At 38.8% G+C, this 144,179-nt stretch overlaps 8 protein-coding genes and 1 non-coding gene across 13 annotated transcripts in view; 4 read left to right on the top strand and 5 right to left on the bottom strand.

Annotated features, from left to right (window-relative positions):
- The window catches only part of si:ch211-161h7.4 (muscle M-line assembly protein unc-89), a 10,353-nt gene extending 2,921 nt beyond the window's left edge, over positions 1-7,432 (top strand). For both annotated transcript variants that reach the window (XM_026364231.1, XM_026364230.1), the window contains exons 8-17: positions 776-856; positions 1,470-1,646; positions 1,757-2,388; positions 2,488-3,021; positions 3,353-3,920; positions 4,000-4,070; positions 4,420-4,560; positions 5,762-5,922; positions 6,044-6,134; positions 6,680-7,432. In XM_026364231.1, coding sequence (XP_026220016.1) covers positions 776-856; positions 1,470-1,646; positions 1,757-2,388; positions 2,488-3,021; positions 3,353-3,920; positions 4,000-4,070; positions 4,420-4,560; positions 5,762-5,922; positions 6,044-6,134; positions 6,680-6,762 — 2,539 coding nt within the window. In that variant the 3' untranslated portion in view covers positions 6,763-7,432. The remainder of the gene's footprint in view (positions 1-775; positions 857-1,469; positions 1,647-1,756; positions 2,389-2,487; positions 3,022-3,352; positions 3,921-3,999; positions 4,071-4,419; positions 4,561-5,761; positions 5,923-6,043; positions 6,135-6,679) is intronic.
- A 21,366-nt stretch (positions 7,433-28,798) lies between these two features.
- vipr1b (vasoactive intestinal peptide receptor 1b) lies at positions 28,799-66,580 on the top strand. Its single transcript, XM_026361234.1, has 13 exons — positions 28,799-29,021; positions 37,841-37,931; positions 40,342-40,449; positions 50,548-50,648; positions 53,432-53,532; positions 54,891-55,023; positions 59,703-59,856; positions 59,955-60,015; positions 60,102-60,174; positions 61,277-61,368; positions 61,905-62,034; positions 62,627-62,668; positions 64,792-66,580. Exons 1-13 carry the CDS (start codon positions 28,968-28,970, stop codon positions 64,981-64,983), a joined length of 1,332 nt encoding a protein of 443 aa, XP_026217019.1. The 5' UTR covers positions 28,799-28,967; the 3' UTR covers positions 64,984-66,580.
- A 9,784-nt stretch (positions 66,581-76,364) lies between these two features.
- On the bottom strand, positions 76,365-81,752 carry sec22c (SEC22 homolog C, vesicle trafficking protein). The gene is made up of 7 exons (XM_026361158.1): positions 81,496-81,752; positions 80,490-80,701; positions 80,147-80,310; positions 79,799-79,978; positions 79,501-79,619; positions 79,102-79,167; positions 76,365-78,976 (listed from the first exon to the last, which is right to left on the bottom strand). Exons 2-7 carry the CDS (start codon positions 80,669-80,671, stop codon positions 78,776-78,778), a joined length of 912 nt encoding a protein of 303 aa, XP_026216943.1. The 5' UTR covers positions 80,672-80,701; positions 81,496-81,752; the 3' UTR covers positions 76,365-78,775.
- A 31-nt stretch (positions 81,753-81,783) lies between these two features.
- Positions 81,784-96,848, top strand: nktr (natural killer cell triggering receptor). 3 transcript variants are annotated; one of them, XM_026361155.1, is made up of 17 exons: positions 81,784-81,906; positions 83,503-83,581; positions 84,122-84,196; positions 85,460-85,567; positions 85,930-85,974; positions 87,298-87,385; positions 88,223-88,252; positions 88,400-88,545; positions 89,718-89,940; positions 90,136-90,303; positions 90,397-90,484; positions 91,063-91,211; positions 91,297-94,020; positions 94,189-94,272; positions 94,459-94,518; positions 95,746-95,841; positions 96,123-96,848. In XM_026361155.1, the coding sequence occupies exons 2-17, from the start codon at positions 83,524-83,526 to the stop codon at positions 96,190-96,192; spliced, it is 4,212 nt and encodes a 1,403-aa protein (XP_026216940.1). In that variant the 5' UTR covers positions 81,784-81,906; positions 83,503-83,523; the 3' UTR covers positions 96,193-96,848. The 3 variants fall into 3 exon arrangements, with proteins under 3 accessions (XP_026216940.1, XP_026216941.1, XP_026216942.1); XM_026361156.2 differs by lacking the exons at positions 81,784-81,906; positions 83,503-83,581; positions 84,122-84,196 and adding an exon at positions 86,260-86,283 and having other exon boundaries at positions 85,529-85,567; XM_026361157.1 differs by lacking the exons at positions 81,784-81,906; positions 83,503-83,581; positions 84,122-84,196; positions 85,460-85,567; positions 85,930-85,974 and adding an exon at positions 87,632-87,657 and having other exon boundaries at positions 86,022-87,385.
- Positions 96,849-99,837: 2,989 nt separating this feature from the next.
- zbtb47b (zinc finger and BTB domain containing 47b) lies at positions 99,838-121,284 on the top strand. Its single transcript, XM_026363331.1, has 6 exons — positions 99,838-100,017; positions 112,476-113,840; positions 115,778-115,925; positions 116,383-116,498; positions 116,768-116,912; positions 117,454-121,284. Exons 1-6 carry the CDS (start codon positions 100,015-100,017, stop codon positions 117,897-117,899), a joined length of 2,223 nt encoding a protein of 740 aa, XP_026219116.1. The 5' UTR covers positions 99,838-100,014; the 3' UTR covers positions 117,900-121,284.
- Positions 121,285-122,684: 1,400 nt separating this feature from the next.
- klhl40b (kelch-like family member 40b) lies at positions 122,685-126,719 on the bottom strand. Its single transcript, XM_026363332.1, has 6 exons — positions 125,429-126,719; positions 125,086-125,246; positions 124,877-124,984; positions 124,528-124,713; positions 124,241-124,390; positions 122,685-123,927 (listed from the first exon to the last, which is right to left on the bottom strand). The coding sequence occupies exons 1-6, from the start codon at positions 126,560-126,562 to the stop codon at positions 123,816-123,818; spliced, it is 1,851 nt and encodes a 616-aa protein (XP_026219117.1). The 5' UTR covers positions 126,563-126,719; the 3' UTR covers positions 122,685-123,815.
- A 1,024-nt stretch (positions 126,720-127,743) lies between these two features.
- On the bottom strand, positions 127,744-134,058 carry hhatlb (hedgehog acyltransferase like, b). Of its 2 annotated transcripts, XM_026361515.1 has the most exons (12): positions 133,779-134,058; positions 132,075-132,194; positions 131,102-131,169; positions 130,883-130,996; positions 130,451-130,645; positions 130,135-130,344; positions 129,580-129,751; positions 129,279-129,423; positions 129,147-129,182; positions 128,859-129,060; positions 128,632-128,773; positions 127,744-128,541 (listed from the first exon to the last, which is right to left on the bottom strand). In XM_026361515.1, the coding sequence occupies exons 2-12, from the start codon at positions 132,178-132,180 to the stop codon at positions 128,336-128,338; spliced, it is 1,596 nt and encodes a 531-aa protein (XP_026217300.1). In that variant the 5' UTR covers positions 132,181-132,194; positions 133,779-134,058; the 3' UTR covers positions 127,744-128,335. The 2 variants fall into 2 exon arrangements, with proteins under 2 accessions (XP_026217300.1, XP_026217301.1); XM_026361516.1 differs by lacking the exons at positions 131,102-131,169; positions 132,075-132,194; positions 133,779-134,058 and having other exon boundaries at positions 130,451-130,640; positions 130,883-130,964.
- A 3,173-nt stretch (positions 134,059-137,231) lies between these two features.
- gars1 (glycyl-tRNA synthetase 1) lies at positions 137,232-143,811 on the bottom strand. The gene is made up of 17 exons (XM_026363821.2): positions 143,520-143,811; positions 142,996-143,097; positions 142,371-142,473; positions 142,141-142,282; positions 141,709-141,797; positions 141,166-141,242; positions 140,932-141,077; positions 140,699-140,848; positions 140,450-140,612; positions 139,912-140,076; positions 139,718-139,825; positions 139,456-139,601; positions 139,274-139,359; positions 139,057-139,166; positions 138,219-138,312; positions 137,922-138,112; positions 137,232-137,719 (listed from the first exon to the last, which is right to left on the bottom strand). Exons 1-17 carry the CDS (start codon positions 143,769-143,771, stop codon positions 137,594-137,596), a joined length of 2,250 nt encoding a protein of 749 aa, XP_026219606.1. The 5' UTR covers positions 143,772-143,811; the 3' UTR covers positions 137,232-137,593.
- Positions 141,869-142,002, bottom strand: LOC113164951. The gene has a single exon (XR_003299057.1). It is a non-coding gene; the product is annotated as a small nucleolar RNA SNORA84 (small nucleolar RNA).
- Positions 143,812-144,179: the final 368 nt, after the last annotated feature.

Below are 144,179 nucleotides of genomic sequence, written 5' to 3'. Positions count from 1 at the left end.
ATCCACCTCCTCCTCTATCTGTAACATTTAACCTCTGCACTATCACTGTCAAATATTGAATTTCATTGTGTTTACATCCTTCACTATCAGTTTTATACTTCACAGTGACTGACTTGTCATGTCATTATCATAGTTGAATGAAAATAGTCCTTAATAATCTTTATTCTGTCTTCATTTTGTTTTATTTCATTATATATTATTTTGCTGTGTTTTTATTCTTTTTATTTATTTTACATAGTGATGGAGTGTGTGGCACATTCCCTTAACTGTGTTGACATTTTGTTGGTGTATCGCTTAATAGCAACATCTGCTGGATTTCTAAAATAAGCAGATGATTTAGCAGTGTCAGCAGGCAACATGGATAAAGAGTGTGGAGACTTAACAAGGTTCATTCATTCTGACATGTGGAGTCCAACTGAGTGAGGAATGGTTTTGTTTATATAAGAGCTGATAATAAAGTGCTAACTGAATAAAAGAGAAGTGTGTATATATATATATATAACCAAAATAAATGACTCAGACTGCTGCAGTGTGTCAAATTTAGAATTTACAAAAATCTTTTTTGTAAGAAAGTATAACTGAAAAACAGGAAATCAAAGTGAAGATTTTTTTAAAGTCATGTAGGACATAAACGTGTTTGTCTACTTGTATGTGAGGGAAGAAGGCAATGTCAATAATACAGCCTTTGTATGCTCACATAAATACATTCTGATTGATCTGATCTGATGTTCAATCAATGTGTAAGTGTATCTTGTCTATTTGTTTTCATTTTCAGCAAAGAGAGTCACCCAGTTAAAGAGAAAACACCCAAGAAGTCTCAAATATCTGTTTTGGAAGTCGAAAGAAAAACACCAAGGTAGGATGTGAATACTTTAAGTGATGATGATAAATCATCATAGTTATTTTGCATGTTAATTGTGTTTGTAGTGATTAAATAGTACAATTCAGTGCTAATAACAGTAGCAACAGAATATAATTGATCATCTTGGACTGAGATTTAGTATTTGGACTGACATCCCTAAAATGTTGTAATTTAAAAGTTATTATAGTAGTAAAATATACTTTATTATTAATAAGAGTGTACAAATACAGGAAGAATATCATTAAAGTATAATTATAGTTAAATAATTAAAATGTAATTTGACAGTAGGTGGGAAATTACATTTTACATATGAGTAATTACAAATTAAATTGCCGACCAAAATATGTTAATGAGCTGAGTCAGAAAAATGCATTTTGTACTGACATTTCACATATCTGGATTTGTGATCAACTTCATGAGCAGTTTTCCACTTAGAGTATACATCATCATCAAAATATTTTACTCACTCATTGTTATATAATGTATTACATATATATATATTATACTATATATACATATTCGGCATAATCGTTTATTGTGCAATGTTTAATTTAAGTAAGTGAACTTAGTTCAGTTGCTTCTGTTTTATCTTTATGGTCATTTATAGACAAGAAAACCCAGAGCCACCTGCTTTAGCTGTGAGGCCTGATTGCCCGTCTCCTGAGATAAACTTAAGTGTTGAGAGACAGGCGCAGCCGACAGCAGAAATATCCACCTGTAGAAGGAAAGACATAAAATCTTTTTTACAGAAGATCAGAGATGCTGAACGGACCAGATCTGCAAGGTGAGTTGAGAGATTAGTCCACTGTAATACTTTATGGTATAGAATAATTTCCAAGATTGAAAGAGCTTTATTGTAATCACAGGCAACTGCTAATAAAAATCATTCATCAGTTCCAGGGGATTTCAGTCACTGGTTAAAGTACCCACACCTCCTCCTGAGGCTGAGGATGAATTCCTGATTCTGGAGGATGATGCACCTCTTATTTACATCCAATCTAAAAATTCCACCAGAAAGAGAGAAAGGCAGAAAGAGACAAAGGCAGAGCAGAGCAGCCCTGATAAAGACAGCTCAGCAGACAACTGTACAAATGACAGATCAGTAGAGGCTGCACAAAAAGATGAAGAACTCGAAAAGGCAAACCCCAAACAGGAAAGTCAGCCTGTTAATCAGAAAATGAAAAAGAATAAAGGGAAGGACAAGAAGAATGAAGTGACGGTACGGAAGGACGACAAGGATGATTTTCTCATACCTGAAGACTTTCCTTTAAGTGACTTGGTGGAACAAGAGAAGCCAAACAAAAAGAAACAACGGCTCAAGAAGGTCCAATCTAAAGAGTTTGAGGAGGCCGAGGAGGAACCTAAAGGCAGTGACAGCAGGGAAACGGATAAGGAAACACACACCCAGAAATTGGAAACGAAAACGCAGAAGTCCTCTGAGCTGAAGAGCTTAAAGTCCTTAAAGGATGGCAAAGGAAATGCTAAGAAGCAGCATATAGAACCTCAAGACCTGGGGTACCTTCCAGGTAAGGTGCTCCTACTTTTAAAATCTTTTTCTGTGTGTTGACATTGTATCATTGAATTATTTAATGTACATGTGCACATGTATTTCTGTTTACCCACAGAACAAAAAATCATTGGTCCAGGGAAAGAAAAGGCAAAGATTTTAGGCAGTGTGAAGGTGAAAAAGAACAAACTACCCAGTGTACCTACTGAGAGCTCCTCTGAAGAGAGTGAAGTTCATGGGAAAAGAAAACGAAAACAGCCTGGACAGTGGTGGCTAAACTGCACAGAGGAAGCAAAGGTTGCAGACAAGCAGCCCACACTCAAGAAGTCTAAACAGAACAGCAAAGATCCCAGATCAGCAGTTCCTTCACCTGTAAAGGTAGAGAAGGACAGAGTTTTAAAGAGAAGACATCGAAAACAGCCTGTGCCATCATCCAGTGAGAACACAAATACATCTGAAGTCAAGAAAACAAAAAGAAAAAACAGAATTATAAGAGAAGAGACACCAGACAAGAGGAAAACAACAGATGAAGTATTTAAACCAATTGAGGGGGAACAGATTGAAGATCAGGATGAGCAACACCATGTTCCAGTTGAGGACCAGGATCTTCCTTTGAGCCCTTTGGTGTTAACACAGAGAGACATCAGCTCAGGTAAGGTCAGAGTGGAGGAAGAACTCATACTTTACTTGTTTTAAAATAGTAACTGCACTACCATTTAAAATGTTAGTTTTGTCAGTTTTTTTAGATAATTTAGATAACCTCTTTCCTTTTTTACTTATTTAAATGAACTGTTGACTGTATCAACTGTAACTGTAGTGCAGTGAAGCACCATTATACTGGACTTTTTTTTGCAACAATTAGTAGTGGAGTGGAATTACAAATTTGTGTAAAATGTAAATAGTACTAGTAGAGTGCTTAAACCTTTAGTCCAATCTGTAATGTTTGTAACTTATTAAGATATTCTATATGTGATATTTTACAGGGAATCAGGTATTTCAGAGAGTCTACCACAATGTCTCTAATGATAAAATGTCCGGCACACCAGCGTCTGTCTCTCCCAGAAGAAACGAGCAACAGCTCAGGGAAGGAGAAACTGACAAACGAAGGAGGAAACCACCTGGTAGCTGGTGGCTCGTTAACGGCATGTCTAACGTGGAGTGCAGCTCTTCACAACCTCAGCAGCTTCATCACAAGGAGCCCAGACCTTGTAAGGGAGGTAGAAAACCGAACAAACGGAGCAGATCTCCTAGACTTGGAACTCCAAAAAATGGCAACATGGCAGTTTTATCAAAGCCGCTCATGGGAAGTTCTACACCTTCTACACCTTCTCTGAAACTGAAGCCGCTGTCTGCTCCAAAGACAGTGAAACGGTCTCTGGCCATGTTTACAGACATTTTCACCTCCGCCACAGAAACAGAGACTGTGATGAGCAAAAAAGACACGTGTCAGAATAACAGACGTAATGTCACTGCACATCCTGCTGAGGAAGTCGGTGTTTTACTTCAAAACCATGACACTCCTCCGGACAGCAAGTGTCAGTCAGAGAACACGTAAGGAAACGTCTAAAGTCGTCAGTCTCAATCTGTCCTTCTTAGTGTCTATATGTGATGTTTTTACCTTTTTTGTTAGGTTAAAAGAACTCAGAAGTGGACCATCGTCCATGATTCAGCTGGAACAGTATGAGGAGAATGAAAACCTGCGTAGGTTTTAAAAGTTACTTTTTCACATTTACTTCATTCTGATCTTTTTGAAGTGCTTGTTTTCTCTTTTTTTCCATTTTGCTCTTTTCCAACATTTTGCTCCTTGTTAAAAGCTGATTTTTTTTTTTTTAAAGGTAGACATTCAAGTGTGCAAATAGGTCATCACATACAGGCCTATATCATTAACATTATTTATTCCTCTGAAAATACCTATTTTGACAGAAACATTATCTACCAAACTGTGAGAGTACTAGGGCTTAAACAATTCTCCAAATCAGTGGTTCTGATTTATTACTAAATCATCCCCTTTTAGAAATGTGTAACTGTTTGTTTCTTTATTTTGTTCCAGCTCTGTCGCCATCCAGAGTCCAGCCCGCACTCTCTATTTCAGATATGTGTGGTCCTCCTCTCAAACCGCTGATCTTACAGCCGAAGGATAAAGCCAATCTGGCAGAGTGGTTCAGGAATCTCTGGCCTACACTTGCCCCTAGTAAGAAAAATAAAATGTAAAATATCTTTGTTTTTCAAAACAATGTGAACGTAGTGGATTTGTGTCATAAAGTCACATCTGATCTTCATCTTTGTTTAGACACTTTAAGAAAACACAGTAATCTCTAAATAATCTTTAATAACTACTGACTATACCTGTAAAACAAACAAATTGCTGGTTGAGATAATAACTTCAAACATGTTTGTAGCAGCTGCAGGTCAGACCTGCACAACACACATTAGAATCTGTTTTTGGTTAGGGCCTGGGTTCTGACTGAGCAGCTCCAAAATGTGGATTTTCATTGTTTGAAGTGATTCTGTTGTGATGTTGGTATGTCGCTTTTACCCCATATGTAGTGCTGTTGTTATTTGGAGAGAGGGAACTTGGTCTGTGGTGTCCTCCCATGGACAGTATGCTTCATGCAACCAGGAGCCATGATTTGTGCCTGGGACACTCATGAGCAGTGACATTAACCACCTCTAGTGAGGTTTTTAGTTGTTACTTTGTTTTTTTTTTTTTTTACCTTATTGAACATCGACAGTACTAAATTATCTCCTTATTAATTATTGATTGGCTAATTTGGTAACTAATTACTGTGTAACCCTTTATAGCTTCATGCAAATCAACACTAACTGTTGTGTTTTGTGTTTTTTGTAAAAGTTATAATTGATTTAACCCACATCTCACTCACTCACCGTTGATGCTTCTTATACTTTGTCCAGTCTACAGTAAATGCACGTATACAGGAAAATAATTAAAATAGCTGATGTTGATTGGTGACACTGTTATATGTAAATGCAGAATATTCCAAATGTTCATGTACTTTTTTGGCACTTCATATTACTGCTTGTCTTTTGATTTAGCATTCTGTATAAGAGGAAGTCATTCAGAGATACTTTGTAAGCTCAGAAGTCTAAGATTAGATTTCTTTACATCGCAGTACTTTGGTTTAAAAATGAAATGAAACTTATAAGTGAAAAGGGCAGTGTAGACAGAATTTCTCTACTTGAGTAAGTAATCTTACTGACACTGAATAAAGTAATGAACAATATAACAAATTCTTATATAATATGTAGTTTCATATCTTAAATTAAGTATTTCTTTTTAACATGTATTTTAATTTATACTCCATATCATCAGCAAAAGGTATAAAAGTGAAATAATAATTGTCCACACCTGTCCCCGAATAACATTTTTGTAGACGCTGCTGAGATAACTCCAAACCAGTTTGATTGGTACTTCTATCAAGACAGAGCTATTGGCTTCCTGTTGGACGTGAACTGTGGCTCCGCCTGTATTGGACGGATCGTCCTCGGCTCCTACATGAAGAAGCCTCTGTGGGTAGATCACAACACTTCAACAGTGAGTAAACCTACAACAAAACTTTGCAAATGTTTTGTCAAACCTCTTTCACCATAGCTTTAGAAACTGTTCATTATGTTTCATTTCCAACATTAATTTTATTTTTATTGCGTTTTTAAAGGTTTTTAACTTATTAACAAGCTCTGTGAAAGTTGTCATCGACGGCAGAGAATCCTGCTTCCACGCAGGACAGTGCTTTACAGTGCAATGTGGTAAGAATATACTATTATCACATTATATGTTAATGTAGCATTAAAGCAACAATACTTTAGAAACTCATTGCATGTTTTCCTTGTGATTAATCTTAAACACATATATTTTAATTGTTCTGTGTGTATTTCTGACTTCCACCACCTAAAATAATAACCTATAATATTTGTTTGATTAATTAAAACTCCTTCGTGAGACAATAAACGTGACATTAATAATCTATTTATTATTATTTATTATTAATTTATTTACTGAAAAGAAAAGGTTGAGTAAAACTACAAATTATAGTTATTGGTGCACGTAGAGCTATTAGCCCAGCAACTTTGCTATGGTCATCACATACTGAAAATTCACTTTACAGCAGGTGATACTTAACTTATCGTTAACCCAAGAAAAAAGGTCGGTGTTCATGTTGTCGAGGGAGAATTTTTTTTTTTTTTAAATGAATTGTACAGCTCTACATGTATACTTATGAAAAGTAATAATGTCATTGTGTTACTATATATATATCATTTTTTAAAATTATGTTTCTGTTCTTTTCGCACAGGACATGCCTACAGCATCCAGAACGTCACAGCTCAGCCAGCAGTTCTGTACTTTACCAGGATATTGTCAGTAGGTTCAGACTGAATATGTCAGCTGGATAAGCAGCTAATCATTCCTTGGACATTACCAAACTCTTAAATATGTTTTTAAAAGACTGTTTTTTTTTTCTGTATATAAATTCTGTGTTTAAATTGACTTGCTTTCTATGCTGTACAAACAGAAAACAATTTGGCTGTAATTTTCAAAACTGATTTTATAGTTTTCCATGATTTAAATCGTCAGTAATACAAAACAAAAATAAAAAAACCCAAATACTTAAATAATAAATAAAGTTTTGTTCTGTTACTTGAGTTTTATTTCTCCTTTTCCTAGAATAGTGCATGTGTAGTTTCCAGCCTGTAGGGGGCAGTGTACAGCTGTGGTCTTAAGTGTCAGTGCTATGTGGTTTTAGAAAGCATGCCAACAGTATCTTTATCTGCAGGTTTGTTTTTATTTAACTGGCAATTAATTTAATACCTGAACCAGAATTTAACAGTGCATTGAATTAACATATGTGTTAATTACTAATTGATGAATTAGGTGTTTGATTAATATGTTAATTGCTTAATTTGGCCAAAATGTCTTGTAAATACATTATAATGTCAGGGACTGAGCAGCAACATTCAGGGTTCCCATTTTGAACAAGTGGATTTTGAAGTGGCAGAAAAATGAGAAAATACAAAGCAAAATCAATCAAAACCAACATAATGAAATAATGAATAAACATAAATTATTAAGCAAATGTGTTGTTGTTTAATTATATGGAAGTGCCCGTGAATTATAAACCTCTATGCCGGAGAAAAAGGAAGAATCTGGGAGTTAATAATTTGTGAAAATTATGGTAACCAAAACTTTTAGCTGCTGGTTTGCCTGAGGCTGTCGCTTATGTGCATAGTTCTGTTGATAGTTTATCAAACTACACTGCCCTTCAACTACATTTTTCTCATGTCGGCTTATGCAGTAATTGGGAGCTGTGTAACCTGAGTCGGCAAAGTATTAGCAGAAGAGAGCCTTTTCTCCGACTTACAAGATTGGCACAAAAAGTCCTGCAATCCTTCCTCGCACACTCCCCTCATAACAGATGTGTGTGCAACTGTTGAGAGGAAATCTACTCTTATTATTAGGACTTAAATTTTTTATTTACGTTTTATGTTTGTAGAAGAGTGTTTTGTGACGTCATTCTAGAGTCTGTGGGTTGTATTGTGCTTATATCATTTTCTTTTCTTTTATCATACCGCAATGATTCACCATACAATTTAAAAAAATATTACTGTCTTTGCTGGTAAAGGCACAGCTGGTCCCTGGTGGTATCATTTAGTCAGCACGAAGCTGATATGAAGAACTCGTAATTAAATCTGTTGTCATATGTTATATTTTAAGACAAAGAAGAAGCTCACAAACCATCAGTTCCTGTCATTCATACACCGACACATCAGACACAAGGTCAAACTCACTACTCTGTCATCAAACATTTAGTGACCTACTTCATGAAGGCAGAACTGTGTTCCTGTAAGTGAATCGGTTATATTTTCGCCCCCAGTATACCACTGAATAATTTAGGATTCACTGATACATGTTTCTTCAACAAGAACCCTGGGACTGCTCTCTGATATGTCCCATGAAGTAGTGATTTAGCTTTAGACTTAATAATGTCATAAATATTATTCAAGATCGTCTTGTACAAATTTACGTTTTTTTAAATTCTGTTTCTATGTGCTAAAAAATGCTCATCACTGGATTTTCCTGATAGTCGAGTTTTCAACAGCCTCCTACTGTTCAATAATGTCACATATCTCTTTTAAATGTCTAGCTTTGGCACAGCAGTCTGACTTGCCTCAGGGCAGGATCTCCCCCAGCGAATGGAGACTACTCTGACCACCAGTACACACTGGAACAGCTCCCACATCTTTAATTATAAACTATGTCTGTGGCCAAATATACTGCATGTAACAGAACATCTGTGCAATGAAATTACTGAGTTAGATCCCTCTGTTCTCATGAATGAAAAAGGAGGGGTGAGTGAGCTGTTTGAGTAGGATTTTAAGATAAAGACAATATTTGCCCATTTAGTATGTTTTAGTAACGACAGAGACGTGTAACCTGGAGACTGAAAAATCTGTCCTTTCACTGCAGCTGGGTTGTTAAAGCTTCCACAGCAATGGAATCAGGACCCTTCAGTTCATATAGACCGAGCAGCCGAAGACACTGAAATGGTGGCTGTCAAAATTGGTGATGTGTGTGAATTTTGGCTCATTGTGAAGTTTGATTTACATGGATGAACACGTTTTTTTGGTGTTTGTTAAGAAAAGTAATTTCAGTGACGACATAAAAAGAAGGTGAGACATGAAGGATAAATAAAAGGAAGCAGGATGAGCAGGTCTGTGAGGTTGTATAGGCACAGTAGTATTTTAATCTAAAATGCACACGATGATTAACCATCAGTCACAGAGGTGTTCTGCTAGCAGCGAAGTGTCATGGTTAGCATGGAAATTTACTAAAGTCTCATTTAAAAATAAAAATATTTAAAATAAGTATCCTTTACACAACCTAAAGCACAATTTGGACCTTTTATTCAGATCCAGTCATTTAGTGTTGATTGTACACATTCATGCAGATAATCACTGAATCAAAATGTTGTTGTTTTTTTTTTGCTCATCAAATAATGTTTAGTGTCTTAGCGATGTTAACGTAGCAAGCTAACATTTTAATCTCTTAAAGTCTTGTGATCACGTGAAGAAACACTTCTCCTGATGGTGGTGCTAAGAAAAGTCGGGCAATCATTTCCATTACGCTACATCTCTGGGTACAACTATGGGCATCTGTGAATGTTTCATCACATTTGGGCTGAATCTGATTGTAATGGAGGGATTTTTCTTACTAAGTGAACATTTTTCTCTGCTGGGAAGCTGGCCGTCATAAGGAGTTATAGCCTACCCTTTAAAGTGTGTTTTAACCGAATTTGAATGCAATGCATACAACACAGATTTCACTCTGGGCTCGGCCGGGGTTGGCTGTGTATTTGTCTTGGCTGCCTTGACTTGAATTAAAGTGCAAATGCAGAATCCTAGGATAAGTTGTTTTAAGTGTTAAGACAGGAACTGAATAATGAATTCCTGAAAGTCTGCCTCACATCGAGCTTAATCTCAGCCCTTACCAACAAAATGCACTTTCTTTCTGGCGTCGCTATCCCTTAATGCATCTGACATAAGTGTATGTGAGACAGTAATGACTCATTTTACCACCAGAGATAACCACATTCACTTGCTCTTGAAAGAGGAGTTATACTTCTTGAGGTGCTGCAGTTTGACCAAATTGAACATTTAAAAAAAATCTGTTGGAAGAGCGAAGTGTGCTGCTTTAAGCCTGCTTGAGAGATGTGAAGAGCTTCAGTAAATATGTTTTGAAGCAGTTGTGATGCTCGAGTCTGATTTGATTTAATTACCTTCGCGAGAAACTACAATCTGAGCGGCATGCTTGTCAGAAAGAGCTCATATTGTGCGGAAATGAGACCCCGGACACGTGTTTTTGATGCATTTCCACAACAGCTTTTTCAAATTGGCACGACTTAACGTAAGCCACTCGAACTCAGCAAATGTTTACATTTCTGAGAGACAAATTCATTCTGCTTCGTTGGAATCCTGAATAAGAGCAGCAGGAATAAACAGTATCAGTGAGAAGCAGCGAGAGGCCCCGACTTCTAATGAGAACCATCAACAATCAGAGAACATTAATTACACAGAGTTTGTCTCCACTGAGCTTTGCCGTTCATTTATTTGTTCACACAAAGGCTATACAAACTTTCTGTGAGTCTCAGTTCTTGGAACTAACTTCAACTATTGAATATAGTTTCCTTCCTTTGTTAGACCTGGCTCTAAGCATTTGTTTGGGGCTGCACTTGAGTTAATGCAGGCACTAGAGTGAATAATAAACTCATTATACTGAGGGTGTTGTGTGTCATGTACTATCCATAAATCAGAGTCTAACAACAACAACAACAACAACAAAATCCTCCAGGAAATTAATTTTTGTTTGAAAAGGAAGCCATAGATTTACAATGTGAAGGCATTTCATGTTTGCTGAAGTATTTGTGCAACTTTTACACCCAAATGGACAATCTAAATTAACGGAAGGAGCCGCATTCAGGCTAAACCCTCCTGTCCCATCGCCCCCTTCCCCCTGATGTGTTGTTTTACATCCTGGTTACACCCTTGTTTACAACTGTCAGTAGACACTGACATGTGATGTGGCCCAGTGACAACAGGACAGCTGAAAAACCTCTCCACTCTTACATTGCTGGTGAGGATTTTCCCCCAGGAGTTCATTTAAACTCAGTGTCCAAGTCAGACAATAAATGATCCACAACTCCATTGTGCAGTGTAGAAATTCTGTTTACTATATCCAGTTTCAACATAGCTTCTGTGTTGTAACATTGTTTATTGTGTATGTTTTAGGACTTGAACTATGAGTCTGTTTACAGTTGGACTGAGAAATCTGAATGTGCATCTGCACAAGAGGACCTCTTAGGTATTGCCTAAAAGGACCTGGGCCGTAAAGGAGCTCACTCACCTTAAAGAGTAGTCAAGTGTAAAGTTAAGGGTGGATTTTCCTAACAGCAAAAAAGACATTGTCAGAGTGAATTTTGATAGTCTGGCAGCGTGTTCATATCAGGATCTTTTCTTTTGACCCATTGACATCTTTTCACTGTCAACTTTTTCACATGCATTCAGTGTCCTGTTATTTTTTTGGATCTATAGAGCCTCTTTACTTCTCTGTCAGTGTGCAGGCAGTTTTTCCATGAACCCTTGACTTGTGTTGGACCTGGGTTTCTCCTGAGAATGCATCAAGATAAATTAGAGTGCATGTTCAGGGTTGCAGGCTTGATGAGGTTTGTGGCAGTGAAAACTGCTCTTGAATCTTAAAGGATAATTATGCTTTGACAGCAGGTTTGTTAAGTTCAACCAAGCATGTTCCTTCATCAACATAACAGGTTTAAGAGTTATCATTTGACATAGAGCAAATGATTAAACCACAAAATTACAAATGGCTGTGTTTATTAGCTTCTTTTTTAATGGCAGAGGATGGATTTAGGGCAAAGTCATTAGTCATCAGGTTGCTGTAAAGTTACATCATTTTGTTGAAGGTAAATAGAAATAAGTATAGAAATACTATAAGCTTATAGTTTTTACTCACACTTACACAGTGTATGGCTCTGTTGTGAAGCTGAAAACAAACTCTTTCTTCAGCATAACAGAATAGCTTTCTTCCCGCCTCTAATCTGACCTAATCTGCATCAACAAAATGCCATGGCTCATAAATCATTTGCAAAACAGCCTATTACATACGTCCATGGGAGAAGCTGACTTCCCTTGATTCTCAGCGTCCTTCCACTGTAATCCACCTAAATATGAGATATGCTATTTCCCTGCTGTCCCAGATAAATGATAATTGGTTGTTGATTTCCAATAGTTCACCAGCAGCAATCGCAGCAATTTACATTTTCTATTTTCCAGTCGCCCTTCTGAGCTTGCAATCAGATTTAGCTGTCTTCATGGTGATGACAGTACAACTGACCACCTGACATTTCTCCCTGTACACTGTGTTTTTCAAAAGGAAATAAGCTTTGAAAACTCTTTTAAAAAGTGGAATGAGGCAGGAAGAGGAAGAGAAGCAGATTAATTGGTGTTTTCTGCTACAGCAGTTCTCAACCATGTGCTACTGAGGTGTATGGGATTTCAGTCCAGCTAAAACCAGCCGACTGGGAGGCTAATGGCTGAGAAATGTGTTGCTGTCTGAGGCTGCGGTGTCTATTTTATACAATTAAACCAATTAAAGTGGACTGTTCTGGTGGCGCCGCCACGTCATCCTGTCTATCACGATCCAGTCAATACGCCACATTCTCCTTTAAAAGAGTTAAAGATTTGTCCTCATTGTCTTTTCAGATTCAGTCCAATTACAACTACACATTTCTCCATGTTTAATTAGACCTGTAAAGAGGGATTCACTGATGTAAGCTCTGATGTTATCATTTATATGAATTTGTGATAATAAAAGACTGGCTTGTTTAACCGGCACCATGGTTGACACAGTTTCTGAAGCTTCTATGTTACTTATATAGTCACAGGTTTATTTCACCATCAGTAGAGTGGACAACATTGTGTTAAGCTTGAGAAATGTTTTAGAGACGTGTATTTCTGGCTAAAGGAGCTACTGGCTTCATCATTTTACTTCCATTTAGACCAAATCTTGGTTTATGGAGATGTTTTGTGAGTGTAATGCATTTCACCTCAGTTTGTGTCGCATAAAGTTAACCTCCTGAGTCTTTCACTTTTATGTCGCAGTTACACAAATGATTCTGGTGAACTTTCTCTCTGACAAGTGCAGGTTGAGTTGTGAATCTACCATGTCAACTTGTGCCAATAAAATGTTCCTCCCTTCACACATACTGTGAGACAGACACTCACAGTTGTTGTGAGCTGCTGAGTCAAAATCAATTGGACAAAAAGGTATTTGTGTGTGCTTTTGTGAGTGAGAGATTAGCTTGAAACAGACATTTATATGCTCATGTAGATCTAAAATGTGGGACTGCACATTATCTAGAATCCAGTGTCTTTGGACTTTATATGAGCAGCTAACCAATGCCAAATGATATGTAATCACTGCTAAGAACTAAAACAACATTTAGCACTATGTACAGAATCCCTCTCCTTCTTTGCACAATGAGATAAGTAATGTGCCAGTGAACTAACAATTACTGATAAGCCTGAACCACCAAAAATGAATGCGTCGTAACAGATGAGGCAATGCTCACATTTTGGAGAGTGCATCTTGTTTCTTTGTTTTCCTTGTAAAGCATGTTGATATAGAAACAATTAGATAGTGGACTGAACTTGTTCAGCCATCCAAGATTAATAAAAGTTCCTGAGTACTTGAGGCGCCTGGGAGGAATTTCAACATCTGTGAGGTCAAGTTTCTAGATTTTCCAGGGATGTTCATCATATAGTGACCATGTTCAGGACTGACTACTAGAGAGGGGCTCAAACATGCAGTGTTGGAACATTGTGAGTCGACCAATAATAACAACAATAAGACAACCTGACTGGTCACAGGTACAAACTAACGCAGATGCCTCACTATACAGTTGAGTTTTATTTGGGCACCAGTGCTCATTGTAGCACAAAAGATGATCTTAAACACAAACTTTATCACTTTAAACTTTTTCATGATAAATGAACTGAACAGCAGATTTTAGGGTGTGTGTTGAGCTTTTGAAAGGCAGCCAAGCTTCCAACCCATCAGCAGATGACTTAATTCCTAAAGTTGTCTTGTTGCAACTCATTACAACATAAAGCCTAGAGGAGATAGGAGCAAAACTGTTCCAAGTAAACAAAGAGAAAGTTGAAGCCTTGCCAGGAAGTACAGCTTTATGTTATTTATATATATATATACAGTATGTTGAGGCTATGTGTTTGACCAAAGATTAAAACCAGTTATTCAGAGAAAGAGCAGATTAATAGAAAGATGGCAACGAAACCAAAACAAGGAGAAACAAACTAAAACTGAAAAACTGAATACAGTCACCTCAGTGGACAAAAGAGAGATACATTTTAAATAAATATATGACAAACTGAAACAGTATAGAATACACATGGAAAGAAAACAGTGAAAGGACAAACAAATTGTCCACAACAAGAGCACAAAAACAGGACATTGAAAACATAAAGAAAAGAACAATTCAGTGAAGGAGGGGTAGTGGAGACTGACAACATTATATAAAGGCTGTTGAGAAAGGAAGACAAGAAAAGTAAATACAAGGGAAATGCATTTATAGGACAAGAGGAAAACATTTTGCAGACATTGTCTATTTAAAGGCAGTGCAGATAGAAGACAGAGTCAAGAATCAACACAAGAGCAAACAGAAGAAAATGCAGATACATACAAAAAAAAATGAAGGGATCCTGAAGGAAATCAGAATTGACTGAATGGTTTTACTTGTGATAAAGAAGACAGGATAGGAGAAGTGGAATAATAGTGATACAGTCCGAAAACATTTATGTATGGACAGAAAATGTAAAAGGACAGATAGGAACAAACCCAGAGATGAGCCATGTGCATAATGAAAACTGTAGAAATATGTAAAAAGAAACAACGGTATGTATGAGAATGTTGTTTAATGTGCACATATACAGTACAGTAAGTAGTTTTTACCACTAGGTTTAAGCTTTTAGCCCAATTTAAAATTCCAAAACTATTGAGGTTAGGTCACAACTCTTTGACAGCCCTAATTAAAAAATAGTGAAATCTTGTTTAACTGGGATGTACAGTATCATAGAGGTGTTGCTGTTATTTTATCTACTTCAGTTCAGATTGTCTCCAGTTCTTTTTTGTCACTGTTCCCCATGTTGAATGGTAAAAAGGGCTGTGCACAGTGCTTTAGTGAATAATCATGCTCACAGTGTGCATGATCTCCCCCATGTGCAGGGTTCGCAGAGAGAGCAGTGTGAGGTACTGCCTCAGACATGCTCAGCTATAAACACTAAAATGCAATCTAGTCTATAATAAGCTGCTAATAGTTTTTTTTTTTTTTGCAAGAAATATGTTTGTGGATAACGCAAATGCGAACATTCACAACAAGATACACAAAGGTAAAAGGCTGTGAATAGGGTTTATTCAGTTCATTTAAAAATAAATTAATAAAAATCATTGCCTGTTTATGTAAGAGAAATGTTAAGACTGAATAACATCAACATCACACAGTTGCATGTAAATTCAACTTACTGTATATACTGTGAAAAGAAAGCATGTAATTTAATCATTAAAGAATAAATTAATTAAAGAATAAACACTTACAATTGTCACTCTAATTATCAGCAAATCATGAAATGACAAAACTAAGTAATAGTAAATTAATGCACTGAGGCCCGAAAGCTTTCAGGCTTGATCACTTTTTGTGTGAACCTTTTGGAAATTCATGGTTTTCTGCATTAATTTGTCATAAAATGTGATCTGATCTTCATCTATATCAAGAGTATTAACAAATATGATGTGTCTAAAATAAACACACTTAACTCTAACTTAAAGCTTGCTCAAATTGGATTGTTGGGTTTTCTGTATCATTTTTTGTATAATTATTCTCTGTAAGGTCTTAAACCTTACACTGTAAAGTGCCTTGAGATAACTTCTGCTGTGAATTGGCGCTATACAAATAAAACTGAATTGAATTGAAATGAACTCATTTGGCAAACTTCAGGCGTGCAGCAATGTTCTTTTTAGTGAGCAGCGTTTACCCACTGTAGACTCATGAACACAGATGTTAGCCAGTTCCAATGATGCCTTCAAATCTTTGGCTGTCACTCAGGATTGTTTTCTTTTTTTTTTACCTCATTGTTGAGTCTTTGTCATGGGGTCATTTTGACTGGCTTTTTGGTAGAGTAGCCACAGAGTGTCTCCATTTGTAAATCTTTACCTAACTGTAGACTGGTGAATTTCTAAAGTCTTTAACATCACTTTGTAACCCTTTCCAGCTTCACGTGAATCAACAATTCTTGATCATTGATCCTCTGAAAGCTCCTTTATGCATGGCATTGCTCACATAAGGCCTCTTGAGTTTATGTTTTACGTTGACCTACCTGTCTCTCTGGCTTCTGGATGTTGGATTTTGGATTTCAGACTTATCATGTCTGCTCTTCTTTCGGTCCACCTAAAAACAGCCAACTATAGGTGTAACAAGTTTGAAACCAGAAAGCCCACAGGGCGGTTTTAACATATCAAGTCGAGACAAGATTTGAATCATGGTCTGGACAGGTGCAATGATCAAAACACACTTATAGAAAAGATGTGTGATAGACTGAAGAAATATAATTTAAAAGAATCTGTCTTTAACCTTCCTTTTTTAGCTAAATATTCACCTTTGTTATGAGACTTCTGGAAAACTTTTATTCCAGCCATTTACCACCCGTCTTGGCTTCTGGACAATATGTTCACTGTAGGAAACTGAAGACAGGATAGTCACGGTCAGGTTTATTTCTGGCGACAATCAAAGTTGGGCAGCTGGCGCCCTGTGGAGGGATGTTGTGTCAGGTGGATCATCTGAGTGTGTTAACGAAGGACTGCCCACTCTCTCTGTCACACTCATAAAACCACCAATTAGTGTAAAAGCTCTGTGGATCTTTCCTCTTTCACCTTGTGAATGTGACATTTGGAGCGAAATATAAAGGTGTTGAAAATCAGCCAGTATCCTCTGTAATTCATCTGTGGCCTGGCAGAGTGAATTAATCTACAGCAGATACTGACTCAGCCCCCTCAAGTATCTCTGCCGTCTGCATACTGATTCATAAACACAAGATAATAAAAAATTTGATGAGGATTTGTGTTGTTTAAGTACAAGAACACACAAACCAGTGCTTTTGAAAGTAGTGGAAACTTAAAGGGTGAGAGAAATATACTTTTTTTTTTTTTTTTACAAAATCTAAAAGTTAAGGTCCTCAACTAATCCCTGTGTGTATGTGTGGTGTAAAGCAGTAGGGGTATGCAAGGTTCCTTTCCTGGGTGCTGTAACAGTATCAAAGGGATGAACATATGGTACTTACGTTGAGTTTGTACCTTGAAGCACATCTCAAGGTACATGCATAAAAATAAAAAAGTGTATTTTGTTTTGTATTAGAGGAAATTACTGCTCTGGCTGCAGCTGCCAACAGATGCGTTAGTCAATTGTAGCAGCACTAACATGCTGAGACTAACTTAATGTGAAGCATAATTTTTGTAAAATCTGTTAAATCTGCATTGTGTTTTTGGTCTCCTGGAGCCAGTCCAACAGGCTGAAAACACAATACGGAAGTATTCTTAGCTCATAAATGGATGGATGCGGTGTACATATTAAACTATTAAACTAGTTTCCTGTTGAAACATCCATCAGATATGGAGCAACTTGAGCTTGTCTTCATCTGGAGTCATGTTTCTGCCAACCTAGTGAAGTCCAACATCAACTTCCCTTTTAGCTCTGGTGTGGATCTCCATCAACTCCTGGGAGAAATTTATGGTCATGTCCACTTGCTAATCACTTACAGTTTCTGTCTACCATTTCTATCCTGCCCTGTATGCAAACAAACATTTAAAGAATCACGATCATGTTTTTCAGGGAACAGTGGACGCATTATGTTCTGCTGCAACTTGGTTTTTGTAACTTGTCATTTATGTTAACTGTCATCATATCATATTCTAATCAGGTTGCAGTAAAGTTCCTTACAAACACATATTTGGGTTGTAGTTTACCTGCTATGCTGTGCATGTAGGGTTTTTAAGATTTTATGTGACTGGTGTGATTGCCACTGCAACTATTTCATCCATTATTGATGCAGAAACATTTATTTCTGTTTAGCTGTGGTCATAGAGAAACCAATGTCAACTGTAGTAGAAGATGTGAACCACACTATCTAATGTCCAAGCCTGACACTTTTAAATCTTTGTTCACGGTAAAAATGTCTCGCAACTTCTGCCTTTGCATTATCAATTTGCACACAATGACAGGAGGCTGCTTGTCATCAATATTTAATCATAGGTTGGTTTAAGCATTTGAGCACAACCAGTGCTGTTGCTTTCACCTCTCTTCTTCTCAGTTCCTATAATAAACATGCTAATCTATTACTATTTCATACCATACCACTAAAACATGTTTAAACATGGATGCTTGTCAGTACCACACTCTTGTAGTGGTATAAGCACATGTAGATGCTTTACCTTCTGCCTTCTGGGTAAATGTAGTTAAATTGTTTTTAAATTGTTACTGAACGCAGTAACCACTTACACCTTGTCGAGAGAAGAGAGAGTGATGGGTGCCAACATATACAGTAGTCCAGGAGCATGGAGCCGTAAATCCAGTAAGTGCACATCTTCCTATGAGACCACAATTGAAGTGACAGGTAGCTCAAGCGAGGGTGAGCTGTGGAAGGGTGGGGTGGGGGTGGGGGTTTAACTGATGGTGCTGATAGGTGAAGAGTGGCAGCTTAATTCAACAGCCTGATTCAGGACTGTGTGTGTGCAAAATGGGAAATGATGTTTATACATTTTATTTGAGATTCTGTGAGGTATCGCCGTGTTCTTGGGGAAACTAAATCTTGCTGGACACCTGTTGCATAAGCCGCAGGTTTTGAGAACATGTTGGATGGAAATTCACAACTTTGCCATTTATCGTAGTGTGCCAGTGGTGTTGTAAAAGTAAAATATTTATGAGCACTAAACACATTTTCTGGTGGATTAATTGACATGGCATCATAAATGTACACTATATTCTGTAGGCTTTGGCAGAGGATCTGTTGTGGTAAAGCAAGGTCTCTGGTGTTTTCTATTCAGATGCTGCTCCTGCTGTGGAGACGGTTCTTTCTGAAAGAAACGCAGAGCCTGACAGATGGACACCTCTGAATTTCAATTAAATTAATCTGGCTTTTAGAGGGCTTTAGAAATTGAGGCTGCTGTTAGACTGAAACTAGATATACAACAGAGTTTTATAATTACTAAAATAATTAAAGAGTACAACTGATAATGAATAAAGGAGCAAAACAAGAGAAGGTAGCTCGGGGTTTGTCTGGACGAGGGTCCAAAGGATGTTAAAATATTTAAGTAGTTTGAGGTGTTTGCTGAGTTTATTCTCTGGCACCAAAACAAAACAGATCTATAATGTGTTGGAGTCATTTAGTAGTGAGTTTATTCACATAGATCAGATGAACGCTTCAGTCCAGTCTCTCTAACATGCTGTCAAGGCCTCAGTCAGTCATCTCACTTACAGGCAGTAATACTACTACACATGACTCACATGAATATGGTGAAACCCTGGTATTATGAAAACTTAACCGCTCATGTAATTTGATAACGTGTGCTTTAAGATGCAACGACACACACCATTGTTCAAGTAAAAATGGTAAATATTTAATGACTCCAGCTTCTCGAATGTGACAGTTTGCTGTTTTGTTCTTTTGGGCATGAAAAAATAAAAAAAAAGGCAAATGATGCACATAAAAAGCGTGTATTTTCTTATACGTGTTTCTTGACATTTTGACAGTTGAATTATCAGAAATAATACTCTACTGCCCCAATACTAATTTGTGAAGTTTAAAGTAATTTTTTTATACAACTAATTTATATTTCATTCATCTTGTTTTACATCAACAACAACAGTGACGTACATCTTTACAGCAAGGGCGACTGGCCTAAGGTCGATTCATCACTGCAGAAAGAAAGAGAGGAAGAAAAACCTCTTTATCTGTGTAAGCATTGTTCAAACACTGTAGACTCTCAGTAAGTCATTAAAGTCAAACTGTGGGAAACTGAGTTACATGTTGAATCTTGTATAGACAGTGTGACAAACACTTAAAACCATCTCTCATGCCACCAACCTTCCACTGTAGCCTTGAAGTTGAGTATGTCAAAACAGTCTTTGTCAAAACATCCATTTGTGGTGGTATTATTGAACTGTATTTTTTTCTTCATTCCTTCATTAATAGGTTTTTCATCCTGCCTTCTTATTGTGAATCATCTATCAGCATTTATCATGCTTCTGTATGACAGTTTTTCTCTCATTGTATTCTTCAGTCTTTGAGTTTAAATAGGTCATTGTTAAATTAACCAGCTTCGCTGTGTGAACAGTAACAGTTTCTCAAGGTCAAAACTGTGAAAGACAGGCTTATAGTTGTGTTCAGCTTCATCTCAGAAAATACAAATATGTTTTATCTGATCTCAAAAACACTCCGGATTGGTTAATTGACCATAATCTGGTACTACACAACATAATATCTAATGCTGAAGTGACAAATGCAGATACATTCAACTGGATAAACAATAAATAACTTTTCTGATTTGGCTGAAAAAAGTCAGAGCTTCCATGTAAAAAGGTTTCTACCTAATCTGCTAGCAGTCACACTGTGTGTTAGAGACTGGACACCATCACTCCATGAAATTGAAACACAGAGTTTAAGCTGTTGATTTGCATGACTGATGGAGGGTGGAGGTGGAAGCTGCGTGACTGATGACTGGACTCTAAGAGCAGAGAGAAGAAAAAAAACTACATTAGACCTTTTTAGAATCACATCTCTTTTCAATATGTCTTCAAATAATGTGACACAAACTTATGATCAGTAGAGGCCTTCATAGGTCTTTTCAAACATATATTTATTTTTGACTAAATAATCACTATGAAACATGGTACATAACTATTGAAGGTGAAGTAAAACAGACCAGTACCGACTGACTGAGTTTTAAACACCAATACCTGTAACTGTATCTAAGCTGCCAGCCCAGGCTTATTGTTGAAATAACAAAAGTCTTTAACCCTCTATTTTAACAAATCCCTTCTTCAGTAACTTTCTTCTTCTCTCAGTTCTGTGCTGCTCCTGGACATTTCTGTCAATTTCGTGCAGGTTAAAAAATGTAATAGTAACCCACAGCAAACAGAGACTGATCTGGTTGTACTGCAGAACAAAATAAATAATTTCCTATATCAAATTTAGCAATATCATTTTTTACATCCACACATATTCAGCTTCTCAGAATGGAAAGAAAAAGCATGTGAACATTTAAAATGTCATGGTTTCCTGCATTCATTTGTTATAAAATGTGATCTGATCTTCATCTAAGTAAAGAGTATTAACAAATATAATGTGCCTAAAATAATGACACCAAAGAAATGTCTGATCTTTAATGTCTTTATTGAGAACAACTGTAAAAACCTCACAGCGCAACTGGAAAAACTATGTGAACCCTTTGAATAATGAACTCAAAAAAGCTAATTGGAGTCAGCACAAGTTAAAATTAGTTTAGAGGTGTGGACTAGAGCTACTTTGACTGACAAAAAACACTCACACTAACTTTTTGAGTTTGCTCCGCACAAGAACACTGTGCTTATGTGAGCCGTGACTCGCCAAGAGGAGCTTTCAGAGGATCTATGATCAAGAATTGATGATTTACATAAACCTGGAAAGAGTTATAAAGTGATGTCAAAGACTTTAGAAACTCACCAGTCGACAGTTAGACAAACAATTTACAAATGAAGACACCTTGGGACTGTGGCTACTCTACCAAGAAGTTGGCAGCTAGTAAAAACCATTCTTGCAGTAGCCAAGTCAGAGCCCAGACCTCAACCCAATTGAGATGCGAGAGACACGAGATGTCCAAAGAATATGACAGAGCTAAAGCAGTTCAGGAGGAAGAATGGGCTAGAATTCCTCCTGAACTATGTGCAGGTCTGATCTACAGCTACAGGAAGCACCTAATGAAAGTTATTGGTGGGGGTCAACCAGTAATTAATTCCAAGTGTTCATAAAGACATGAAAAATCATGAAAAAAAAAAACAGATTTTTGTGTTAGATGGAGATGAGATCACATTTTATGACAAATTAATACAGAAAACCATGAAATTCCAAATACTTTTTCTTGCCGCTGTATGTGTATTTTTTTATATATATAATGCTTTGATCTATTTTGAGACTATATAATCTTGGTGTATTTCAACCTTTGACATGCAATTGGAAGAATCAAAAGCTTCTCACAGACATGCGGCATAGGTAGCCACTGGGCAATCATTTTACCATTTTAACTATCATTTTTTTTGACAATTGAAGGCTGTTGAACAAAGACCTTCATCAAAATTACTCTTCGTCTACAGTGCGGAGGTTTAGAAATAGACCAATTTCATTTTGATTCCCAAGGCAGCTGCAGGAGTGTCCTTGCAGAGCTGTTGAAAACATAAATCCTTCAGCTAGCTTTAAGACCTGCTGAACTGTACATAAGTAACACATTATGAGTTTATTTTATAAATGGGGGGCAGAAGAAGGAGAATGTAGCATTTTTTGTTGTGTACATAAATATTTTTTTAGATCATTTCTAATGATGATAAAAGTAGCACATTTTCAGCTTTTCCTCAACTTGCATGCATGTTTTCAATCAAACTAATGCCTCTGACTCTGTTGCCTTCATTTTAATGGAGTGTGTTAGCAAACACAAATCACAGCTAAGGTTAATATTAAAATATCTTTAGCTTTGAAATTAGTTGGTCTTAAGGCCATTAATGGTGTAAATAAAAATTGATGTGTTACATCCGCTAAGCCCTTTTTTGCAGCCTGGCTGTCGTCTGAGCACCTGTCTAAGATGCATCCTGCTGTGGAGGTATACAGGGAGTGATAAACTAGGAAAAGACCCAGAACTCCCTGGAGGTGATTTTGTGTGTCTGTGCTGACACAGAAATGCCTTAAATTCCCATGGAGTAGCAAGAGGAAATAGCTTTCCATGCTACTAACACTGAAAAACTGGTGAATGGATGGATAAAGTTAGTCTGACGACAATTACAGGCGAAACTTCAGCCTGTAACACCACTGGTCACATTAGAAAATGAAAACCTGTGTCATTTGTGGAGCAAAACAAATAGCACAGGTGTTCCATTCTCATTTAATGAATGAAACACATAAATGTGACAGCAATTAATGACCAAAAATAATCTCACCTTTCAGAAGAGACTGAAGTTCGTCTGCCACACATTACACTTTTTTCAGATGTGTGAAACTTCATGTTCTTCAGTTACATTTGAAGGCCATAACCATTTTACACTCTAGAAATGTAATGATTGCACGGGGACGAAAGGTGAGGTCTCAGTGTGAAATAGCATTCTGCCAAGGTAATTTCCCCTCTGGGAAGTGTGACTGAGGAGCAGCTCTCTGTCAAAGATGGACTTCTCTCTGCAGCAGCTCTAACCACTAATCCACATACAGTGCCTGGAGACACTCGTGACTTTCGGTGGAAGAGGATACAGTGGCTCTGACTTTGGTAGGTTTCTTAAATGTTCCACTGATTGCAGATCAATCTCTTGCTGTCCTTCTATTGATGTCAGCCGCACCTGAGTTATTAATACCGACTTATTAACACTCAGGTATGTCACTTCAGTATCGCCAGTCTTTATGCTTTCATGATTACAGTGACAAAATTGTAAAAAGGTGTTGTTTGTCCCTGAAGAGGCTGACGTCATTCCACCATCCAGGCTCTGATCATTTATCAAGTCACTGCAGAATGTCTTTTCATCTCACCACTCGCACACAAGACATGTGAAGGAAGGGAGATGTTACAGCCAGTGGTGACCGAAGGAGTCAGATCTATTACTAAAAGCAACCATAACTGATAATGCTAACATATCCCTAATTGATATGACAAGGTGAAACCCCAAATCTACCAAGCCAGCAGTTGTTATCTAACCTGCATTAAGAGCAAAAGCAGTGGTACCTGAGCTCTTCTCATCTCATCTGATGTGGCTCTGAGTGCACACTGGGGGAAAAAAAGGTAGCTATACAGCATAAAAGATGACAGCTGAGTGGCTGTACCACAGCTGGCAGACTGCTCCTCTATGCACCGCCACAGAGAAAATCAAGTTGGGTGTCAACATGATTGCTGTCACCACACTGTACCTACAATGCACCATGCATATTATGTTTTCACTGATCACTTCTTTCAGCAGCAACATTCAATGTTTAGCAAACCTTCACTGGAAGGAGCGCAGCAGCCACAACATAACATTAAATCCAACTGGTGGTTTTAATGTTGTGGTGTGATGCAGCGTGTGCTCTGACACCTGTTGATCATAGCCAGCATCAGTTTTTTACCACATGATTCTTCCTTCTGCATCTGTTACTTCCCCAGACTGAAAAAAACGCCTGCAGTTTAAATTACAGGGCATGTCAGACCAATAGAGATGTGATTGACAGTGAAAGCTATAAAATATGTACAAGCTGTTATAAGGTGAAGAAGCATCAAGCTAGAGTATTTGCATCTCAGAAAGCCTAAAGCCTAAAAACCTTAAAACAAACAAACAAACAAACAGCCGCGAGCTATAAAGCAGGTTGGTCTTGCTGTTAACTTCTAATGATACTCGTGATGCTCGGCTCAGATTTTATTATCACTGCTGTCACTGTGCTCTTTTGTGTCCCTGAACAATGAATCAAAAACTCTGGCTGCACACTTCCCATTCAGTGTTTTTTTTCCAACTTAAACCCATTTGTTCTCAGTTCAATTTAACATGCGTGACTGGCTATAACACTTGAGTCACCAATACCACACTCATCATTTCTCTTTGTTTGCAGATAACAAAGGGTATTTTTAGTGGAAAACATCTTTGTGACGATCAAAAAACGCAGGTGCAGAAATTCACTTCCAATTTCCTCTTGCTCTTTTCACTCTGTCCAGGATCAGCTGGCTAACTCCTTGCGTACATACTGTATGTGTTTGAATCACAGGCTGCCCACACTAATGCCCTCACCTTCACGCGGGTTAAGGCTGGCAATAGTGTGAAGTCCTGGAAACACAACCAGTGATCACAATAGCTTGGGTAATAATAGAGATAGTTATATCACTTCAGTTTAATTCTAATAATTGTTCTCCACTGTTGTTTAAACAAAATTAATTAAATGTGGATCCACTTAAAAATAAAAACTCCTAACACATATTAACTCATGTTTTATAGTACATTTGGTTTCCATCACTCTGATCCACCTATAAAACATTTCATGCATTAGCCTCGCTGACTGACAGGCAAAGATGAAACAAGAATAAAGAGCAGGTGGTTTAATATTTAATAATATTTGATAAGAACTTTACTGAAAGTCATCAAAGCTGAAAATGATGGACTTAAGATTATGAAGCAAAAGATTTACCTAAATCCCACAAATTAAAATTTTCTACACTGTCAGAGCAACTATTTAATTTTTGTGACATTTAAAATCACATTAATGCTAACCAGAAGCATAAATGTCTTTTAAAACTAACTATGGGACAAAGTTTATAAAGCTAATTTGTCCAAAGGACATTCTCTTAGGAGCCTTGTCCTTCCTGCAGTCCAGACCTGTCACACATTTGGTACATTATGAAGCAAAGAAATACGACAAAGGAGCCTCTGAACTGTTGAGCAGCTGAAACCATATAAAAGAAATGGGCAAAAATGTTGCTTTCAAAACCAAAGCAAGTGATCTCCTCAGTTCCCAAAAGTTTGACAGATGCTTTAATGAAACAGAGAGTGGAGAGTGGAACTGCATAAATCCACATTACTATTACACTCACTAAACTTTGCTACAGGACAATGACCCAAAACACATAACAGACTGGCCTCAGTAAAACAAATCCACCTTTTGGAGTGGCCAAGACCTCAACCCAATTGAGATGCTATGGAATGACTTTAAGAGAGCCAAACACACGAGACGCCCAAAGAAGATGACAGAGCTAAAGTAGTTCTGTGGGAAGAATGGGCTAAAATTCCTCCTGAACAATTTGCAGGTCTGATCCACAGCTATAGGAAGTACCTGGTTGACGTTGTTGCTGCCAAGGGGGTCAACCAGGGAAGGAGTTGGAGGTCGTACCTGAGAAAATACCTGTAAGTGAAGTTGGACAAGAAACTGGACTGGACAAAGAACTCAGCAGCACTGTACAAAAAGCTCAGAGCTGGATGAACTTTCTGAGGAGATGCAGGTCCTTCAACGTCTGCAGCACCATGCTGTGGATGGTCTGTGAGTCTGTGGTTCCAGTGTCATCTTCTATGCTGTGGTCTGCTGGGGCTGCAACATGAAGGTGGCCGACACTAACAGACTAAACAAACTGATCCGGAGGGCTGGCTCTGTTCTGGGGGTGGAGCTGGACCCTCTACATGTTGTAGCTGAGAGGAGGATGCTGTCCTAACTCCTCTGAATCCTGGACAATCCCTCCCACCCTCTACACAGTGTGCTGCTGGACAGAGGAGCACGTTCACCCAGAGACTGATCAACATTATTTACTCCACTGAGAACCAGAGGAGGTCCTTTCTGCCTGGGGCCATCAATCTGTACAACTCCTCCCCCCTCTGTAAGGGGGAGGGGAACTCATTGGAATCATTATGTTTGTCATATATTTGTGGTCATTCCACCCAGGACTTTTATTATTGACCTATTTCAATCTATCCTATATATTCTGTATATATAATATATTGAGTTTTCTGTATTGATGTTATTCTGTATTGATGTTGGTGGGGATGTTTTCTGGTTGTGGTTCGTTTTCTTTCTGTCTGAGTTGAAAGAAACTGTAACAAGGCAAACAATTTCCCTCTGGGATTAATTTTTGGAGTTTTTTTGAATCTTGAATTGAATAAATGTACATTGTGCACTTTGAACACTATTCAGTTCAATTATGTGTTGTGTACACCGCAGCATACTTTGACCCCAACGACCTTATTGTACTGTACCCTGTAGAGTGTTGCTGCACACATTCATGACAACAGAAGATATTATGGAAAAATGAAAGGCAGCGTTATGCATTCATGCTTCAGTTAGCCTTTACATGGAGCCTGAAGTGAGGCCACACAACAAAAATAACCTGTGATGTAAAAAGGAAAATCAAAAAAGATGAAATACAAGTCCATGTTCTTTGTGTTGATTCATACTTTTGTTGTGTTATGCAGGCTTGTGGGAAGCACATTTTCCATCAATATTAATGAGTGGGCTCAGGCAGAGAAATGCCTCGCAGGATGAACCCGGCCTGTCACAGAGACTGAAGATGAAGCTGTGCTGTGAGGTCTGGTCAGCTGCGAGTGGAGGTTGATCAACTGTGACACAGACAGCATAAGCGGAGGAGATGGACGTCTGATGTTGCAGCTGGTAACTCAGGGTGGATGATGAGTGTACCGTATTGTGTAACCATGCAGGAGTCCACTACTACTACTGCTGAACAGGTGCTGCAACTACATATACTGTAGATAATATTTTTGACACAAAAAAACAACCCACCACTTCTGCATTTTGATGTTTTGTTGATACCTTGTATGGATTTCTGTGGCATCTTGTTTTTATTACACCTTTCTCATCATTATGCATTAGCCATTACAAGAGGTGTAATGGACTTTTTGATGATAGAAACCTGTTTTGCAGATTCCTCATTACATACAGTGGCAAGAAAAAGTATGTGAAATTTCATGATTTTCTACATTTATTTGTCATAAAAAGTGATCCGATCTTCATCTAAGTCCAACTATCCCGACTGACAGCCAAAGATTTGAAGGCATCATTGGAACAGGCTAACATCTGTGTTCATGGGTCTACAGTAGGTAAAACAGTGAACTAGCAGGATGTCTAAGGCAGAACACCACGAAGGAAGCCACTACTTACACTGCTGCATGCCTGAGAGCACATTGACACTCCACAGCAGCATTGGCAGTGTTTACATACTTTTTTCTTCTATCACCATGAGGTTTTATGGTTGTTCTTAATAAAGACATTAAAGATCTGATTTTTTTGTGTTATTTTATACACATTATATTTGTTAATACTCTTGACTTAGATGAAGATCAGATCACATTTTATGAGAAATTAATGCAAAAAACCGTGAGATTTCAACAAAGGTTCACACACCTTTTCTTGCCATAGTATTTCCTGCAGTTGCTCCACACCTCATGTTGTTTTATTTATTTTCCACATTGCCCATTCAATCTGTAAGTCCCTGTTTTATACCCAACATTACTGTTGCTCACAAGGGCACTGATGCACCTACACTGATATGACTTAATGTACCAATTAGTGGGATTAAATATTAATAATATTTATATGATCTTATATTCTCTCTGTTAATCAGAATCTCTGTAAATGATCTTGCTTAATAATATTCAATGTGAGCAAATTACAAAGTTGCCTCAGTGCCCATGTTCAGACTGAGATCTGGCTCATCTTGTGGTTTCTCTTCTCTCCTCTACAACTCTACATACCACGGCTGTTATCAGAAGTTATGACCGACTGTTTATGTGGAAGATCAGCGTCATATCAGCCACATCTTGTGCCTCCTGAATACGCTCACCTGGGGGTTTCCCCATCCGTGCGGCTGCGTAACAGGCGGCTTGCCGCGCGCCAAAGAGGAGCGTTACATGACAATTAATGAGTGGTCTCCGCTTTAAACATCATTAGTCCATATCCATCAGCCCAGCAAACGAACAGCCTCCTGGGACAGGCGGTGTGGAGTTGTGAATGGGCGAGGGGCGGGTACAGTGAAACAGATGCATCTCTGCTGCTGGAGAAGCGCACAGAGCAAAACGCAGTCCGATGGAGCGGCAGCAGCGCGTCACCTTCTGAAACACACACACACACACACACACACACACACACACACACACACACACACACACACACACACACACACACACACACACCTGGGCAGAAACACGGAGTTTTGCAAATATCAAGGAGACTTGAAGAAGAAAACTCCGCGCTGAGGACAGGATGGATGCTCCGCAGCTGCTCTTACTGCTGCTGTTCTACGGATATCTGCCAAAAGTAAGTGTCGCTTATTGTGAAAATATGGCTTGTTTTTTTTGGCGTAAACAGGTGAAACGACTTTACTGTTTGCATTTAATCGTCAGTGTACTACAGTCAACAGTCAACCAGCACGAAATTAAGGTTTCATAGACATAAAAGCCACTTTTAACACCGAGAATGCGAGAGGAGTGACACTTCCACTGTGCGCTATGAGTGGCCATGTACTAACGACAGGAGCTTATGATTTTCCCCGCATCTATCTATCTATCTATCTATCTATCTATCTATCTATCTATCTATCTATCTATCTATCTATCTATCTATCTATCTATCTATCTATCTGTTTGCAGTTACTATTTAATTCTTTTAAATACATCTTAAATTATCTTGTTTGTAGACTCTCAGTTCTTGAGCCACGTCCAATCTTTGTCATTGTCAAACAATTTAAAAAAACATACATTTCATCTCTTTGTTTGCAGCTGAGTCAGTGTCAAGATGAAGGTTTTTCAGTAGCTGGGAATAAAACCAGTGTGAACCTAATACTGAACCTAACATCCTGTGTTGAGTGATATGAAAAGCTGCTCATGTGGCTTTTCAGACTTCAATTAACAAATGTAAATGTAAATTAGTACATTGCGAATACATGGATCAGTCATCTTGATGAATTTACTTTGTAGGTTTAGATAATTGGAAAAGGGTCTTTGGGCTTAATGCTTTGCTAGATGTGTAGGTTTTCCTGTATGTTTTCATTTACCTCAAAAACTCTCATGATGTATCTTTGAAATTACATGAACATGCAATCTAAGACAAATCAAAATCATTCAACAGCTTGTAAGATATCCAGCTATACTCACTAAGAAGTGTGTCGATAAAGAAATGTTACACGTTATTATGATAAAGGTTGCATCTTTGGATAGATCTTTTGTCATTTAAACCCTTTGGCTTGCTTATAAGCTCTTTACAGACACGGTGAACATACAGCAAGTGGCTGTGCGAGGAATTCTTCCTGTTCATCTCTGCCAACTGTCAGATGTATAGCCCACCCCGAGGCTTAGAAATCAAACATATACGTCATTTGTTGACATATTTTAGTGGCTCTTATAGGAACCAGTGTCCAGCGGCTGCTTTACAATAACAAGTGCTGACATGTTATATATATCAAATGAGGAAATGTGGTGTTGAGGGGAGCAGAGAAAATCTTATAAGTGGTTAGAAAGTGTATGTAGTGGCAGAATATCCCTGTTATTGTCAGCATTAGGGGGGTTGTTGGTTCCTACTCTCTGATATCATCCATAGGAGCGTCTCCAGAAATAGTGCACCAAACCGACAGCAGGTTTCACAAACCTTCTGCATCGTAGTTACTGTTTTTCCTAGTAGCTCTAGGTGGTTTCTTTTCTTTTAAATGCTTCATACAGCACAATTGTTCAGCAGCAAAATAACTTTAAGCCCATGTTTCTAAACTGAGTCCTTATGTCTGTGAATTTCTGCTCTGTGAAAAAGTCCTCCATTAGCACTGTGGGAGTCAAGGTTCCTGAAATGTTGGACAATGCCGCTCTTACATTTGCAGTACCGTATGAAAAATATTTATTTCCCTGTAATATGTAAATTCGACGCAGTACAAGTGAGGACATTCGCTTATCATATAGAGAGTTCTTATCTGTCTAACCACAGACTTTCACCTACCTCACACCTGTTATTCCCCCTGGCAATACTGTGGGGGAGGCATTGTCTGGTGTCTGTATCCATTCCCTGCATGCTTCTGCTGTGATGCCGCCACATGCAGCATCCATGGCATTTGCTCTAATGGTCTGCGATCATCTACCTTCCACCTTTATCTACCTCAACTGGATTCACATTAGAGAATATGGTGAGAGGAACTCTCATGAAATCTTCGGGAGGGTGGCAACATTGCTGTTTTTTCCATTTTAAAATAGATGTTCAAAGCAGTAAAATATGCAGAGAGAAGGGACGTGAATACTTTCTGAAACAGTGGAGTGGAGGACATATTTGTCTGTGTGTGATGACTTGAACTGTGAAATCATGTTTTGAACTGAGGAGCAACTATTCTATGTTGATCACAAAGTCTCATACAACTGATAATAGTAGATATTGTAGACAACTATACCTAATGATTTATTGAAATATAATTATATATTGTTAGCTGTAGGAAAAGAGTGATAAATACTGTTACATTGTGCAGAACAAATTAAATGTTGAGAGAATCATTATTATATTATTTACTATATATACAAAAAGCTAGTAGATATGTTGAGCATGCTGGTGATGGCATACCAGTTTTGTGATTATGGTAACCTTTGGTTTAAGGTTGCAATATTAAAGTGAACATGTACTAATGTATTTTACATACATTAGTGCATGTTCACTTTAATATTGCTTTAGTGCATAAGTTTATCAGACAGTCAGCATTTGGTTTTGTTAAGGCACAAAAACAACAAAACACGCTGTTAAGGTTATTGAATGGTCTTGAACACTGAGCAGTCTAAAGGAGGAAACACACACACAAACATCCATTTACTGCAACTTGCCACCTGTATAAATTCACCTAACTCGTCCTTTGACCCCATCATAATTATTACGTCCATCAGAGGTTGTTTCACAGTAAAACATACAGGAATGATAGATGGTGTAAGTCACATATACATGTAGCAGATATGGTTAGTAATGAAGCAGCTGACCTTTAGATGACCTTTTGTTTTTTGGGAGGACAGTTAACAGTAAAAAAACAGAGATGAGGTGATACTGACTTCTCTCAGAAATTAATTGATAGAAACCTTAAAAGAAACTTTGTAAAAGCATAATCATGTATTAAAATACAGTGTCCAGCACACGTTGTGTTTATTGATTAATCAGCCCCAGATAAAACTATAAGACTTACACACACACAATGTAGATGTTTCTGTCCAGTGAAGGGAAGGATTGGATAAACACATTACTCTGGACGCTGTAGCTACACACAGACACAAGCTTCTCTTTCTCTCATTTTCCTGCCACTACCCTAGCCCACTATCAATTTATTTAATTGTTATCGTGTACTCAAACAAGACAAGCCTTGCAGCCATTTTGAAAAGACAACAGTCACGAAAAGCTTGAAGCAACCGCCTGGTCGCTCTCGTGATGAGCTCTGTGCTAACAAATTATTATTAGAGCTTGCAGATATTTATGTGATGTTTTGCTCATAGAGACATGTATGCATGTGTCCCTGAGGCTTTACAGAGCTCCACTTATCATTCGCATGGACATGTTGATTCATTGCCCAATACAGCAATCTCATTGGCTGGTCCGTCTAAATTGTAGATACTGTAGGAATGTTTTCAGCATCTCTAACTGGCAGGCACTTAATATTTGTCTGCTGCATCTTGGATTCAAGCTTAAATCACCCTCACTTGGTCTCTTGTGTCTTCCTGGATTAGGAAATGTACCCCAAATCCAGCCACTATCATAAATCACATACTCTGATTGTTTTGTATCATGATTGGTCTCCCTGTTTGTGTATTCTGTTTCTATTCACAATAGACAAGGTTATACATAAACCAATAACCTCCCTCCACTCAATCAAGCTAGCTTGAACTCAGCAGCCTGCAACCCAAGACCGTGCTCGCATCCCAGTATCACGTCATGACTTATGGTTTTTGGTAAACATCAAGTTTGTTGCTACTCATCCAAGTTTCCCCAAAGGCACTGGACAATTTCATATTAAATTACATAGAAAACTTTAACTGGATTTTTTTAGTTTGGAGAACTCAACCAGCCTGTGCCTTAATTTAAAGATGCTTTAAAATGTTCTGCTAGAAGCACTTCATCTTAAAGAGCACTGTGGGTAAGAGTGGTCTAAATGATGATTGCAGGACAGAGGTGCCTTGAATTCTGTAAAGTCAAACCATCAATTGTAGGCTACCATCCACCTACGTCACAGCAGTGTACAGATAACCTTATTACTGTGACTGAGTTTAGCTCTGTTCATTATGAGCCAGGATTTAAAAGAACATGAATGAAAAAGGCTTCAGCTGAATAACACTCTTACATAACAGAACTTTGTAGCATTCAATGTCCTAACATCACAACACCAAACTCATCCCACATCAAAACACCATTTCAACACAGTAACCAATGCATAGCAGAAGAAAGTGTCTGAAGTGACATTACCTGTCGAGTCGAGCAGATGACACCTCTCAGACTGTTACTGTCGGATTGCTTGGAAGAACTTTAGTTTATTTATGAGAAACAAGTGGCATAGTAAACACATTAATGATCCTTTTGCAGCGCAGATTTACGATGGTTAATAACAGTAGTCATAACTAATTGTGAGCTATGACAGAGTGGAGACTGGAGTAAAGCAGCTGAATAGAATGGGAGTACTGCACTGATTTAATTGCTAATTAAAACTTAAGAGAGTTAAGAGTTTTGAATCAGGATTATTAATTATTAATGCCATTGAGTTCAGAAAACACAAAACAATCCTCTAGAATCCACTAAAGTGTTTTCATAGAGCACAGATCAGTTTCTTTTCTGTTGGAGTGAGTTACACAGTAACAGAGCACAATTGAAACTGCAGGTGATGAAACAGTTAAAGACAAATTAAAAACACTTAGTATTACTAAGTATACTTGCTATTTTGTAGCCCGTAGTGTGTTTGACATTTGGAGTGTTTGATGTTGGTGATTTATAATTAATGTTTTATTATGTCTTATGGTTGTTTTTTATTTCCAATTGATTAAAGATCTAGTGATGTGTCTATGTACAGTCAACAAATGAAATATAGTTCTATAGCTAATTCTGGCGGCGATCTGTTCACTGCCCACTGGTAAATAAGCTAAAAAAATAAAAATAACAAGAAATCTTTTTCTTATGTGTATAGGCTTTTGTAGAGAGAGTGCAGGCTGTTCATTTTTACTGTGACCTGATATTCATACTGTAGCAGCAATCACTGTCACTGCAGTGATTATTATATTATATTATTTCTCGTGTGTGTGTGTATATATAAATATAAATATATATAATATGTATATATATATATATATATATATATATATATATATATATATATATATATATATATATATATATATATACATACATATATTATCAGAGATGTACTAGACAAAATTAAATGTACATTAAATGTATAATTTGTCACAAATTGTTGTCCAACATTGTGCTTTGTCTTTTGAACAGTGTCAGTATGGACGGTAATATTGTTTATTGGCTATGTGACATGATTATGTGCAGCTGAAGCACTGTGGTTGTTGTTAAGTCATGCAGGTCCAGTGACACGAGAAGATGTCAAGTTATATGAAAATTGAAATGATCATGTATTTCCCTGTTCCAGCATACATACAGCAATTCATAAGTGGGATGAAAGTATACTACAAGTACTCCTAATAGTACACCTGTTCCTGGTCATCATGTTCAGCAATTCAAACTATGCTTTTATAAACTGTAAATGGCTGTAAAGTTAATGGCATTAGTATACTGACTTAATAAAGTATACTTGGGAAGTAAACTTCAAGTATATTTAGGTATACTTGAAGAAATAAACCACAAGCTAATCCAAAGGTCTCCATTTGGCTTAAAAATGTTCAGAGACCACCCTGCACTGAGCAAATATCTGGCTCTTAAGTTGTTAAATGCTCCTTAATGTTCACTCTATAGTCTGTAGTACACTAATTAACCCCTGGTGTATTAATCTGATTAGTTGTAATTGGTTAGAGTAAGGGTAAGTTGGTGTCAGGTTACGCATCATAAACTTATATGATTACAGTTATTAAACTTATAATTAGTGTCAGTTTTGCATACATTTTATACATTACAATAAATAGTAATTATAATATTTTAAATAGTTTTATATTATTAAACAAATTAGATTTTGCAATTCTACATAATCAAACCACTACTTAGATGGAACTGGAAGAAGTTCTGCTTGATGTCAATTGCAGACTGAACTCATAGGGAGATCAGCTTGCTGTATGTTCTCTGGTCTAAGTTCATTGTGATGATAAGATATTACCTCTGCCTCTGAGGGGTTTTTCTGAAGTGCTCCACCATTACACTACCCGACAATCAATTTCATACTAATCAAAAATAAGGGTTACCAAAAGGTCTGACCAACAGGAGATTTCCTCCTCTGCCCATGTTGCTCTGCACAGATAATGTTAGCAGATTAATCCTGCCTCCCAGACACTGCTGCTGCTATTACTTCAGGATATGTTGGATTTTCTCCTGTAATCGGTCGCAGGCAAAGACTCCTGTGAGAAAAGTTAGGCGGATTATGATAGTGTCAGGACGACCTCGTTCGTGGGGGGAGAGAGAGAGTGAGTGAGGAGATAAGTTCAGAGAAATGGCAGTAAATTACATGGAGATTGCTTGTGATGTATGTACTTCATTTTTGTGTCGGTCAGATCTGTGAATGTTCTTTACAATACTAGCAGAGCATGAAGTATGTTGTTGCCCTAGATGGAGTGTTGTTCTGAATCTTACAAGTATTTAGAACTTGTATACAGATCTTAAGGTCACATCTAGATACACTATAACAGCAAAACACTCTGCTTAGAATAACAATTTGTGTCTGATATGTGTTTACATACACACACACACACACACAAAAAAAAAACACAATAAAAAAATCCAGGATAAATGTACAAATGTTTTTACCTTAAAAGTATCACTGCTGTACAGGTTTTAAGTTTCCACAGTGCACTTAACAGGTCCAGCATCACAGTAGTTGTAGTTGGCTCCACGCTAACACACATCTTAAACTTAGATGACAATCTTTCCCTCTTTCGCAAATAAACAAACTCAAAACATTAAACACACACATACACACACACACACAAAAATCATTCTGCACACTGAAGCTCTAACAGCCACGTGAAGTAAAACATTTTTGTGTTGAGGGTATCTACAAACCCTGTTAGGCGCATGAAACTGTCATTACCAGAAATACTATTTTCTGCACAAAATGTATGTAATCTAAATAATTTTGTAAAAATTATATGACTGAATACATGTCTAAACACAAGGGGCATGCGTTACAGTTGCTACAGTAAGTGGGGACCATCTCACAACTTACTGGTGTTGTGCTTCCATCCTTTCCAACATACCAATTGCACAAACATTAATACTAATATTTAATATTAGCAAATAAACAGAAACACATTGAGCATATCTGTCAGTTCCACTGAGAGCGTAATATACACCTTTAACAACAACAACAACAACAAACCAAAACAGAAACGAAGCCACTGGGTATGGTGTGTGGGCTGCGTCCTCTACCTCTGTCTCTACTAATTTGTTTCCTTCAGCTAATAAAAGGATAGATAATAAAGACGCAGTAAGCCACTAACAAAAATCAAGCTCAACTTCACACAAATTAATCACCTCACTCTGTTGGTTATTATCACTAAGCCACAGTAACAAATTACCTGAGAGCTTGTGTCTCCACCATCTACTGCCTCTGTTCCTGCTCTATTACTCAATCAGTAACTGTCCAGAGCTCTAATTAAATTAAACATTCATTCTGAGGCATTTAACAACAATATTGAACAAGAAAATGTTAGTGAAAAGGCGCTTAACAGCAGGTTAAGTGGCTGCCAGTGTTAATTATTTAAGGTGATCAGTGCATGTACGTTTACATTCTCAGCTTAGAAATGTCCATCTCTTTCATACTTCAGTGATGTGGTGTTGTTGACCACAGCGAAGGTTAACAAACTAACACTGATGTAACTATCGCAAACACTGATGTTCATTTCTTGTGGGCTAACTACTGATGCTAAAGCTTTATTCACTTACTTTATTCACATTTTCCACCTCTGATGACTGTAACAATGTGATTTGGAGCTATAGTTCATCACCTGCGCCTTGCTGATGTCACATTTTGTGTTTGTGTGCCCTTGTTTGTGCACAATGAGCCATCGCAAAGCGCAGCATCCAGGTACATTAGTTGTTATGTATCCGTGTATAGCCTCGTTTTATTGAGTCATCACACTGCTATGCATACTGTATACTAATTATTGTTGTTGTGCTGAGCAGCATCCTTTTTCATTCATCACTGTTTGGGATGCTTGTCACGTTTTAGGTGTAACAGTGTCATATCTACTGGGAGATCAACCCAAGGCTAAACAGGCCATAAGTGTCTGACTGATGAGGCTTTTTTATTTCTTGTTTGATATCTCCTGTTTGGTTGGGGCAAATGAACAGAGAACAGAAAGACATCTATAACGATCAATTAGAAAATTTGAGTTTTAAAATCTTAAATGCTTTGTGCTGCAGCGCTACTCTGATTGTGACCTTTACTGCTGTGGGTATTGTAGGGTGAAGCTCATCCCTGGGACTTCATGAATACGCTCATGCCCACGTCTTCTCCCTCTCCATCTCCAGTGACCTTCTCAGGCTCCACGTTGCTTGTCTTACACTATTCACCGACCCCGCTGGCTCTGTGCCAGAGGCTGTCAGCCTGTATTTTTCAGACATTGTTGACACAGATGAACGATCGCAGAAGATCACTGGCTCAGTAGCTCCCTCCTCCACTTCCTAATCCATTTGCATGATAGCATCTGTTTGTCCGGCAAGAAGGAGCTTTGTTTGGATTTCAGACATACAGAACATTGCTGTGTGTTTGCTGTACTATTAACTGGAGCTTCATCAAACAGGAAAACACAGTGAGAAAAGCCATAGTTGCAGGAATGTGTCTAGGTATACAAATTTTAGTATATGTAGTATGTCCTTGTATATAACTTTGCTACTTGCCTTCACCTCTGAATATAAATTCTGTGACAAAAGCAGTTTTTGACACCTAAATGTGCTTTCTGTCTCTCCCACAGGTGTTATCGGTGCAGATGTGTGACGTGGTCAATGAGATCGAGCTGGAGAAAGAGCACTGTGAGAATAGCACCTCTGGGAACGTCACTTCAGGTTATTCTCGAAAACATATTTTCATCTTTCTGACTGTTAGGGGTTGGAGGAGGCTATTTAGAGGAAATGGGAATCGGCAAGAGTAAATGCATAGTGAAGTAAAGTAATAGACTGTGGGAGGTTATAGATAAAGCACTATTATAGCAGAAGGAAATACAGGCCACACTTTTTCAGAGACATAGTCCAATTACCCAGATGTTACCCTCCAGCCATCTCCCACAATGATTCTTTGGCTCTCAGTAAAGGCTCCATATTGTAGTTCGAGTTGAAAGATGGTACGGTAACAACCTTAAAAGTGACATTTTAGGTTTGACCTCCTTAAAATCTTCACTGTGATGTCGTAACATGCACAAGATGCAGTTAAACTTCTGAACCGGGAGAGGATTTGTTAAACATGATCTTCACTGCCCAGAAAAGAATTTGGAGTTTTTATCTACCTCTCTGATAAACATTTACACTATTGATAGTGGACTGTAATCCCTACACAACCTTGGTACAGATGTTTTCTCTTATTGCGCCAAGTCTTTATGGGAATAAGGCTCCCTGGCACAGACTGGCAAAGACAGTCAGAGGGGATTTGCGTCATGAGTCATAACTCACAATCCAGATACCTGTAGTTATAGAGTCAGTGAGACCCGCACTTCTATGTTATCATGGAAAAGACGTCTTCTTTGTAACTCGAGAACTTGACTGAAAAATGTTTTCTCCAGTATCAAAGTAATTCAGTGATTTTGGGTTGGATGTGACTGTACATCTGTAGGTAATTTAGCCTACTGTGAATGGTGCCAAAACATATAAACTGCTGCAATGTAAATAAATATTGGCTACAGAACAAGGCTCAAGTTGTAGCCCAAGGCCAAAATTATACTTCCTAAACCATCATGGGAAGTGTAGTTTCAAAACTTGCAAAAATACATGATTATCCTCCAAATCAAAGATATAGAATAAAATACCAGTGGCCAAATGAATTAATATGAACTTTTTTGACATCAGTGTCATTTGACACGGGAAACTGAAATGTTTGGGGCACAGTTGTCTCAATTTTTCATGGAGTGGAAAAATTGAGACAAAACTCTTTTCCATGGAAGGAGTTTTAAGGCACTGTAGCGCATAGTTCACCGTTATAATTCACTGACAATGAAGAAAATCACTGATCAGATGAAATGAGTTATGTGCAGGGCTGTTAAGGACAACAGTGTGAGAACAATTGCATTATGGATATGACCTTAAAGGGGTCAGATATTAGCATAACGGTAAATAGGTTCAACCATATGAAAGTTAAATATAATGTAAATGCAGGGTGAATATGGAGCTGGTTCATTTCATCACAGGCACCAAATAAGTTTAAAACCCCACTGAAGTTCCTGGTCTCCTCGCCTACCCTCTGTATCACTCATCTTTGATCAACTTTGTCAGCGCTATCTACATTTGCTGTCTTTTTGCTAAAGAATCACCACACGAGCTGCACATACCGCATGGAGCATCAAGTGAATGTACATAAACTGCTTATGTGGTGACAGCGTTCCTCCTTATCTCTGCAATAACCCTCATTTCTCTACTTCACTATCTGCTTCCTCAACAGGAAGGTGGTTGACGCTGCTCTCAGAGTTGTCACATCTCTAATAAATGAACTAAGTGTGTGCATTTATGTGCATAACCTCTGCTCATCATTGTCTTATGGTGCATATTAAAACAGAGATTGGCCAGAAATTCCTCGTCTTCAGTGAAACAGAACAGACATAAAGATGAATATGGCTTGACAGGTTGGCCATTCTGGCATGCAGCACTAATGCAGCACTAAAAGCACATTATTTTAAAAAGATAATGTTGTTGCACAGGCTTTAAAATGTCACAGAGGAGCTGCTTGTACTCTGACATGAAATTTCTGTGCTTCTATTAGTTCCTGAATATCAGTAACTATTTATTTGAATAGATGGTGGTCTTTTTGTTATTTCACACTTTTCTGAAGCTTCATTCAAGTTTGATAAATCTGTGCAAAGTGCTGCTGACCTGCAATTTCAGACTGAAATGTGATGGCTTCAATTTCAAATATACTAAAGGGTTCACAAAAGATTTTCATTTGTAGTAGGTATGTAGAAAAAAACTGCTGTGGGATGGTACATTCAGTCTCAAACACATACACACACACACAGAAAAGAAAAGGTTAATAAAAACTGCTGTGTCTACCAGTACTGCGATATATTAAAATATATAATAATACAGCTACAAGCTAAAACCATCTTTGTACTGGAACTGTACCTAATCGTCACTGCACGCCACTTCTGTCATGGGTGTCACGTTAAGCAGATGATTTAATTTTATCCTTAGGGTTTCTGTGTGTTTGTGTGTGTGTGTGTGTGTGTCATAGTTTGAGTGATGACACGTTAATGATATTGTCTTCTCCTGGCAGGTTGCCAAGGCATGTGGGACATTGCGTGTTGGCCGTCAGCCAGGGTCGGAGAGGTGGTTATAATAACCTGCCCCAATTACTTCAGTTACTTCAGTGACAAGCACAAAGGTAAAAATCATCTTCTTATCACAACACAAGATACTGTACAAATATTTTCTCTGTGTAAGTTTGATTGATTGATTTTCTTCTATCTGCTGTCACATTTGGGAATATACACAACATATTCACATATGAAAGGAAATTCATGTTTAACTAGAATAAAAAACAAATACCTAAAAACTAAGTCTGCAATTTAGTTTTACTGTGTCAATAGAAGAATTTATTTGAGGAACAAACGTGCCAGAACAAAACCCTGTATGTTTTCTAATCATATTTTGAAGCAGCGTCTATTTTAATATTTAAAAGTCTATTTGCAAACAGTCAAGCCTTTGGGTGGATACTGAAGATGAAATGTGTTGCGTCCATGCAAATTGACACTTGAAGTCATCACCCCGATGGTTTCACCATCACCTCCTGAGGATATGAGAAAATGATTAGAAACCCTGCAGAAGGCCCAAGGCAAGCAACTCAGAGGAAAGTGGATGTTGATTCATGAGCCTCATAAAGATCATTAGAGTATTTGGTATTTACAGGACTGATCTGTAAGATTTCAGAAGTTTCAGCATGTCCATAATGTTCCATAATGTTTCAAAGAGCGAGAGGAATGGGTCGTCCCAGCACCTGACAGACAAAACTGTAGAAAAATATTAAGAACAACACTGTTGACCCTGTGAACTGTCAGACATCCTTCAGATAAACACTGGCAGTGGCTCCAGGTGTCCAGGATCAAAGTTATCCAGGTTACTGTAAACAGTATGTAGAGATTACATGAACCAAATGAAAGATTGCTCACGTAAATCCAGTAGCAGATTACAGTGAGGGTCTGAGAAAACAGACAGGAATCCAGCTCATCCTTTAACCTTTACTTTGGAACAAGCACAGACACAGAGAGGAAGGAGGGAGACACGGTGATTTGCTAAAATGCAACAAGAAAGAGAAACATTACTAAACTTTGTGTTTCGTTTGTGGACTGTTTATCAGAATGAGGCTGCCTGGGCACAGATAGGCAAAGGGCCCGCCAGCCTTCCCTCGATGCTCATTTTGATCTCCCTCTAGTTGTCTGTTTTGAGTTCGTTTTGTCTCTTTGAGTTTGTTCTGTGTCTGTTTGTAGTCATTCGTGTCTCCCTTTGGCCATTTTGTTCTCTTATTGTTGGTTAATTTCTGTTTTGGTTGTCTTGCCGCCTCTTTGTGGTCATTTTACACATCATTTTACATGTGTAGTCTTCTTTTACACATTTCTATGGTGGTCTTGCATGTCTGTGTTATTTTATATATGATATGTACACAAAGATACTTGCACACATGAATACTAAATCATTCCCCTACCCAATATATTTATTAATAGTATACATACATTAAAGAATACAACATGTAAAATTTTAGCATTTTTACGTAGAACAGCTCTTATGTATTTAAATGAAAATTTATCTTATTATCTTATTATTCCTAAAGGAAGATGAAAATGTTTAGACTGTCTGGTAGAATATAACAACTCGACCTTTATCTTCTTGTAATCTTGTATTTCTAGTCTTTTGTTATGGGTACATTCCTGTTTCCTTGTTAATTGCTCTCAACACATCAACTCCTCTGCTACCTAAATTCTTTTAGACTTTGAAAGGTGCTCTGAATATTGTGCTATTAGAACATCAGGTCCTGACTCAACAAACGTATTTCTTAAGTGTCTGACTGTCTGATATTTGTAATGCTGCATCACTTTTGATGCTGTGTAGAGACATTTGTGTATTTAGTACATTTATCGATGCCCTTCAACGACTTTTTTTACAATCAACACATTTCCATGGACCCAACCATTTTTGAAAGACATCACTGTGCAATTATAAAGACTTATGAGGTGAGTTTCTTAATGCAATGTTGTGCCTTATTCAGCAAAATCTGATTATTGGCCTTGTACCGCATTCAACTGGTTTGTGGATTTTTTTTTTTTAAGGACGCTGAATATAAGCTGTGACTGGCATTCAACTAGTGCTGAGTGCTGAGAACACTATCGCCGGGTGACTGACAACAATAATCGATCTTCCATTGTTTCTTTTACTTTTCATTTCAGTGTTAAGAAACAAGAAGGAAGTAAACAAGCAAACTGGCCAAAAAGTGACTTGAATGTACTACCAAAATCAAGCATGTTTTACGACTTCCACTCAAGGTGAACCAGGAAATTTCTGCTTATGAAGTTGTGAATACTCAGTGTCAATGGGTCATTCAGTGGGTCAACAGGAAGCCACACAAAGGAACCCTTAATGATAATATTTCATCACTTTGTCACCTCCAGCAGTTTCCCTCAGTGTCTTCTGATGTCTCCTAATGTAATATGTATTAACCAGACCATAGACCTCCATTGCTGGAGCCACACCTACACTGTTTCGTCCTCATACAAAATGTGGGGCCTCCTAAGTTTTCCGATTTCCAAATGAAATGAAGAATTGGCTTTAATCTGAAAAGAGGACTTTATACCACTGAGCAATGGCCAAATATGTTTTCTCTTCAGCTAAAGTAAGATGCTTCTGGTGACATGCTCCGTGGATGGCTTGTTACTAGAAGTGCAACAGAAGTCTGTGAAGCTTGACGCTCTAAGGGCACCTCACAGCACTCCTCATGAAGCTCTCACAAGTTCTTGAATCAGCTTTGCCAATAGACCATTTTTGAGATACTGGATATTCAAGTTTCATGAGTTGTAAGCCACAGTCAATGAAATTTAAAGAAATAAAGACATGGAACGTTTCACTTTATGTGTAATGAATGTAGAAAAGTGTTTTCCCCCTTTCCCTTGAATTAAATTAGAAAGAATTTAGATTGGACCTTTTCATAATCACATTTTTTAGGATGCACTATCGCACCAACAATTAAAAGATGCATCACGAAACTGCCTACTCAATGAAAACTGAATCCCTGACGCTCCAGGATCCTTGAATGAAACAGTCAAAAAACAGATGAATTCATTATTGAACAAAAAACTGGGATGATACACAAATTTGTTTTCTCATGTGTGACTGCTCCATGCTGAGGGAATATTTTTTTATTTTCTCTTTCCAGTGGATTCCAGTGTGTTATATCTGTTTTTTTGATATACACTATGAGACCTGTTATTCCTCTAGCGACCTCCAGACCTCTCACGTCCCCCCTCATTAGACACATGGCTGTGCACATCTATTGTCCAATTTCAGAGTCTGAACATACATTTGACCTTAAGGCTGCTACTGAAACAAGACTCATCACTTTTTTTTTCTTCTCTTGCTTTTCAGGAAACACCACAAGTTATATATTTATAGGCTCTGTGTCATTTTTGATACCACTATTATGATATTTTTATATTTAGTGAGACTTAGTAGTAATAGTCAATCACATTTTCAAAGAGACGTCACTGTGTGGATGGTTCTTGGCGCACAACTCTCCTATAGATACCTTTTTAGTCCTTTCTCACAGAGAAACATTTTCAAATATGCTCCAATGGATTCATTCCTTCTTTTCAACACCTCTTGGCTTTTTTTACCTACTCCTCTGGTGCTCCTGTCTGTGTGACCCAGTGAACAAGAGCTCACTTGTGCTTCAATTGAGAGATGCACTAATATCCAACTTCTGATAGCCCTACAGGATAGAGAAAGGTGAAGCCTTTACTGTTACAATAGCTCTAATGAAATTCACTGTGAAACATAATCTGTAGATACAGAACAATTGAAGTGAAGAACTTGAATAACGCTAGTCCAAATTGACTGAGCAGGTTTTCATTGATAAAAGGTGACAATCACACTGTTTTAGTTTCTGACTCCATTGTCCATTTGATTACAAACTCCAGTGTTGTTCTGCAACATGGTTGCATCATTTGTAAAGTTTTACTTCAGCTCCCTTCCATGTATTTTTGTCTGTTTATATCCAAAAACCTCAAATTCGTACTCCATTGGTTGAACTCTAGTAACTTTTCGCACGTTGTGGGTGTGAAAAAGCTAATCCATCACCTCCTAAACTGCTAGCAAAACTCTAAATATGCTTCTTCAATGTGTGAAAAAATCCCATCTGTTGATGATGATGCACTAATACAGGCATTAGCATCTCAGAGAGTCATACATCAAATTAGAGACACAGAGAAGTGTGACACTTCAGTGATGGATGATGCACTTTAAACCGCACATACAGTATATTGGTGGCAGCACGACAGAAGTTCGTTTGAAAGCTGATTGCAAAAATATAAAAATCTACTAAACCTTTGACTGTGATATGACGACAGACCAGAACAGACAATGTTGCATGAACACAATAGCTTTAAGTTTTATTACATGGGGGAGGAGCTCATTTTCACCTGCTAATTAGCATTTGAGTTTGTAGAAAACTGAGCATGATTGTCATTTACATTAGGTGTACTGTGTATGGATATTTGCACCAGCTGTAATTTGTTGAGCAGATCCGACACGTTTCAAAATGTTTCTGTTTATTGTTGGCATGTCTCAACATGATAAGTAATGGCAGCTTTAATAAGACCCCGTTCTTTATGAGGATGAGGCATATTTTCATATAATTAGGAGCCACTTGCGCACTAAAGCATCGTACTAGACACTGAAATAAATGCAGCCGTTCCTGTTATTGAAGTAATTTGTCGTGTGATTCATCTTGCCTCAAGAATGGATAACAAGATAGTGTTTTTTGCCCTGTTATTTTATTATTTATAAATTCTGATCAAATTACACTGCTAGGTGAGCATTTCCTGTGCTTGAGTTAAAATTAAGATATTTTGTTTGTCAGCAAATCACACATGCTGTATAAGCAGGAGCCAGACTATTCAAAACCTAAAATTCACAGGTAGCTACTGAAGAGTAAAAAAGGGTAGGTGTGATGTGGTCACTTCTCTTAGAGTGTGTTAAAAGCCTTGTAGTGGCACTTTGTATCAGCTGCAGTCTTTGAATGTTTCCCCCGCTGATGGCAGAACACTGAAGTTGTACAGTCTGGAGGAGATAAAAAGCACAGCTGACCTTTTCTACATCTGCAGATGATCTAATCTTGTTTAGGTATCTCACTTTCACAAAGCAGGACTGTACAACTGTAGTCGTCTGACTGTCAAAAAATAACTGAATCAAAAATAGCACCCAGGTTTGTTTTTTTTTTACATTATCAGATGATGTGTTAAGAAAGATTTTTTGGGGGGGGCAAATAAATGTACGGTAGTGAGAGATTACTGACATTTTGACAGATCTGAAATTGTCATGATAATTCTGCACAATGTAAATTGTAGAACACCTACTTGGGTTAGTACCTCTTTAGATGTACTGTGTACAGTGGCAGCACCCTACATAGCAGGGGCACTGGGATGGTGGCACATACTCTCTCTTGGCAGAACCTTGTCTTTATACCTGGCCGTCTTTATACCTGGCAGATTCTTGCCTTTGTACGTGGCTACCTATCATGGCGTATGACTGCTCAAATCATGCTGTGCTGAATAGGGTGGGAAGATGTGGGCTGCTGCATGCTTTGGTGTGAGACATGAAAATGCTGTAATTAAAGGAAATAGACCCAGTTCAGATGAGGGTCAGGAGGAGGTGACAAAAAGAAAGAACGGAGGGATGCAGACATTGTAACTCTAGTCATTGCCCCGGGGATGACTCGGTTTATTTTATCTGCCTGTCAGTGAAAGAACCTATTTTGCACCATAATTCGTGCTGTCTGCTCCATTTTTGATTTGCTTGTTTGAAGAGCTTTTGAAGAAGTTTTATTACATGTGGGGGAAGACATTTTTGACTGATCTGGCCCCATTGTTGAACATTTTTTCCCACCACGGTAATGCAGTGATAGTTGTCTGGACATGTAAGGGCACATTGCAAAGAGTAAACGCTAATAGTTAATTCAGCAGATGTAATGGTAGCAGTACGACTAAAAAAAAGAGTCTCAACATCTCATTTTGCCACAGCACAGGAAGCTGTAGATTTTATATAAAGTCAAAATGTTTCTCAGAGCTCTCCTAAACTCTGTCCTGAAAAGTGTGCAGGTGGTGCAGAAGAAACTGGACTTTAGACTTGAATGGTTCATGTACACAGCGTCAGTAAATTGAGGCAAATGTCATTTTGTAAAAACATCTTCATTAACTTTTTATTTCCATAAACACTAAAAATACTATATTTATCACATTTTTCTTTTTGCTCATCCCACATTTCTACATTCTCTTACATTTTAAAATTGATTTTGTGATAGCTTTACTTTATTATGAACATTAATAAGAAGAAATAGCTTTTACCTTGACTCATATGATCTGTGTTTTATGAAAAGACTCCAGACTTTCTCTTTTGTAACATTTTATAGCAGCGTGGATATATTAAGCAGCCCTGTAGCCACTGTACTGGATGCTTTGTTCCTCGGAGATCGGGGGTAGGCTTGCTGCCCTTGTGCCCTGCCCACAAAGATTATTACAGCCACTGCTGCTCAGGAGACCTGTTCCAGTCATGCACCCACATCCAATAACACTGGAACTAAGTGAGAAAAATTACAGCAGGGAGGGCACACACCTACTAGATCTCTTAGTGACATTTAGAAACTGCCACATGCTTTCTTGGTTTTTGTTTGCTTGCTATGACCTCAACCGTTTTGACTTTGCCTTTCTGTCTTGTCACCAAAGCTCATAGCAATTTGTTATTGTGCAACTGTTCTTAGTTAGACACAAACGTTAAATGTATCAATGCACTAAAACAGATTTGAATTTGAACAATAAGTATATGTTGTCATGTTTTCAGCATAAAGATAAATAACGCATTCAATCTTCAAACTCTGTGCCATTTTACAGCTAAAGCGGATCCCACTTTGTGTTAGACTGCTGAGCTGAGCGGACAGCAATTAATCTTTCATTGTGAGAGCTGACTATGGCTGCACCACTGTGTGATTATACACTTTGCAGCTACAATAATAGGAAACGCCTGACACACTAGTCCACACCATCCAAGTGAGGAGAAGTTAAAACAGTAACTTTCATTAGTTTTTGCTAGTTTTTCTGTATTATAATCAAAGTGAACACCGTATAATCAGGCGTTGAACTTTATCTAGAGCAGATTAAGTGTTAAGTGTGATTAAGTGTTCATATCTTATCTCTACCATGACCTACATTTTCCCCTAACTTTATTAGAATAGTGTTTAAATCCTTAACAAACCTTTATCATCAACAAATCATCATAGCAAATAATTGTAGTAGGCAATTACAGTTTCTAAAAAATGGCTGGTACCTGATGTCTCTGTTTTTTTTCTGGCAAAATATAAAAAGTGACATCTAGTGTCTCAGCCTGGCACACAGCAGGGACGTGCAGACTTCTGACTGCATGGTTTATCATCAGCTGACTATATAACTTAGTTCTCATCTTGGTTCTCTGTCCCCTTCTGAATTTGCAGATAGGACAAAATCTTGTAGAATATGTTTCAGTATGAAGGTAAATATTTGCACATAGTTGTCTATTGTGGGAAATTTATAAAATATTATATATTTAAAAATGTAACTAACTCACATTCACATGCATGCATTAACATTTATCTTAAAGCACCACTGCTCCTGCTGTAGAAGTAGCACTTACTGCGTTTTAAGGAAGACTTACTTACTTAGAGATTCAGCAATTTGCTGTCATTTGTGTGCAACCCTATTTTTGAAATGTGACTATTGTCATCACAGTAGGAATCCAGTAGTTTACTGGGTGAAAATATAACTAATCCTCCTCACCTGAATCCTCCGTGTATCGCATGTTTCAGTCAATGCTGTCATGACCAAAAGCAAAGCAGTAGCGTTCAAAGTGTTCTTTATAATCACCACAGTAATTAGAAACGGTTTATAGCTCAAGATGTAATAAGTGCTGTGTGTCCTTATTTTCAAGAGAAGGGATGGTTTTACTGTAAATTGTACAGATGTGTTCTCTCAGGTGACCACGACCTGTCCTTCTGTACAAATGGCTCGACGACAGAGCTCCACTTACACTGTTGCGTTCTTCTGTCACACACGCAAGAAGAACAGCTGCTTGATCAGGACTTCACACTGATGAAATGTTCCTATACTGCACGGAAATTCACAGATGAAACTGTTGAAATGTGGTATTATTGGGAATCATGGGCTAAATTAGGGGTTTGTCTGTGCCTGTGAAAAGAAAAGCAAGTGTCGAACTAACGGCACATGTTGACAAGATGACAACACGTGCTGAAAATAATTTATTTACAATCTAAAAAGAGTCTTTTTGTACAATTGTTGTTTGTTTGTCTCTAACACATGATGATGATGATACAGTAGTAATGTAATATAATCCCAAATCAGTTCTACCAACGCAATTCCTTGTTTACACCTTTTTATCTTATTTAAAAATATATATATATTGCAAAAATATCATGACTTGATTTACATAATTCATAAATATGACAACTGGTATCTGCCTCAAAAATGCAGGATGAATCAGAAACCAGCAGGACAGTGCACAGCATGGGGCCGAGCCACATGAAAACAAAAAAAATGACAATTTTGTAGTGGAAAAAGGCAATTAAAACTTTTACAATCATGACGTGTTTGAAAATATCAAATCTGTCAAGAATGTTTGTCAGTCTGTGAACCAGCCTTGAGTTCAGGTGAAGCCGCTTTGCTTTCAGGTGTTTTTCTGTCCTTCCTCTAGCTAATCTGTTTTTTTCAATCTGCAATGCTGCTATAAATCTGTTGGATAAAAGACAGAAAGATCTGTTGAACATTTATTACAAATGGATACTGAGTCCATGAGCCGGAAAGATCACTTCACGTGTACGTCAGTGCTCATTCAAGAGCCTCAGGAGGTTTCAGCCTACAGTATGTCTGCAGATGTCAGATATTTGGTGTCAGTACAGGATGGCGAAATTTTTGTTTGATACCACTGTTGTGACGGCAGTTTAGCATCTCAAATGTCAAAGAAAAACATTAGAAAATCTCAGGCTGGAAAACAAGCAGTGCCAGTCTTCACAGGATCCGCTCGCAGCTCCTTTACTAAAAGTAATCTTTCTCACCTTGATCATACTTCTCTGGCTTGTGGAAATCTTCTCTACCCTCCTTTAAGCACCTTTTTATGGGTGTGTTCATTTCTCAATCATATACCCACAATGCCTTCATTTGTTGGACACACACCACAGCTCACATGTAGATTGAACCACTTATCTTGTGAGCAGGATTAGGTTAAGGTCAGGTTAAGGTGCTAAGGAATGCATGAGTGTCCTCATAAATATGTAAAACATACAAACAAAACAAAACAAACTTACACAAGAAAGAAGTTGGAAGAAAATAGAAAAGAAAAGATAAGAGAGGAGTCAGGGAAACATTACAAAAAATGTGACAATCACGTGGTGTTTCTCTGCCATTAGCAGCATTTCCAGCCTCCTGCTGCACTTGCTCTCCTCCACGGTTCATTGCCTGCGGATGATAACATTTAGTTGTAATTGAATACATTTACGCGCTCGGAGCGACTTGGCTGGCGGTCACATTGCGGTTAAGGTCTCATCTGGGTTAAGCTGTGTACATGAACCTTTAATGCTCCACAAATGAATAAGGCATGCATAAATCCCATGAATAAACTAAATAACAAGACTATTTCTGGTGCCACCTGCATTTAAGTATGAAAAGTATGTCTGGGAGGGAAATAGTGGTTTATTTTTAATGTTGGTAGAACAAATGGTAACTTGTACCAACATATTTTCACATTATTTATCCGGATTTACACAACACTAATTTAGTAGAACTGCAAATGTAAAGCATGGTTACATGGTGTTAATACAGTATTTCTTTGTATTGCTTCCATACATCTCCTTGACTTGAGTGTGTTAGTCTTTATTTGCAGTCAGATGAGTGACCAGATAAGGATCAGCTTGTCAGTATCTCCAACAGCCAAGTACCTTCTGCAGCTACGGATAACACACAAGTCAATAATGATTTGGCTTAGTGGGAGAGAGTCATACCGCAGTTTGTGGAAGTTTTCCAGTTGTTTGCAGTGACCCATTAGTTCACTGACAATGTCACAGTAGGTCTTACCGCACTACATGGAGTGTTGGACCAATTTGAAACTAATTTAGTGAGTAGATAAAAGGGAAATTCACTACCTAGGTGGCTGTGACCTCTTATTTCTTCTCCATCTTCAGGTAATCTCTCCAAAACCTGCACGGCAGACGGCTGGACTGAGATGCAGCCTGTTGACATTGCCGTCAACTGCGGATATAATCTCAACGGCAGCAGCGATGATGTGAGTAAACTGATGCAGTCTGTGAGAGGCAGCACCACATAGCTGACATATAGTGAGCGAATTCAACAGTATGGTGGGAAACCAGCTTGATCGTGTGCAGGCAGTAAGAACTGAATGAGAACATGTCCTTTTCTCTGTGGGTGGATGTTGTGGAGCATATCAGGAAAACAGATGTATTGATCGGTGGGTTAAGTGTTGGACTGTGCTTGTTCTATGCCTTCATCAATTCTTCTTTGTGCTGTTGTGACTGAAACACATTGTATCTTATTTTGTTTAATCTCTACACAAACAGGAATATAACAATTATGATTATCATTTTTAGTGTGCATTACAACTGTTCAGTGTCTTCAATGGCTGACTTTTTAGAATATAATAATTATAATACAAACTTATTGTATGTAACTACCCAGGAAACACAAAGAAAAAAACATTTTCACATTCCTTTTTAGGGATTAACGCTCGCAAATCATAAACTTTTGTATCTTTCCCATCATTATTTTACCCTCATCCTGCAGCGTAAAACAGTTCACCTCAGTATATCTATTACAATGTGTGGCAGATCCAGAAAACAAGAGGAACAAGAGGTTTTGGTGATAAGCTGTCGCAGTATCTGAAGGACAGCACATAACACTGTTGAGGGATATCGCAGGTATACTGTATGACACACATTAATGAAAAAAATGCTACAGAGAAAAATGGTTTGTTAGTAAGGTGAAAATAATATAATTAGAGAATTGAATTATGCCATAGTGTCCAGCTGAAAGCTTCAGTGTGGCTGGAACAACAGCTCCCCTCACTCTCCCTGTACATCTGTGCTGATTACAATTACTTGCATACTGTAGAAACCTGGAGAGTAGTATATTTTTATTTTCTACATATTTTTATATATATTTTTTTAGATGTTCATAACAGAATTCTATAATAAAACAAAACATGTTCCTGATCCTCCAACTTCCTGCTGTTTGCAAATGCACACATCTAACAAAACAGGAGGGGGTTTTCAAAGCTTGCTAGGAGTTTTATTACTGTGACAAGTTGTAAAATCAGGAGTGAGGAAGTCCCATAGGGTGCCGTCAATCTCACGAACAGAAAATAGTGATGTATTCTGATACAAGATATTATTAAAACTGTCTGTCCAGCAGAGATAACATCACACAACCTGCCTCTGCCCCTGCTGCATTCTCACTGTCTGACAATCAGCCCCTCAGTCTTGTCTATAACTTCGCATCTCTTTATTTTCCGTGCAGACAAGCCCACCCATCCTACTTTTCCAGTCATTTTGCTCTATTCTGAGGCAATTGTCAGGCACATATCAAAAATGTTGAACTACTTCTTTAAGGTCTGCAAATCCATGAGCTTACAAGCAAAATATTCTGTTTTGAAAATGAATCTACAAGTCAACACACATTTCTTTGTCTTTGAAGCACAACACACTTGATTTGCAATGACCAGGTCACTTAGTAATACTGCCCCTGTTATCAGGCATTATGAGTCAAATTACTGTTTATTCGTGTTGCCTTCGGGGTTGTGAACAGAAGAAATACATCCAAATGTTGGCATTATTTACTTTACTCTTAATGCAGAGAGAGCTAATCTTGGCTGTGTTGACAAAGGCAGAACAGGATGAAGAGTGGGTGTGCAGGGTGGTAAAAGCTTTCTTGGTGGGCACTCTGTGAGTCACTCATTAGTATGCCACATAAGAAGTCAGGAGGGACTTGCAGCTGATGTACTCTAAAAGGAATTCGATGTTAGTCTTTCTGCATAGTTGATACCTCAATGCGCCACAGGATGCAGCGATCTAGATCTCATTTTCATCAAGCAAAAAGTGCCCTGGCAGTAACGTTGTGAAGCTACTCCTGAAGGCTCTAAATGTGCTGAAGTCAGTGCTTTCTAAAACGAAGTATGCTATTATGGTATATTAGATGACAGCTATTAGCCTGGACAGTGTCTAAAGATATAGTTGTATGGATTTCTGTTTGCTTAGGGAGAGTGAAAGTAAATCTTTACTTAAAACACTAAAGGAGGCATGAAGTTACCTTCGTCCGACAGGTTGTTTGCTGGTGTTAACTGTTGATCATATGAGTGGATTTAACTTACTGTTAGAAGATTTCACAGACGTTATTACATTTGATTAGTATTAAGGAAGAGCAGGTGCTATCTGTGATCTGTTACAGTAATATAATGTTCACTTGTGACGATTATTTTTCCTTGTTTAGCTTGTTTCTGTTTCTTTTGGAGCCCAGGAAAATGCTGCTGCTATTTCATTGTAAGAAAGGGGGGAATGGTACAGATGTTTGATCTGTAATAATTAAATTTCAAGTCGGCATCTGCTTAGTAGTTGGTCTGGGTATTGAAATGTAATTACATATTCTTCATCTGGAGATGGAATTAGGGTTGTTGTCATGTGTTTCTTTGTTGCATTAAGAATAACCTACATCTATGGTTAATGTGGTTCATCATGACAGAAACAGCAGTCAACCTCTTTCTATTTTTCTGGGCAGCTAACGTGGTGTTGAGCAGCTTGTGATCATTTGGTTTGGCTGTAGTTCCTCTCTCCAGTTATGATTCGATTTGCAAGAAAAACTTAAAATTACATTCAAGTTCACTGCAACTACTGTAGGTTTTTTTTTTAAATACTTCTCATTTGAACCTCTGGAAAAGCTCAAGTACAGTAATGACTTGTGTTTTATTTGGATTTTCCTATTTATAGTCTAAATATTCAGAACTTTAAAATTGGTGTTAGACAAATCTGCAACATTGATGAACTGACATTTCTTTTTCAGCAGGGAAGGTTTTTCTGGCAAGTGAAGATTGGCTACACCGTTGGCCACAGTGTTTCCCTCATCTCTCTTACCACAGCCATCGTGATCCTCTGCATCTTCAGGTACATGGGCATACAGTAAGACACCCCCCCCCCCCGAGAACATTACCTGTGAAATAATTGTCCTTGTTACATCAGATCTCTTCTGTGATCATTCTATCTCCTTCAATTTATTGTAAAGATAATGTGATGAGCCAGGTACTTTCTATCTTCCAACCATCTATTCTCTAATGTCTAAACATTAACTTGTGCTGAGGGCCACAGTGTAGAAGGACATGTCCCCCTTTTCTCTTATATTGCAGGAAATTGCTTTTGTGGTATCATTTGTCATGTGTCACCTTTAGTTCATCTCTGCCTTAGCCACGACACGGTGTACCGATTTAGTCACTGAAGGAGGTTGTTACCAATTTTGCATGTGTGTAACTTAAAAATGTAGAGATATTCTTGTTTCTTCCCAGTTAAACATATGTCATTTATATTTGGAGCATCAGTTCTGGCAAAAGGTCTCAATCTAAAATGCTGAGAGATATTTTAACTCTATCAAAAGTGTATATGTCCACTGTCCAGACACAATAATCCAGAAGTGAGAACATTTGATTTCTGTAAGTGTAGCGCATTCGAAATTACATATATACATATATTACACATATTCACTATAGCATCAACATAGTGATGGAAATTAAATCCAGCATTTGCCCCCAAACAAACCACTATACAATTATCTGTAATGTATTAAATCATTTTCATTCAGCAGAGTTTTCATTTCTATCAGTATGAGCTCCACCAGACTATGATTTCTTCCAGGCTCAAAAACTGATCAAATGTCCTAAACTGCGGAGAATTTACATTGCAACAGTAGCTGAAGGAAACAAGAGTTTGATTAAACAACAAAAGCAGTTTGTGCGGACTGTGATAGAATATTAACAGGCTCTCCTTTAGAAAAGGTTGATGAAACTTTGATGAATCCTGAGGGGACTTTCAGTCACTGGACATGTGTTGCATCACAACTAAATATTTGCCCACCCTGGGAACAAGCACCATAGATATAAACAGACAATCTGTGTTAATAGGATCCTTGATATAATCACCTGGCTCTCTCCCTCTGCTCATTTCATCTTTTTAACTATGGTGATGTAAAGACGTGCTCAAAAAGTGATGTTTGTGTCTGATTAGCCATTTTGAAATACACCTCTTTTGTCTGACGCAGCATGTGGGGGAGCATTAAAAAGCATTCCCCAGTGCTCTAATGTGATCCACCCATGAGGTGAAAAATGAACCTAAGAGATAATAATGAGTTAATTCAGTCTGTGGTTTGTTGTCTTTTCAAACTATTAACTTGACATTGGGTGAGAAGCACAAGGACACTCCTTATCCAAATAAATGTGCCTTTGTCTTTATGTGTGTGTCTCTGTGTGTCTTAGGAAGCTCCACTGCACGAGGAACTACATCCACATGCATCTGTTTGTGTCATTTATCCTGAAGGCTATTGCTGTGTTCGTCAAGGATGTTGTCCTTTACGAGGTCGGGGAGGTGGACAACTGCTCCTCAGCCTCGGTGAGTTAAACACTGCCTTTTGCTGTAATCTGGGATTTTCACGTGTCCTTGAACGTTAAAGAAGTCAAAGTCTTTAAGAAGCTCAGCAGGTGAACATGAACAATTAGAAGTGACGCAGAGCTGGCTAATTATCCCTGTAAAACTGCACAACATGTCCTCGGCTCAAATGGGGATGGAAAGATGGATTTCTGTAGTGATGATGTTTGACAGGAGATAAGGAGAGAGCTTAAGTAATTCTGACCACTTCTGTTATTAGATGGACAAAATTGAGTTAAGGCATAGATAAGTATGAGAGGATGATATTTTTATAACATGATGACCAACACAACAGTCTGACAGTTCTCAGTATCCTCCAACAGAGGCCAGAATTGACGTTAAATAATTGAGTCAAATGTGTTATTATAGTGGATACAGTAGGGCTATGAATTGAATTACAGCATGATAGCGATTGAGTTTAATTGGCCTGTAGCATTAGCAGTCAATCTTTTTTATTGTTTGTAGCTATTGTTTATTAGAGCGAAGCCAATGCTGCATGTAATGTATATCATAGTCTTATAACAGCTGTATGTACAGTATGCTGTTCATCACATGACTGAGTCTGTACAGCATTGTGGATAAAGACGAGTTTCACTGGTGCTTGAGTTGCAGCAGAGATGTAACGAGGCAGTTCAGTACGGAGGAGAGCCTTTATCAAGCTGTCACCGCTTCTAATATTATAAGGAAAAATTTAAAAAACTTAGTGAAGTAAGGCCTATTTATAGTTTCCTAATTTGTTTTGTAATTTACTGTCCCTGTGTGGGAATATTAGATTAGATGCTGCTGCTGAACTTAGTGTGCTACAGCTGATCTGCCTGCAAATCCAGGCATAATAAATACACAGAGCCACACAAAGCAACACAGCAGAGCTGCACACATACGTTTACTGTAAAGTAAAGTATTTTACTTATCATTATAGTTGTGATGGTAATATTATATATCAGTCTCTTGACTTCCTTTACTTCTGTCATCATCCATATAGCCAACACTGCTTGCCTTTAAAACATAGTAATTAAATAGTTTAAAGTTACAACTGAGATATTTACACTTTGACGTTTTTTAAATAGTTGTGCTTTGGTTACAGCACATGTGCAGTTACATTAATAACTTAGCCGTTAGGAAAATAGGTATATGTTACACTTCAAGAATAGAGGAATAAACTGTCTGGGTATTTTCAACTTAGATAAGTTCAGAAGTACTTTTTGTTTTATATAGTTGGTTATTAGATGGTTGCTCCTCAGAGATCTGAGTTACTCACTACAGAAACGAGGGATTAGTTGTGTGAATATTGTCCTCTTAAGACACTAGAACAAATAATCATCCTTAGAGGTTTCCAGTTTGATGGTAACTGTTCACTGCTAAACCACAAAGTAAATGTAGTAAACATAGCACCTAAAATTCACCTACTGACATAAAACAAATACCATTAATTAATTTCATGGCTCAAGGCTGACCTTAAGCTTTACAAGCAATTTATGTTCTTAAAGTAAACTACAGCCTTTGCATGTCTCCTCATCAGCTTTCTACACCCTCAGCAGTCACATACCACTGAGGCCACAGCCTGTGAACATGAGGTGTATGTTAGATGTTGTGGAAAAGAGGAGCCTCAGAGTGTATTTATTAGTGACTTTCTGACCATCTCTAGTGTGTTAATGGAACTATTGTGTTGACGGGAGCCAGCTGCTGTCATCGACCGGCTGAAAAAGACATTAAAGAGACAGGTTTGGCTACAGTACTCATCATGATCCCAGCATTACGTCCATTACAAGTGTTGGCTGAGTTACTGTTGTGTGTGTAGGTGTTCGCCATGCTTGGTTCCTTACTCTTCTACAGTCAGTGAAACAGTAGATTAATTGATATAATCACAACAACTTGGTTATTTAAGGTGTGTGTGTGTGTGTGTGTGTGTGTAAATATATCTCATCATTTATCCACGTCACTAATGCCAGTCTTTACCGGCGTACACACATTACAACTAGCAGAAAGGTTGAGATGGGCCATCTGGATCCATTTTCCTCACCTCAACATGCCAAGTAGGAATCAATTTATGTAAACTACCAAATCCCTGTCCGCCTCAGTGCCAGCTGCTTTAATGAGCTGAATCTGAAATGTTACCTGTGTCTACAAGAAGTGGATTCAAACCATAAAGCCACACAAGGAGGTACATTTTTTGGTTTGTAGTCCACTTTTATTAGCTTCACAAAACAACCAATTTATCAGTGGCAGAACTTTTTGGAGGCCTGTGTCAAATATGAACGTTGGCTAATCACCATCACGTCACTTGATAAGGTGTGTGCAGGTTTTTCTTTTTAAATGTATTTGAAGTAACAGTAGCACCACGTTCCCACCAGCTCCCTGTGATTTCAGTTATACGTTATCATCATCTGGGGACTGATATCACCCCAGCCTCCCTCTTTGTGTGTTAATAGAGTGCCCCCCTTTCCTTCAGATTGATAATAAAATAAAATGTTACATAAAATAAATAAATGAAATATTTCCATGTAGGACACGTAGCTCTAAAAGTAAAAAGCTCTGACTATTCATTTCTTCTGACATACAATATTTGCTCAGACCATAAACACATGCGTTATTGTTTGCTTAATTGCTATTTTCTGTAACTTATTTACTTAGTTAATGTTGTCTGTTCTGACAGCAACTGCAAAGTAAAGTATCAATAAAATTATAAAATGATGTGGTACCTTCACTATAAAACTGCACACAACTACATATGCAGTAGCACATGCACAAAGGCATACATGTAAACAAACAACAAATGCATGTTTTACATGGATGTCATTTCTTTTTCTTAGTAAGAAAATATATGAAAACCTTAGCAGAAGCTTTTTGCTGTGTTATTTTATGTTTAGGAAGCCATTTGCATTGTGGTGTTGATGTACACTGCATTCATATATTTTGTGCAAAATATATGAATAATTTCTTAATGTTGATCATTTAAAAAGTAAAAATTAAAGGAAGTCTGCCTTGAGTTAAATAAGTATTGTGTATGTATCAGTAATGCACTCATCGGGCCTGTCAGTATTTAAATATTATGCTGTTCCATAGGTGACTATATAATTGTCACCTATGGAACAACTGTACATGGACTACTTCAGGTGTTGACAAGTCCCACCATTTTTCAAACCACTGCATTACATACTGTCCATGTGGTTCTGTAATCACTTTACTGGACATGTACTGAGATGACCCCCAGTGTCAGTGTAATAAACTAGAAATGAGAAGCTGTTTGACGTCCACTTGTTCAGCCTCCAATCATGATTAATGACGGTCATGTAACCATGTAGAGCCTCTATAGGGGCTTGGACATTACATCTAAGGTCATTCTTCATTTAACTTCACTTATTGATCATGCTTAGCACCTCGGGTTGAGATAAGAGCTGTGGCATTTTTGGCATCATATCATGATTTGCTTGTCCTCCTTTTGAAATGAGGGAGGGAGGTGAGTTCAGTCTCTAAAAGAAAGAAATGTTGCCGTTGTGTTGCTCCATGTGTCACATGTGGTTCAGCCGCTAAAGTGCTCAACACATTCACTTTCACAGGTCACTTTTAAATGGAAGCACTATTGATTTTCCTTATCTCTGTGATGCCCTCGCTGCAGGATCTGCTCATCCCAAAACAGCCAGCACGGTATGGTTCTCATGGTGTGTGTATCAGCCTCAGACCTGCACAGTGAGAGCGTGTTTTTAAAGGTGGCCGTGAAAGAGCTACATGCATCAGTTCAGCCCACCCACACCATTAGGAAAATGAACCATTTATGTGTCCTTATGTAACTGGTTTAATAGCAGACTCCCCACTCAGCGTTTGTTGGGAGAGAACTGAATTTTGAATGAATTCAGCTGTCCTGGTGGAAAGCGTTGTTGTACTCTTTGCCAAATGAAATAGAGCCTTGTATTATCCTGCGTAGTTGTGTCAGTGATTCTCTCTTGTCCTTCACTCGCTGATATATGTGCTGGAACCTTTCTGAACTTTGCTGGCTTTGCTTCCTCTTGTGAGAGAGAGATAGAAAGCTACATTACTGGCTTACTTAGAGTACTGTCAGGTGCCATTGGTAAACAAAGTGTAATTCTACTATTTAAAATTACTGAATGGTGCTCCTCTCCAATACATGTATACTAATCCTTTATAGATTAGTTATAAGCCACCAATGACAGCAGCATTTTAGTAAATCCTTCTGCCTGATGAGTCATAATTTAAGGGTGCAGCATCTCTCACTTTATGATGTCTATGATATACAGATATATTGTTGGATTAATTGGTTTGACTTTACTACCACTTAATTGGTGAACCAGTGCAGGGAAGAAACTGTGCTTTTCAAAGGGATTACCTAGATTTAAATACAATTCCTCTGCTCTACTTACTGACATTAGTGATCATTCTGTGTCTTGTACATCATACTTGGAAGTTATTGCATGTAGATTAAGCTGCAGTATTTAGTGCTACTATTAGCTTATAAAATAACTTCTTTTTAGCTGTAAGAAAACACCATTCCTCCATTTTCTAATTGCATCCATAGAGAATGAAATGAAGCTGTAATGTCTCAAAATCTTGTCTTAATTCAATTTGTATCCACTTGTGTATCTCAGTGGATCATTGTGTGATTTATGATTTTGTGTCTTGTGTCTCAGGTTGGCTGCAAAGCAGTGATCGTGTTCTTCCAGTACTGTATAATGGCCAGTTTCTTCTGGCTGCTGGTGGAAGGACTTTATCTTCATGCCCTGTTGGCTGTCTCTTTCTTCTCAGAGAGGAAGTACTTCTGGGCTTACATTCTGATTGGCTGGGGTAAGAATGACTTCCTTTTTATCATACAGGTCGTGACCCTTGTCGACAGGGTGCAATATTAACTTTAGTGTGCACTTTCCATTTTTATATGTCTTCAGGAGGTCCGGCCATTTTCATCACAGCTTGGAGCATTGCTAAAGCCTACTATAACGATGTGGGGTAAGAAAATTATGGATATTTCAGGGGCTCGTTTGCGTTTTGCTTTGTTACATTGTGTAAATGAATATTGCTGCATCTCTTGCCAGGTGCTGGGATATAATAGAAAACACTGATGTCTTCTGGTGGATTATCAAAACTCCTATTTTGGCATCAATCTTGGTGAGTTAACAAACCTTAAGTATTTTTCATCACACATGTTCATTCAACACTCAAATCAGACTTTTTTAAAGTAAATCAAATTGCTACTGACAGAGAAAATGTCCTTGTCAGTCATCAGTCCACCTCAGACTTATTTGTCAGCGTGATTTATGTGAATGTTTTTGAATTCCACATCTTCATACAGTCTACTTATATACTGTACTGCATGTCAGCACAGCTGAGAGGTTAACATGACTTTAAAGTTCTCATTTCTCTTTGGAGAGCTGACAGGATAATCATCATCAACTCATCTGTCTTGACTGACAAGTCATTGTTGGCTTAATTAGTTTTTTGTTTTTTTTTCCATTTTAAACCAGTTTCAGTATCTACAGAGCACAATTACAGACACATACACAGAGTTTAAATAGAAGAAGCTTCATAGAGGCCCTGGGTCTGCCTCAGCAAAAACTGATTAGACTTTAGGGTATTCAAGGACTACCTGAACACACACATAGCCTGTATATGTATGAGAGATGAATACATCTTGGATGTACTTTTGAATCAGGGTTAGAATTAGATTTATAAAGTATGGTCAATGTTTTGATAAGGAGCTGAATCTTTGCCTGGCATTTCATCTCAAGACTGTAGTGAGCACAAACCAGTCGCTGAGATCAAGTTGTTATCTTTTACAGAGGTCTGCTGATGTCCTGCATTGTGTGTGGGATTTTTTTCTTTCTTGTTGAGCAAGCAGGTTCAGTTGTGTTGCTTTACATTAGTATCAGGATCAACAGCCCGGCTGTCTGATCGCTGTGTCTCTTTCTGTCTGCAGTGACTGACTGGTGGCATCATAATGTGTGTGATGTGTTGCTGAATCAGGGGTCCACCGCAAATGAACAATTTAGAGATGCTCATTTTCTGACAGGACAGCAGCACAGTCCAATCAGAGCAAGTTGAAATTCATCATCTTTTAATATGCTGTCCTTCTCATCCATTAGACAAAACTCTGGAAACGTGTGAAGGAGCAGTGAGACGAAATATTTCATGAACAAATCAGTAATCCGACCAATCAAATCTGTAATATACGCCTTGTTGTCCTCACACAACACGTGATTTTTCTCCACAGATGAACTTTATTCTCTTCATCTGCATCATTCGAATCCTCCGTCAGAAGATCAACTGTCCAGACATTGGAAGAAATGAGTCCAACCAGTACTCGTGAGCATCATTTAATATGTTTTCATGCTTCAACTTCCATGATTTCCACCTTTCAAATGCTGTGGGTTGAAATTGTGTACATAATAACTTTTCCCGTCTTTTGCATTTGATGGTCATTCTGTGACAGCTAAACTTCAATTACAGGATGAATGAAGACGATCGAATGAAGAAGAAAGCTGAGATTAAAGTTTTTCTGCCCAAAGCAAAGCAGGCATGACCTCAGAACCTCAGAAAGGAAAACTCAGCCTGCTGTTCTCTCCCCCCGGCAGCTGCTTTACACAGACATATAGTGCTCTGTGTATTTAAGTGATTTTTTGTCTGTGATGGAGAGCATCTCATAAACCAGCCATAATGCATGAGCTGTTTTCCCACTGACACGTTTAATGGTGTTTTTTCCATCTCTGCTCCTTTGAGCTGAAATGTAAAATGAAAAGTACTCTGGAGTTAAATTGCATTATTGGCATGCTGTATATTGAGACAGATTGAAAATTGGTTTCACTGAAGGTACAAATCTGCTTTTTGCTTTGTCGTTTCAGGAGACTGGCGAAATCAACACTGCTTTTGATTCCTCTGTTTGGGATAAATTTCATAGTGTTCGCGTTCATTCCAGAGCAAGTGAAGACTGAGCTTCGGCTTGTTTTTGACCTGATTCTGGGGTCATTTCAGGTATGATACTGACACTTTAGGAGACAGTAATTCTAGAAAAAAAATCTACATTTTCAATGCACATTTCACGTTTTCCAGGAGTGAATCCAACAATGAAAAACTTTTTCATTAATTTTTAAAAGGAACTTCTTTGAAGGTCCAAAGTAATAATTTGGCATGCTGTCAACACTTACCTGCAAATGTTTCTATCAAAGAAACCCTTGCAGGAAAGTGTGGCAGGTCTCCAAGCAGTTTGCTGGCTGATTTAGTGGCAGTGTTACCATTTTAAACCCCTGGTGTTATTTCTGTTCATCACATAATGAGGAATGGTGGAGAATGCAGTCAGACAGCACAGCTGCATTACAGACTGCCTAGAAACCATGACAACCTTTCGAGCACATTCCTCATCATTGTCATCCTTACTTCTCATTATTACTATTAGAAGAATCATTGTGTAATATGCATTATTGTTGTCGGTGCACACCATTTATATGTTTGGTTTTACGTACCATTTATATCTCAATCATTCTCTGCGCGTTCTTCTTCGACATTAATGGATTTAACTGTAAAAATCACAGTAACATAAACTATTATTTGTCTCTTTTCTGTTCAGGGCTTTGTGGTCGCTGTCCTTTACTGCTTCCTCAACGGAGAGGTAGGTACTTCCCTCACAGAGATGTGAACACTGATTGTGTAAACACGCTGTTTGCAAGATTTCCATGTAGAGATAGGTCACAGCTTTTTTGGCTCCCTTAGTGCGACATTTACATGCACACACAGTACAGAAAAGTGGATGGAGCTGTGAAGATGACTCACCAGTGCTGCTTGTTCCAGATGTCTCTCCTCCCTCGGACCTCCTCATGGCATATTTTCTGCACTCTGCCTGCGGGGCAGGAGGGCTGTAAAAAGCACACACTTTTTGGCAGAGAGCTACATAGTGATGTCTGCAGAGGCTCTCAGTGGGCAGATTAGTTTTGTTCCTAGTGCTGGGCCAGACAAAATCACAGTGATGGGCTGGATGGCGAGACTCGACACTATGCTGCCTGAATTTTAATCTGGTGCTGTTTTCAGGTGCACTTTGTAAAGTGTTAAAGGAGAACTTTTCTAAACCATTTTCTAAATTACTCATATTTTTAATGTAGACACTGTGCAGACATTAAAGCCAACTCTGTGCTGTAAACTCTGTGCTGTAGACCTCTGTTGTTATCCAAAAACAATCAAAAGTACAAACACACTGATCCACTGGGTAACATGCTTCTTTATACCAAAACACTTGGGTAAGAAATGTTTTACACAATATTCTAAACTGACATGTTTATTAAATTGGTCTGAAGTAAGAAAAAGCCAATGGAGCAAGAGCTCTCTGCTTTTGTTGGTGATTTGGACCAAAGTCTAGTTTTATTGGTGTAGTTGAAATTTAAATGACATTAAAAACATATCAAGTCAGAAACATATGAAATAAAACATTGGCAAAGTAGATATTACAGATATTACAGTGATTTTCACATCAAACAAAGGGCATTTAGCTTTTTTCATGGACTCTTAATAAACAATTTAAAACAGGGGTTTTAAATTGTTTTGTTATTGTGTCCACCTCTCAAACACAATGGTGAAGGTTTTTTCGCAAATTGGGCTGTTATGCAAAAATAGCTGTTAGCAATTTATGTCTGTACACCCTATCATTTTAATGTTGAAGAAACATGATAATTCTCAGTTACAATACGCCACAGCTACACACAGATCTGCAGACCAATATACAAATTTACGTGACATTGCCAGAGTAGCAAAGAGTTGCATTCTACATCTGCCATTGTCAGTGTCCACGCAGGCTGTGATTGTTTATGTATTGTCACTATTCTGGCAGGTTCGATGAAACAATTCAAAGGTTGTTATACACTGCGCATTAAGCCGCACTCAAAAAGAGCATATAAATCAACATACACTACTTAGTTTCAGCTGAGTCGAAATAATCAATAAAGAGACCCCAGCAAAAAGACTGCATGAATCAGTCAGAGGCAGAGCACCCAATCTCCAGTAAAGACAGCAAATCATAGCAACAAACCTCTCCTTAGGACAAGGTTTATTTCCATTTTCTCAGAATGACCCTTTTAACTATAGTCTAACATTATCAAAGTACTTTTTATAGACATATAATAGTAAATTGGCAGAGTGCCTTTTTAATATGTGAGATGCAGAGCTTTTCAAATCAGTGCTTTCAAATAGATTTGAAAATCTATTACTCAATTTAGAGATGCATTCAACACAGTCTGAGAAGAAGAAAAAACATGCATCTGCATTACTCCTCAGCTATTTTTCATCTTAACGAGGCAATACTGATGCTCCCTCAACATTTATGCAGCAAGAGATTCCTTTACCTTTTTCATTTCACTCTGAGTTGGTCTGAATGAAAAATACTCTTTGTGTGAAAAGTTATTTTTGATATTTCTCCTCTTTGGATGTTTTTAATGTTTCCTTGATCTCTCCAGCTTTGGTTGCTGTTGGGGGCCAAGCTAACCTAGTTTTTCTTGTGTTTCAAGTAAAATGCATCAGGTTTCATGCACCATGATTTACATGAATAAACAATTCAGCTATGAATAATGTACTGTTTAATTTCCTCCATCTTTCAAAACTGCATAAATTTGCCAGTTTCTTTCTTTCTTTCTTTCTTTCTTTCTTTCTTTCTTTCTTTCTTTCTTTCTTTCTTTTTTTTTTGATTACAACACAGGCTGTATTATAACGTGTTACCAAAGATTCCTAATTAATGTTATTTAATCATAGGTACAAGGAGAGATCAAGAGGAAGTGGCGAAGGTGGCATCTGCAGAGATACATGGGCTCTGACACCAAATACCAACACCCGTCTATTGGCAGCAGCAACAACTTCAGCACCCAGATCACCATGCTGACACGATCCAGCCCCAAAACACACCGGGGTTCAGCCTCCTGTCATGATGACTTGTCTAGCATATGACTCACACAAAGAGTGATACAGACACACATGCTGTAGAAAATATTCTCATGGCAGAAAAGACACAACATCTGTAAGATCCTAGAATTAAAAAATAAAAATAACAACACAGTCCGTCATTAACACATGCACTCGTGGAGGATGCTTGAGTGCAAAAGGGAAAAAAGACAGTGATGACAGTGACAGAAAAATGATTTTAAAAGAACAGTGTGACACTTGCATAGTAATAATGGTATACTTATCTGCCTCTAAGCAGCTTTTAACATTCATGCTTCCTTAACAGAAATATTTAGTTGACAAAGATTCAAACTAATTTCTTCACAAACACAGCTTTTGCTCTTCTGAATGAGGATCATTGAATTGTTGTATTTCACCGCACATGTACAGGTGAGTTTATGAGTCAGATCATCATGGATCATTTGGTCAAGTGTTTTTAAGTTCTGTGGGTGCTCAGGCACCAGGAAAAGTGAAATGTCACATATTAATGGGGTTATGTGAGAGATCCAAACGTGAACTGCACCAGCAGACACGCAATTTGATGTAATTATGGGCCGATTAAAAATCACTTAGTGTATTACTCCAGCTAAAATGAACAAGGCTGACACGGCCAATTGAAGGAAAGGAGCTGATTATATTTTAGAAAATGTGCGTGTTCATATTCAAACAGTGTATGCAGTGACATCGCAGGCAAAGAAACTGTATCAGAAAGAAGGTGTGCTTGAGCTCCTAATGCGAGTGATAATAGGAAATGTGTTTTTAAAGCCTATTTTTAGGCAAATTGAACAGAGCAGAGCTACATTTTGCTTTCCTCACTGTGTAGGAAGACAGAAAAAGAAAGACAAGCTGATAACCAGCAGGAAACTTCCAGAAACGGATGAGGCTTCAGACCGGGTGACCAGTGTGATGCTGATTCACGCTGATGGGTTTGGAGTACAAATGCCCTTCTCTGCACTATCACTCTCACAAGAGACTGGTCAACCTTTTGCTTTCCCATTTATCAGTACAACTTTCCCTCTTGTACTGTGTGATTCTGAGCTTTTGACAGGGTTAATTTTTACATTTTTTTTTTAATTTGAGGCACTCTGGCTGTTTTGTGCCGATCACAGACGAGTGCCTGATCTCACCGTTTTGAAGTGACGCTGTCAGTCTGAGCTTCACTGACTGTTGGGCTGCAAAGCAACTCTGAAGGGACAATGCATTTAAGCAGTCCTTGAATGTTTACATTTACACCGGAAAGAATCATTTAACATTGTACAGACAAGTTTACAGTGTAAAACATGAAGAATTATTACAGATGCCACGGTGCCATACAGATTGTATTGTGGCTACAGTATCAGTAATGTGTTGCAGTAAATGTTTGCTCCAGTTATTGCCATGTTTGGGATTTAATGCCATGCCAGAAACATAAAACTCTCTTGTACAAACTTGTGTAGCAGTCTGTGTCAAGCCGGCTGAATCTGGCGGAATCCCAGTCCTTAATTTCATAATACAGGAGAGTAATACACGTACAAGAGAAACTTTCTTGGTGATGCTGTGGTAGACTGACTCCTAACTCCTTTACTGTAAAAAAAAAAAAAACAAAAACATATATATATATATATATTCTCAATCGACTTGTCAGATTTCAAGTTTTCCATTCGAAGAGTTTGAAGTTGACAAGTCAGTGGAGACTATGGATGACTGGCCCTGTCACCATGATGATATCATTGTGCTTTCCAGCTTACAAGGTTAGACTTGAAAGTCACTTACATGTTCATGCAAGAGGGAACATCCAGAAGGTCCAGCTTTACCAGGAAAAATGCTGTCATGTCAACTCACTGCTGATTTTAAAGGGTTAGAACGAAAAGAACAACACGTGGTAATGTAGACCTAATGTTGTAAAACTGCAAAGGCCCTCAAATGGGGTGTTCTGTTGACAAAGGCTTAAAGGAATAGTTCTTCCATTTTTGCTTTCTTGACAGGTTTAGATAAAATGTCGGCTATCTCTGTCACGTCATTATGCTAAATATTGTCAGCTACTATCGCTGCTTAGCTTATCTCAGCATAGATACTGTTAATGGGAAAAAACGTGAGTTTTGTCCTGTTTGAACTGTTTAACACCACCATAATACCCCGTGTAGACCACAACCTGTCGTTTTCACATTTGGCTTTTTGTAGATTATTAATTTTCATCCATTCCATATTTAAGCATTTACATTCAGTTATCTTTGAGCAAAGATAGGGTGGTTCATTCCTGTCCTACCAGTCTCGATGCAAAGCTAAGCTGACCAGATATTAGCTGTAGTTTCCTATTTACAGCAAGAAAACAATCTCAGTACAGTATTCAAGAAAAAGGTCAAATGAACATTATCACATGTTGTTTCCTGCCTGGCTTCAGTAGTCAGTACATTTTAATGTAATTGTGTGAATTTGCCAATGTACCTCTCATAGTGTGAAATGTAAATAGATTTATTAATACTGAAAAACAAACAACATAAAAAATTATAGTAGCCATACACAGTGTTTTAAAGTTCAGTCACATGTTACTAGATATTTTATCTTTGAGTGATTTGTTAATCTGGCATGTTTATTGTCTATCAATGAGATTAGGAAAAGGGGACATTGGAATCAAGCCTCATTTTACTGTGCACTTACAGTAACTATTCGAAATGTGTAATATAGATTTTTGTTTGCAAACTGGATTGTGCAGTGTATATTTAAGAGTTTGTTTGCTTTGTTGTTTTGTGTTGTCGTGTGTGTAACATTGGTGTAATGGATACTTTTGTGAAGCTACAAAATGTACTGTATTTATTAGCCTAAGCTCACATTTGTGTAAACGTAAAGTGACTTTTTAGTCTTAAAATAGCTTGTTTTGTATATTATTATAATGATTCATTTTGTGATACAGTGTATGTAAAGAGTACTATGTTGGTGGGAGATTTAACTTTAGCCATTTGCCAAAATTCTAACATTGTGCCACACAACTATAAGAAATAAATTATTTAGAAATATAATAAAATGTGTAAATTTAGTTTTCTATGAGAAAATGTGAAACACCACATCAACCCTTGCTTAAATATTATATAAGTTACTAGACTTGATGTTATATAAGTGTGTATACTTGAAAAATTATCTTATAATTAGAAGTATAAATTACTGTTTTTAATGTTTTCAAAATCAAAAACAGACAAAATGATGATGATGATCATGATGATGTTATATCTTCTTTCTTCTTCAGAAACTTTGCTCTCCACTACAAAAACATTTAACAGTTAGTTGCTCCTTCACAAATTAGGACTGTACCTTTCAACATATTATCAGGCTATAAAATATGATGCACTGTCATATAATAAACTACACAACAGATAGTACTGAGTTACAGCCATATCCTTTAAGATGCTTTGATGCTCATATTCATGTACTTTAAATAGCAAATTTGGTCGGACATACTTCAGTTTTTCAACTTAAGTTAATGATTCAATTTGTCCTCTTCTACTAAATGATCTGAATCATCATCCACTAGTCAGAAATAAAAGCAGCTCTTGCTTAAGTTCCTCACAGTGCCAGTAGCACTTCAGTTACAATATTTGAGAGGTCTGACTGACCTGCTGAGTTTATGCTGGTGTAATGAAACTCCTGTTATTTGAGTTATTCCGACTATTGTCCAATTGCTATTTTTTGGTGCAGCAGACCTCTCATTGTACTCAGCACCACGATGAAGGGAGAAATTAACCAAGGCACCATGAGCTATAAAGAGATTAACAAACACACTGTGCCATGTCTGGTCTCTCAGATGAGCTGCTCATGGGCCTAATCTCTCATTAGCTTAGTCTCTGAAGTGGAATTGACCATGCATATAGCATGTTTAACTATTTATAGGAATTGTAATGATACAGCATAAAGAGATTTCAACACCAACCCTGAGACCCATATAATGAAATGTAGTCATCAAACATACACATTTCTTTTTATATATTCAGTCCTAATGTTAGCATGTCAGAAAGCTTAAACATAGACATTTGAGGGTCTTAGATGTACCAGCTGAATTCAGGAAACAGGCAGTGACATGCAAAAAGAAGATGAACAAAGTTATTTTCAGATTCTCTGTGATTCTTAAAATGTGACAGGTGTCTTGCCTTAAAGCAGCTTTCAATATTCATGACAATGGTTACATATTTATAGAACAAATAAGAGAAAGTTTGGAAAGGTAAAGGATTCAGCAAACAATTTAGCTCTATCCAAACTGCTGTGATCTTCTCTGCTGTCCTCACAGCCAGCTCTGAGAGGATCACCCCTTATTTAAGGAGAAAGCAAAGTCTGACCTGATCAGTGGTTGGGAGCCATCCTGATGAACATTGGGTGGGTCACTGTGTTTTCAGAGGCATGATTCATTTACTCATTGGTTTCTTGGGGACTGGGCTTTAATTCACAACATTTAATGGAATAGTGACAAATTCTTAGCTTTATCGTCTGGACTTACAGAGACGGGCTCTAACTCATCTCCGGTCTTTTAATTTGCTTTTGCAGCTGGTACTAAATACATTAGGGTCCAAGCCACAATTTAGTGAAGCATTACAATTCTGCATTGTTTAGCTAAGATTTTGCAAGCAGCCACCAAGATGGCCAGTTGGAGACTCAACTACAAAAATTATCCATGAAACATGAGCAACCAGCTCAGTTTCTGGCATCATTCGCATTTACATTTAGTCATATCGCTGACGATTTGATCCAAAGCAAATTACAAGTGAGGTAAAAGACAAACACAATATCTAAGCGTCAACATCTTAAAGCCAAGTGTAATTGCATATTGTTATGGTTTTATATATGGCTTTTATTGTAACTTTTATTTTAGTATAAATCAAAGACACTGAAGCTGCATTCATCATTTCTTTCCATTAACAACAGATAAACCATGTACCACAGCATGCTCTGAACAAACACTGAACTAAAAATTGTCAGGTGACCAGAACCACAACTTCAAATCATAGAAATGTTGCTCTGTGTCTGTCATACTTTATTAATGTGTTCACTTTTTACACAGCTCTCATAACAAGTTTAAAAGGCATTGCCTAAGTTTTAAGTGTTCCACCACTCCCACAACCCCTAGAAAAGAAATAAAAAAGAAATAAATTTACAGCCCCTTAAAGGTATGTTATTGTCCTTTAGTTCTCTGGAGCATTGTTCTTGTGGTGCTGCTTTCTCCATCTTGATCTATAAGGTACACTCACTCATGATTAGCATACCCTGCAGCACATTAGAAAGCCATTCTTCTCACATTTGCACCTACATCCAGTATGTAAAGTGATCTGTCACTGCCAACACACACTACACTAGAAACAGTTACAGCGCAGACTGTCATTCATTTTTAAGCAGGGTACAAACAAGCTTGGGAAATTGTTCCTCACATTTATACAATGACAGGATGCTTGATCTCACTTTTGACATGCATACATGATTCAATTGGGGAAAATATGACTCGTGTGGTATTTAAAATATGCCTTCTCGTCTGCGTGAAGTGGTTTCATTGTGTTCACGCCTGGGTTGGTTTGGCTGGGAGACTTCTCACACACTCCCTTTAACAGCTTCTAATGTAATGGTATCCATTAAACCAAGAAATTTAAAACGAATTTGTGAAATCAATTTAACTTTACCAAAAAAAAAAAATGTAGTTTTATTTAAAAAATAATAATGTTTAACAAACTTCTAAAAAAGTAGCCTTGAATTTTCTTTTGTCTGATTTTATATATTGTGCAGTGACTTTATAGACTGTTAAAGAAAACATTGGCGTTGAGAGTCAAGTTTCAGATTTTTGTGGTTTTCATAAAAGGGGGTGACTTCAATAAAAGAACAATTTATACATTTCAGTTATCACTATATTTCTATAAACATGTTGAGGTTTCATTGTAAAGATCAATAACAGCACAGCTCAACAGAATGTAAAGTCTTTACTTAAATGAAAAAAAAAAAACTGTTAAAAGGAGATTACCTGAGTGCAGTGACTATGTTTAAAGGATTGCAGGATAAATACAGTATCTGTATAAATCCTGCTTAAAACCAACACAGACACTAAAAGCCACTTACAGCCACAAGTCTTGAGATCAATACAAGAAAGCCTCCAAGTCAATAATTATCCCTTGGAGTAGAGTTGAATCCACAATTAAGAAATGGAAGCAAGATGGCACATGTGTAAATCTGCCTACAGCAGGTTGTTTTTAAAAAGTGAGTGACCATGCAAGTACAGTAAGGGACCATCGAGAGAGACCAGCGAGAGAGACCATCAAGAGAGACGCCTGTGACTCCTCCGATAGAGTTTAAAGCTTTGCTTGAGATGGGAGACACTATGCTTACAACAACAACAACAACAACAACAACAACCATGCAACAATCGAGGTCCGGATTCCCCACCAGCCAAACATTTGAAAAAGAAACCAAAGCAAATTGACCATGATTCATTGCTGTAAAAAATTAAAGGTGAAAACTTTCAAGAGGATGAAGACTTTTTGCAGGCATTGCATATACCTCTCTATTGTGCTGTTGAGAGATGACTTAGAGAAACAGGCAGGACAACCTTGTTACCTTTACTTTTTTATTTCATGCTCTGTTCAGTCAAGCTACTAAGGAACGAACATCAAAGACCATGGATTTATAAATTGTTGAACACTCTAATTAGCATATGAGGCATGCTGTATAGCCCTAACGTCTGGAGTACCAGACTGTGAATCCACACATCATAGCTAGAACACATTGAATGTAAATGAATGTAAAAGCTCAGCCATCATTTCTGCCAACATTATAAAACTTCACAAATAACTTCAAAGGAGTACAAGAATACAGAAAGTTTCTGGATTTAAATAATAAGTTGAACTTTGCAACAAAAAATATCGCTTTCCAGATTAAGGATAATTACATAGTTTTTAAATCGTACATGATCAATTACCGTAGCAACTTAAAACTTAGGCACCATATTGCCTTCACTCTATGTCAAACAACTGCATCCACAGAAATCCTAGTCATTACACAAATCATTAACACATCTCTCACCTTTCCCACCTCATTTAATCAGGCACAGATCACCCCCCTTTTAGAGAAACCGACTCTTGACCCCTCATTTGTGGACAATCACAGACCTGTCTCTCTTCTTCCATTTCTGGCCAAGACCCTTGAACAAGCAGCCTCCAATCAACTGACTGACCTGACCTTTCTAGAAACGACGTCCTACATGTCAACCAGTCCAACTTTAAGAGTGATCACTGCTCAGAAACAGTACTGCTGAAGATTGTGGAACCTTTGCAGGCTGCAAAAGTTGAGGCTCAATCTTCTGTCTTAATTCTACTTGATCTTTCTGCAGCCTTCGACACAGTCAACCACCACATCCTCCTTTCTACACTTTCTGATTTGGGCATCACTGGGACAGCTCTAGCCTGGTTTAAGTCCTGCTTGTTTGGATGTGCCTTTGGGGTATATTGGCAGGGGCGGATTTCTATCTCTCACTGCCTCTCCACTGGCATGCAGCAGGGCTCAGTTCCTGGTCCCCTACTCTTTTCCATCTATACTTCATCCCTAGGTTCTATTATTCAGTCGCATGTTTTTCCATCATTGCTATGCTGATGACACACAGCTCTTACTGTCCTTTCCACTGTATGACTCCACTGTCTCACTACACATCTCTGCATGCCTCGACAACTTCGCTGATTGGATGAAACAGAGGCATCTTTAACTCTTCCTCTTCAAGACAGAAGTTCTCGTCTTCCCTGCTGGACCTTCAATACAACACAACATCGGCATCAAGATAGGGTCTACACTGATTGTCCCCTCTAAATGTGCCAGGAACCTGTGGGTGATCATTAATCATCAACTGAGCTTTACCGACCACATCTCCTCTGTCTCAAGGGCTTGCAGATTTGCTCTTTTCAACATCCGAAAAATCAGACCCTAGCTTTTGTTCTATACAACACAACTCACTGTACAGGCTCTGGTCATATCTTGTCTGGCATACTGCAATGTTTTACTGACAGCATTACCATCATGCATCATCAAAGCCCTCCAGATGATCCAAAATGCAGCACCATGTCTCATTTTTGAGTGCCAAATGTTACACCACTTTTTAAATCTCTGCACTGGTTTCCAGTGGATGCCTGCATCAGGTTCAAAGCCCTGACCCTTGCCTACAAAGTGATCAACTCAATAGCAACGGCTTACCTGAAATCCCTCAGGTTTGGAAGATTTGTCCTTCAGGAGTTGAAGAAAAGAAAAACTGAACTTAAATAATATATTAAATATAAATCTGATTAAATAATAGACTTAAAGAAAATGAAAAACAAAGAATAATATGTTCTTTTTCTTTGGATCCGATGCTGAAGAAGCAGATAAAATAAGGTCTAATTTTAATTGCCCAGTCTTAATTCTCCACTTTTTGATACAAAAGACGTCCACACAGAGACTGCGACACTCATGGCACCAAGAAAGAGAGATGAATGATGCATTTGAAATTAATGGAAAACGGTGTAGGCTGCCAGAACTGAACCTGGGACAAAGATTTAAAAGATAGAAGAGTGTGTGCTAGAGTGAATCACTTTGATTAAATGTACCACACCTTAGAGTAATTTCATACAGTCCTGGAGAGTACTCCAGAACACTTCCTGCAATCACATTAAAAAAATAAGACAAGAAGAATGACCTTGTAAGGTTGTTTTGGAGGGTTCTTCGCTGCCAACACACACATTTGCAGGTTAACTATAGAGCAGTGGTTTGCATTTTGTAATTTTAAGTTTATATTTGATGATAAACTGTACATCCTACAGGATACAATTGTAAATTGAATTTGAAGTATTACTATCTGGAGCAGATGAGACAAACAGTTCTGCTCTTATGTGAATATGTACAGTATGAGCCCAATATGTTTGTAAGTGAAAGAATTGCTACATTTCAGCAGGCCCACCGCTGCTGTTAAGCTGATTTGTTATGTGAAAAAGGGCAGGGGCTTCTGCTGATTATAGAAGAAATTAATTCCTGCAAATGAGGATCACATCTGAAGCTGATTGTTTAATTTAGATGGATTGTTACAGGACTGATGGGGCTGTGGATTTATATTGCCACTAAAAGCTGTGAGGGACACGTCCAATTAGTTTCTGAGTTGCAACTTCAAATGTCCTAAGAACATTCTCCATGCTTTACAGATAATCAGGAGCAGATTATAGAGGAGCAAAAGAGGACACACTATAAAAAAAAATCATGTAACAACAGTAAAAACTCTGGCAGCAAAGTTGCCAAACAATTCTAGCAATCATGAAATACCAAATATTATTTTGAAGTAAAATTCTGTAAAATGTTTTCTTTCTGTATATTCTCGCTGTGATTTTACAGCCCAACTCTGCACAAATTACAGATTTGCACCACAATAAAACATCTCAAAAGTGTAAAAAAGACAAAAACAATGCATAACAAACTTTATTTTAGGTTGAACGTTTATTTCCATCCTTTTAATATAAACCACTTGTGCTCTTGTCTCTGTGTGCTTTCTATTGTTTATTTTTGTTGTTCAATAATTTGATGATACATGTGCAACCCCCCATGTACAGTAGTGTTTCAACATGCGATGCCACCCGGTCAAAACCTCCTGACACTCATTTGCCACCCCATGTCCAAATTTCTACAACTTACCACTGAGGTTAGTGCTACACAAGTCAGTTTCTGTAAACTAGGGGCAAAGGAGTGTTTAGAGACACAATTAGTCAAATATTTACTGCAGTGTTTTAAGGGCAGAAATGAAATGGAAGCTTAATTGTGAAATTATTGGAAACTGTATTCACTGATATCAATTGAGGGAATGAAAGGCCATTCATATCTTACTCCATTGATGTGAGGAGGTTGAAAACTGGATTGTCTATATAATGACACCCTTATCACCAGAGTCCCTTCCACTGAAACCTGAATGAGGATCAGACTTGTTATGACTGGATAGGAGAAAAGAACAGACGTGTTTTATTTCACTAATTTTATCTATCACCCTCAAGGTTGTGTCCTTTTGAACTGCTATTACAGAATATAGATTTAATTAAATACTAGATGGTCTAGAAAAACACACAAATAGTAAACTAAACCCCAGCAAGAAGGTCTGCCACGTCTGCAACATCGTCATACCAACGTCACACCATCAGTGATGTTTCCTTCTTTATTGTAACTTGTATTAAAACCCAAGTGTATCTTTTGAAGTAAGAGTTTTACATGAAAAAGAGCTGCACAATATACTCCTTCGTTTAATATGTCCTTTTAAAATGTCATATGCCATATGAATCAAGGTCTTACATTCATCTTAGCCCTTGTAGAAAGACAGTTTGCAGGCAATCTCCTCATGCAACAAACTATGTGTTCTACAGGTAGGCACAATACAAAATGTATTTTTGAACAAATGTGCAAGTATTATTTGCAAAGAAACACAAATAGTCTGTGTCAAGACAAACTATTGGTGTACTACTGTACTATAAGGCAGTGGGTTTTTTTAATGCCACACCCTACCCATGGATGTTTGTTTATTATTTTTGTTAATTTTGCTGCGTGTCACTGAGCAGGACACTTAGATGACTCAGCAGATGAGAACATCTGTCTGGACTTTAATTGAACCCACAAAGACACCATAGACACCATACACGGTAGTTATTAGGTATAAAAATGTAATGTTCCACCTGTTTAAACTTCAATGAGACCTATGTAAATCAGGGTCAGGCGTTCTTTTCTTCAAATTGATGTGAATGTTTCACCTAATAAAAGAACTTAGTATGCTGTGTGCTTCTTTCAAACCACCTTTTATGACCTTTACTGTCTGGCTTGATTCAGTCTCAGCGGTGAATAATCACACTCTCTCTAGCTGAACTGATCAAACTGTTAAACATCTGTCTCAGCGCTGCACACAACACTTAGGACAAACAAATCTCACTAGCAGAGTTTAGCACTAAAGCTTACTTTGATGAATGTTGTCATATTTTAAAAAATAACTATTCAAAGGAGCAACATATTAGTAATAGTGTCAGTTCACAGCAACACATTTGATACAGAAAAGGAATATCACTATTACTAAGTGGTGAAAGAGCCCCCTCTGCTGTCACAGTGCACACATGCAGTACATTTACATTTGGTGCTCCTTTTTTGGACATGTATGTTGTTTCTTCTATTTTCTTTCTTAGGCAGGTTCAGGCATTAAATCTCTTGGTAAGCAGATGAGGGTAATTACAGGTAAGAAATATATATGCACACATGTTAAAGAACATAAACCTATTAAGCAGTGTAATGGCACATTGTTTATGTTGTTATGTTCTGATCAATGGTGCATCTGGAGGTCACTTCAGTTTAGACACAAATCAAAGATCAACAGATGGAAAACAAGACACTATTTATTAATGAAATGTCAGTTTTACCACAGCAGGAACAAAAATAAAGCTCTGTAATTACCAGTGTATTTGGCAGATACAATGAATTCCACTGCTGTTTATTCCCATCATTATAAACAGATTGCAGCCACACAAACCATGAGTCTATTTAGAAATAGAACAGACTAAGCAACAGAGTTTGTATTAAATATGAGGAACTGTCTTGCAGACACAAAACATACCTCATGATGCCCTTCTGAATATGAATGAACTTTAAACTTTCTAACTGTGTTTAAGAACAGCAAAGGCTGCCACACATTTCAGCTATACAGTGCACTTCTACTCTATGTTAAAACCTTCATATTAAATATTATTGTTGTTCCTTTTCTTTGCTATAGTGCTAAAAAAACATCTGTCCTGTTTGGTTCTATTGTAAATATTTAAAACATTGACGTCAACACAAAAAAAATAAAATTTATTTAGTCAGAAATGTCATTGTATTAATTCTTGTAGTCTATGGTAGAAGTTGTGCGTCAGTAGAAGCTAATTTTATGAGAACATTTTACAGTATTGCCAATACCCTGCACAGAAAACACTATGCAGCATAGAAACTGAATTCCATTTATTTATTGACAAAATTATAAATTTACCTCAAATTTGTAACAGAAAACTTAATTTAAACAGTTTACTCACCGTTATTGTACTATAGTTCTGGATAGGATGATGAAATTAAGAAAAAAAAATGAAGTCAAATCACAAATAGTAGCATCACCTGTGCAATCTGCAGATACACTACTTTTTTTTTTATTCTTCTAGTGAAAACATTTGATTTAACTGTGTAAACTACACACTAAATGTGACTGTTCTAATCTTTTTTTACATTATAATGTTTGGATTTTTAAATGACATAATTATTTTTCTTAAAACATCTTCTCTAACTTTATGGTAAAACTAAGAAACTGTTGAGTGAAAAGGACAAATTTTACACAATTCCACTCCAGCTACAAAACCACTTGTCTAATAAACTAGAATCTAATAATTAACGGTTCCTCCCTTGCGTATCAGAGACCAAGTGCAACTTGTTCACTATTAAAAACTGCAGATCTATGACTAGGAAAAAAAAAAAAAAAAAAAAAAGCTGAAAAGGGAGACTTACATTGTAAATTTAGCCTATTTAAAAGCACTACTGTGATGCGTTATAGTCAGTGTTAGATTATAATCATATCAATTCTATGTTCATAACAATCTCAGAATGAAGGCAGGGTGCTGTTACACCCCTTCCAAAAAGAAATAAAATATAATTTTTAACACCTGTTATTAAGACATTCAACAACAATTTACCACACCCAACACAAAAAGTCTAAACCTAATAGTGCAGTTTTTCCTCAAGAATGTATGCCTTCAAATCAGTGCTTTATCCTTAACTAGCAGTTTACATCTTGACAATGTATAGATCAGTATAAAAAGATGGAGCTTAAATAACCAGATTTATCTTGATTGTACAAAAAAAAAACTTAACTAGTGATTATGTGACACCATTCTTATGTAATCACAAATGTGACATGTCAAAGATTGTGTTTATAAGATAATGCCTTCACAAATGTACAATTTCCTCTCAGTCTAAGACACAATTTTTGTAAAATGATTTAATAACAGAGCCCTTACATTTGAACCGTTGCAATGAATAGCTCAGCATTAGCCCGTGAATCTGTGTCATGAATAAGATGAAACTGACTGTTTTTGCACTGTCACACAGTAAGGCATCAAGCAAACCATAGCTTTACATTTATACCTGCAATAGGCTTTTATTACAGCCTCATAAGCAAATAATTAAAAACAGAAACAGCTGCATCGCCCACTTTCCTTGACTTTCACCTATATAGTAAAATCGAACTAAACTTCACAATTCATGTCTGACACTACCAACAAGGCAAGATGGACTACCTAATTATCTCCTAATAAGCCAAGTGTGCCTGTTAGAGCTGTAAACTGATTATACGGAGACAATCAATGGCCTGTGGTAGTACAAATAATACTGAGCTGAATGTGAGCAGTAATGCATCTTAATTACAAAAAGCATGTCCAGCTTCACCAACATTACTAACTTTGGTCAACATCTGTGAGTAAAAAAATGCCATGTTCTTTAAAAAAAAAAGATCTGACTGAACAGCCAACACCTTTTTCCTAATTGTGTTAAGTTATGGTTAACCATATATTTTCAATCCAGGATGCAGGAAGAACTGCATTTCACTGAATATTCTTTACAGTGTTGGAAACAATGTACACAAAGTGCAAGTACATATTGTACACATGAAAATATTACTTTGCATTAACAATTTTCCATGATGACACAACATTGTGAATTAGGTTTTTGTATTTCCCTGTTGTTCTCACCTGGAGTGAAAAGCGGAGACACTAGGAAAGTTGCATCATATTAAAGTGTCCTTGTCTACTCAGACCCCACAGTCACTGGTTCTGTCTTGGAGTTTGCGGGTGAGGATGAGGACGGTTGATAGAGCGGCGACTGAAATGTGAAAGATCAGCTGCCACACATTCCTCATGCCGAGCAGGCACAAGTTGCATAGGACGATCACACTCAACAGAATTAAGCACTTCAGTTTCTTCAGAGATGCGTGGAACAGGTAGAGGTGGCACTGTGGGCACAAGGAGTTTGTTCAAATGAATAGAGCTAGTGATGAGCTCGACAATATCTAGTACGTGCTAGAAAAAATATTCAGAAAACACTTGTCGTGTAACATGCGAATAAAATTTACTTTACCTGAAACACACAGCACATAAATGCCAGAAGAAAAGCCACAACATTCCATATGCCTTCATAGTCGTCCTGTGTAAAGAGAATCAAATACAATTAAACAATGAGTTTCCTTAATTTGAAATGTATGAAGTTTATTGGAGATTATAAACTGATTCACACAAGAGTGACAATCTTGCAGGGTTGTGCACCTCAACTTCTGCTTACACAGTAAAATGCTAATGCTCAGCAGTCAGGTAAGCCAGCTTAAGATATCTATAATTAATGTTAGCTTATGCATAAATGTCCAACCAAAATGTTTGACTAAAATTCAGTTTGCTCATGGATCATCTAACTTGCAAGTTATTTTATCTTCAGCATTTCTTTTTAAGTAATATTTGTGATAATATCCTTTCACCACCATACCTGGAATGTATACTCCATGAGATGCACGCCACGGATTACATTCAAAGATGCACACATGATATTTAGGACCAGAGAGAGGATGCCTGGTGCAGTGACTGGCTCAAGTCTTACATTCTGACCTGTTAAATAAAAGAAAGCAACTATAGAAGTAGTAGTAATAGTAAAAACATATTTGAAACTATGATGACTATTTCTTATGTCTGGATTACCTAAGTTTTAAACATTCAACCAATAAATATTTTTTCAAGTGCTGTAATAGGCAGTAAACGTGCTTTACATCATACTGTATAGGTCTTACCAGATCCAGCACCTTGCTCCACGTGCCCATTTGCAATACCATTGCTGAGCTCCACGTCCTCCATGCTAATTACTTGTGGTGGATGGAGCCTCAAATCCTCATGGACTTCTGCCAATGTCACCTCTAGGGCTGGGCCACCACTCTGGTTGTACTGCTGCTTCAGCTTCTGGATGGTATTGTCTATCAGTTGGCATCAAAAGTAATGTTGTTTAAATTAATGTCAATTTAATTCTATTTTAAACAAAACAAGACAGGAACATAATGCTATTAAAAAAAAAAAAAAAAACTTTCTGCAATGCCAACAAATCAAGAGAAAATGTAGATGATAATATTCCTCTTTCTACCCACCAAAATCCAAAAATGGATATGGCCTGGCTGCCAAGGCAACAACAGTGCTATTGAAACATGCTGTGAACTCCCAGCGCAGATCTTCTAGGAAGCAGAAGGCTTTAGCAACAGGGAGGCTGCAGTGGCACACGGTCATGTAAGATATGCCCTCTGAAGAGATGAAGCTGAACAGGTGAGAGGAGAAAATGTGTTTAGTAAACAAACAGCCTGACAAAGTGTGACAAGGAAGCCCGTTTTGATCAGATGGACAACATTCTGTCCATCTTCTGCATCACTAATAATTGAAAGTGTAGAGCACTACTGAAACATTGTGCTGCCACTGCTTTGTTTCCAGCCTCCTTACTATATACTGAGCTCCCGGCCCTTGATGGTCCCTCTGTCAGGGAGGTGGGACAGTGCCTTGCTGATGGTCCTGAGCTGCCTCTTCCTCTCCTGGAGCTCTCGATTGTGTTCAAAGTCTGTGGAGGCTGACAGGGGGAGTCCATCCCTGACCCGAACCACAAAGGCGAACAGGATCAGAGACATTATCCACTGGGTCCATGAAGAACTAAATGCCTGCAAAGGGTATACAGCAACATCAGATCATGAGTATTTTTGTGTTATATTGTACCCGTAATTACATTTATTTCAGAATTAATTCTTTTTTCAAATGATTAATACATTTTGGTTTATAAAATGCGTACAAAAATACTATATACCATCATAAAACGAAATGCAGCAGTTATTTACAAGGAAGGAGGTAGGTTTGGCTTTTTGTTCTTGTAGTGTAAATAACTGATTATTAATGTACTGGTAGATTAATTTACTCTGACTTACTGTATCAATTCATCAACTGATCATTTCAACTCTATATTAAAAACCTTGAAAACCTCCTGTATCGGCAGAAGGCACATAATAATTAAAACTGGAAGAGTTTCAGAGGGCTGTTAATTCAAAGTGATTCATTTTACGACGTTACCCAGAGACGTGTTTCGGTAGTTTCGTAATATTGGAAGTCGTTTATCCCATTTTTTTATCATTGAGTTTAAATTAAATATAGAAATTCCTGGATCCCTTCTGTAATATACTTTGAATTTAACGCATTCAAAAACTACAACCCCCCAAATATAGTTAAATTAGATTAAACAACAGCTAAATCAGCACTTCAATAATGTGTAGTTAGATGTAAATGGCATTAGCGTTAGTGGCAGCTGGTGTGACTCCTAACTGTGGCTGCTGCTGCTGCCTTATAGACTGGTGTCTGAGTGTATAATTTTGACTGCGTAGTTCTGAAAATGGTGTGGACTTATTAAAATATGCCTACTTTCTTTCAGATTTCTGTCGAAGACAAATCCTAGGTTGCACCTTACCTCATTATCACAGGTTTCATGATGGACCTTGTTACTTAGCTACAGCAGGTTAGCTGACGTTACAGCATGATATCAGACAATCACAGCACCAGCAAGTAGCCAGTATGAGCTTCAGAGACAAGATGCAAATGCAGTCGGAGACTTTATATTACCAGCGATTAATATAGTGAACTCGAACGACCTGTTATGTACTCAGATACACATGAAAATTAGCCAGCGAGCTAACTTAAAATCTATTTCCTGACACAACAAAACCACAACAAATCTTCTACGGAAACAACGCAGGGACAAAACTACTTGAAACCAGTCGAAGTTCCGCAGCGCACTAAGCTCCACTACAGAACGAAGTTGGCTCAGGCTAATAGGCGGCCATCAGTGACTAGCTGATTATCCGGCTAGCTACTGTTAGAGGTAGGTTCTGTCATTTACATGTTTAGATAACCTGTATTTTGATTTAGATAGTTGCGTTAAATGTGAACAGTTACTGCACATAGGAGAAATCTGACGGAAGATCGCTAGTTAGCTACTTACGCTAGCCGCTAGCTCAGCCATTTTGGAAGCGCTAACTGTTCTCATCTATGTATTTGATGGATATTTATTGTTTGTGGCTCTCGACACAGCTTGAACTCGAAGTAATGTAAGTTCTGTGTCAACAAAATCAAACCAAGCCATGAATAAAATGTGTGCCACACTGTTAGGTTTGCTAACGTTACCTAATCTCGGGCTAACGTTAACAAATATTGATCAGCAGTTCCTTGTTTGGATTTTTGATGTTGTTATTTTAGACACTAATCTAGTTTATTAACTAATTTGGTATGCTTCTCTGGTATATCACTTCGCAGACTTTACGTCTAATGGGTCCATCGAAGTACCAGAAAAGACTTTAAAGCTTGGCACAGTGAGTTCTTCTGTGTCAATCGCAGAGCATCAAACACAGCCGGTGTTATATATAGATTTAACGAGCTAATCTTTAAAAACATAATATGTCTTTAGGTTGAACAGTGGTAGCTGAATACTCACTGGAGTCGGTATAATCGCCACATTTATTTTATTGACTACGTTCGTGCACTATAATAAAGCTGCACCATCCCAGTGTCTCTTCTATCATTATCTGCAAAGTGAATTGAGATATGATCTAATGTTACTACTGCCTCAATTACTGTTTATTGGTTTATTTATATAAAAAAACAAAAACTGACACAATAACCCTGTTTTGCTGTCAAATACACAAAAGACACATGTTGATTATAATAAGTATTCACTCACATTTATTGTTGTGAGTGAATAGGCACAGTTTATTGTTGTATTGACTCTTAATCTACTGTATGAAAACAAAAAAAACATTGGATTCGATTGTAGGTTAGAAAGTTTGAATAAAACACTTAATAATTTATAATTGGCAGTAAATACAACAAAAATGCTTTCTCCCTATGTGCAAGCTGGTACTGTATCTGTAAAACACAAATCACACAAATTTAAACAATTAAATATCTAGAATAAACTGAATATTCAAAGAAACGACTTTTGAAACAGACCGGCATGTTTGGATTTGTAATGTGCAGTCGTTCTACCTCCTAATGTGCATGCCTTAAGCTCCACTGGGAAACTTCCACCCAGCTCAAGAGTAAATATGTACAGTTTCTGCCCGTCACAGTTTCATCATGTCATCGACCTCACAGAGACTGTTTAAGCTGCCACACAGTAATAACTAAGTTGGGGGTAGAAACAGAGTTAAATTGTACAGTTAGGAAGCTGCACTGTGTGCTTTGCTTGGATTTGCATAGCCAGTACATTTCTCCCTCTCTCCCCTCCCCTGGTTCTCTCTCCTCCTCCCCTTTCTGTTTCTGTTCTGGTCTTCTAGTCTTTCTATGTTGTTTTACAACGCACTCTTCTGAGTGTAGTCCAGCAGATTAAAAATACATCTAAACAGGATGATTGCTATCTCTTTTAGAATAGGCAGCCTTTTTATTTTTCCTGATTAGATTTTTCTACCTGTCAACATTTTAGGTCACCCAGACTTTTATCACAATGGGGGTGAAAGACCGCCCTCAGTGTTACTTTGATGTGGAGCTCAACCGGGAGCCAGGTGAGAGCTTTTCAGATCATTTTGCAAATATCAGGATAAGTTATATAATAAGTTAATATATAGATATAATTTTATATCTTTTACACAGATGGTGACGTTGAACTGACATAATCAATAAAAACGTTTAAACCTTTAATGCATGTGCTTTGCTTTTCTTGCCTTGGTCCATTTGATTGATATTGTGGTTATATAAAATGAAAGTGGAACTAGAAACAGAGATGACTTGGACCAGTTTGGTAGCTATAAAAAATGTCATTGGCACATGTTTGGACAGGGAAGGACAAAACAATCCTCCACTGTACTCAACAATAGTTTCAGATCTAGTACTAGCTGTGGAAAAGTTTATATATAACACTAGAGCTTCACCACTTGACCCCTGTAGTAACCATGTAAATGTGTGCTGTATTATAACATTTAAGCTAGGGTACTTGCACGTACCCTTGAACTGCTAAAGCCCAGTTCTTAATTTTTCTTTCTTTTGTAAATGTAAAGAACTACAAGATGAAGTAATTCCTTTTTGCCACTGCTTGTGTCTTGCAGTTGGGCGCATTGTCTTTCAACTTTTTTCAGATATTTGCCCCAAGACAAGCAAAAACTTTCTCTGTTTGTGCACAGGTGAGTAATAGGATTTGTTTTTGTTTTTTATAACTTTAGTTCTTTGCAACATGCAATGCATTGTATAACCTAAGAATTTTGTTGCTATATCAAAAGTACAACTGACAATTAGAAACAGTAGTATTATGGTTCTGTAACACACTTAACACTTGCAACACCTGTGTATTGAATTAGTGATTTTTCCCATAAACAGTGAATTTGGGCATGGGGCCAGAGTACATACTACACAACTACATATAATTTTTTGGATATCAATCTGGTCTGTTTGCTATTCCTTGCATTGTCTTCTCTTTATTACTTCCTGTGTCTTCAATAAAATAATCTCAATACCCTATACCCACTATACCCACAATCCAACTATCTTGGTTGGGCATTTACAAGCATGAGGAAAGGAAGTGTGGCTGTGCCATAAGTGATCCAGTGACAGATAGAGTAACTGGATGGATAGGGGGGTCCTGGTCTCTCTCACTAGATATTTCATCCTGCTGAGCAGAACAGAGTGTACTGTAGTAGCAGCGGTCTGCCTAGAGATAGCCATAAATCTGCAAACAGACGGCAGATCGATCCTCCCTCTCATTTTTCAGCCCTCCTGGCCGACGGGAATGTGATGCTGGCAAGGACAGACATGGGAAATGGCTGGTTCGTCTGTTCCTTTTCCTGAACATACGCATACACAAAAACAACACAATATGACACAGCAATATACACAAGTCAGCTGGGCGGTTTGCACTTGCTTTCCCAAAGTCTCTAATGTGTTTCTTTAAGAGAGGGATCAGCTCACACTACAAGAAACCAAACCCTAGGAACAATACCTAACCCAGTGAAGCAAAATACAAGAAGATTAGCAACTCAAGCTGCCCATTAGAACAGCCAGCCTTCTGTCCTCTGAAAGCACCTTTATCAACATCTAATGAAATGTCTGCCTTCACAGCTCCTTTCACCCCAGGGGAAATAGAAATACTTGGGGTAATGGCTTTGGGCAAGTATTCAGTTCCCAGTCACTATCGCTCCAGTTTTTAAGATTTCTTAATGGATTCTGCAGTGATGTACTGGAGTATTAGCAGCAGGACGCCTGAACAAAGTCATTCTGTTTATCAAACCTCCTTTTCCAACTGTGCATTCATTCCCTGGTTCAAAACAAAACCCATGTGGCAGCATTTAAGACCAACACCAATACATCTGGTATATACAAAGGCATCCTGTACAGTAGCAGGCCTATTGTTTTGTATGCTCAGAGCTCAATTAACACACATCTAATTGCAGGTGAAAAGGGAACTGGCAAAATCACAGGGAAAAAGCTGTGCTACAAAGGTTCCACGTTTCACAGAGTTGTAAAGAACTTTATGATCCAGGGAGGCGACTTCACTGAAGGTAATAATGTAGAATTGAAATCTAATTTGTTTAGTTTTTGTTTTGTAAATGTAGGAAAAGAAAGGCAATTACGAATTATTTAGTTAGTTATTTAGTTAACCACTCGTCTAAATTGCCAATGAGACAGCCCTTATATGTATGGTACGTTGTAATACAGTGGTGGCTAACTTTGCTCCTCGAGGGCCACTGCTGATTACCTGGATTAGTTGTGTTCAGCCAATCAGAATCTCTAAGTAGGGGGGATGGTTGGAAAACAAGCAGGACATTGGCTCTTGAGGACCATGGTTGGTCACCAGTGTTGTAATGTAATGCGTTCAAATGTGCACACATTTAGTCTGATTTTATGCATTTAATCGCTGCAGGAAATGGAAGAGGTGGAGAGTCCATATATGGTGGCTACTTTGAAGGTAATAAGAAAATCAAGTGATTTGATAAGTCTACGTTGCTATTGTAAATGTATATCTAAAAACTTTGATTCATTTGCATGGTATAACATTGCATGTGCTTATCTGTGGTAATCGTGAGTTTCTTGTGAATGACTCAGCTGACCTTCACTTTTCCATTGTTTAGTGCTCTCTTCTATTTAGTTACAGTAGTGGGTTTTATCAGATCAGCATGGAGAGTAGGCATTCTCTTTATTGAAAGCTACAATCTTCCTGCCTAAAATTTTCAACATATTCTTTTATTTATAGAGTGGTCTTTTGCAAAATGAGAAGGTAAGAGATGAACACAGCTCAGTAACACCATGTCAACATGTCCCTACAACCTTCCTTACCTTGCAAATGTTTGCAAAGGCGTGTGTTCTAAAGGATTTTACATTCTTACACCTATCCTGTTGGACCCCTAAGCCTCAGGTTTCTCAAATGACTTTTATTGTTACTTGTGTGCTATTTATATTTACGGCACCCTTAACATGACTGCCATGATATATAGTTGGAAACAGGGTGGCAGTTTCTCTGCTTGCTTTGAAAACTGCTTTGAGTACCACAGTGGGTATAAAAGAATCCGTCTGGCAACATGTACAAAGTATTACGTCAAAAGGTTTATGGATCTGAAAGTTGGCTCATTTACAAAGTAAAATTATTTGAATATATAATAATAACTTAATGACGATGTTGATGAAATCGGTTCAGCATAATGATTAGTAAAATATTTAGCTGAGCAATAGATTGCATTAAATTGTACATGGGTACCTAATAAAATGGCCAGTGAGTGTATGGACCAATGAAAGCCTTTAATACAGGAGACTTCTTTTTTTTTTGTACACTGGATTGTTGTGTAATTTACACTGCCAGACTGCTAGACAGGTGTTGTTTTATGTTTATCTTATTTATCTTATCTTATTGTATTCTCTTTTGCCTTTAGCATTTTAATGGTGTAGCTCATGGATATTAGTTGTTTACTTCTTCAAAGAAAATGTCTTAAATGCTAAAAATAGTTGTCAATGATAATGGGAATGGTAGCAAATTTAGCAAAATTATATTCTTTGGACAGAGGACGATGTAAAATGTATATGATTTGGTCTAAATCAGGAAAAAGCAATTGTTTAATGCTTTAGAAAATGACTAGAAAATGACTAGAAAAAATCAAAACGGCTAACGGGCGATGCAGAGATTAGGATTAATGCATTAAAATACGTTTTTTTTTTCTGCCTGTGTTCCCTGAAAATGTTTGCGAGCACGAATTGGAGAATGCACTCTGAGACTTTCCTGTTTTTCTGCTCTCAACAGATGAGAACTTCATTCTCAAACATGACCGAGCTTTCCTGTTGTCGATGGCCAATCGAGGGAAGGACACCAATGGTTCTCAGTTTTTCATGTGAGTATCAAACAGTTCTCTGTACAGCTTAATTCTTAATTCTCATTCTCGATTACATTTTGATTTTGATTTCTGTCCGTTCTTCTGTTTTGAAACTGTTGAGTATATTTTTCATTGAGTGTGACAGTCACAGTCCCCTCTCTGTGTGCAGTTAGATTTCAAAGTGCAGAGAAACATGGATTCGTTCTTTTTTATCTACAAATGTGTTACATTTTTTCTCTTGCCGTTTTTGTGTAAAATTTACAGAAACTCTAGCATCCTGCTCCTCCAAGGTAATGTGTCTCCAAGGCTGTGTTTCTCTCTATCCTGACTGTATTTGTCATTCATTAGTTTGTATTTGCAAGCATTCTGCAGAGAACAGTGTTAACTTTGGATAAGTTGAAACAGTATTCACAAATAGCTTGAGGTGATTTATGCTATTTGGCTTTGTAGATTTTCTTTAGCAGGTTTTCACTATAACTTAGAAGTGTCCTCACTAAAATCACTCATGAAACGAAGAGGAGGAAATGTCATATTTATTGTCTTACTTTATATAATCAAACTAGGATGCACAATTTGTTTGTTCACACTCTGTTGTTGAGTGTACACACGTCTGTTTGTGGCTGTTAATTGAAAATAGAGCTGAAAATAATTAGCAATCAACTCAACATTTAATCTAAAATGATGATGCAGATATAATTAAACAATTTCTGTACCTTTGAGATTTTTTCCATGGTACCCCAGGTGTTATTGAAGTAACTTCTTTATACTCAGTCTTTTCCTCCTTTTTCTCCTTTTTTCATGACCCCACCACTTCTACTGACTGATCCTCTGCTTTTTTGCTGGATTGTGGAACAGAACAACCAAGACGGCACCACACCTTGATGGGTAAAATATGTCGTCACTTTAGCAATTTTTTATTATAGAATTAGATTCGTAGATGGACATCCCATAATATTGACATCCCATCAATATCTTCTTTGGAACTTAGGGAGCAGTTATAACATGTAACGTGATTTCTTTTCCTCTGGGCAGAGTGCACGTTGTCTTTGGTCTGGTCATCTCTGGCTTTGAAGTGATAAAGAAGATTGAAGGGCTGAAGACTGATTCAGCCAGCAGACCCTACGCAGATGTGAGGGTAATGGACTGTGGTCAGCTGATCACTAAGTCTGCAAATGATGGTGAGTTCTCATTTTTTTTTTTTTTTTATAAAAGGGTAAGGATGGCTCATCTTTATCAAATATTAGTGAATGTTCACAAATATATAGTTTTATTTCCTATACAGTTGAACATTGTAGAACATTGTTTACTGAAAAGATTAACTTCACCTGAAGTATATGGTGCATTTGTTGAAGACTAACGTCTCAACAATGGAGCTCTATGACAAAGTGATAGTCTAAAGAGCATAGAATAGATACCAGGAGACTGACTATTTTTTATCAGGATATATAGATACAGTAGGTCCATAGAAGGGCACAAACTCAGCAGCCTTACCCTTTGTGCAAAGAGAAGCCAGAGGAGCATTGCAAGAGCTCTAAACAATGTCCTCCAGCAGGCACAGATCAGCAGGTTCACACTGACCACACCTGAGAGGTGTGATATTTTAATGTTTCACTTTCAGTGTGATTTTTAAATACAGCTGTCCATGGGTTGATGATTTTTCTTTCTATTGACCGCTGTTCTGTAATATGGTTCTGAACAAACTATGCACTGTTTATTAGTAAAGATTTTCAAGATTGATGTGTGATTTAACTGTTGGGCAGTGTATATCAGGCTTTCAATAGATAGACAATACTTGACAATACTCAATATATTGGTGTTTTTTCTTTTATCTTTTCACGGGATTTGTTCACAAGATGTATTTGAACTATCACATACTGTTCTACTGTAGTACCATAGTAATATGTTAAAGTTAAACAGAGGGTATCTATTGTATAATTATCCACACATAGACCTTCACTAGAATCATTTGTTTCTTTCTTCTGTGTTGCCAGTGATTGTAACTGGGTCATATTTTGTGCTAATTGTATAAGAAGTTGGCATTTGGATGCCAGCCTTTGCCCCCACTGGCTTTAGTATGGGGCGTGTAACCTGATCTTCTCTTTAATGAGGATCAGCGAGGTGATCTCTGTGGAGTTTACTTGGCATCTGCCCACCTGACTCTGCCAGGCCTGTTTTCATTGCCTTCAACATACCAAGTCAAATCAGACATTTAGCCTTGTTGTTCTCCTAAAAATGACTCCTGGATTTCAAACCTTTCAATCCCCTTTTTGTTTAACTGACTTTATCAGTCCTGTATTCATGATTACATTTATTTAATAAAATGTTATACATGTTATCTTTCTTCCTTCAGTGCTTGAAGGCAAGAGAAAGAGGACCTCTCATTCCACCGACTCATCCCTCAATTCCCATAACTCGTCCTCTCAGCTCTCCTCTTCAGAGGAATCTGAGAGTGAATCTGATGAAAAGCACAAACGTCGCAAACACAAGAGACACGGAAAGAGTAAACAGCCAAAAAAGAAAAGGAGGGAATCAAGGAAAGAGAAGAACATTAATGTCATACCTTTTAAGCAGTGGTAGGTTTTATCCTTATGTATTTACTCACATGTATGTGAAATGAACACCGTCATAGTTTTCATCCAGTTCAATCTATATATAAAAGTATTAATACAAGTACTATCATGAACCACTGTCAGTTTTAAGAGGCTCGTTTTGCCTTTGCATAACAAAGTTATGTTTTGCATTGTGTCTTGTTGCTCCTGCTGTCACAGTTCTGAGGACAGAGAGTTGCTAAAGGGAGAGACCGAAGTGGAAGGAGAGAAGGAGCAGTGTGGGAAGAGAGAGAAGCCTTTAGTTCGGCCAGAGGAAATCCCACCAGTACCAGAGAACCGCTTTCTGCTGCGACGGGACTTGCCATCTCAAGAAGATAAAATAGAGATGTTGGTTTGAGTTTGTGCTTTATTTATAGTGATTATAGTATATTTTTGTCACATAGTAGGTGTTTATTTTTATTTATTTTTTTATTTTTCAAGAGTTGAGAAAGAAGAAACAGCTCTTTCAACTGACCAGAAACCAGCAGTTTCTAAGTCTGGACGGAAGATCAAAGGCAGAGGAACAATGGTATGCTCACCACAACTAAAAGTGTCCCAACCTGAGGTTCAGGAGCACTCAGGATGACATACCATAATTCTGGGGGTATTACAAGAGGATTGTTTTACTTTTTTCTTTCTTGTAGATTACTGCCTAGTTTTACTTTTTCAGGACTAGAACATAATTTACATCTAGCTATGTAAAAGTGTAAAAAGAAAAATCATTGACCACTGAAATTTTGTTTAGTTTTGCTAAAATAACTTTTTTATGGAAATGTGCAACATCAGGAAGAACCACCATTAAAAGCGTGAGAAATACCAAGAGCTAAAACAAGAGCTAGAAAAAATGTGGAAGTAACCGTGGTCCCTGTGGTAACTGGAACTCTAGGAACTGTGACCCCCAAAATGGGAAAGTGGTTACAGCAGATTCCAGGAACAACATCTGAGCCCTCTGTCCAGAAAAGCACAGGAACAGCTAATATGCTGGACAGGACCCTCAAGCTCTTAGGCCTCTGGTAGAGGGCCTGAGCTTGAAGGAGAAAGTCTGTTTATACGGATCTTTTTTTTTTTTTTCCCTACATATTTAACAGTTTTTGTTTTCTCCTGTAGAGATATCGCACTCCCACCAGGTCTAAATCGCGCTCTGCATCTGTGGAGGAGCGTGGCAGCAGTGAAACCCCACCACACTGGAAAGAAGAAATGAAGAGAACCAAAGTTCATCAACCACCAAGCACTGAGAGATGGAGCAAAGGAGACAAGTATGACTTAATATTTTATATAGTAACTTTTAGTAACAGAACTTTTTTTACTTTATTTCAATTCATGCATCTTTTGACTTGACAGGTTGAATGACCGTTCCTCAAGCAGATGGGACGACAGAAGTGACTCTGCGTGGTCCCGGTCTGCAGAACACCCTTCAGACCACAGTTCTGATAGGTCCAGCCAGCGCTGCCAACAAAAGAAAGAGAAGAAGAAAGCCAAACACAAGAAGAAGACCAAAAAAAGGAAACACAGCAAGAAGAAGACCTCCAAGACCAAACGACAAGAGCCTTACATATCAGAAGGTGAAAGGTCAGTGTCCTCAGGAAGAAAGTCCAGAAGATCCCGTTCGACTTCTCTTTCTTCTTTAGGTCGGCGTCATTCGTCGACTCGGAGGAGACGGTCCTCAACATCTTTCAGAGACTCACGATCCTACTCTAGATCCTACACATCCAGTCGATCCAGATCTAGGGGCAGATCTAGGTCTTATTCACGATCCAGAAGTCTTTCTAGATCAAGAAGTCAGTCCTTGTCTAGATCCAGATCTATGTCCTATTCCAGATCCAGGTCAAGATCAAGATCAAGATCCAGGTACAGATCCAGATCTTTGTCTCCATCTAGAAAAAGGAGTTTATCCAGATCCCCAAGAAAAAGAAAAAACAGCAAGAGCAAACCAGAAGTCCGGGTCCATGGTACAGAGAAACTTCCTGAGGGCAAAGCAGTTCCTGTTTCGAGACTTCCTACTATCCCAACTCCTGAAAATGTCCCTGTGATCCCGCTAAGCGACAGTCCTCCACCATCACGCTGGAAACCAGGTCAGAAACCCTGGAAACCCTCCTACATCCATATTCAGGAAATTAAAGCTAAAGTAGCTCCCAGCATCCTGTGCTCTACTGGAAAAGCTGCCGATAGCGGTACAGACAAGGCTCAGACCTCAGTCATACCAAAGTCTCTGCCAGGTAATTCTGAAGCTGACAAACCAGCAGAGCGCTCACGCAGTGGGTCATCCAGACGCAAGTCCTACAGCCGATCATACAGCCGCTCAAGGAGTAGAAGTTACAGTAGATCCAGGTCCAAGTCCAGATCCCCTCATCAGTATCACAGCAGGTCCACTTCCTACAGCAAATCAGACTCTGGAGACTCCGACAAAACACGGAGCAACAAGAAGAATTCACTAGACAAGGAGTGGAAGGAGTACTACAGCTCTCTGAGTAGGATAAAAAACTTGGAAAAGTACATTTCACTGAAGAGCAGTCAAGATTCCCATTCGGGATCGGGGCACAGAACAGGCAGTGAGCATAGTCCTGATATCAGTGTTTCAAGAAGAAGTATTTCTTTGGAGAAAATAAAAGAGAAAGACGGCTCACAGGATCAGGAGACAAAACAGCACAGTTCAGTGCCAGTGGAGAGCTTTAATAGCAAATCTGAATGGGACAGTGATAGTGATAAAGTGAATCAAAACAACAGTGCTGTCCCAAAAAAGCAGAAACAAGCGGCTCCGTCCAGTGAGTTTCCTGACAAGAAGCCGTCTGCACCTACTGGTTGGAATTCAGAAAGTGATTCGGAAAATGTCACTGCCAAGACATTAGCCATATCTGAAAAAGAGGAAGGGGAGGCTAGTTCCGAGTCAGATTTTGACATGTGCAGAAACACATCAGAGGCTGTGACTGACTTAGAGCTCAATATCGCACCTGGCACTACTGCCGTCGCCTCTGCTTCTGATCAAACCACCGAGCCAGAGAAGCAAAAGAGCAAGAAGAAAGCTAAACGCAAGCATAAACGCAAGAGAAGAAGTGAGAACAAAACTGGTTCCCGCCACAGTAAGGATAAAGGAAAAAGATCTAAGAGGAAGCATCAGAAGCTCAAAGAGACCTTTCACTGGCAGCCACCTTTAGAGTTTGGAGAAGAGGAAGATGACGATGAATTCAAAAAAGACAAACGTAGTCCTGGAAGCGTTGTTAAAGAAAGGACTGGTGTAGAGAGTATGAATGAAAAGAACCAAAGTGCAAACTCTTTACATAAGAATCTAACTAAGCAAGAAGATAAAGGGCAACAAAGGGCAAAAGAATGTATTAACAAAAACCCAAAACACACAGAACCTCATCAGTCAACCAATAGGAGCAGTGCTAATAGTACCCAGTTACCCAGTGTCAAAGAGCAAGAGTCATTGGATGATATGGACATCTGTACCCCTGAACATGATGTTGAAATTGTAGAACCTCCACTTACACATGATTCTGGGAACAACCCCAAATTATCACTCAAATCTACCTCAAAGTCTTCAGATACAGAAAGTAAAGACAGTGCTGTGCCTCAAGTCAAAGAACAGACTGCCGTTACCTCCGCAACAGAAGCCAGTGGACTGCAAGACAAAGCGTCCACCGGCAAACCTACTGGCACTGTTATTAATTTCAAATGGAGGCCTTTGAAAGGAACCTCTACTCCACAAAATGTAACCCCTATCACTGCAAAGAACATCCACCTTCAGGAAAACCAGACCCTCAGCACACAAGGAGTGAGAATGGAAATAAAAAGTAAAAACCGGGTCAGACCGGGATCTCTGTTTGATGAGGTTCGGAAGACAGCGCGACTCAACCAGAGGCCAAGGAACCAGGAGAGCTCCAGTGAGGAAAGATCCCCTTCTGTGGGAAAGACCAGGGGAACGTCACACTCACGTACTCCAAACAAGTCCAGGTCTGTGTCCAGGAAGTCTTGCTCTGTTTCCAGTCACAGGACCCGCTCCAGAGGATGGTCCCACTCCTACAGCAGGTCCAGGAGCAGATCCCGCAACTCCAGCTACTCATCCAGGTGAATAAAGAGCAGTAGATATTTCTACGTGCAGAACAGGAATCTTGGATGTATCTTTAGGATTGTTGTAACACGACGTTGTAAACTTGATGGATATGAAACTAAATCTGTCTACAGACCACTTTTCTAGCTCCAAAATTCATTTATATCACCACATAATTATTTTAGGAGCCGTAGCAGGAGTCGGAGGAGACATGGGAGAGGCCGGTCGCGCACTCGTAGCAGCACATATCGAAGTTCCAGGAGTCACAGGTACGCACACGATTACCAATCTAATAATCAGCTATGGCAGCTGATGGATCCCAGTAAATAAAAATAACCTTTTAATGCTATACACAGCCTTTCCAAGACATTCTATGATATATTTCTGTGAACTTTATCAATATTAGTTTTGGAATATGTGTCAGACTTTTTCGTCTCCTTCTCTTCTTTCCTCAGTTGGACGTACAGCAGAAGTCATTCTAGAAGTCGTTCATATAATCGCCGCAGGAGATCCAGGTCTGTGTGCCTTCTTTTATAATTCTTTTTTAATAATTCTATAATTCAGAAATTAAAATGTCCTTTTAATTGGTCATGTAAAGGGTCACTGAATGTCCATTAATCGCAGTTATAAAGACATTCATGTGTACAGTATATCGAGATTAAAACCAACACTGCAATCTGATTTTGTTTCAACCACCGTTAAATAAGGAATTAGGTGTGAGTTGTAGCAGTGTTGATTGCAAGCAATGAAGGACTGTTTATACACCTGTCAGTTGTCACAAAGTGTGTCAGGAAGAATGGTTAAATAACAGCAGGGCATTTCTGATTCCTTCATGTGATGGATTATTTAATTAGTCAATCAACTGTAAATTATCACTAACTATTTAGAGAAGGGATATTTCAAACAACATGCACAACATTACTTATTTACAGCATCTCAGACCCTCAGCTTGGGATTTGCAAAAGTGTGTTGGGCATTAATCAGCCTCCTTGACACGGGCTAAAAGATGAATCCATTAGATGAATCTTCTGTTTGTATTTTCTGTTCTAGGTTATTCCTGTCTTGAGTATGAGTAGTATCGGCTTTTTCACTATGAATGAAAACAGATTGATAACATTGCTGTGGCTGTCAGAGAAAGGACAAATAGCAGGGTATCTACAGATGCTGAAAAGTCAATAATTACTGAATTCAGTTTCCTCAGAAAGGCTTCAGTCTTAAGTCCATTATATGCTTTTGTAACTGATTGCAGACTAACAGAGGGAGGTGCAAACTAAAAGTGGGAGTTTTTCTGACAGTGAATCATGCAGGAGGGTGAAGGGATTTCATCAGATCTGTAGCAAACTATCACTACTGCTAGAGTAGCTACAGTAGGAAGATCATTGTCTCATAATGGGCACGTCTGCTTTGTTGCAGGAAAAAAACACTTTATTTAATTGTTTGTTTTTTCATGTTCATTATATTAATCAATTCTAAAATTATTGTTCTTATTCTGAAAACTCAATGAAACTCAAAACTCCTGAGTATTTCACTGATGCATTCTGTGTGGTTATTAAAGAAGATGTTAAAAAAGTCTTCAATTTAATTTGACTGCAGTCAACTCTGAAATCCTGAACAGATCACAATGAGTTGTTTTCATAAATAACAATGGGTCTTAACGATTAACATTATTGAATATTTAAATGCCATCATGTACTTAGTCCTTAGAAACTGTCCTTGTGCCATTTTGCTGTATGATAATACAGGTCAGACTCCTATGACAGCTATTCCAGTCGGAGTGTGAGCAGGAGACGAGGGCGCAGAAGAAGTGACAGCTACAGGAGCTCAGACCGTCGATCCCGGTAAGACTCTCTGCTCCCAGGTGAACCCTGACAGACACTAAGACAGTGACAGGTCCCAGTTCAGCTTTTCCACCCTCTGTCTTTTTCCTTTCCAGCAGCTGAACATCAGATTGTGATTTGATACTAAGATATATTCAGCACTAAGCCTTTTACACAGTTGATTACCTCACTTTTGATTGTGTTTCTGCACAAAACACAACCAGCTACACAGTGTAGGTATCACTTTCATGCCTCTAAAGTTAAAATATTTGACTTTGATATGTATGTAATGTCATCTGCAGGTCGTACCGCTCCTCCAGTCGCAGTTCTTCCAGACGCAGAAGCCACAGTCGCAGCAGTCGCTACAGTTGAGCTGGACTTCAGGCACTTTTTGTTGGGTTTTCTTCTACTGAGAGGGAACAGAACCACAGATTCTGGATACCATGCACAAGGAATAGTAATTACAGATCAGCAATTGAAGCTGTAAGAGTTTCATTTAAGACTGTACTAAATGTCCTCCCTATATAAGCTCATGTGATGGCCTCTAAGCAGCTACATTTTATTGAATGTAAATAAATAAGCCACTTTGCAAGCTTACACTAAACAGATGCTTGTCTTTGTATGTGAAATATATTTTACAAATAATGAGAAATAAGATGTAAATATTTTATACTCTTATATAAATATGTGTTCCTTTTCTAAGTCTGTCTTTTTTATTCACTGAAATGGACAAACATTATACTGTAAGTGTCTAATCCTCTCAGCACTGATGTGTATGAGAAGTTAATGGATCCGTGTTTATGGATTGAGGTTCAGTGTCAGCAAGACTGGATTCTCCTGCTCTGGAGAAAGATCTTTGTTTGGAAAAATAACTTTGTTCTAATTTCATGCTGCCATTTGTCTCTGTTCAACCTTTTTGTCTTATTGTGCCATGAATGTTATAAATGTACTCAGAGTGGAGTATATCTGATTTTAGTTTTATTCATACTTCTGAATGTTTACAGTTAATAAATTCCAGTACTTCTGTTCCTTTGGTTGTTTTTTTACACTTACAGTAAACAGAGGAGAGCAGTGGACAGATGTCAGTCCTCAAATGTACAATGGAGTGTTTATACTTCCACAATGGCACCATCTACCCTTCAATTCAGTACTGCAGTATGTGCGTGTACCTGTGAGATGAACCTAGAAAGTTGCAGCGTAACGTCTTTATCTTTAGGGATTTAAGTGTATGTCTGTATTCATGTTGCCTACTGTAAATGCACTGACCAGAAAGGTGCTGCAGTTTTCTGATTATTCATCCACTGTCTTTATTCTCCTATTAGGTGACATAGTGATAAGGTGAATCTGATTAATGTATGACTGCAGTATCATTTTAAGACTTGATCAGGGTACTACTTCATTGGAATAAAAAAAAAAAGGAAAAAGAGACAATGGCATTAAATTATTAATCATACTCAGAATTAATTGAAAATGTGGTTCCCTTCTTGCTAATATTTGCATACACTTACCGGTGTGTGAAGATTAGGAGCTTCACGCTGGAAACCAGAACATGATCTATCAAATACTGTTTAACTGCCACAGTTCAGGTGTCATTTTGATGTCACTTTTGGAAACACTAAGAGAATGGAATAAAATTATATAAAATAAATGATAAAAGGCGAAAGACATAATCGGTCGATAAGCTAAGATCTGTTTGCTTCTTCTCCTGCACATTGCATTATGTATTACAGCCACCCAATGCGATATCCAATAAGCATTTAGAGGGGATTTCTTCAAACTTGGTTCAGCCCTCAACTTGAACTCAGTGATGAACTGATTAGATTCTGGTGGCCAAAGGTCAAGGTCACAGTCACTTAATTTTTATCCAATTTTTGTTTCGAATTTGAACTGATTTGATTTTGCTGGTCAAAAGTCAAAGGTCACTGTGACCTCATGTATGTCCCATTCTTATCAAAGCTATATTTCAGAAACATCTGAAAGGAGTTTCATCACATCTGGCACAAACACAGATGCACAAACTGATAATATGAGTGCGAACAGACCTGCATGTAAACTACAACATCACTGGTTATCATAGCACTCAAACACACTGCGATAGTTCTTGTTCTTGCACCAAATGCACCAAACATTTCATTAACCAGGTCATTTTATGTTATTCATGCATTGCGTTTACAAACACCATGAGTATGTTTTCTTCACAACAATATTTCCTATTTACCATCTACAGTATTTTAACACAACAGGTCTTTTAAGTGTCTTTTAGTCCTACAGGATTATTTCAGAAAATAAAAGCGTCGCATTTAATGGCTAAACTTTGAAAAAAAAATCATTAGCCTTCTGTGGGGAAATAAATCATTTCCTTTTCACAAAAGAAAATAATTTAAACTAATCTTTCTCGTTAAACAGAACTAAACTGAGAATTGATTGGAAATTAAAAACTGCATGAATACTTTGTTTAAGCCTCTGTATCCCAGAGCTAAATGCATGTTAAGACTATGTGACACTTGGCAGCTTCTCTAAGTGATTGTATCTACACTGATGTTGTGGCCTCAGCTGAGTCCTGGACATGAAGTGATGAATGGGACCTGCTCCAGGTTGTGATCAATTTTTTTCCCACCTTGTTATGAGCTATCGACTTCTGCTCCGTACAGTCTGCTCAGGAGTGAGCAACACTGGTGGAGTCCAGAGGCCCTCGGTTGAATTACCAAATGTAAAACGTGAGCAGGTGCCTCAGGGCCCAAAAATCTCTCAGGTGTCCAGATGCTCCAGGTTAATTAGAGAATTAATAAGCAACTAGATTTTGATCATTGATTAATTAAAAGTCATTTTTCGAGAAGAAATGCTGAACATTTGCTGGTCCCGGGTTCTCCAGAGTGAAGAATTTGCACTTTTATTTCACTTTTAGATCATCGTAAACTGGAAATCTTCAGGTATCATTTGTTGGTTTAAACAATGAAACATACAGCATGTTGAGAATAGAGTACTGAGAAGAATATGTGGTTTTTGTTTTTTACTATTTTTCACTGATGTTTTATGAGTCAAATAGTCGAAAAAAGGCAGATAATTTAATAGAGACAAGAATAGTTGGTTGAGGCAATTTTGGAAGTGGTAATTTATTGAATTTTGAACTGAAATAGCAGATCTTTGATGTAACACTTCCACTATACTTATATAATAATAATTTTTAATAATGAGATAAAACCGTCAGTTTTAAGAGGTGCTAGAATTTAAAACATTTGATATTATTAACTTCAGCTGTTTCCCTGTTTCTGGGCTTTATGCTAAGCTAAGATACCTGCTGGCTGTTGAAGTATATATTTACTAGACACACATGAGAGTTTGATCCAGTCATCAAACGTGCATCCTCAGACTACTGGCCCTCTAATGTAAGGGGCAAATCTCAGTTTGACCCCGGGGCATCCCGCCAGGTATAATCCAGCACTAGTGCAAAAGGAGACGACTAGTTTTATGTAACTGCAGTATGGTAGCAGTATAATAGAAACTATTTGATAGAAAATATTTGATATTTGGGCCTTTTGTGCTCATATTCTAAGTAGCAAATCACATAATGTGCAGCCACAACCATATGTGGGTCACGGTTAATAATGCTGTTACGAAAAGGGTTTGACATGTGGCTGATATGTGGCGTTTATTTCCAGTAAGTGTGTATATATTGTGCAAATTAAGTTGCATTGACTTTCTGTAAAGTGGAGAAAGAGCGAACTCCCTGACCTCCGCATCTGTTTGTTGCTCTGACGTCACACTGATGCAGAGCGCACCATGAGAGGAAGCGCACCAGGTTTGCGCCATATGGCTGGTATGTTATGTCCTGCTATAGTCTCCCTCCTCATGCTACAAAAAAAAAAAAAAAAAAAAAAAAAAAAGCAAGAAGCCTACAGCGTGAAGACGTGCGCCTGTCTCGCAACTCCACGTTAAACAGTACCGTGTCCCTTTAAAAGCGTCTGACAAAAAGCCCATATGATCCCCGAGCTCCAATCACCAATTCCTTCTGCAAAAGCAGCCTCTGCATTTTTGTCTGTCTGAATGCTACAGCAGCACGGGGGGGAAAAGATTGAGGATAAGGCAAAAACTGAAGAAATGTGACAATTCAATGGTCATTTTCATGGCGAGGGGGAAACTGGTGCGAAAGGAGTTGTTCTGGGACTCCTTGGAGCCTCGAAGCGCTGGATCAAAATGGTAGGCTACAGAGGAGCGCTGCATTTTTGTTTATTTTTTTTTTTTGTGTCCCTTCTTGATCTCTTGCAAATTTGAGCTACTTAGCAGGCCGATCAAACTTGCCATACTTCAGTCCCGCTGTGCGTTTATATCTCCGGCTGTCATGCGCGTATTTTGTGCTTTGTATCGTTTGCGGTGAAGTTTGTAACTTGCCGACACGGCACAAGTTGGAAATTGAAGCTGGGGAAAGAATGCAATGGCTACAATAGCTACATTGATGCAAAGAAGGAGTTAAATTCTTTCATATCAGGGCGCTTCTGCAAAAAAAAAAAAAAAAAAAAAAAAAAAAGGCTTAGGTCGTGACTGGTGCATATGTAGACAGAGGAGTTCAACTCAACTGGCCCCTTTCTCTCCAAGCCACACAGTCTGTGCAGGACAAGTTTGTCAGGCGTTGACATTCACGCATAAATGAGAAGATCTGCACAGTTTAGTTGGGCACAGGAGTGGGTGACACTCCTCCTGCCTTATTAAGTTCACTTGGTTGCAGGTGACACTCTGGTAGAGGTGTCTGTAAAGGTGAAATGGTCCTTGAGACATAAAGTCTGACTGACTTGGCTAAAGCTGTCCTGCATACATCACATTTCAGTGTTTGATAGTGAGAGTGGTAGTATTCGACTGGCTGATGTGTAAGTTCACAGTCTGTTTTTGTCTGCTATGTTGAGCCAGTTTCTGTTTCTGCAAATGTCCCATTCACATGTGCACTAACATCCTGGAAACCCTGGATCCTATAATTTAGACTATAATATGCTTTTCTCACTATAACAAAACAAAACAAAAAAAGGGAATAGTGAGGCAGACTGTCTCTGCTCTGTCTCCAGGGTCACGTTAGGATGCCTCATTAGGAAAGCATGTGGAGCTTGATGCAGTGGTGGAGTAATCCCACAGCGCGTTCACATCTGGAGGCTTGGGTTAATATCTGGGTCAGGTCAGCGGGGTTAGCCCTGGTGATCGCCGGGTGTCTCTTGGCGTGAGCAAAGAGGGACAAGGTTTGGTTATTGCTGTGTGTTTCTCCTCGTTTTCTGTTTGCTTTTTTTTTTTTTTTTTGTGGGCACACGAGAGTAAACCGTGACAAACAAAAAGTGCAAGGTATGCTGAGCAAACGCAGCACGTCGCAGAGGTTGCGTATCTTTTGACTGTTTTGGTAAACATGCCCCAGTTAATTTGTGCTATTACTTTGTTGACAACACAAGCGGATTAGTCACGGCTAATTTTCTTTTTATCAATAGCGTCAACTTATTTCCCATAATTCGCTTATTCATGGGTAGATTACTGGACAAGCAGGCTGGGCACAGGCCCATGAGCTCGAAGGGTCAGTGGGCTCCTGATCCAGAGTTTCTGTGTGAAGAGAATGGTCCTTATTGGAAAGTTGAATAATATATATACGAATATCCAGGACGTGACATGAAACCATTGCGAAGAGACGCAAAACTAGTAGAAATAGATGCTTTGGACAAGTACAGTGACTTGTTCCTCCTTCAATGAGTGTTGCTTTCACTGTACATAGGAGAGGTGGGAGGATTTTTCCGTGTCTGTGCCCAGGGCCTTTTTGTCTCTTAATGCGTTCATGCCCTTATTGGAATGAAAAGATTGTGTTTGTCTGTTAGTTTTTTTTCTTCATTTTGGTGGATTTGTGAAATCTGCCTCAGTTCCGCACACGCTGAAGATGTTTATACTGTACATTTTTGGCCGTGCGATACAGTTTAATTTCACTCAGCATTGTGAGGTCCTGAGTAGCTCCTTCTCTTTCCTCACAGGGTGCTGTGAGATTTACGTAACTGCCTATTCAGGGCATTCCTGCCCACCCTTGACTTTGAGGCTTCACTGTCTCTGGGTGCTGAGCGAGGAAACTGTCTTTAGTCCTTGTGACAAGTGCAGCCATTCCCAAGCCCCAGCAACAAACTCCAGCAGACATCTTTGGCCCCTGGTAGGAGGCCGCTCTCCTTGGGAATGCAGCCCATACTGTAGGTGCAGCTAATTTATGCCCCTGAGATTAAGAACAGTGGAAAAGGCTGCAGACAGCAAGGTCAAACTCACAGGGCTTATGTAAGGTTTCTTTTTGTTCTTCATATGGCACAAGTTTGTTTGAAGTAAGTTGGATTGTTTTTACTCTTTTTATGGTATTGTTGTAGCATTTTATTGTAGCTTCGATGTCTTTTCATTTGGGGAATGGTGTTATGTTAATTTAACCTCATGGCACTCTTATACAAATTACTGAACTTCCTTATCAAAGAGGCCAAACTTCACACAGCTCCATATGATGATTTCTATTAGCCTTTCATTGTCAAACATTTGAAGATATTAAGAGTTTTTTCTTCTTCTTCTTTTTTTTTTAAGTGGCTCGTCCTAAGCTTTCTTATAGCTTTTAGCTGAATTCAGGCCAGAGAGAAAGAGCAGGGGGAAATGAATTTTCATGCTGTTTCAGAGAATTGCCAGGAAGGTAAGTAGGGGATGTTTGATCTGATAGTCATTGCAAATATTTGCTTTTTATCCATTCACACAGAGAGTAATGTTTTGGTTTTTGTACAGGAATGATGTCATTACCTAACCATCCAACTGTCTAGCTGCTTACAACAACATTATATGCTCCTTATCCACTCAAACAAATTACGGATTTATTGAATATTATTATTTAATATATAAGGAATAGTCTAGCGAGAGTTAAATGAGAAGATTGCCACACTCTCATGCTTTTAATATAAAGCTGCAGCCAGTTTAAAAAACACACAAATATTAAAGGTAACAAAATCTGCCTACCAACATCTCTAAAGCTCACTGGTAAAGCACTTTATATTGGTTACATGTCATTTATATACAAAGCAAATAGTAAAAATGACAATTTCTTGTTTTGTGCTCGGACTATATTTTGGATGAGAAGTTGCCAGGCGACCAGAAGAGACGTCTGGAAGCCAATAAATAGACTGAAACTGTGCATTGACTGTTAACCTCAGTGCAACTGTGCGAGCCGTTCCCTCATCTACAGCGTTTCATTCATGTGATATCAATCTTCTTTTCTAAATCTGCACCTGAAAGCCAAACTCTCCAAAAACTTGAACTGTTCCTTTAAGCTCATATTCACCGTTTCTATTGATTGGTTTCTGCTATAGAAAGCTGATGCTCCTCCTCTACCTCCTTTCATCTCTGTCCTCTCTGACCTTCTCGTCAAACATCTAAACTGCCTCCACAGACGCGCACACACAGCCAGAAAGAGTATTGACACGCCAGAGAGATTCCCCTGATAAGGAGTCTTGTGTTGCCCTCTTCCTCTTTGTGTCATGCTATGAAAGGGATAATGAAGATATCACAATTTAGTTCTGTGTAACAAAGCATGGATATGTCTGCACCTGCTCGCTGCTGCACATTAGAATGATCTCTTCAAAGGTGCATCTTTCGCCCTTTTGTGTGACGTTTTTTTTTTTTTTTCTTTCAACTTTTGTTTAACTTGACACTGTTGTTTGAATTTTACAAATACCTCTGTTTGTACAACCATCCACACTTTATTGTGCCACAGGGATTTTGGCATCACAGCCCTGTGTTTACTGATGAATGCATGCACAGCAGGCGAGTGTGTGCGCCCACATTGTGCACATGCATGTACAGCACTGGCCCGGGAACAGTGTGTTATGGCTCCAGCAGAGCAGTGGTGTGTGAAGCGCTGTAACGTGTTTGTGCGGAGGAGATGCCAGCACCACGGGCCCCTCTCTTGGCCAGGCTTCCTGACTCAGCGCTTCCTCTCCCAGCTCATTGGCCCAGACACAAACTTCCTGGCAGAGCTTCAGTGCGGACGCTATAACCTCATCGCTGACCCCCACCCGTCATACACACACACACACACACACACACACACACACACAACACGCACCTCCCAGCGACTCTGTTGATTATCCAACCACTTGTCATCTCAACTCCAGACGAGTGCCGGTTCATATCTTCTTTCAGCATCACTTTTGATTGGGCAGCACACACACACACACACACACACACACAGTGTCCACAGCTTTGCCAAACAGTTAAAACTGTTGTCTAGTTTGTTCCGAGAACAAGTCAGTAGAAAGGACTTTTGAAAACACGGAGCTCAGGCATTCCCGCTTGCACTGTCAAATTTTAATGTACTGTACGTTGCCAAGATGCTGCTCGTGCTGTGTTCTCTTCCTTATTTTTGTTTGTGCATCCCAATTTCATGCTCGGGTAAACACGTATCAGTTGTAGATTGGCTTGTCACCTGTGGTTGCATTAACATATAGATGAAAATGTATTTAAATCTAATAGTGAAAGCTGGAGGAGCTCTACCGGGGCAAGACTGGGGCTAGTCCAACCTGCTAGATTAGGACAGGGAAAAGTCTAAAGCCTATAATGTGGAGGGGAGATTGGATGTCTAGGATTAGAGCAGCGGCAATGCTGATAATATTGTCTTTATTAATTGCAGCCAGCAGTGAATGCTGTGGTTGAGAAAGTTAAATGTTTTAATAGGCTGAGGGGAATAAAATAATTAGCTAAAGTGATGGAAAGAGAAAACTGAACATCCAGCAGCACATTTTAAAGTAATTTAGGATTTGCTTCTTGCTATATCTAAAAATGTCCTGCTCTGCTACTTTTGCAAATGTCAAGACAGGAGTTGCACCTATCAGTTATTTTAATTTTTGATTTATAGGCTTCTCTATATTAAAGCGATACACTTGTGATTTAAGTTTGCACTTGCATTGACAGAGTTATGGAGACTTTTGATGAACTGAGTTTTGAAGGTTAGCATCGTGCATTGGTGCATAGCTCAGCTGACTCAGAGACCAGAGTTGGTGTTCCTTCACATATCTGCTATTACTTTTTATCAACTATTACTAAAATTTACCGAGTCAAATAAGAATACAAGTTTAGCATTCTCTACGGTTAATATGGAGCTTAGCATAGCAAACTCGAAACAGAAATCCAAAGCCTTCTAATTATATTAATGTGTACATTGGATGTTTCATCCTTTATTGACATTATAAATCAGTCATGGTCAATAAAAGTTGGCGACTTTAACAAAACTTCAGAAAAATACCTCATTAATGTCAAAGTGAAAACAGGTTTCCACTAAGTAATGTCAATTAAATAAAAATATGTAAGGTGAAATGAGTGTTTGCATTAATATTCACCCTCTTCAGGTCAGTGCCTTGGAGATTTTTTTGTATCCATCCCCTGATTTATGTTTTTCAATGACGTCTTCTCTGAGTTGCTGGGAGTTCTTTTGTCTTCATGGTGTAATAGTAGCCAGGAATAATAATTAACCAGTGACTAGACCTTCCAGACACAAGTTTCTTTATACTGCAATCACTTGAGACACATTCACTGCACTCAGGTAATCCCCATTTCACTAACTGTGGGACCACTAGCACCACATATCTGGACATCTATTGGATTAGGTCAGTCATTTTAAAGGGGGTGGATATTAATGCAAACACTGATTCTACCTTACAGATTTTTATTTAATTGCCTTATTACCTATCATTACCGTTAGGGGGTGAATACTTTTTATAGGCCCTGTATGGTTCGTATATATCACAAAGGGGTCGAAGTGGTTGTTTTCCCTCTAATCCACATCACCTGCACCACTATGTTACTGGATTATGTAGTCTAATAGCAAAATAGCTCAGACTCCGATAACCAGTGCCATCTCGTTAGTATTAAACTCCGCTTTAATGTGTCTGTGCATGTGACCATGCTGTGTGTGACCTCAGCAGTCAGTGTGCTTCCACGCCTCGCTATGGCTGCCCCTTTAGTCACTGAACATTGATTTTTATTAGCATTTTTTATCATAGTGCTGTAATGATCACCACGGGGCTTGTTAAAACCGAGACCTTGTCACTTGGGCTATTACCAGTCTGGCTCTTGTGTGCACGAGAAACATGTTTGATAACAGGATAATGTGAGTCCAGACACATTCAGATCCTGTTTTTCTATCCTTTTGCATCTGCAGTGTCATCCTGCATTCCAAATTTCTTCATTTCCTGTTGGCACAAATGTCTGATTATGATGCAGGTATGCATGCATAGGCGTTCACAGATTACAGGCATGCAGTTGGATGTGCTCGTGCATTTGCTACTGTATATATGCTACTTCTACCTCAAGGTCAGTGCTGGGTCTCTGTGCTGATTGGATTTAGAGAGAAGAGCGGGGCGTGCAGACTGCACACAGAGGAGAAATCTTCCACCAGACACATGGATGGATTATTAGACGGAGAGAGTGTCCCTGGACACAGACATGTGAAAGACCCTGCAGTACTCCTACACCAGAGCAATACTTCAGGTGGTCTAATACAATACTTCTAGAGTGAGGGAGAAACAAAATGACCACGAGTGATACAGCCGCATCGTTGGTCGTGTCATTCACGGTTATTTTTGCATTGCTGCATGCTTGATTAATTTCCCTTTCCAACATAAGTGTTGACAGTAGCTCTGAAGCAAATGGCTCTGGCTAATGCAACCAAGGTGCCTGGTAAACCTGTTCAGCGATCCATCCCTGACTAGACACAAACACCGAAAGCAGGAAGACAACTTGGCAGGCCACTTTCCATCCATGCCAGTCTTACCCAGCCTGTAGATTAACCCAGATATCATACTGTGAATTAAGCGATTGCACAATTCTCACCCAGGGAATCAGAGGCTCAACATCTCTGGGGCTAAACCTGTCTCTCATTGTGGCGTCAGCAGCAGGGAAGGTCTGGTGAGCGCATAGAGGACACAGCGTCAGTCATTACCCTGATGACTTTTTAATGGCTGTCTGATTGGACTCAACCAGCAGTTACATACCCTTGTCTCATTCTGTTTGGTTGCATGAACTGATCAATTTCTTTACCACATAAAAGCACCGTGATGTTACCATGAGGCCAGACTTGCTGTTGTAAATGTGGCGATCTCTCTTTGTGAAGAGTTTGTGTTCTGGCCCGTCACGCTGCGCTATCGTCTGCACTGCTGATGACTCAGGAATATGTGTGAATGTGTGCTGCTCTCCTACCATCTCCATACTAGTGAGTGAGATGAGCCCTGACAAGGTGCCCACTCGCTTTCCTCCATGTGTCATTCACGACGATCCCTGCGCCGAGCCTCTCTACAGGAAGCTTGGCTATGAAGAGGGCTGCTGAGTGTGCTCTTTACTGTAGGTTGAAGTGCTCCATGGGTGGAGGTAGCATAGCCCCCAGCCCCTCCGCAGGGTGACAAGAGCACCAGGTCATGAGCTCATGGGTTTGGTGTCTTCATGACAACGAATGACTCGGTGATCATCTTTTGTTGCCTGATGGTCATTTGCAGGAGAAGTAGAGACTATACTATAATAAAGACGTTACTGTGCTTATGGACATTTAGCTGGTAGCAAGGTGAAGTTGAATTATGTAAGATGAGTAAATCCTACATTCGATGCGTTAGCATCATTAGATTGCTTGCAGGTTAAGTACTTTGAAGAGTTAATGAATCTACTTATTTAATTTCAAGTCTGAACTATTAACCACTGAATTTAATACTACATTTTTTATTAGTTTTTTTTTTTTAAACCTGTTGCGTAAAGATTACCTGACAATTAATTAATACTTAGGAAATTGTATACTGCTTTTTATATGATTGTACAATAAGTTTTTTACCATAGTTTGAACAACACAGACAAACAGACACCACCTTCAGTTCTGGGAAAATTGACAGTTGATTTTATTTATTTATTTAATATATTATTGTTTTTTCACAGTTAATAGACAAAACTATTACTTGATCAAATAGGAAAATAATCAACAGATTCATCTTGAAATGATTAATGAAAATAGTCATAGCTGCAGTCCTAATCTAGTTATCAATTAATTAGTCAATATTAATTGAAGAGTTTGAAGGATTTTTTTTTTTTATTTAAGTTTTTCTGGACTTTTTTTTTTTTTTTTTTAAGAACACTTGCTTATGGTCTAACCTTACTGAAAGTCAGAAGCCTTACAACACAGCATATTGTATTTCTCATTTTGCACATCTACTCATTCAGTGCATGCTTGGGCATCAGCATTAATGTGAGTCTCTGTACTCAAAGCTACACAATTATTATTATTGTTAATTGGGGTGGTATGGTTTAGTTTAAATAATACACAAATGGGGATATTAATTTTGTTCATACCAGCCAGCATTAGTTAAGCTTGTCAGTATGAGAAGGTAGACAAGGTGATGTAAGAGGACACTGAGAGAACGCTTTAACCCCCTGCAGTGTTTTCCCCCTGGGACTCTCTCCTGCCTGAATACAACCTGCCCTCCCTCACACTATTGATGTGTCCATGACTCTGTGCTGTGCTCTGACATTGGCCCCTGCTAATGGCTCAGTCTGTTCGCCAGTCAGCAAGAAAACAAGACAGTGAAGGTAGATGTTGTTGAGCTCATGCTCATAAATCTGCTGTTAGTTGGGTGCAAAACAGTAACAGAATTAGATTTCTGGAGCACAGCATACGAGAAGCTTTATTTTAACACAAAACATAGCCAAGGAGCATTTGAAACACTGATCAGTTTTATTCTCTAACATACAGTATACATTATACCATATACCACATTACAGTGAACAGTGGGGGCACTGTTTAAAATGGTAGCTCTGTGGAGGTCACATTACAACCACAGTCTGTCGCTGAGCTGCACCGTTTACAGAGTAGTAAATCTACATGGATGCAAAGGTGTTAGAGAGAAAGGGCATTCTCACCATCGAAAGTCAAATTAGAAAGAAAGATTTCGTTCTCTTGCTCTGCTCCGTCTGGCTCAGCTCCAGGAGTGGAGCCACTGCCAAGTGCATACCACAGACTCTGACATGGCTGAGCTGGGTGAGGATTCAGCCCTCTAAACAAAACTTACTTTTTTAACTAGCTTTTGGGGCTTGACTTGCACCTCTGAGTCTGACCGTCAGTGAAGATAACTAAAGAAACTGCATTAATTAGTCTCTCGTGATTGATGCAGGCTCCTCTTGGACCGAGCAGTAATCCCGTGCATCATCCATCACAGCTTCATCAAAACTGGATTAGTGCTAAAGTAGTTTCAAAATCTAAAACTGAATTTTAATTAAAACATTGCCACCAGGCTGATAAGGGAAATATTTTCTCAATGCCTGATTTTCTTTCCAAAATGCATCATCCTTCCAAATTTGGGCAAACTTAACATCTTCACAAACTTGAATGAAATGTCTTTTTTTTTTTTCCTTTAACATCCTATTAGACCCGTTGAACAATTGACAGCTGGATTTAGGTTTGTATGAGTTGTTGTACTTTTCAGAATTTGGATGTTTGACATTTAATTACACAGCCTCCATCAGGCTAATTAGTTTTTGAATGGAAAATACAGCGACTCAAGATGGAGAGTATCCAGCCACGCAAGCCACTCTGTGAGGATGCACTGAGCTAAATGTGAAGATCAGCATGCTAATTTCCTCAGAATCACAGGGTTCACATGCTGAAGTTGGCAGGCGTAGTGTTGACCATTTTCCCCGTCTTAAGTCAACCTGTTGTTAAATAGGTCAAAGTACAGACACGGCTGGTGGGAATATCATTAGCTTTGCAGGTATTTGTTCTCAAACTTTGACAAAGAAACATTTTGACCTCCTGAAAGTTAGGGAGTCACCAAACTCAATGGGATAAAGAAACAATGTCTAGAAACCACAGATTTTCAGTTGGGCTTCACCACTGTGGCCCAGTCCATCCAGTCCATATGCAGTATCTCACTGGATAAGTGGATACTCTGATTTGGTGTTAACATGGCTTCATTCCTTTCATTTATGTTGGTGTGAATATTTAAGTAATTGTGACCATTTGGTAGGAAAAAGTTTAACTTCAACAAAAGCGCTGCATTTTAGAAATAACAGTGTAGTTTGAGTCTTAATGCTCTGGAAAGGCAACTCGACTATGGTCATAATTCAAAGTCCACAGCACAGATCTATAAGGACATCTCTGTTTCTTGATCATACACAGTACGGCATAAAAAACAAAATGATGTTCCCTTTGGATTAGAACAAGCTCTATAAGAGCTGTGAAACAGACCCTCAGAGGCCTTTACGAGAGGATCCCCTCACATTGTTGTGTTTGGCAGACGATGAAATGATCTGCGTGGAAAGGGTGTATGGAGCTTTGATTGAAGCCAGTTTAAATGACACCTCTTGTTGGGTGTATCAGCAGTACCCCCCACCCTCATTCCCCCCCTGTGTGCTTGTCATGGGTCAGACCAGATATGAATAATGTATTGGGAGACATCTGACTGAGAGGCTGCTTGAAGGTGGTGCTCCCTCTAATTACAGCCAACAAGCTTCATGGCTGACACTCCAAGGAGAGAGGGGAGGAGGAGAGAGAAGGGGGGGATAGAGATGATGACAGAGATAGAGGGAGTTAGATGAAGAATTTGTTTGACTACAATGTGTAATCATATGTGATGAATGGCTTCATCTTTATTGTCTAGTGTGAGGCAGCAGTATTGTAACTAAACGTTGGATTAAAAAAAAGTTTTAAAGCATTTATCTAGATAGAGATGTAGTCAGTCACTCGCTGTCATTCAGAGCATCCTTATTTAAATGTTTTTGCTGTACGAAGACACATTACAATATGGGCACTTCATTTAAAAATCAGCAAACTCAGATCATTTGCATAATTACAAGTAGCAACACCACAGTGTAGTAAAAGTCCAGCATTCAAAATGTATCTTAAGTAAACTTAGTATTACCCTCAGTAGAAAAGCATCCCTAACTTTACTTTAGTTGCAGCTGTCATAATAGAGCTTCTTTTGATGACTGTACCTTAACATTTGCTCCTGAAGTGTAGTAAGCAAATAGAATATTAAAGTCCTGAGAATTAAATCTAATAAAACTAAAGGTAACAATTTGTGGAAACATATTATTACCATACTTGAACCGTTAACCAGATTTTTTCATAAGCTGTTGATGTTTAGAATCTGTTGATTCATTCTGCAGAATTGAAACTAGGACTGCGTTGTCCTATTTGTATCCCAGAAGAAGAAGACGACCGTCGTCACTACAGGAGCATAACTTCCAATCTGCATCTTATACTTGATCTGATTAAGGCAGCAGCATTTTGCCCTTGGGCGGTGTCTGTAGCCTTGCATAGAGAGAGATAACCCGATCTTCACTTGTCTCTGGCTCAGAGTCCAATTTAGCAGCTGAAAACTATGAATAAATCTAGCACTCCATAATTGAATTCTTCAAACGGGCCAGATTGTCAAGGTTAGACCCAAATGCAAGCCAGTTTTCCAAGCCTGAACAAAGACCTGTCATATTCATTGATCTTGAGGGGAGAATATGTTGGGCAGCACGGAAAGGCAATATTTAAAGGACAATTAACAGCCATTTGAGCGTAATTCCTGCAGAGACTACAGTATATTATAAAATACCATATTAGTCATTGTCCCAAACTAAATGAATTAGTTTAATCTCTTGCCCCTTTTTCGTTCCCCTTTGTTTTATGTCTGGACCTGCACGTGCACCTGTGCAGAGATGTAATTACTGCTCACAGCTACATCATCCCCAGCAGCCTGTTAGCCACAACAAGGCTTCTATCAATACTTTGTTTTTATTCTGCCTTCGAGATACGCCCAGAATGATAAATTCCATTAATTGTCTGAAAGGTTAGTTAGTATTTATTCGGCATGGTTTCCCTAATTATTTCTCCGGACGTGTTTTGTCTTGTGCATAATTCCTCAGGGAAAGTATAGTGAGTGGGTGTGCTGAGAGAGCCAGCTAATGGGATGGGATGGCACTGAATACCAATGCACAGACCAGCCGGTCCTTGCAGAGACGAGACACCGTGTTTGTGTTTGTTTGTCTCTGTGTGTGCGTTTGTGTTTTTTGTGCATGGTTGCGCATCGCATATGCGTGAGTGTGTCTCTGAGTGTTTGCTCTGTTTGCTGCTCTGTCCCCACTCACATCCCGTCTGGATCGAAACCCTGCCCTTCCTGTGCTAAAATAAACCCACCTTGGGAAGTTGAGGACCTTGCACAGAGCGTTGAGTGTTACACCTTTTGATTTTTCACTCATTGTATGCATGTCTGTGACTTTGTACAGTACACCTAACAGACTGAAGTTATTATTTATGCTTCTTCTTTACTGTTAAATGTTACTTCAGAGAATAATGACCATGTTTTATGAGCAAAGTCTACTGTTGATAAATTACTTTTTTGCATGAATGTGAAAAAGCATGCATCATCAAGCATCTATTATATTCTTCTCCTCCTGAACAATTATAACTATCATCACGTTTTTAATGTTTGCATACAGATATATTCCTGCTGACAGACATTGTAGTCACAGCTGCTGTTTCCAAGGTCAAGATTAAACTTTAAATCTCAGAGTTGATATTTTTAGTGCCTTCTCATTCAAAATGTAAATTTCTTACCATATGACAATACAGTAATTCATGTGCTGTTCCTTTTCTCTCTCTCTCTCAGCTCATAGTGGAGAAGACCACAGACTTCCCCTCTGCTGAGTTCTCTCTGGTGGAGGATGTGGCTCTGCATTTCACCTGTTTGATGGACAGGCTGAATGAGCAGCGCCTCTTCCAGCCTGACCTGTGTGACGTTGACATTGTTCTGGTGCGCCAGCACAGCACTTTCCCAGCCCACAAAGGCGTGCTGGCAGCCTACAGCCCTTTCTTCCACTCTCTTTTCGCCCAAAGCAAACAGCTGCGGCGCGTGGACTTGTCGCTGGATGCTCTGACATCACAGGGCCTGCAGCAGATCCTCAACTTCATTTACACCTCCAAGCTGCTGGTGAGCAGTCGCACTGTCCGGGACGTTCTGAACGCAGCTACTCTGCTTCAGATGAGTGACATTGCAGCCTCCTGTCGCGACTTGATCAGCAGCCACTCGCTGAGGACCACCTGCACAGATATGGCCAAGCACGAAGCACTCGGCAGTGGTGAACCAGCTGCTGCCGTGATGGCCCCCAGTCAGATGTACCGCGAGATCAAACAGGAATCAGAGCTGAGCAGGGTGTACACACAGGAGGGCAGCAGCCCATTTTCTGTTAGAGTGGAGGAGGCAGGCAAGACGGCCTCCCAGCAGAAGCAGTACTACCAGAAAGAGGAGGGCTCAGGGGCTGGGGCGGGCACAGATGCTTTCTGCAAAGTAGAAGGTAATGGAGAGGAATCAAAAACTACAGATGGCCACTCCTCCTTCAACAGGAATCAGATCATTGTGGAAGTCAACCTCAACAACCAAACTCTTAATGTGTCAAAAGGATCAGAGGGCAAATCAACAACCACCACAGAGGCGACCACCATGTTTGGTCATTGCCATGACAATGACAGAGATTCAGAGGATGATGAGACAAATAATGATGACGCAGTTGAAGAAGATGATGACGACCTCAAGAGGTCAGACATACTGGGGCAGAGCAGTGAGGATGAAGACGATGAGGAGGATGAAGAAGAGGAGGAGAACACCCTAAACATTCCAGGTCTGCCGCAGGTGGACATGATGGATCGACCTCGGCGGGGCACCAGAGCATTAGCCATGGTGAGTACCACAGCCTCCATGCGGCAGACGCTGACAGAGGCCACTCTAGCAAACCAGCGACCCGGTGGGAAGAGGACTCTGCATTCAGAGGGCCTGGGCCAGAAAGTGAGGTTGGAGGAGAAGCAGCATTTCCCTTGTAAGAAATGCCCTCGCGTTTTCAACAACTGCTGGTATCTGGAGAAACACATGAACGTCACTCACAACCGCATGCAGATCTGCAATAACTGTGGGAAACGCTTCCTGCTGGAGAGTGAGCTGCTGCTGCACCAACAGACCGACTGTGAGAAGAGCATCCAGGTATGATGATGGTGAAAGACACAAACATACATCATTTAAAATCTGGAATTTGCTCCACTCTTATAGTTTTGGGTTCAGGTCACCATAGCATGTAGGACTGCAAAACTAATGCCACAAAATCTGTTTATCTCAGCAGTGTAGTCACTGGATTAGATTTTTGGGGTGAAATAAATCATTACCGTTTTTTTTATGCTTGAATTCAAGCTATGAGTTGTTTAAAATGCTGACAACCTCATATGGGTCTGATTTTATTAATTAACTCAAGCTTCATGAGCAGCAGTGAAAAAGCATTCACATTATTCCTGTTTTTTATATGAAATCCTACATACATCATCAATGTATAGTCGGAAAACAATTATTAGTTCAGTTGTAGTCCTGTAAATATATGAAAACTGATCAGTCAGTAATAACAAATTGTGATGCGTCTCAGTACCTCCTTTATTGCCCTCCACAGTGAGCAGCTGGACTCCTGCTGTGGTTTTGAAGATCATTTGCTGCTTTAATCTACTGACTCTAATTGCTTTTTTAGTACAGTGCATGTTCAAGTATCTGTGTAAGCACACACACCTGGGTTGTATTTGGATAGATTGTTCCAGATAATGACTTTCTTCATAGCTCAAACACAAATACAGTGGCAAGAAAAAGTATGTGAACCTTTTGGTTTTCTGCACTAATTTGTCATAAAATGTGATCTGATCTTCATCTAAGTCAAAGAGTTATTAACAAATATAATGTGCCTAAAATAATAACACCAAAACAATTCTGATCTTTCATGTCTTTATTGAGAACAACCATAAAAAACCTCACACTGCAAGTGGAAAAAGTATGTTGAAATAATTGGAGTCAGACATTAGCGACTACAGCTACTTTGACAAAAAAACACTAAATTTTTATGAGTTTGCTCTGTACAAGAAGAAAACGCTTATGTGAGCCATGTCTCGCCAAAAGGAGTTTTCGGAGGGTCTATGATCAAGAATTGATTATTTACGTAAAGCTGGAACGGGTTTCAAAGTGATGTCAAAGACTTTAGAAACTCACCAGTCTACAGTTAGAAAAACAATCTACAATTGGCAACACTTTGGGAGTGTGGCTACTCTACCAAGTTGTGGGCGGTCAGTCAAAATGACCCCAAGAGCACAACAAACACTCATCAGTGAGGTAAAGGAGCAACACAGAGTGACAGCCAAAGATTTAACTATTTGGAAAGAACACACAGTGCTACATCTGGCATAGAAAGGGCACTGTATATCATCATGAAAAGATCATCCCATTACCTGTATGGGTAAGTATGGTGGAGGAAACATCATAATTTGGGCCTGCTTTACTGCATCAGGGTCTGGCCAGCTTGCAGTGATTGGGGGGGGGGGAAGATGAATTCCCAAGTGTATCACAACAATTCTTCAGGATAATGTGAAAATGTCTGTACGTCAGCTGAAACTCTGTAGAAGTTGGGTGATGCTACAGGACGATGAACAAAAACACACAGAACAGAATGGCTTTAGAAAAAGAAAATCCACCTTTTGGAGTGGCCCAGACCTCAACCCAATAGAGACGCTATAGAACGACTTGAAGAGAGCCACACACATGAGACATCCAAAGAATATGACGGAGCTAAAGCAGTTCTGCAGGAAGAATGGACTAAAATTCCTCCTGGACGATGTGCAGGTCTGATCAACAGGTACAGTAAGCACTTGGTTGAGGTTATTGCTGCCAAGGGGGGGGTCAACATACTTTTTCCACTTGCACTACAAGGTTTTTTGGTTGTTTTTAATAAAGACGGGAAAGACTAAGATGAAGATCAGATCACGTTTTCTGACAAATTAATGCAAAAAAACATGCCATTTTAGAAGGTTCACATACTTTTTCTCACCACATAGCTGCAGTGCTAACTATAGTTTCTCCCTCTCTTATGCTTTTTTTTTTTTTTTTTTTTTAAGTGTGTAACATGTGGCAAAGCCTTCAAGAAGCTGTGGTCGCTACATGAGCATAACAAGATTGTCCATGGCTATGCTGAGAAGAAGTTCTCCTGTGAGATTTGTGAGAAGAAGTTTTACACCATGGCTCATGTCAGGAAGCACATGGTCGGTGAGTGGTAGTAAAAATTAGTGATCCTTGTTGTTGCTTCCTTCCTTTTCCACATCCCACAGATTGTTAATTTCAATTTGTTTAGGGTGTTGTTTCCTCTTCCCCTTTTTAGGGTAGATAAACATCTTATTTCCCATGCAGGCTTACCTTATTGGCTGTGTACATCTGTGTTCGACAGTAAAATAAATGTTTATATAATGGTCCTATTAATGGAGTGACTTGAGAGTTAGAAACTTCACAGGAAACAGCTTATATAGATAAATCTATTGTCCTTAGCAGTAATTAGCCAGCGATGAAGCATCTCAGTGATGTTCTTAAGTGCTATTTCAGGAAAGCAGTTTGCTTATGTGTCTTCATCTGCTACAGTATTTGATCAAGAGTCATTCAGTGGTGAATACCCCTGACTAATCTTGTACTGTGTGTGTGTGTGTGTGTGTGTGTGTGTGTGTGTGTGTAGCTCATACGAAGGACATGCCGTTCACCTGTGAGACGTGTGGGAAGTCATTCAAGCGTAGCATGTCTCTGAAGGTTCACTCCCTGCAGCACTCAGGAGAGAAACCCTTCAAGTGTGAGGTTTGAGATCTTTCTGTACACTGCTGCTTAAATCCAGACTGAAATATCCTCCAGCTTAAAGTAGTGTCATTTGAAAACCGATGCACTTCTGGAATGTAGTTCACACCATGTGACTCTCTGGATGACCTGTAAAAGGAAAAAAGGGATCTACATATGGCATAGTAGCACTGTGAACAACAGCTGGTCTACTTGTGTAATGAAAAGTCTTCCACAAGACTTGAAATACCATCTTACATGTTTGACTACCTGTTCATTGTGTGTCATTTCAGAACTGCAGTGAGCGCTTCCAGTATAAATACCAGCTGCGTTCCCACATGAGCATCCATATTGGGCACAAGCAGTTCATGTGCCAGTGGTGCGGAAAGGACTTCAATATGAAACAGTACTTTGACGAACACATGAAGACACACACTGGTGAGTCACGTCTTGGAGTATTTTTGCTGATTCTGCCAGTTGTGAATCACAGAAATGCAACGTGTTTCAAACCAACAATAACAGATTTAGCATTATTAGGATTCTCCCTCTTATGGACTGTTTTTAGTCTCTGCCAACTCCTGAAGGAAACCTGTTAGCTACTAAATGTTCACCAGTTAACTGTTAACTTTGACGATCTGCTATTTGGTATTCACTTGTAGTGTACTTAGGGTTTTGGGACTTTTTTTTTCTCAAAACAGCTGCAGCTAGAAATAACACTGAGAGTTATTCAAAACAACAAAACTACTGGCCATAAAACCAGAAGGAATGAGCTGAAAACTAAAGTTGACCACTTAGATCTAGACTTGATAATGATAATCTTCTGTGGGCTCATTAATCATCCCCGCCATATTATACATCATCTAGTCATTTTATACATTGTTGATACAAAAATATGCATTCAAACAGCTTTAAACATCATGATGAGTGTTGCAAATGAACATGACGTGTTTTTCAGTCCTTTGTGCCTCTGTGTCTGCAGGAGAGAAGCCGTACATCTGTGAAATCTGTGGGAAGAGCTTCACGAGCCGACCCAACATGAAACGCCACCGCCGCACCCACACTGGAGAGAAGCCCTACCCCTGCGAGGTGTGTGGCCAGCGCTTCCGCTTTTCCAATATGCTCAAAGCCCACAGGGAGAAATGCTTCCGCATCAGCAACCCCATGGTTACCGATGGCAACGACCCCCTCGGCCTCGACCAGCCTCTAGCATCATCTGCTGTGGACTCTTCCGGTCAGGTCCAGCTGGGGATGGCACTCACTGCCACGTCTGTGACCACGCCCACTGCTGCCTCTAGCCCCCACCCCCTCCATGGCACCCAGCTGTCTCTCCCCTTGCTGCACTCCATGGGGGGGCTGCCTCCCACTCCACATTTACCCCCACCGCCTCCCCTTTTCTCTGCCGGTAGGATGAACTCCAGCAACTAACAAATCCCTGTAGCATTGAAGCACTTTGTTACTTTAGTTTTATTGTTTTTCTTTGAGCGTTTCAGAGGACTCCTGCAGCGGGAGAGCGATGCACCTCAGAGAGAAAAAAAAAAAGTGAATGAAGGCTACATGAAGGCCTCATGAAAATACACACACCTACCACAATAAGAAATTGTTATTTTCTACTCTATTGAATACAATAGGTAACCTCAGAGTCCAGTAGGACATGTTGTCATCACTCTTCTCATAACTCTGTCCTGGTTTCATTTGGGATTTTCCAACACCACACACATTTCAGAGTCTGCACAATGCATTGATTGTAGCATCTTTTACCAAGTGGGAGTTTTCTAAATCTTTACTCGTTTTGGGCACATCAGTCGAGTGAGAACCACACTATGATAACAAAACATGTTTTATTTTTCATTCTCTGCCAAGATGTAGCGGGTGGTTCTTGTCTGACCCAGCAATAACCAAATGCTGATTTGTCTTTGAGCATATACATGTATATGGCATTGCCAATAACCAAATCCTGTTAGCTCACCTGCTATAGTTAGGTAATGTTATACAGCATTTATAATCAATCCTGCACCTTACATTTAACTCTAGTGATATTTAAAATGTATTCCTACTTGTCTTCATTTTTATAATTGTGATAGTGTGTAATTTGTGGCACGTTACGTCAATTGGTAAGGACATAAGAGAAGCTGTGACGCGCGGAGGAAATGGCCGTCTAATGCAGTGTGTGGTGTTTGTGACGGTGTGTTTGTGTGTGTGTGAGAGACGTGACGCAGAGGCTGGAGGTGAAGCCTCAGGTCTATATTCAGCTAATCGATGCTTAAGCTTCCCCGAGTCAGGAAATGGAGTCGTTTGTTGACTTTCACCTTTTGCTTACATTAAGCAAGAGCGCTCCTCTCCTGTAGATCTGGCTTTGAGACAATATGGCACTTTTTTTTTTGTGACTTGTTAGTAAAACCTAATGTAATCCAACCTACAGTATATTTGTAGGATTAATTCTAGTGTTAATTTACAGCATATTTCCCAACCAATCCTGATGTGTGTAATTAGTTTGCAGAATCTCAGTTATATGCACAACAACCTGCTTACATCGCTGAATCAAGTGTTCACTTTTCATCTTGATGTGGCCCATATTGTGAAGTGATATACACTACATTATATTCCAATATCTAAATTGCTTACAGAGCACTGACAGTGAGGACTTTTAACAAAACAGAGCTCATCACTAAAAGGGCTCATTGTTATTACATATGTTTTTGTAAAAAAATAAATAAAAAAAGTGTAGAATCTAATCACAAACGTTTGCGACATGGAATATAATAGGGTGTAATACCCCATAATCAAGTTTGTGGCTGTTGTAGCACGTTATGTGTCATAAAATTACATACTAATGGAATAGATCTGGGAAATTGAAACCATTTACACTTTTATTTCAAAGAAATATTTTTATTTGCTTTCTTGTTGATAGTTTGATAAGAAGACTGATGCCACTGAAACATCTGTAGGCTTTTCAAAAATGAAGCTACATATTAGCTTAGCCTGCCATAGAAACTGGACTAAAGTTGTAAGTATTTAATTTAAGATAATCTTCACATCAACCCTCTGACAAGAAAGAGAATAAACTTATTTCGCCAAAGGTCAAAGGTGATATTTCAATATGTTTCCTATCCATAAAAGAGTCTCTGTGCACTATCGATGCACTCCCGCTCACTTTATCTGTGGCTAGCCTACTTGTAGTGTTGCATTAACCTGTAAATATTGTTAAGATGTGTTTCTTCCTTGTGATTAATTCCTCATGTTTACATTCAGAGATTCGGTTGCATTTTCCCCCCACATGTGTCTTGGCTGGTTCTAGTGGAAGTTGGAATTTGTGGAATAAGCTTTTGTAAATGTAACAAGCTGTGTATTGTTTTATTTAAAAGACAAATGTGTGCACCTTAGTGCAGTCTTATGTCTTAGCTCGCCCCAGTTCCATGCATTTCTGAAACTAAATGGTTAGGGCCACATTAGAAGCTATTTGATAATGGTACTTTTTTCTTTATGTGTCAGACACATTTTGTATTTTGAATTGCTGCTTTTGTACAGGGTCCAGTTTTAGACCCTCTAAATGAAAAGTCTAGAGCTGTTGAATTGTTGAATATATTCTGGCTGTGAGAAATTAAATGTAACCTTACTGGGCAATGAGCTCCAGAGTCACACATGAGCTATAATTTAGATATTTGGACCAGTTTAAGGTGGTAGCTGCCAACATTTTTACCCCTGAAAGATTCAGTCCTGTCATTGATAGATGGTCGCAACTGATTGTTGACAGAGAAGAATAAAGGAAGCGATCCCTGAAAAAGCCCCTAGCATCTCAAGTAAAGGCTGAGTTTCATTATTTTACCACTTCACTGTTCGGAGAAGCACTAACCCAAAAGACAGTACTGAGGTACTGTGTTTCTAGTTTGTGTGTTTGCCTTATACTTGGAGGAGTTTGAATGTTTTTGTGTTATGGATAGTGGTAGTAGCTGATGGTTAAGGAGAAGGGATAGTAGTTGATACTACTGATTTATGCACTTTGATTGTCACCCTAGTCCGTGATGGGGGCGTGATTGCAGATACAAGATGAAAACTACAACTAATAGATGTGTAATAGTGGAGAAATTTAAATTCAAAGGCATACATTTTACATTTAGATGTATCAGTGGATTTTGGTGCTCATAAACTATTATCATAATCTACCAATCACAGTGATTTTCTGTGTGTTATTAGTTTAAAATCAGTCAGACGTGCAGGTTGATAAGCTGCAGGAGTGACAGACGTGGGCCTCACCAGTGTGTTGTCTCTGGGATAACATGGTGGATTATTGGCTGTGATTTGACATCCTGCACACTGAGGACAACTCAGCAGTGAGCAGTCACTTATGTGTCACCTTGCAGCTAAACTGGTGTTCCAGTTTACCCGTTTTGCACTGTGCTGCTCTTTAACAAGTATTTGTGACTCCCCCCTGAGGGTGCATGTGTTCACTACAGCTGCGGCTATTTTAGGTTGGTTTATTTTCCGATGACTTCCATAATCAAGAGACATTTTAGGTCTTAATATGTGACTGTTATATTTCTTGTTATGAGAAACGGTAAAGTAAAGGAAGATGCCAAATTGATTCACAAGATCAATATTAACTATTGTGAGCACTTTATTCTCCAGTTCAGCTTGTTGGGTTGGATTTCTGATACAGTAGCAGTTATCTGAATTGAAATCAGCTGATTGCAGACGTATCCTTGTTTCTTTGTTTGTTTTTTTCCTGGCATAAGATTATAGGAAATGACAAAAATGCAGTTTCTGCCAGAATGTTTGTTCAGATCCTGTAAGAAATAAAAAAAAGTCTAGTTTATATTTATGTGCTCAACATGTTTCAGTAAAATCTGCTTAAACTGCACGCTTCCAAATCCTTTTGGTTTATTACTAGTTGCTGTTCTTATCAGTCAAATAAACAAATCATATTAATGATTTTGGCATGACACAGTATCCAGGCAACATTTAGAGATTGAGTCTACATCCACCCTAGAAAGCAGAACGTGTGTGTTAATCTTTTATCTTGGATTATTTAGCAAACAAATCTTCCCTAAATCCAGCTGCAAACAAGACAAAACCCATGTGTGACGTCATGAAAGCAATGAGACACTTTTTGTGGAGCGTTGGAGCCTGCGGACAGGAACTGTAAAACAAATCCTTTTTGTTTAAGTGTCTTTTTTAATTGAGTGTTTTAAAGGTAAATGAAAGTAAAACTGAGATTCTAGAAAAATGACACATTGCACAATGTTTATGAATCCTATATTCTAAGCAGGTAGGCTTTTAATTAGCCCTGTTCTCCTTTACTACAGCTAGCAGCCAAAGGCTTGTATTAGATTAAGCAAAGGTGGACCTGCCCTTGTCCTCAGATGAGGGGTTGTCACTGATTAAGTGGGTGCCCAGACATCACGGTGACTGTGCATTCTGCACTGCTTCCAAGGCTGCTGTCTGTCACTCAGTGAAGCACCGAGCCTGGCATTAGGTTCAAAGCAGAAAATACTCACAAGATCAGCAGGTTGGGTCTTAGCTGGGACATGTTCGGGGTTCAACAGCCGTTTAAGTGTGCGTCCTATAATTGTATTGATTATTGTGTTGATTGTATGGCCTTCAGTTTCCGGGAAAAGTGTTGGGAATATTGGTACCTTATTTTAGTAGCTAAACTACTGGATACTGGAGAGAAAACACTGTATGTATTTAAAGATAAGTTTTACTCTTTTGAAGAGGAAAATGGTTTTCATTTTTCTGTGTGTGTGTCCACATGTTGGCCAAACTTATGGATCTCCAAAACAAACAAAAAGTTACCAGACAAGTCAAAAATGCAACTCAGTGCATCAATAAATAATATTGTTAGTTAAATGATTACAACTAATGATTTCATTCAAAATTTATTTGAAATAAATATTTAGTGTAAAAAGGCCTGCAATGACTAGTCAAAGGTCAGAACAGAAAAACTGAAATCTGGCACCTATTTATGTAATACGTTTTTTAACAGTTTGTTTGTTTGTTTGTTTCAATTTTTGTTTTGTTTTCAGATAGAATGTCTACATTGTCTTGCAGCTTGTCAAATGTGAATATTAAAATTAATATTTCTTGGTTTGGGCTGTTTGCCAGATGAAGACGTTTGTTCGCTGGTAATAAATTATGGTCATTTTTTTCTAGCATTTAAAAAACAGCATCTATTAATTGAGTAAATAATAAATGAGTAATTTTTTACTCATAAAAAATAATCATCTGTTTCACTACCAGCAGAAAGGTATGATTAGCATTATTGGCTTGCTAATGCTAATTAGCTCAGCCATCATATACAGTGCTAATGCTAAAAAGCTTCTGGCATCTGTTGGCACAGTGGTGAGGTAAGGTGCACAAAAAACAAATGGTCAAGGTTTTGTTTTTGTTTTTGTTATTAGTTTTATATTCTAATTGGATGTTTTAGCAACTGATTGGAGGTTAAAGTATAAACATGTTTATATTTATTTTTACACTGCAGTTATTAACTATTTAATTGACATTATTATTTACTGATGTGTTCTGTTGTATTTTGATGGCAATATTTCCTCTTTTTGGGCAAAAATACATGTGATGATAACCACAGGCACCGGTGCCATAGTCATTTTAAAAATGTATTATCCACATACCCTCTACATTTTCCATACTTACTCATATTGCAGCTGTGTTAAAGAAATCATAATGTGTACTGTTATTTGCTGATTCTCTACATTGTAATGTAAACACTATGTCTTAGTTAACTCTGGTGTACAAAGACCATGTGTAGGCAGTAGTTGTCAATTTCAGCTATATTAAAATACTAAAAACAGTACAAGGACATTAGTGTCTAGAGGTGCTAATACATTAGACTGTATTTTATGTCTTTTATTGTATTATTGACTAGTGTTTACTGTCTGTAACACAACACAGCGTAATTAAATCATTTCAATATTAAACAGTATAGATATATTATTGCAAATAGATATGTGTACTGTGTTTTTATTTCCGTGCTCAGAAACTGAACTGGATTGTTTTTAATTGTATTGTGTCAGTCTGGCTCTATAAAGGTTCATTCCTTATGACGATAATTTGCAAATACATTTTCAAAACCGTTTTTAGTGTGTAAGCTTGAATTATATTTTTTAATGGTGTCAGCAGACTGTTTACAATCACTGAAAAACATATATAAAAATATCTTCAATCAAAACAGAAATGTGTCCATTATATTTAGTCAGAATAGGGAGACAAAACACACTTAGTTGAGAGAAATGTGCTTCAGTTAGATGTCCTTGTGACCTGCGACCTGCTGTGAAATGCCTGTGGACTCGAGCATTGATTTCTGTTGACAAACAGGAACTGGAGGTGGATTTACATCTTGGTGAGACGCAGGGTGTTGAGACAGACCCCTAGAACAGTGGCCCCTGAAGAGTACTGGATCTCCCTGAGGATCCCATTCCACATCCCTTCTGTCTCATTATACCTGAGGAGGTTGACAGACATTCGTTTGTCATGAAATTAACAATCTACTGACAAGTACATTTCATCTATATCTGTGGATTTTACATTTATATTTATATATAAAAAACTGGACTATATATAAATAGTTCAGCGTTTACCTTCAGACATGCCTTGAGATTTTTTCAGTGTCATGTGTAAAAATTGTTTTTGGCAAAATGAACACAGCAGGGGATTTTATTTTAGCTGCTATAAGATCACCTGCTACCTTTAATTGCCTTTGTGTTGTTCTTGACAATGCATGAATGTCAGGATTTAAAGAACGAACTGTGACTCACTTCCAGATGTCGTTCATCTCTTTGGGAACCATCTCATCACTGTCCTCCAGAGGCATCATGGCAAAACCTCCTACAGCGTACAGCGAACCAGCCACAGACACCAGGTTGAGAGAACTACGCTCCTGTGGAAACGCTGCAAAATCTGACCACCTGAAAAATGTAAACAAACATCATAGATGTACAAAGATTTAATAGAATATGTTTTTATTGAGGAGTCAAGTGGCTCAGGAGGAAAATTTAACACATGTACTTTTTCTCAGTCATACTTGAGCATTTGATGAACTCACTGATTGGTATTGATGTTGTACACCTCTACGGAGCCTGTTAGCCCATTGTCGGTGACGCCTGCTGCCACATAGATCTTGTTGTTGTGAACAGTGGCTCCAAATAAAGAGCGTCCAGTCTTCATGGGTGCTAACTCCTTCCATTCGAACCTCTTGGCATCATATGCACACACGTTCTTTAGACAGCTCCTGTTCATAGGAGAGACAGAGTAGACAGAGCCTCTGAGTTTCATCAGTCCCTAGTGGTCTCTGTTATGACTTTTGAATCATGTTGACTCAGGCTTAAAGGCTTAAATCCTCTACTAATCTGCCACAGCTGAATAATAATATTTTTATTACATTACATACTCACTTGTTTTCTCCCTTTCCTCCAATCACATAAACAATATTATTGTGTGACACTGTTGCGTGTCCATAGACTGGGTAAGGAACTGGCTCTGATTCTCCCCATTTGAAAGATCTGTAAACAAGAAAACAAAAACAAAAAAAGGGTGAATTCATTAGGGTCCAGCACTGAGACCAGCAGATGGTTTTAAAAATGATGAACATGTTTACACTCACTGTCTGTCATAGACCAAAACTGAGTCTAGAGTGTGCTCCTGCTCCTTCAGCTCCTTCCCCCCCACAACAAAGATGGAGTTCTCAGCCTCGCCAAGCCCAAACAGGAAGCGGGGAGATGGAAAGGGCGGCATCCCCAGCCAGTCAGCACTGACTGGGTCGTACTGAGGTCACAGGAGGCAAATATTTGTGAAGAGTTTATGTTTATGCCAAGTGAAGTACATTGTAGTTTAAGAGGTTTGTAAAGTTCAATGATAATAATAGATTAATGATAAATTATCTACAGAATAGTCTGTTTCTGATATTGCACATCATATCTCCTTAAATGTAAGAGCATCACTCCTACCTGCAGGAAGTAGGAGCAGAGTGGATCTTCCTTGTTCTGTTCATCAAAAAATAATCCTCCTGCCACAAAGATCTGGTTCTCCTTGGTGACCAGGCTGACATGGTTCTTGGGAATCTGTGTGGAGAGTGATGCGACAAAGCAGTCGTTCCCAGACGGATCATAAGCCACAGTACCCATGTCGTTCACCATCACTATCAAATCCCTCATAAACATGCCGAATCTCAGGTTATCGTTGAGGATGCCTGGGAGAAGATCTTCCTCTTCCTCCTCCTCTTTATCCTCACGCTCTCCATCTTTTTCTGCTCCACCAGCCTCCTTCTTGCTTTTGCTTTTTTTAACCTCTGGCATTTTTCCAATGTGAGCATCTTTAACCAGCTGGAGTTTCTGCTGCAACTCGGGATTTGAAGAAATCAGTTTGTGTTTCTCTACTTTTTCTTTCAGGTAGTCCTCACTGACCAGACGCAAACGGACACAATCCAGCAAACCTGGCAGCTCCTTCTCTCTACTTTCAGGGTCCCGGGACACCCAGTTCATCAAAGCCTCAAACACTGCTTCCTCTGTCTCTACATTCAGGTTGTCGTTTGCTAAAATGGCTGCCAGCTCACTAGGGAGCAACTGATAGAACTCCTCGTCTCTGGAGATGAGCTGGAAACGCTCACAGGCATAGTTTCGGGCAGAAATAGCCAACCTGGGACAGTCCAGCATCAAGCCGAGCCTGAAGATAGCCAGACAGTTGCTGAGGCTCAGGCGCTTTTGTAGGAAAGAGACGCATACAGTGAAAATTGAAGGGATCTGGTACATGTTGGCCACAGCGAAGATGTCCTGGACATTCTGCTCTGTCACGTTGATTTTGGAGGTGTACAGATACCTGAGGATCAGTCCCATGACACCAGGCTCCACATCCTCCAGGACAATCTCTTTCTTTTTGCTCTCCTCTTGGTCAGACAGGATGATAGAGCGGAAGTACGAGCTGCAGGCACACAGGACGAGCCGGTGGCAGGGGAACTCCTTGCCTTTGATCTTCAACACACAATCAACCAGCTTGTCGTTCTCTAACAGGTCGTACAGGCCGTCCTGGAGCAGGGTCTGCTGGTACGTCCTGGGCTCGTCCAGGGGGTTTATAGGTAGAGCCATTGCTCCTGGTGGGAAGAAGAGCCTTTCTGGGGCTGCAAGTCAACCAAAATGTGGATCTTCTTTTTTAGCAGCGTAGCCCGGGTTTCTGGTCTGACAGAGGAGGATTCAGAGACACTGACAGTCTGCTGTTAGCCCACACCAGCTGAACCAGAGGGCAGCCCACTTTCTCAGCTGTCCAGACCCTTCAACTGAGCTCCAACTGCTGGGCTATTTATAGACTGGATGCTCGGTGTGGAACTATGGGCTTCATTCTGAAACATGAAATGCAATATCGACGTTTCAATCCCTCTAACCCCACCCCTAACCACTCCTTAGGAACATCTAACCACGCTTAGACAGCTGCCACATGGCTTCATACATACAAATACAGAGGACCTGAGTCATGGGGAGGTCTGTGGTAGGCTGCCCTCTGGGGTCACTGTGCCTGAGTCATCTGAGCAACAGTATCCCCCTATCATTTTGTTAAAGGCTGTTACTACAGTATATTTGCATTATATTAAGATTATTGTTAACTGTTTGTTAACTGTATTATTTTAACATTGTTGTAGATTCCTCCTTTCCTACACACCACCTGTGATCATATTGATCTGTGTTATGGATTCTTATTGTCAACATTAGTCTGTACAGTTAGGTCGGATAAAGTGTGTTTCTGTGTGCAGTGAGTTTAATTGTTGTCAAAAATGATTGAAAACATATCAGTGTGTCGTTCTGTCATTACAGTGTATGTGAGAACTGTTGTTTGTTTGGTTTATTTCATGAATCTTGTTTTAAATAGTCACAGGCACAAAAATGTAGCATCAATCCTCATCCAAAATAAATGATAACTAATAAAAGCTACAGGGTCCCTGCGTTGTAGGAAATTCCTAATGACTGGTTAATTAAAACGTCTGTGTGTTCTCTAATTTTTAAAAATGAAAATATTTGTGTTTTAGTTTTAGAGATTTATATCTTCAGTAAAACCTGGGCGTGGTATTCAGAAAGTTATGAAATATACTGCATTATTGTTGAATTAGTTTTGGATTAGCTTAATTTGTACTTACTGTAGCCAGATTACGTAGAGAAGCGAGAAGCACCAATGTGCTTCACAGACACACAGTAATCATGCCAATGTGTCCTAAAAATAAGACAATGTCTCATTTTTAATGTCACTAAATAGCTTTTATTAAACTGTTAGTGGTATATATGTGTGTATGACAGTAGCTGTTCCACTGCACAGTGTTAAAATTGTTTCCAGTGTGGTGGCATCAAGCAGAATTTAATCTGCTGATGCGATGTTACAGAAATATCTCACAGCCCAAACGACAGGACGCAACACACGGTGAAAAAAATCCAGTCATATTCAAACAGCTCGATCACAAAGACCCTGCCAGTGGGATGAGCATATCACACAATGATTATCCTTGCCTTAGTCTGTAATATGATTTAAGATGTAACTCATTGAACAAACATTTGCAGCAGTAATAGCAGATGTTTAAATTTACTTTTCATTTCTCCACAGCGTCGATACTCAGTTTACCTTCTTCCTTTTTTGACAATGTACAGATGTAATTTACATTACATAGCATTATACATCAAATCTCACTGATCATCTTTCATTAGGGTCTATTTTCCCCTTTTTATGTATAAATACAGTTAAATTATGGTGAACATTTATAGTTAGTGATGTTTTTAAAATCAGCAGAAGTAGAGCAGCATTATAAAATCTAAACTTACAATAATACTGTGGCTGCTCCACTCTTGAGTAATTTATGTCATGAGGTTAACATTAAATATCTATTCTGCTTTTTCCTTGCTGGGATCTGTAACTGGGTGAGAATCAGCAGGTGCAGCTGCGGTGCAGGTCGGGCTGGTTGTGGCATTTGGAGGTGAGGCAGGAGGATCAGGATCATCGATCATGGCCTGTCTCCTCTCTCGCTCCTTAATCACTTGAATCAGGCAGTAGGTCACAAACATGACGATGATGGTGGTTATAGGGAAGCCTGGGAAATTAACAAAAAACACAACTTAATTATTACTAGAGCTGGTAAAAAAAAAAAAAGACCCCTGTCAACTATAACATAATAAATCACCTTTGAGAAGCAGCCGTTTGGCGACCAACTTGGCAAAATCCAAACTGTTTAAGGCGAGGACGTTGTACAACACAATGCACCAGAAGTTGAACGTATTAAAGACAGCTCTGATTCGACGGGACATTGCTTCTGTCAATGCAATCTATAAATAGAACATTTTTAAATTAACACAAACCTTTTTTTTTTTTCTTTTACAATAATAGTAGTAATAATCTGCACTGACCGACCTCAAAAGAAGCAAACGGTTCCCTGGAGGAAAGCTTTGCAGTCCACAGCTCAAAGTTGAGCCCAAAACAGTTAAAGAAAGCCCAGACCAGCACCACTTGGCAGGGTCCCAGCCATAGGATGGTGACGCCAAAGGTGCACAGTGTAGCAACCAGCTCCTCTACAACATCGTTATGCTTTCCACCCAGGTGATCATAAACATACCTGCAGGAAATGCCACAGTTTTAGAACCTCTAAATTCAACCTGATTAATAATAATTAATTAAGACTTTAAATTCTGAGACACTCACTTGCACAGCCAGTCATTGATTCCTCTGTCGAAGTGCCTAAAACGAACGCAAAAGCCAACATTTAATTTCATTTTACAAATTGATACCAAGTGTAATGAATGAATGTGATCAAGCTGTGTGAACACAACTCACGTTTCAGCAAACACATAGAGCATAGTGATACATTTTGGTGGCTTGGGAGGGTCCAGATGATCCAGTCTGGCTACAGTATTGATGACTCCAAACATGACAGCTGCTTTCACCCAGTCATACACCAAGTTAAAGTAGGCTAGGCCAACTGGAAACAAGGCAGTCACTTTAGTTGTTTAATCCCTGTATTGTTACTTCATTTAATTCAATAAAGTATAACTACATGTGCAAACAACTGTCCAAAATGTGATGTAATTAGCAGTACAGCATTAAAAAGCAGGAGTTGCAGTGAAGCAGCACAAACCTAGAGCCCAGTCAGAGAGATGCTTCATCAGCTTAATGTCAGTAGGGATGGTGAGGATGTACATGAAATGAAAGAGGATATCCACCACAATGATGACTCCCAGCTGGATCAGACCCTCCACTCTGATATTCCACATCTCCCACTCTTTCCTGGTCAGGTCTGACTTGTTGACCTGCAGGGGGCAAAAGACATAAACCAGAAGCTCTAACCTTGACATTACTGTATTAGAGCTCATGAAAGGATTTTGTTATCGATGCTCAACAGATCAACATATGTCATTTGTGTGGATGCTCTAAGACTCCTGTGTCTATCTATACATGAATACAGCATGAATACCATGATTAGACTCCAGGGAGAGTCCAGGAGTCAAGAGAAGATCACAGGAAAGCAGAAAACTTAAATATATTGTAAAGTTTTATTTAATTCTCATGTTCTTCTTCTAAGTCTAATAAAAAAATGTTTAGAAACCAGTTTAAATGGTGATATACCAAACTAGCAACGCTTGAGCAACTGCATAACTTGAACAAAAAAAAATTAGACCCTAGTTTAACTTACTTGAACATAAAATTTATCAAAGGTCATGATGGGCCCAAAATAGAAGAAGGGGAGGTAGAAATTGTACTTGAGCAGCTCCAGGATGTTGTAGTTTCCATCTTTCCTTTCACAGTTCTCCAGAGCAAAGCTCATACAGCGCATGATCGTAAACCCACAACCTCCATAGAAGAGAACGTGACGCAGCTCAAAGTCACCTTCAACAAAACCAGCCTAAAGAGAAAGAAAAAAGACATAAAATAGAAATAGTGTACAATACTACTTTCTTATATTTACATTAAAAAAATACATTACTTCTAATTCAGAGGCAGTGGTTTACCTGCCATGACAAAAAGGGTTCACACTTGAACATAGAGAGGGTACAAAGCCCAGTGACAAAGCACAGCCAGCGGATTTTCACTAAGGAGATGCTGTAGAGCAGGATGCAGTGAGATAGGATGAGGGTGACATAGGTCCAGCCCATGCTGGTCCATACAGCCAGCAGCCCATACACCATGTACACCAGAGACCTGTACTGTGGGAGAGAAACGCAGCGTTGCTACGTGACCGAGTTACACCTCATAGGAATGACAGACAGACAGGCTTTCAAAAAGGATACTCATCCATCTAAGTCATCTTACCAAGCATTCAGAACACAAGAACAAAACAGTCAGAGACACTAAACTTCATTTGTAGTTATCATAATGCGACTGAATAGTTACTATTACTCTCCCAACAGCAGTTTAACAGTAAATCAGTTCATCAGATGCACCTGTGGAGCCAGCATGGAGCAGATCTTGGCGAACAGCACGTGACCAGACAGAGCAAACAGGATGTGATCTCTGAATGTGGAAAACCACATCATCCACTCAAAATCAGCTCTGTCCTGTAAGAATGGAGAAGAAAAAGGGAAGTTGGAAACCATGTAAAGCATGTAGGGATCAAGATCCTCCATTAAATGTGTTTTGATAAACTCTGAATGCTCTCCCACCATTTTCCTCCCAAAGTAGTGCCATCCCGGTTTCACGCTGGTTTTGAATGTCTTTCTGTTTGCATTGGCTACAATAAGAAAAGATGAGAAATACAGAGCGTAAAAAAAGAGTAGCCTTAATTACTGCAGCACAATAATCAAAATTCAGCAGCTTAGCCACATAATTTAACATTTTCCTCTTATTATTATTATTAGAGTGTTTTATGTATGCATGTAAGCAGATGTGACACTGAAACTAACAATATGCTTGGTTGTCACAGGGCCTATTTTCTTCTTCTGCTCTGTGATATTAATACTGACACCCGATCTCTGCATGGCCTGCATAGTTCACACACACACACACACACACACACACACACACACACACACACACACACACACACACACACACACACACACACACACACACACAGAGGCTCTGCTCTGTATCTAGCATTGTGCTTCATGTATAGGATTGTACTACTGGAGACGTAACATACAACTTATAGTCTGTCTCAACCAAAGGATCCATGACATGTTGTGATCATTTATTACTCTACGTCTACGTTTGTATTGACAAAAATTCCAGAGTTACCTGATCCTGTACTGAACTATGGCACAGTCAATAATTAATGTTTGTTTTAAATCTAAATTCATGGTAAAGATAGGATTTGGTTCAATTAAACAACAGCATTTGTGCTTTTTTATAGCATCTATGTACATCCGCATATCACTGACACCATCAACACACTGCTTAATTCATATGCGGCCATGCATAAGCTATTCATAGTAGAAGCTGCTAGATGAACTTTTTGTCGTATAGGTCACATACGCCCTTAATAAACTTTAGATATTTTTAAAAACGTAAACTTTAATTTAAATTTTTACTCTTTAGAGGACTACTTCAACGAGACTGCGATACTACTGTTTTAATACTTTCCACCTGTGTGTGTGTGTGTGTGTGTGTGTGTGTGTGTTACTTGTTCATACTCACAACTGGACACCTCAAAGATCCAGCTGGTGGCCCAGCACATGGCCAGACACAGCACCACGTTGTAGAAGTAAATCTCATACTTTGGAAGTGCAGCTTTAACTCCCATGGTGACATAAACTCCTGAACACACAACATTAAACCAATCAACTCTTAGTCTGAACAGGTTAAACATGGCTAACTATGTTTAAACATGTTTAACCTCTGAAACAACACATCACAGCCCATCAGGTTTTGCCTATATTTAAAAAAGGTAGGAGTTATGCGAACTGATCACACCCTCTAAATCACTGTACACCTCTGGAGAGAGGACTGTCCTGAAACTACAGCTATAAGCCTAAAATTAAAAAGGAAAGTGAGACAATGTCACTTCAGTGTTTGTATGAGAGATTATCTGTTCCAGCTGTAACTAAAAATAAACCACAACTCGTCAATAATTATTGATTTTAAATGTAGTTCTCTTTTAGCTGTAAAGTATTGTATCTCCCTGACATTTTATTAGAGGCAGAAAGTAGCAAAAGTAATTTGAAAGTTTAATCAACCACAATGTTTTATGAACATATTAAAATATGTCAAAGTAACTGGTACCTCTAGGTGTGAAATACATGCAGTTTGCATATTTGTCAAACACATTTACTGTATGTTAGCAACAGAATAATATCAACAGCATGTACAGAGAGAGAATACAATGTTTTCTTATTCTAGTACTTTTTTTAACATACTAGATATTTATCTAACTATATTTAGAACATATACTTCACAATGAACTTGAAATTATGCTTCTATTTGTATTGGATTACTTTTTTTAGTACTCCACTACAGATAAGTGTTGAGTTGTTTACTTTTTAGAGTACGTAAGACAACTTCAGCCAGTAATTCCATTTTTACAGTACATTGGGACATTACTTTTAGTGGTGGTAGAAGTATTAATATATTTTTCTTTAAATTATTAATAGTAATGGTAAAAAATATATATATGTTATGTGTTGGTAATTAATTTAAATTGAAGTATAATTTAGTTGAATTTGTGTTTGCATTGAAAGCAAACAAAAGTAAGTATTAGTATCAAAATTTGTATTAGGGGTAAAAAATGAATGGCTCCTTGCAGAGACTGTATTACATGACTTAGATTACATGGTTAATGTATCACACTGGCAAGAAAAACTTAGGAACCTTAATTGGATGTTTACACTGAAATGTAAAAGTGATCCATCTGCAACTTTTTGATTAAATAAAAGCAGCAAAAGATAATAATAATAATAATATCAACAACAACAATAATAATAAAAATACAATGTGTCCACTGTATCTTCAGTGTGTACAGTATGTATTATATGCAAGCAACATTTCCGTATAGTAGCTGTTGGAGATACAGCTCATTCTGACAACATTTACACTTTGTTTAATGTACAACAATGTGATGAAAGTCTTTGATATTTACAGCAGGAGTTTTATCTGCCTAACGTTCTTGACACAATAATCAATAGAAGAACAGAGGAGGTCAAATGGTTGTTGATCAGTTGTCACTGATTAGAATTCAGAGATACTAAGTGAAGCTGCTATTTTTAACCGAACAACTTCTCTCCTGTGAACTTTTGTCAGTGTGCATGCTGAACACTGTCAAACAATCATTTGCTTTGTACCGTAGAATTGTTCAGGTTCGCCAAACAACAGCTTCCACACTGAATGAAATAAACAATTACCTACATTTAAATCTGTCTGTGTTTTCTGCTGCCTTCTTGAGATGCCTGCTGTCCAAATGCCACACGGTCATGCACTTCGGTTTGTCCTCCGTAGCACCTGTTGTGATACTGACCTTGAACGCAGCAGCTGTGAGCCTGAAGAACTTGCTCTAAAACTAAACTAGCAATTTGCTCAAAAGGAGAAAACACATTCAAATGTTTACAAGTGTTAAAAAAGACATGTAAGAAAACGTAAACTACATCTACTGCGTATCTAAAGAGCACAGGGTGGGCTGCAGGTCCCACTGACTCCCTGAGAGGGAGCTGCCACCAGTTAAAGGTGATATGATGTATTTATACTTTGACCACTGACACAGAGGGGGCGGAACAGGAGGACTCTCAGGATAATGGGTTATAAGCTGTGCAGGTCTATTAGGGTCTTTAATCTTGGCATGTTACAACTTATTCTACCTTAGTAAATGATGCAGTACAGGGATAACCAACTGCAATTAAAGTCGACATGTTGCAGATCCAACTTATGTTGAATAGAGTCTTTGTTCATCAACTATAATGTATAACTGTAAAAAACTATTTATAACAAAAGCAGGACTTTTATAAAGTAGCAACGACACTTTGACAATATACAGCATTGATTGCACGCATGTCGGTGTTTCACTTAATATGACTTGCTTTTAGAAAGTTGGTGTACTTATTTAATATTGTCAAATTAAAAGACCTCCTCCCTGTTTTCTATCGTTGCTATTTTCCATATTCCTGGTTGCCAGATCTGTTTTGGGAGTGTCTAAGCCTGTTGCAATTTTGAGCTGTGGCCAAACGTTCATGCCTCAAATTCTACAATGAACGACAGGCTCTGTAATGACACCAACTAGTGACGACATCACAAAATACACGAGTGAAGTTGACAGGTATGATCGCAGCTGGAAACCCAAAGCAGTCCAACAAACTGTATAAAAGCACTGGATCCATGTCTACACAGTGAGAAGTTTATTTGTTAACCGGGATACTCAGCATACAGTGGATGATGTATCCACTTTCACAGTATCAGTACTACTGTGCTTAAAACTGTAATAGACTAAGTGGTGGACTTGGACAGTGCAGAAGGATATGGGTTGGTTCAAAGGCTTTTCAGCTACTGGAGGGACTTTGGTGTCTCTAGAGCGACACGAGAGGTCATAGCAGCAGCAATCAGCACAGCCCACAATCTCAATCCAGCCCTGAGAGAGAGAAACAATCAGTGCGAGTGGAACAAGTCGATTTGGTTCTAGTGTTTTCAACTGCCGCTGCAACTTAGAGGAGAGGATAAAGGAACAATGATTTCCATTGGAGGTTTTGGATTCCCAGCAGTCACATGCGTAGTGAGCCATCTTGTTTTCCATGTGCTGGCGGAAACACACGTCATCTTCGGACAGTCCCACTTTAATCTCATACAGGTAGTTGAGGAACACGCCCTGAGCTGCTTCAGGCCTCAGATAGCTGCACAGAAACAATAAGTTGTACCACTTCAATACAGCACTTTTTTTTCCATGAGAGACATCCTGATCAGTACCCAGGCATGTTGCCCTCCAGGTCCCGATGGACGTATGAAACATGGGAGGGGTGAGGTCACTTCCTGTGAAGGGAGATTTAATGTTGTATTTCACAAAGAGATCAGCCAGCTCCTGTTGAGCGTAGTTATCCATCTAAAACAAAGAGAGTAGCAAAGCAAAGCAAAGCATTGGATGATCCCTTCTCTACCAGCAGGTGTCGGCATTTCCTCCAGATATGATTGTGCTCCTGAATGTGAGGGACAGCGTGTGAACAGTTTATCAGTCACCCACCCATAGGTAGAATAAAGATTTAAAAAGAAACAGCCAAGAAGGTTCAATAAATAATAAACTTGTTTAGAGAGCTTTCAATGCCCCAAAGTCCCATAATGAATACATAGATTTAAATTTACCTTTGTATGAAACTCTCTCATCAGCACTTAAAACTGGTTTTCTAAACCCGTCTCTAAGTTAATCTAAGTTATGTTCGTATAAAACAGACAACAGACCAACTCCACCTTAAGGAAGATCTGAAAAACCAGTCTCCTATGATCTTGACCACACCTCTGCCTCTAACTATGCACTGAGGACATTTTAAAACTAGTTCTACAGAAAACTGGAAAGGAAAAAAGACAAATAATCAGGTTGAGTCTGAGGTTATTCTAATCTTTGGAACGTTTCACCTCAAGTTGAACTAAACCATTTTATGTTTCAGTGATCACAGACTGCAAAACTGTAGCAACGACGATCAAGAACTTCTACAGCAGGTCAATAATAGATGGTAGAATTGGAGATGTAAAATCATATTAAACAGTGAACCCTCAAGAAAAAACAACCCTGCACTGTGGAAACGTAAAGCCGGTGTGTTACCTGGTCTAACAACTCACCTGTTCCCTCACTGCCATCCTTAAAGGAACCAGCACTTCTTCCATCTTCACAGGATTTACATCATCATGCATCATGAAGCTCTTACTGATCTTTATACTGCCATAAAGACATAACTGTTTGAATGGTGGCGCTTTTTGTCCAACTTTAAATTGGGAAAATACAGCTCCCCATATTGTGGCGGGTGGGTATATCTCCTGAATAGGCTACTAACACGCACACCCCTTTGACTGTGGGCACACAGTTCTTCCAGCATGAGACAAAATAAGACTAAATTTACTTGCGTCATGATGTGAGCAAAACTAAACTACTACTTTTAAGGTTCAGTTCATACATTTTGTATGAACATTTGTCCTACCAGCTGTGAGTCGTTTGTTCACTTATTCCCAGTTATTAGTCCGCAGCCTTGGCATCAGGCAATAAGTCAGAAATGTTATCTTTAAAAGTTAATAAAAACACTGGTTAAAGAATCTATATAACTACTGCAAAAAACATTTGACTATCAAGTAAATCAGTTCTGTTAGTTTCTCACAACAGAAACATGTTTTTCTATAAATTAATGTTCAAACTTTGACAGCTTCATTCAACCAGCAGGAGACTGGCTTGTATTACCATAAATAATAAATCTAGTGGATGAAATAAGCACTCACAGTAAAACACAGCAGCTATAGTTCGATCATACATTAGTTCATACTATTACTATGTATTCCAGGGTACATAAAATAACAGCAGCGCACATTTCCCAAACATTTAAATTATCAGCCCAGGCTTTAACTCTAGTTCTCTTTTAAACAGACTGAATTACAGTTGATGCTAAAATTTAAGACCATTTCTTGACATATTTTGATGTCTCATCTTATTTTTTCTAATGTTAGTGGAAACAAGCAGATGCTGATTTTAACCTGAGCTTAGAAAAGATATTATATTTAATATTTAAAAAGAAATATATTTTGGGATATTTGAACTGAGCTATGTGGTTTTGACTGCAGACTCTCTTCTGTATACCTCGGACAGAATCCACAGCACTGGAAACTTGATTGAAAACAAAGTTTTATGTCCATGTCCAGTAAGTGCTGGCCATTTTTATTGAAATTGTTAAATATCTTACTCCAATTTGCCGGAAAAGTGGAATGGTGGAAGCCTCCTTCCACCAGAAACCTGATTACATTTTCTCCCTTTTAAAACATGGTCATACATGGATGAAATGTTGCTCATCAAAAGAAACAACAGTCCTGTGCAAGCTTTTCCACAACTGTTAGATATGATGAATACATGACATTTTTAGTGATTGCAGTGGTGTAGAACACAGGAAGCGCTCGGTGCACCACTATACAGTTGCAATATTCCTCCTGGTGACGCATACGGAACAAGTCTGTGTGTTGTCATGGGGCGAGTGCCAGATGAGCCGGATTTACTCTTCGATTGTTTCCTTCTTGCTGGTCTCCTGTCCTTCAAAGACTGGGTACTTGCTCTCTACTTCTGCCCAGGTCACCGTACCACTGGCCAAATCCCGAACAATCACAGGCAACTCACTGACCTGAGGAGGGAGATACAGAGTTTACTTGATTGTGTTAAATGGTGTGTGTAATTACAACTGAAGCACTGCTGTGTGTAGTGAAAACACTTCTGAAGTGAGAGAGAATCATTTATAAGAGCCGTTCAGCTTATCATCATTCCCCTTAACACAGAGCACACCTACATATCCCAACGACACAGTGTATAAGTATTTATGTACGTACCTCGGCCCTGATCTGCCTCATTGAGTCTCGGTCTCTCAGAGTGGCTGTGTGAGGCGTCTTGTTCACAGTGTCAAAGTCGATGGTGATGCCAAACGCCACTCCAATCTCATCCGTCCTGGCATAGCGCCTTCCAATGGATCCTGATGAGTCATCAACTTTGTGAGAGACTCCATTTTTGGTCAATGCCTCAGCTAAGAAGGACGGGGAGAGAAAAGACATTTACCAACGATGTAGAACATTTCTCCTCTTCAGAAATAAATAGAATATAGCCTATGATATTTCAGTGTAGGTACTTACATAACTCCTTTACAAAGGGCATGAATTCCTGGTTTTGACTCAGAGGCAGGACGGAACATTTGTATGGAGCTACAGTAGCAGGGAAGCTGAAATACTTTGAAAAGGGAAAAACACACAGGCAACCAGCAAACTTTAATTACTGCTTTCCATGTAAAATGCAACAACAGTGTTTAAAGGAGAGAGTGATAGCAGTACTTGCTTCCGTGAGTTGCCACATAATGACAATACCGACTATATTTTCCAGCTTTGATCTACTATGTATGGTCAGACTCACTGACTCAGCCACTATTTCAATTTCAGTGACACTGACAGCTGCAGAGCAACTGCTCATCTTCAAAGTCAATAAGCCACATAATAAACATAAAGCAAACATCATACTCACATTTTAACAATGTTTGAACTTCCTTAGGGCCAAACTCACAATATAATTTATTAATTTATTCCGACTATAAAAATTTGGCCTCATTCAGTTTTACAACATAGGGCAGGAAAATAAGTTCTGCAGAAGAACTGGAGGTAAAATGGTAAAAGTTGTGTGAGCTGGCACAGTAATTATGAGCAGATCAGGGTTGTACTCTAAAATAGCATTTGTAACTTCCTTATGTCCAACTTGTTGTGTCCATATGTCTATCGCCATTAACATCAAGATGGACATTCACCACAGCTCTTACAGTACACAAAGCAAAACACAGATGTTTATTAAATCAATGTTAAGAACAGGTAGTAAACTGTCAGTAAGAGTGTAGGAGGACAACAACAATATGACTACATAAAATCTTATCCCCCACGCCCGGTACACAATGGCACTTGGTAATATTGATCAGCATGTCGTGCTTACCGTTCTTTGTTCGTCACCTTCTCGAATGTGGAATGTGTGCTCGAAGATGGTATACATGATCCTACCGATGCCAAAGGAAGGCTCGATTACATTTGGAACAACTTCCTCCACTGTGGGCAACAAAGACAAACAGATGTGTGTTATGGAAGTTGTCAGTTTCTCCCAACATCAACTTAGTGTTTCTTCCAACATTACATCTATAATACGTCAATCTCACCGTGCAGAGTCTTCTGGAACCGCTTCACACTGACCATGTCCTTTGTGAGTTTGAACGTCTTGCCTTCTGTCTCAATGGTGAACTCTCTGTAAAGTGGAATTAAACATACTCACTGCTTTGGAAATTGCAAAACTATTGTTTTTATTAGATGGCCATACAGCCCTGTACTTAGCAGCACTCACCCAGACTCATTAAGCAGCTGCTCTTGTTCAGTAATGTAGCATTCGTCGCACACGGACAGATACTCCATGGCTATCTTGGCATCCTTCTTGTATGCCTTCCCAATGGCTCCCTTGTTGGGCTCAAACTGGACGACATTTACAACTTTGTGTGGAGAAATTAAGGAGAATGGCTGAAGAATAAGTGAAAGTGAGAGAATAAAAGTTTCCTGGATGTTTCAGGATATTTTTATAGTGTTCAGCACTGCTGCAGTTTTAAGGATATGGGTTCTTTAAGATGCTTCTCTGCAACCAGAGGGACCTTTGTAGCTCGTGCATGGCATTTCAGATCATAGCAAGACCGGTCGGCACACCCTACAATTTCAATCCAGCCCTGTAAGAGACATCAGTGTAAGTCCCTCATATGAAATTACACATATGAAGCCTATAAGCCTTAAGGAAACACTGTAAGGGACATACGTAGGAGGTTTTTGCTTCAGCGTCCCAGCAGTCACAGGCGTAGTGAGCCATCTCATTGTCCATGTGCTGTCGGAAACGAAGCTTGTCTTTGGCAATACCAACTTTAGTAAGGTAGAGGTAGATCCTCCCGATGAAATATCCCAGGACGGAGTTGTTGATCACTCCCTGAAAGAGACAGAAGGCAACAATAAGCGCAAAACTCTCTAATTCTGAACATAAACTTTTGCCCAAACTGTGTTGCGTAATCAAACCATATTTTACCAAAATTAACTTTGTTTTATTAGATTATGTTTTTAGTTAAATGTAACAAAAACATCATGTAAAAGTAAGATTGAAGATTACAGTCAACAACAGTTGCCTTTGTCCTTTTTTTTTTTTTTTTTTTAAATGTCAGTGCTGAAGTAGGCACATTATTTTTTTATTTTTTATTTTGATGTTAAAAATTTAATCTTCTTGTCGCAGAAGAGGAATTGTAGTTCTAAAATAAATGTATGTTAATGGCACAAGAACATCTCTACATGCTTGGTTACAAACCCACCTGCTCCACAGCATCTCCAAGCCTCATGATCTGTGCAGACTGCCCGCTGGTCTGGGCCTTGGAGGAGTACAAGATGATATCCAGGTTGGCTACATTGGAGAATCTAGGGTGAACCTTCTCATTTGGGTCCACGAAATGCTCAATCTCAGCCATGGTGAACTCTCTGTGTGGAGAGTGGTTATATTCACGTTAAATTAATGAAGTGTGAAGAGTAATAATGGGTACAATAAGGGTTTAGCGATTATTCACCTAACACGAATGAGCCCAGAGCGAGGAGAGATTTCGTTCCTGAAGGAGTTTCCGATCTGAGCAGCAGCAAAGGGCAGTTTTCCCTGGTTAAACTCCAAAAGACGCTTGAAGTTAAGGAAGATTCCCTGAGCTGTTTCAGGCCTCAAATAGCTGCAGATTAAGAGTTGAGTGATTACCCAACAGTTATGTACATTCGACAGCATCAGCGAGAACAATTTTTTAGAGTAATTTACCCTGGCATACTCCCCCCTGGTCCAATGGATGTCTGAAACATCAAGTTGAAGGAGATGGGAGCGGTCAGGTCATTTCCTGTGGTTGGTGACTTAACGTTGTATTTCACAAAGAGATCAGTCAACTCTTGCTGGGTGTAGTTGTCCATCTGAAAATAAGATTACACAAAGTCAAGAAAATCATTTGTAGCTTTGTCAGTAACAAGTATTCTTTATTTTCGTTCAGTCAACACTGACCTGAGTGATGACTTCCTCCATCTCAGCCTTCTTCTCTGCCGCACACTTCTTATCAGACATCAGCTTTTGGAGATGGGCTGCAGGTCAGAAGAGTATTTAGTCGTTTTAGACTAAATCTGCTGTCATTTTACATACAACACTGTAGAGTTACATTACATCATATGTTTTAGCATCGGGGAACATTTGTCACTAAAGCTTTCAGTGAGACGCATTCCCATTTTATCTGAAATTTCCCGGCAGCCTTTTGGCACAGATCCAGTCACTGTGATCCTAGCAGCTTGTATTGCTATGAAAGCCCTGTGTAATTTCTGCTGGTCCAGCCACTTCCATTCTCCCTCAGGCACAACCGTGATACTCTAGAGCCCAGCCAACCAGCAGCAGCAGCCACTGACAGCACGTGTGGACCGCGTCCATGCCTCCCTCTGCAGAATCCCATGAATAATACAGATGAAAAACTTACAAAGACGTCTGCGGCTGTGACTAATCTTTAGTTTACACAGCAGTGGAAGCCAAGTTTCTAAATATAGTCAAACAGGCACTTACCTTTGAGAAGGTGGTCAGCCCTGAAGCATTCCCCATTCTTGACATCTTTCACCATGTAGTCAGCAAATTTGTCCACATGTCCTGACGTCCTGGTGAAACAATTTAACAAACAAGAAATCAGATTCATCACAAAAGAAAATGAACATTTGACTCCAATCAAAAATGTCTCTGCAACCGGGCTATGGAAGGCTGCTATATGGCAGCTTCCATGCATAAAATTGCAGAATCACTATACGCCTGTTAATAAAAACCCACAGTTCAGCACTTTGTAGCTGACTCTAGGAACCACCAGGCAGGCTCTTCATGCATAAGCAATGACCAAAAACTATATAATAAACACCCACAGAGAATAGACACAGGTAATGATTTTTGGTGTAATTAGCAGTAACAGTTTGCACTTTATCTGCAACAAAAGCATTACAGAGCACCTACTTGAGGACGGGCTCAGGGGTAAGCATGGTGCAGTCGATCTCCAGGATCTGCTCCTCTTGGATAAAGTGCTGCCTCCACGCCTGCAGGATGTTGTTCTTCAGGGCACAGCCCACAGGGCCGAAATCATACAGACCACTCACACCTGTGGGAGCATCACTGCATGGTGACGGAGTGCTTGAAGACCATGTATATGTTTGTGCACGCACTTGTGCGTTAGCCGCTGACCTCACCTCCATAGATGGCAAAGGCCTGATCGTAGAAGAATCGCCTCTTGAGGGTATCCTCCATCCTGGTTCTATCAACGATATCATCTTTGGGTTGTAGTGCCAGTTCCTGCAATGAAAATTATGTTTACAGCTATTTTTTCCTGTCAAGATACAAAGAAACTGGGTTGCTTTATAGTATGATCTGGTTCAGCTTTTGGAAAATAGAACTTACACTTACTAGCTTTTGTGGATTTCAACCATGTCATATAGTTTTTAATTAGTAAAGGCCGTTGGCTCAGGCATCATTATGGGTTTAGACGTTCAGTCACACGGCACAAGCCAGTAAAGCTCATATTATACTGTTACATGTAATTTTTTTGCAGTAGTTTACTCAAACTGTCTACACGCTCTAATGAGATTTGCCATCTCAGTCACCCATGGTATCATCGTGGTGGATTGACATGAAAACCCCATCAATATTTGCAGCACAGCGCCATAACAAACCTTTAAAAATAATAATTTATATGTTTCAATTCACCAACACACAGGTGTCAGGCTCAGCTGAACTGCATTACATCTGACTCACAAACACTACAGTAACATTTTATTAAATACAGTTAAGCTGGACTTTAATTTGATTTGATTTTACCTTGGCCTCCAGAGTTCTCTTCCTTGCCTTCAGTTCTGCCACAGCTTTAGTAATATCCACATCAGGGACACCATCCTGTTTCATCTGGCGAACCAAGTCCCCCTAAAACAGAGAGCTGGCTTGAGACCTCCACAAAGAAAATCCTGCAATTCACCTGAAAATTGTCCATGTTTACAAAACCATTAGCCCACTGTGTGATTTTAACAGAAGTAGCATTAACTTGGCCTAAACACTTAACCCCACCCTGCTCACAAATGTCTGCAGCAGCAATGCAATGAAACGTGGCAAAGGGTGCAGACATGACTGTCAGCTAGCTGCTAGCAGCTAGCAGCTAGCTGTTAGCAGCTAGCAAGCAATGGCTGTCCCCATTCATTATCAGCGTCGTGAGCAGCCGGTCACGTTAGCCGGTTAGCCTGTCAAGCTAACACGCCGAGAGTGTCCGTGTGAAGCCATAAAAACAAGTCTAACCGTGAACAACCTCTTCAGTCCAAGTCGACTGGGACTAAGGGATATGTTAGTGTCACCTGTTCTTTGACTGCGAGCCTCAAAGGGGCGAGAATCTCTTCGATGTTGCCGTCCATGGTTTGTCCTTCCGCGAATTGCAACCACAGGCTTTTCTTCTTCTTCTTACACAAACGGACCGACGTTGAAAAAGGTCTGTTTCTGGGCGGGTGGCGGAGCGACTGCCGAACAAACCGGACCGTGGACACCGGGAAGAGGGTGGGAATCTCGGCGCTGGTCCTCAGCAGTGCCGATGCTGCGCTACGAAGAAGCATGGGCCACCGTAATGTGAGAGGAGAATGATGAAATCTCCGGGAACACGTAAACTCAGCATCCGCTCCGGCGGAGGCACTTTCGCTCCACAGTCGGAGGAGGAGGAGGAGGAGCGCGTCTCCGCAGATTCATCACGACGTGGAGAGGAAATCTAACATGCGATCTCAAACATTAATAAACAACAAATAAATAAATAAAAATCACTGTGTGGTGCATTCATGGCAAGTGGGTGTTAAAACTAATGGAATACGTCATTTTTAAATAAAGAAAAAAAATAAAGTCTATTTTTATTTTCCTCTGCAAATCCTGAAGTACATCGTGTGGATTCATGCAGACACGTGTGTTTATGAAAACACTGATTTTTCTAGACAACTCTTTCTTTCTGTTACACCCAGATCAGTTTATTTGGT

Source organism: Anabas testudineus, chromosome 2 (genome assembly GCF_900324465.2).
Source record: "Anabas testudineus chromosome 2, fAnaTes1.2, whole genome shotgun sequence".
Classification (NCBI taxonomy): Eukaryota; Metazoa; Chordata; class Actinopteri; order Anabantiformes; family Anabantidae; genus Anabas; species Anabas testudineus.
Note: the sequence above shows the minus strand (reverse complement) of the source record. Positions and strands in the feature narration are given on the sequence as shown.

Bases quoted from the DNA above. Each gene is read 5' to 3' on its own strand.
- vipr1b (XM_026361234.1), top strand. From the start codon at position 28,968: ATGGATGCTCCGCAGCTGCTCTTACTGCTGCTGTTCTACGGATATCTG. The intron at 40,450-50,547 runs GTAAAAATCATC...CTCCATCTTCAG, and splicing joins CTTCAGTGACAAGCACAAAG to GTAATCTCTCCAAAACCTGC. The intron at 59,857-59,954 runs GTAAGAATGACT...ATATGTCTTCAG, and splicing joins TTACATTCTGATTGGCTGGG to GAGGTCCGGCCATTTTCATC.
- sec22c (XM_026361158.1), bottom strand. From the start codon at position 80,671: ATGTCTCTGATCCTGTTCGCCTTTGTGGTTCGGGTCAGGGATGGACTC. The intron at 79,168-79,500 runs GTATGGTGGTGA...CTCTTTACACAG, and splicing joins TCATGGAGTATACATTCCAG to GACGACTATGAAGGCATATG. The intron at 78,977-79,101 runs GTAAAGTAAATT...TTGTGCCCACAG, and splicing joins TTATGTGCTGTGTGTTTCAG to TGCCACCTCTACCTGTTCCA.
- nktr (XM_026361155.1), top strand. From the start codon at position 83,524: ATGGGGGTGAAAGACCGCCCTCAGTGTTACTTTGATGTGGAGCTCAAC. The intron at 90,304-90,396 runs GTTGGTTTGAGT...TTATTTTTCAAG, and splicing joins CAAGAAGATAAAATAGAGAT to AGTTGAGAAAGAAGAAACAG. The intron at 95,842-96,122 runs GTAAGACTCTCT...TGTCATCTGCAG, and splicing joins AGCTCAGACCGTCGATCCCG to GTCGTACCGCTCCTCCAGTC.
- zbtb47b (XM_026363331.1), top strand. The intron at 115,926-116,382 runs GTGAGTGGTAGT...GTGTGTGTGTAG, and splicing joins TGTCAGGAAGCACATGGTCG to CTCATACGAAGGACATGCCG. The intron at 116,913-117,453 runs GTGAGTCACGTC...CTGTGTCTGCAG, and splicing joins ACACATGAAGACACACACTG to GAGAGAAGCCGTACATCTGT.
- klhl40b (XM_026363332.1), bottom strand. From the start codon at position 126,562: ATGGCTCTACCTATAAACCCCCTGGACGAGCCCAGGACGTACCAGCAG. The intron at 125,247-125,428 runs GTAGGAGTGATG...CTGTGACCTCAG, and splicing joins TCTGCTCCTACTTCCTGCAG to TACGACCCAGTCAGTGCTGA. The intron at 124,985-125,085 runs GTGAGTGTAAAC...TCTTGTTTACAG, and splicing joins GTTTTGGTCTATGACAGACA to ATCTTTCAAATGGGGAGAAT.
- hhatlb (XM_026361515.1), bottom strand. From the start codon at position 132,180: ATGGGAGTTAAAGCTGCACTTCCAAAGTATGAGATTTACTTCTACAAC. The intron at 129,752-130,134 runs GTAAGTTAAACT...TGCCCCCTGCAG, and splicing joins TTGATAAATTTTATGTTCAA to GTCAACAAGTCAGACCTGAC. The intron at 128,542-128,631 runs GTGATTTATTAT...TTAATTTCCCAG, and splicing joins CAAACGGCTGCTTCTCAAAG to GCTTCCCTATAACCACCATC.
- gars1 (XM_026363821.2), bottom strand. From the start codon at position 143,771: ATGCTTCTTCGTAGCGCAGCATCGGCACTGCTGAGGACCAGCGCCGAG. The intron at 141,078-141,165 runs GTCAGTGTTGAC...TCTTATTTTCAG, and splicing joins TGGAGGAAGTCATCACTCAG to ATGGACAACTACACCCAGCA. The intron at 138,313-139,056 runs GTAAGCACGACA...CCCTTTTCAAAG, and splicing joins AAGGTGACGAACAAAGAACG to TATTTCAGCTTCCCTGCTAC.